The following is a 130,762-nucleotide window of genomic DNA, read 5'->3' on the forward strand; positions in this document are numbered from 1 at the left end:
CTATCCACGGGATCGATTCTGCTCAAGCACCTGCATGCACCTGGTGGGTAATGTGGAAGGATGGGGGAGTCCAGGGTGTACCTTGAGGGGTGCAGCTGTGGCTGAAGGACAGGAGGAAAGGAACAAAGAAACAGGATGCCAGACCCCAACTGCTAGCCAAGCGTGAAGATTGGGTGAACGACACAAGATGATCAATCAGAAGCACAAAGGAACCGCGTGCCAAGAGACCCTCACCAATGAGATTCAGGGGGTGGGGGAGAAGGGAATATAAAAATGTTATGGATACCCAGTAAAGTGCTTCTGCTTCTGTCTGCTTTCTATTGCTGTGCTTGCTTCCTTTTTGACTGCCGTAACATATTGTGGCATGCTGCCACACCTTGCCACCTCCATGGAGCTGAGGGTCTCTGGGCCCACTTCTCTGTCCTTGTGTAGGACCCCATCCAAAGCTTCATCCACGTCCTCGTCAATCCATGGCAGCTGTGCTCCAGGGCTCTGGGGCCACACTCTGGCCCTCAGCTGTTGCAGCTGGACCTGCTCCTCTGTCTTGGTGGGTGGACATGGGAGCTCCCCGGGAGGTGTCCCACCACAGGCTCCCCTGCCGACCCCCCTCCCCCTTGATCCTGAGCCTGCAGTGCCTGCAGCAGCTCGCGTCGCTGCTGTGTTGACAGCGGGTTGTCCCGGATGGCGCGGGTGAACTCTGGGATGAGCTGCGCCACGGTCATGGGCATGTGTGGGGAGCTGGGGGGGGGGTGGCTGCACATGTTTGGGGCTCTGTCCCCTGTCCTCCTTGTCCCCAGGGACCTGGTCTTGCTCTGCCCCCGACACTGGCGGCTGTGATGGGTCCTGGCCACGGTCTGGCTCCGGCTCCCCCACTGAGTCGCAGACAGCGCTGGGGGACTGGGAGGGTGCTGAGCGGTTGAGTGCTGCCAGCTCCGCCATCGGACTGGGCCAAGACTCCAGGAGGGAGTAGAGCGAGCCCATGGAAATGGAGCTGCTGTGCAACAGGGAGGCCAGGGAGCCCAGGGAGTCCACGGAAGCCAGCGAAGCCTGTGGGGCCTTGCTCCACGCCGCCGTGCTGTCCGTGCAGAGGAGGAGAGAGAAGAGACCCCGCTGCACCCCGGCCCCTCCACCGGGACCCACGGGCAGCACCCCGACCTCGGCCGGCGGGCAGGGCTGGGCAGTGCGGGCAGGGGCAGGGCACGGTGTCATGGTCTGGGGCAGGATTTGGGACTCCCCCAGCACTCACACTGTCTCCACGCTCGGCATGGGCTTCCTCTTTGGCATCTCCAGAGCCGGGCGCAGCCCTCCCGCAGGCACCATGCTGCCTTGCACGTCCCTGGGTAGCCTGGCCACGCGCCCTGCCTGTGGGCATTTGCTGCTGGGCTCTGGTCTCTGCCAGGGTGCTCCTGCCCGGAGCAGCAGGGATGGTGCTGGCTGGTCCTCCCATGGAGGTCATGATGTCTGCTGCGACGGAGCTTCTTCTGTCTGGCCCCGTGGGGCTGCTCCTCTCAAGCCACTTGGGACTGGTCCTTTGTGGCCCCATGGGGCTGCTCCGGTCAAGTGACTTGGGACTGCTCTAGCCCGGCTCTGTGGTGTTGCTCCTCTTCAGTTCCATTAGGCTTTTCCTGCGCAGCCCCACGGGGCTGCTTCTGGACGGTGCCATGGAGCTGCTCCTTTCCATCGCCTTGGGCCTCCTCCTGTCCATGGCCATAGGGCTGCTCGTGTCTGGTCCCATGGACGTGCTGCTGCCCTGTCCCAAGGAGCTTTTTTCTGACTGCATGGGGCTGCTCCTCTTCAGTTCTGTCGGGCTCCTCTTCTCCTGCTCCACGGGGCTGCTCCTGCCTGACACCATGGAGCTTAAGCAACAGATATGGGGCTCTGGAATGTGAGGGACCGGCCACAGAGGATGTGGGTGAAGGTGAGGCTCCATCCAGGGGGTTGCCTAGAACGAGTCAGACAGCCCCAAGAATTACGATTGCCTCAACTAAGAAAAAAAGGAGGGTCATTGCCATAGGTGATTCCCTTCTGAGGGGAACAGAGGGCCCGATCTGCTGACCGGACCCATCCCACAGGGAAGTCTGCTGCCTCCCTGGGGCTCGGGTTAGGGATGTTGCGAAGAAACTCCCTGGTCTGGTGCGGCCTTCTGATTACTACCCCCTCTTGGTAACGCGGGTTGGCGGGGACGAGATAGCAGAAAGAAGTCGCAAGGCCATCAAAAGGGACTTCAGGGCACTGGGGCAATTGGTTGAGGGATCAGGGGCGCAGGTGGTGTTTTCCTCCATCCCATCAGTGGCAGGGAACAGCACTGAAAGGGGCAGGAAAACTCACCTGGTTAACAGGTGGCTCAGGGTCTGGTGCCATCGGTCAAATTTTGGCTTCTTTGGTCATGGGGAGGTGCACCAGGCCTGCTGGCGTCAGGTGGAACTCAGCTATCTCAAAGGGGGAAAAGAATTCTTGGCCACGAGCTGGCGGGGCTCATTGAGAGGGCTTTAAACTAGGTTCGAAGGGGGAAGGGGATATTGCCCAGCTCACTAGGGATGAGCCCAGGCTTGGAGTGCCAAGGCCAGGGGTGAGATTGACAGCCCAGCTCAAGTGTGTTTACACCAATGCACGTAGCATGGGCAACAAACAGGAGGAGCTGGAAGCCATTATACAGCAGGACGGCTACGACTTGGTCGCCATCACAGAAACGTGGTGGGACAACTCGCATGACTGGCATGCTGTCATAGATGGCTACAGACTCTTTAGGAAAGACAGACCAACAAGGAGAGGTGGGGGAGTTGCTCTATATGTGAGGGAGCAAGTAGAATGCATTGAGCTTGGCCTGGGGGCAAATGAGGAACAAGTTGAAAGCTTGTGGGTTAGAATGAAGGGACAGGCTCATAAGGGTGACATTACGGTGGGTGTGTACTACAGGCCACCTGACCAGGAGGAGGAGGTTGATGAGGCCTTCTACAGGCAGCTGCAAGCAGCCTCACAGTCACAGGCCCTGGTTCTCGTGGGGGACTTCAACCACCCTGACATCAGCTGGGAAGACCATACAGCTAGGCAGGCGCAATCCAGGAGGTTCCTACAGAGCATCGACGATAACTTTCTGATGCAAGTGGTGGAGGAACCAACAAGGAAAGGCGCGCTGCTGGACCTTGTGTTAACAAACAATGAGGGACTGGTGGAGGATGTGAAGGCTGGAGGTAGACTCGGCTGCAGTGACCATGAAATGGTCGAGTTCAGGATCCTGCGTGGAGGAAGCAGGGCGATAAGCAGGATCAAAACCCTGGACCTCAGGAGGGCTGACTTTGCCCTCTTCAAGGAGCTACTGGGAGGAATCCCGTGGGCCAGGGCTCTCGAAGGCAGGGGGGTCCATGAGTGCTGGTCGCTCTTTAAACAGCACTTCTTCCATGCACAGGAGCAATGCATCCCCCTGAGAAAGAAATCGAGCAAAGGAGGCAGGAGACCTGCATGGTTAAACAAGGAGCTTCTAGCGGAGATCAGGCAGAAGAGAAAGGTGCATGGAATGTGGAAAGAGGGACAGGCCACTTGGGAAGAGTACAGAAACGTGGTGAGAGCATGCAGGGATGCAACGAGGAAGGCCGAGGCTCACCTGGAATTGAAGCTGGCAAGGGATGTCAAAAACAACAAGAAGGGCTTCTTCAACTACATCAGCAGCAAAAGGCAGGCTAGGGACAACGTGGGGCCGCTGCTGAATGAGGAGGGTGTCCTGGTGACGGGGGATGCGGAGAAGGCAGAGCTACTGAATGCCTTCTTTGCTTCAGTCTTCAGTGCTAAGACTGGCCCTCAGGAATCCCAGGCCCCGGAGGTAAGAGAAGAAGCCTACAAAGAGGACGACTTTCCCTTGGTCGAGGAGGACTTTGTGAGGGATCGCTTAAGTGATCTGGATGCCCACAAATCCTTGGGCCCCGATGGAATGCAGCCACGAGTGCTGAGGGAGCTGGCGGATGTCATTGCTGAGCCACTCTCCATCATCTTTGAGAGGTTCTGGAGGACAGGAGAGATACCCGAGGACTGGAGAAAGGCCAATGTCACTCCAATCTTCAAAAAGGGCAAGAAGGAGGACCCAGGGAACTACAGGCTGGTCAGCCTCACCTCCATCCCGGGAAAGGTGATGGAGCAGCTTATCCTGGAGGCCATCAACAAGCAACTGGAGGAAAAGAAGGTTATCGGGAGTAGTCAGCATGGATTCACCAAGGGGAAATCATGCCTGACCAATCTGATAGCTTTCTGTGATGACATGACTGGCTGGGTAGACGAAGGGAGAGCTGTGGATGTTGTCTACCTTGACTTCAGCGAGGCTTTCGACACGGTCTCCCATCACATCCTCCTAGGGAAGCTCAGGAATTATGGGCTGGATGAGTGGTTAGTGAGATGGATTGAGAACTGGCTGAATGGCAGAACTCAGAGGGCTGTCATCAGCGGCGCTGAGTCTGGTTGGAGGCCGGTAACAAGTGGTGTCCCTCAGGGGTCAGTACTGGGTCCAGTCTTGTTCAACTTCTTCATCAACGACCTGGATGAAGAGTTAGAGTGTACTCTCAGCCAGTTTGCTGATGACACCAAACTGGGAGGTGTGGTGGACACACCAGCAGGCTGTGCTGCCATTCAGCGAGACCTGGACAGGCTGGAGAGTTGGGCAGAGAGGAACCTGATGAGGTTCAACAAAGGCAAATGCGGGGTCCTGCACCTGGGGAGGAACAACCCAATACACCAGTACAGGCTTGGGGCAGACCTGCTGGAGAGCAGCTGTGCAGAGAGGCACCTGGGTGTCCTGGTGGACGACAGGTTGACCATGAGCCAGCAGTGTGCCCTGGCTGCCAAGAAGGCCAGTGGGATCCTGGGGTGCATTAGGAGGAGCGTGGCCAGCAGGTCGAGGCCAGTTCCTGCTGGCCCATTTCTGCAGCCCCCCCAGGTCCCTCTGGGCACCAGCACACCCACTGGGGTACCAGCCAGCCCCAGCCCCAGTTTGGTGGGTGCCAGCGGTGGCCGGTGCCAGCCCGTCCCCGCTGGGCTCGGGCACTGAGGGGGTTGCACCCCCACCTGCGTGATGGGTGGATGAACCACGACACCAGGGACAGGGAAAACATTTAATTTGTGAACAATTCAGGTGGGAGGGCAGCCCAGGGGGGTTCCCAGCCCCACACGCCCAGGCCGTTCAGTCGCAGGGGAACCTGTTGGCCTTGTGGAACCATCGCTGCCACCACGGGGCCTTGCAGTATCGGCTGCGTTGGGGCCGTCAGCGGCGTCTCCCGCAGGCCTTGAGGCGTCACCAGCCCTCCCGCAGGCACCGTCCTGCCTTGCACAGCCCCGGGGCTGCCTGGCCACACGCCTTTCCTGTGGGCACCCGCTGCCAGGGCCCGGTCTCTGCCTGGGTGCTGCTGCCCGGAGCAGCGGGGATGCTGCTGGCTGGTCCCATGGAGCTGCTCCTGCCAGGCCATGTTGGGCTTCTTCTCTTCAGTTCCATCAGGCTGATCCTGCCCAGGCCCAAGCTTCTGCACTGAGCCATGGAGCTGCTCCTTTCGAGCCCCTTGGAGCTTCTGCTCTCCATGGCCATAGTGATGCTCGTGCCTGGTCCCACGGACCTGCTTCTTCCCAGTCTCATGAAGCTGCTCCTACCTGGTCCCATGGAGTGGCTTCTGTCTGGCCCCATGAGGCCGCTCCTCTTCACTTCCATTGGACACCATGGAGCTGCCCAGCCCCACGTGGCTGCTTCTGACGGTCCCATGGAGCTGCTCCTTTCGATCCCCTTGGGGCTTCTCCTGTCCTTGGCCAAGAGCCTCTTCTGTCAGGTGCCATGAAGCTGCTGCTGCTTGGTCCCATGGAGCTGTTTTTTGGTGCTCTGTGGGGCTGCTCTTCTTCAGTTCTGTCAGGCTCCTCTTCTCCAGCTCCATGGGGCTGCACCTGCCCGTTCCCATAGGCCTCCTGCCCAGCCCCGTGCAGCTGCTGCTTCCCAGCTCCATGGAGCTGAGTGTCTCCAGGCCCTTTTCCCTGTCCTTGTCTACGAGACCATCCACAGCCTCGTCCACATCCTCGTCCATCACGGGAGGACTGCTCCAAGGCTCTGGGGCCACACTCCCAGATGGACCTGCTCCTCCTTCCTCATGTGTGGACATGGGAGCTCACCGGGAGAGGTCCCACCACAGGCTCCCGTGCCACCATCTTCTCCCCCTTGATGCTGGGCCTGCAGCTCCCGCAGCAGGTTGCAGCGCTGCTCCATTGACACCTGGTTGGCCCGGATGACGCGGATGAGCTCTGGGATGAGTTCCCCTGTGGCTGTGGCCATGGCTGTGGGGATGCTGGAGGTCGGCTTCAGATGTATGGGTCTCTGTGCCCTGTGCTCCTTGTCCCCGGGGACCTGCTCTTGTGCTGTCCCCGCCACTGGCTCCAGTGGTGGGTGGGTCCTGGTCACAGTCCATCTGCAGCTCGCCACTGGCCCCCCAATAGACTTGGGGGGCCGGGAGGGTGCTGAGCGGTTGAGCACTGCCAGCTTTGCCATCGCACTGGGCCAGGGCTCCGGGAAGGAGCAGAGGGAGCCCATGGAAATGGAGCTGCTCTGCGACAGGGAGGCCAGGGAGTCCATGGAGGCCAGCGGGGCCTGCGGGCACAGGCGCTCCCTGCTCCACGCCTCCGTGCTGGCCCTGTAGAGGAGGAGAGGGAAGAGACCCCGCTGCACCCCGGCCCCTCCGGTGGGACCTATGGTCAGCACCCCGTCCTCGGCTGCCGGGCAGGGCTGGGCAGCTGCCCAAACTAGGAGTCCAAGCTCATGGCATGGACAGGCGTACTCTTCACTGGTTGGATGGTCACAACGACCCCATGCAATGGCACAGGCTTAGGGAAGAGTGGACTGGTGCAGTTCGCAGTCCTGAGGGATGAGGGTCAGGCAAAGAGTACAGTCAAGGAGCCCGAATTTTAGGAAAGCAAACTTCCAGCTCTTCAAGGAGTGAGTCAATGGGAGCCCTGGAACACTGCCCTGAGGGACAAGGGAGCAGAACAGAGCTGGCAGATCTTTAGGGACGCTTTCCATAGAGAAGAGCTCTCAATCCCCAGCTGCATGAAATCCAGAAAGGGAGGCAAGAGACTGGCCTGGCTGAGTCGAGAGAAAAGTAGCTGGGGGTGCTGGTCTCTTCGACTGGGATCGTCCTGCCCAGCCCCGTGGGGCTACTCCTGCCTGGGTCCATGAAGCACCTTCTGTGCAGGCGTGCAGAGCTGCTCCTGCTCAGCTCTGCGCTGTTGGTCCCGTCCGGCTGTTTTTTCACGGCTCCGCGGAGCTGCTGCAGTCTGCTGCTGTCCTTGTCCTTGTCCATGTCTCATCTGCAGCCTTGTGTACGTCCACCCCCGGCAGCTCCACTCCCCGGCTCCACGGCCACGCTGTGACCCCCAGCAACCCCTGATGGACCTGCACCTCTGTCCTGAGGGGGGTCGGCACAGGGGCTCCCCAGGGTTGTGGGGGTCCCACCTGCGAGCAAGCTCTGCCATGGGGAACGGTAGCGGCCGCCCACACCAGGAGCCCCAGAAGGGAGCGGCGAGGGCTCGTCGAGGGGGACTCTGTGCTGAGGGGCAGCGAGGCAGGCGCCTGTGGGCCCGCCTGGGAATGCCGTGACGCCGGCTGCCTTCCGGGTGCTGAGGGCCGGGGGGTGGCTGGAGGAGGCCCCAGCTTGTGAGGAACACGCACTGTCAGCCGCTGTGGCTGCTTCCCCTGGGCACGAATGGCACGGCCAGCGGGAAGGTGGGCAGGATCCAGCCAGAGTGAGAAGCTGCGGGGCTGCGGCTGGAGGGGGTGGGTGCTCACGATGTCCTTTCCTCTACTCTGAGGTTGCCAGTGAAGACTGAGGCAAAACTGTTGTTGAGCACCTCAGCCTTCTCCTTGTCCCTTGATAGGAGGTCACCGTTCTCTTTCAGCGGGGTGGGTACTCAATTTGCCACTGCTGCCCTGGATAGTTTCCTTTCCCTGTCTGCCCTAGTGGGGCCTTAGGTCCGACCTTTGGGTTGCTTTGTAGACACACCTCACACTGTTGGGTCACTTGTTTAATAGTTGTATCTAGATTTCGGGCAACCATGAGCTGATTCAAATATTTATGCAGGGCTTCCGTTCCCCAATGAGATTTCTTATGTTCTGCCATAACTACAGCCCATAAGAGAGAAAATGGTATTCTTATCTTACTCTGAGGAGTCTTAGCCCCCCTGTCTTTCTCTGTTTTTCCTCCCAAATCTTCAATTAATTTTTGGTCCTCCTTAGAGTATTTGGGTTCACAATCAATTTGTATTTTACCGCCTGGGACTAAAGGTTGCACCCCCAATCTGCTCTGTTCAGCCACTCTTCCAGCCTCAGGATCTGCCATGGCATTGCCCAGCTGTTGAGCAGTGTCCCCTCTCTGGTGAGCTTTACAGTGCATGATAGCTACTTTCTCAGGTAGTTGTACAGCTTCCAGGAGCTGAAGAATTTCTTCGGCATGTTTGATATGTTCTCCTTGGGTAAATAGGAGTCCTCTTTCCTTCTCTACAGCCCCATGGGCGTGTGTTACCCCAAAAGCGTATTTAGAATCTGTCCAGATATTAATTTTCTTGCCTTTGGCTAGTTCTAATGCTCGAGTTGGAGCTATTATTTCTGCCTTTTGAGCTGAGGTGCTCAGGGCAAGGGCTTTTGACTCGATTACCTGATCCGTAGTGGTTACCGCGTATCCTGCCTTGTGGACACCTTGTTGAACAAAGCTGCTTCCATCCGTGTACCAGGAATCTTCAGCATCTTCCAGCGGCTTCGCTTTTAGGTCAGGTGGGCTGGAATAGACTGCTTCGATCGCTTCCAAGCAGTCATGCGATACTGGTTCCCCTGTGGTCCCGCTGAGGAAAGATGCTGGCTCGACAATGTCAGTAACCACTATTTCTATGTCATCTTGCTCTACCAGGATAGCTTGGTACTTAAGGAACCTTTGTGGTGAGAGCCAATGTCCCCCCTTTACTTGTAATACTGCCGACGCAGCAGGAGATAGCAACACCGTGGTCTTCTGGCCTAGGGTAAACTTAGGTGCTTCTTGGATATTTAATAGCACTGCTGCTGTTGCCCTTAGGCAGCTAGGCCAGCCTTTGCTTACTTCATCCAGCTGCTTAGAGAAGTACACGACTGCCCATTGATGTGGTCCCAGATTCTGCGCTAGGATTCCCAGGGCAAGTCCCTGCTTCTCATGAGAAAATAACCAGAGGGGCTTAGTAGTGTCTGGCAGTCCTAAAGCCGGGGCATCCATTAGCTTTTTCTTTAGCTGTTGGAATGCCTTTTCTGCCTCCTCATTCCAAATGAGGATCTTTCTATCAGATTTTAATAGTTCATAGAGCGGTTTTACCAAGAGTCCATAGTTCTAGATCCAGAAGCAACACCACCCCATCATTCCCAAGAAGGTGCGGAGCTCCTTCGCTGTCTGTGGTGGTGGGGTCTGGCAGATGGCCTCTTTTCTTGCTGTTCCCAATGTTCGTTGGCCCGCAGTTATCTGGTATCCAAGGTAGTTCAGCGGTTGTTGAGCGATTTGGGCCTTCTGTGGAGAGACTTGATAGCCATGAAGTCCGAGGAAATTGAACAGGCTGACTGTCCATATTATACAAAACTCCTTCGTTTCAGTGGCTATTAATAAATCATCTACATACTGCAATACTGTTCCCGCCTCATGAGGTCATTCCCACTGTTCCAAGTCTTTGGCTAATTGATTTCCAGAAAGAGTGGGGCTATTTTTAAAGCCCTGTGGCACCACCGTCCATGTCAGCTGCGTCTTTCTCCCAGAGTGAGGGTTTTCCCATTGAAATGCAAATAACAACTGACTTTCTGGACTTAATGGGAGGCAAAAGGAAGCATCTTTTAGGTCCAGGATGGTAAACCAGGCCAATTCAGGTGTCAGTTTGGTTAATAATGTGTAAGGGTTTGCTACGACAGGATGTAAGTCCTCCACAATCATATTGATGGCCCTAAGATCTTGTCCTATTCGGTAACTACCATCCGGTTTTCTAACTGGTAAAATGGGAGTGTTATATTCCGATTCACACTCAATTAATAGTCTGTATTTGATGAATCGTTAAATTACTGGTCGAATTCCTTCCCTGTCTTCCATTCTGAGGGGGTATTGCCTAATTCTTACAGACTGTGTTCCCTGCTGAAGTTTGACTACAATCAGGGAAGCACTTTTCGCTCTTCCTGGCATTTCTGTAGCCCATACTCCTGGATATACCCGATTTTGAATTTTCTCAGGCACCCGCGAGTCAACAAGGGCATCTATAAGGGCTAAACTCAAAACTTCAATTAGCTGTTCGCTTCCCACCGCAGTTCTACTTTCCCTTTGTCAAATCGGATTTCTGCTTTGAATTGTTCCAACAGATCTGGTCCTAACAGTGGCCTTGGCAAATTGGGCATATATAAAAATTTGTGTACCCCTAATTGTTTGCCTAATTTGAATTTGAGAGGCTTTAGAAAGTATGCCTTTTCACTTTGGCCAGTAGCTCCCTTTACCGTTACAAAGTCGTCGTCCACAGGTGTCAAGGTTTGATTTAAAACTGAAAACGTTGCCCCGGTATCAACCAAAAATTCTAAGTTCCGTTTTGGCTTCCCTAGCTCTAATACGACCAGTGGATCTGCTAGGGTAGATTCCCCAGGTCCCCGTCAATCCTCCTTGATCTGCGCCTGTATCCCTTTTCTCCTCTGTAATCTTTCTGGACAATCCTTTTTCCAGTGCCCTCTCTGCTTACACCATGCACATGGATTTTTCTCCAGAGGTCTCTTAAACCCTTCATTTCTAAATCCCTTGCTGTCCTGCAACGCCACCACCAACATTGGCTTATCCCTCCTTCGATCTTCTTCTTCCCCATTGTTAAATATTCTCTGTGTTTCATCCAGCAAGCTCTCTTCAGTTTCTGCTGTCCGTTGTCCTTAGCTTTTTTAACTTTCTTCGGATGTCCCTCATGGACTGGCCTAAAAATCGAGACACTAGCTGCTGGATCCCTATTTCTGATCCTGGCTCCAAAGGGGTGTGTCGCCTCATAGTGTCCCGTGATTAATGGAAAAACTCCGAGGGGGTTTCTTTCGGACCGTGCTGGACAGCATATAAAGCTGACCAGGTGATGGTTCTTGGGATTGCTCTCTCCATCCCTTTGACGACCCATTTCCTATATGTATTTAGCAATTTCCTGTGGGCTCCCCTGTTGGGGTCCCAGTGGGGGACCTGTAATGGAAAACCATCCTTGATGTCTTCTCCGGTATTTTTGAGCTGATCACTTGCTAAATCTTGGGCTGTTTTTAGTATCAGCTGCTTCTCAGTCTTCGTCATATGGTCCAACAACAGCTGGACATCATTCCAGTCGGGGTTATGTTGTTTGATAAGGAACTGGAAATGTTTGGTTACCCCTACAGAGTCGCTGCGATAATTCTTTACAGTATTTTTCCATGTTTCTAAGTCAGACGAGGAGAAAGGGACCTTTATCAAAATACGGCCTCCCTCTGGTCCCACTGCTTCCCTTAAGGGTGCTTGTGTTATTGTACGTTCCCCCTTTCTCCGAGTGCGAGAGGATATTGGGCTTCGCGGAGGAGTTTGCAAATCACGTTCGTCTCTCTGTGGTATTTCAGCCGGTGGTTTGTAGTGTTCTGGTAGGTCCTTTCCTTCGGTATCCTCTACCCTGTCTAATTTAAGGCATCTCTGCCCTGTGCTACGTGCTGAACAGCATCTCCTCAATTTTCCTCTCTGTTCTCTGTTACTTTCCCGTTCCAACGCAAGGACCACCGGGTCTTGTGGTAATGTCATCTCACAATCCCTCCACCGCTCAGGATGGTTTCAGAGGGTAAAGAACATATCAGCATATGATGATTCATCCCATTTTCCCTCCCTCCTTAAAAATAACATTAGTTGTAATAACACATTATAATTTAAGGTTCTGTTAAGGGGCCACTGTTCTCCATCATCTGGCTTGTGCAATGGACACCATTGCTTGCAATACTTTATAAGGGTTTTCTTATTCTCTGTACCACCCGTACCAGCAGTATCTTTCCAGTGAGCAAGTACACAACCTAAAGGGCTCTTCCATAAAATTCCTCCCTGAGAGTTACCCATTCTTATCTCCTTTTTACTTCCTCTCCTGATGAACTTCCATGCAAATTTCTCTACACTGTTTAATAGTTTTCTCCCAGTCCTCTGTCCACGCGTCCCAGATCCCTGGGATTAGGTGCCTTCTCCCACACACCACTTCGCTGTCTCAGGCTCTTGTTGGGACTCTCCCAACCATCAAACTGCGGATTTTGTAAAAGACATTTCAAACATTTTGCTCCCCGCCTACTGGACGCACAATACCACCTTCTTCCACACAGCCTACACGTTAACAACACCCATGCTTGATGGCAAGCTTCCTACAGTCCAGAGGCAAGTCCACACTCCAGGCAGGGGATTTCCCTTGCCTGGTTGCTGATTCTAAGGACTATATCCGTAACCGGAGGCTGTTCCCAATCTAGGGCTACTTTCCACCCTGCCGCAGTGACATACACTCCTCCTAAGGAAAAATGCCCATTTCTTATCCAATAGCTTCCCTCCCTCAGACTTTCCTACGACTCAAGTCCGAACCATTTTAAGAGGGAGTCTCTCGACATACACAGAAACACCGATTATCTTACACATATGTAAAACAAGAAACAAGATGGACACAAAATTCTAAATTCTCTACAGTCACCTTCAGTTGGTGTCCACCCAGCCAGCGGGAAGGTGGGCAGGATCCAGCCAGAGTGCGAAGCTGCAGGGCTGCGGCTGGAGGGGGTGGGTGCTCACGATGTCCTTTGCTCTGCTCTGAGCATCTGAAGGAAGGGGTGCAGGCAGGAGCAGGTGTGTGATGCGGCTCAGCACTTGGCTGCGTGGCTGGTGCTGTCACCGGGGTGTTGGCTTTCGTGATGATGGGACGCTCTTTGATGAGTCCAAGCTGGCAGGGAGAGGCTTTGCCCCTCTGGTCCCCACCTTGCAGTCCATCGACGGGGGAGGGGCGAGCAGAGAGGTTGCCAGTGAAGACTGAGGCAAAACTGTAGCTGAGCACCTCAGCCTTCTCCTCGTCTCTTGATAGGAGGTCACCATTCTTGTTCAGCGGGGTGGGTACTCCTTCTTTAGCCTTCCTTTTCTGGCTGACATACCCGGAGAAGCCCTGCTTGTTATTCTTAGCATCCCTTGCCAAGTTGAGCTCCAGCTGCGCCTTGGCCCTCCTGACCTCATCCCTACACAACCGGGCAGCATCCCGGTACTCTTCCCAAGCTACCTGTCCCCGCTTCCACTGCCTGTGCAGTTCCCTCGTGCCCTTTCGTTTGAGCAGCAGGTCTCGACTCAGCCGTGCTGGTCTCTTCCCTTCCTTGCCTGACTTCTTACACCTGGGGACTAAGAGCTCCTGCGCTCTCTGGAAAGCATCCTTCAAGAAGTGCCAACTCTTTTCTGCTCTCTTGTCCCTGCAGGCACTTTCCCGTGGGGTCCGACTGACTGACTGTTTGAAGAGCTGCAAGTTGGCTTCCCAAAAGTTCAGGGTCCTGACTATACTCCTCTCCCACATCCCTCAGGACTGTGAACTCCAGCGATGCGTGATCACTGCAGACAGATGGGACCCTCGCGTTGGACACCCAGCTTGGCACCGGCCATCGAGGTGCCAAGAAGAGCTGTGCTTCAGAAGCAACCACTTGGGAAGCAGTCCAGTTCCTCCATGTGCTGCTAATGTTTCTCCAGATCCTCCAGATCCCCGACTCCAGCACCCTACGGGCGACCTGGAGTCTCTCCAGGCGCTTTCTGCCAGAGGCTCCATTCTGCTCCTGGGCCCACATAAAACTGAGGGAGCATGACGCTGAGGCCTGTAAATGGCAAAGGGAGAGCAGGAGATGTGCAGCAAGGGACAGGAGGGGAGGTCTGAGCGTCCCCAGTAAGACAGAGCTTTTACTTGATGCCCTCCACGCGAAAACCCTTCAGACGCTACACTCATTGAGCTCCTGGGCCCACATTAATCAGAGGAGCAGAAGGCTGTGGCCCGCACGAAGGGAGAGCAGGAGATGTGCAGCAAGGGGCAGGAGGGAAGGTTTGAGCATCCCCAACAAGACAGAGCTGTGACCTGATCCCCTCTGTGTGAAAAGCCTTCAGAGTTTAGCTTTTCTCTGTGAGGAACAACAAAGCTACAGGCCTGTGCAGCGGAAAGAGATAGAAGGGGAGGCGCGGGCATGCGTGAGAAGATAGAGCTTGGACTCGATCCCTCCATGTGAAAGTTCTTCAGACGCTACGCACATGTGGCTTCTGGTCCCACATAAAACTGAGGAGCACAAAGCTGAGGCCCACACGTAGCCAAGGGAGAGCAGGACACATGCAGCAAGGGACAGGGGGAAGGATCGGGCATGGGGCACCTCAGCCCAGCCCCAGGTCCATCCTCCTGCCCAGCTCTGCTGCCCTAAGGTGGCCCCTGAGCTTGGGCCCTGAGCGCTCCCCTTCCAGGACGGCTACAAGACAGTGCTGAGGCTGTTCCTTATCTCAGCACCCAGGGAAAGTTCACTGCCTCGCAAGGAGTCCTCCTGTCCCTGGCACCCCAGCTTCCAGCCAGTTCAACCCCTTCTTGCCATTGGGTGTCCTTGCCCTTCAGGCCAGATGGATCCTCGCTGACCAGTGACCCCTGTGGAGCAGTTACAGTCAGAATTAGCCCTTCAAGGGTCCCACGCCACCCCAAAACCACCCAAGAAACCCAGCAGCACCCCAAACTGCTGCCACTGCTCGCGGCTGTGCCCACCACCTGCGGCCCCCATCCTCTTGGCACCTCCCTGCAGAGATGTGCCTGAACTCGGTGAGGTTCCTGCTGGCCCATTTCTGCAGCCCCCCCAGGTCCCTCTGGACACCAGCACACCCACTGGGGTACCGGCCAGCCCCAGCCCCAGTTTGGTGGGTGCCAGCGGTGCCTGGTGCCAGCCCGTCCCCGCTGGGCTCGGGCACTGAGGGGGTTGCACCCCCAGCCGCGAGATGGGTGGATGAACCACGGCTCCAGGGACAGAGAAAACATTTAATATTTGAACAATTCAGATGGGAGGGCAGCCCAGGGGGGGTTCCCATCCCCGCACGCCCCGGCCGCTCAGTGGTAGGGGATCCCCTTGTCCTTGTGGAACCATCGCTGCCACTACTGGGACTTGCAGCATCGGTCACGTAGGGGCTGAAAGTGGCATCTCCACCAGGCCTTGAGGCGTCGCCAGCCCTTCCGCAGGCACCGTCCTGCCCTGCATGGAGACCAGGCCGCTCGGCCATGCGCCCTGCCTGTGGGCTCCAGTTGCTGGGGTCCGGTCTCTGCCTGGGTGCTGCTGTTGGAAGCAGCAGAGATGCTGCTGGCCGGTCCTCCCATGGAGGTAACGATGTCTGCCACCTCTGAGCTGCTTCTTGCTGGCCCCGTGGGGCTGCTCCTCTGGAGCCCCTTGGGACTGGTCCTTTCTGGTGCCATGGGGCTGCTCCTCTTTGACACTGTCGGGCTCCTCACGCTCTGCCCCGTGGGGCTGCTCCTTCCTGACACCATGGAGCTGCTCCTTTCCAGCTCCATGGAGCTGAGGGTCTCTGGGCCCATTGCTCTGTCCCAGTGTAGGACCCCATCCACAGCCTCGTCCACATCATCATCAATCCACAGCATATCTTCTCCGAGGCTGTGGGGCCACACTGCCAGAGGGACGTCCTCCTCCTTCTTGTTGGGGGTTATAGGAGCTCCCCAGGAGAGGTCCCACCACAGGCTCCCCTGCCACCCCCCTCTCCCCCTTGATCCTGAGCCTGCAGTGCCTGCAGCAGCTCGCGTTGCTGCTCTGTTGACAGCAGGTTGGCCCAAATGTTGCAGATGACCTCCGGGATGAGCTTTGCCACGGTCATGGGCATGTGTGGGGAGCTGCTGGGTTGCGGCTTCACATGACTGGGGCTCTGCACCCTGTCCTCCTTGTCCCCGGGGACCTGGTCTTGCTCTGCCCCGACACTGGCTGCAGTGGGCGGTCCTGGCCACGGTCTGGCTGCGGCTCCCCACCGAGCCCCAGACAGCACTGGGGGACTGGGAGGGTGCTGAGTGGTTGAGTGCCGGCGGCTCCATCATCGCACCACACCAGGGCTCTGGGAAGGAGTAGAGCGAGCCTGTGGAAATGGAGCTGCTGTGTGACAGGGGGACCAGGGAGCCCAGGGAGTCCATGGAGGTCAGCAAGGCCAGCGGGGCGTTGCTCCACTCCTCCGTGCTGTCCCTGCAGAGGAGGAGAGAGAAGAGACCCCGCTGCACCCCGGCCCCTCCACCGGGACCCACGGGCAGCAGCCCGACCTCGGCCGGCGGGCAGGGCTGGGCAGTGCGGGCAGGGGCAGGGCACAGTGTCATGGTCTGGGGCAGGATTTGGGGACTCCCCCAGCACTCACCCTGTGTCCATGCCCAGCATGGCCTTCACCGCTCCTCCATTAGCAGTGGGAGAATCTATAGAGGGAGGAGATGGAGTGAGCGGCCGTCAGCCCCCGGCACAGCCCCGGCTCAGCGCTGCCGTGGGGTGTTGGCTGTTTGCAGGGCGCTTGGTGCTGGGGCCGCTCACCTCTCCGGTTCTGTCGCCAGGCTCTCACCACGTTCATCCGACGTTCCAGGTGCTTCCAGAAACGCTGCAGGGCAACCAGGAGCTGGGTGAGACGAGAGCAGCTCCCGAGCCCACGCTGCAGCCCCCCACGCCACCCAACGCCACCCCACCCCACCCCACGCCATGCTGCCTTGCAGTGCGGTGCAGCAGTCACCGACCTTGGCCTGCCTGACCCGTGGCCAGACATTGTCCTTGACGAACAGCAGCGTGTGCATCATCAGCAGCATGATCAGGTCATCCAGGGTGGGGACTTTGGAGTGTCCCATGGCACCAGCTCTGGTGCGTCCACGGCACTCCGAGTCACCCGCACAGGCTGGAGATGCGGATCCGCAGCGACCTCCTGGGACCCCACTGATGGGACCCTCAGAACTACTGGTGTAGCTGAGGCTGCAGTCTGCCGAGATAACGCCAGACTGAAGCACGCAGCCAGCAGCATCGGTCCGTTGGGGCCGACAGCGGCGTCTGCCGCAGGCCTTGAGGCGTCGCCAGCCCTCCCGCAGGCACCGTCCTGCCCTGCACGGCCCCGGGGCCGGCCGGCCATGCGCCTTTCCTGTGGGCACCCGTTGCTGGGGTCCGGTCTCTGCCTGGGTGCTGCTGCCCGGAGCAGCGGAGATGCTGCTGCCCGGTCCTGCCATGGAGGTAATGATGTCTGCTGCGACGGAGCTTCTTCTGTCTGGCCCCTTGGGACTGGTCCTCTGGAGTCCCTTGGGACTGGTCCTTTCTGGTCCCGTGGGGCTGCTGCTCTTCAGTTCTGTTGGGCTTCTTTTGTCCATCTGCACGGGGCTGCTCCGGCCTGGTCCCACTGGGCTGCTCCTCTTTAATACTGTCAGGCTCCTCACGCTCTGCCCTGTGGAGGTGCTGATTCCTGACACCATGGAGCTGCTCCTTTCCACCTCCATGGAGCTGAGGGTCTCCGGGCTCATTGCTCTGTCCCAGTGTAGGACCCCATCCACAGCCTCGTCCACGTTGTCATCAATGCATGGCACGTCTTCTCCGAGGCTCTGGGGCCACACTGCCAGAGGGACGTCCTCCTCCGTCTTGGTGGGGGGATGTGGGAGCTCCCCAGGGGAGGTCCCACCACAGGCTCCCCTGCCGCCCCCCTCTCCCCCTTGCTCCAGAGCCTGCAGTGCCCGCAGCAGCTCGCGTCGCTGCTCTGTTGACAGCAGGTTGGCCCAGATGTCGCAGATGACCTCCGGGATGAACTGCGCCATGGTCATGGGCATGTCTGGGGAGCTGCTGGGGGACAGATTCACATGTCTGGGGCTCTGTACCCTGTCCTCCTTGTCCCCGGGGACCTGCTCTTGCTCTGCCCCCGACACTGGCTGCAGTGGGCGGTCCTGGCCACCATCTGGCTCCGTCTCTCCCACCGAGCCCCAGACAGCGCTGGGGGACTGGGAGGGTGCTGAGTGGTTGAGTGCCGGTGGCTCCATCATCGCATCATACCAGGGCTCTGGGAAGGAGTCGAGCGAGCCTGTGGAAATGGAGCTGCTCTGTGACAGGGGGACCTGGGAGCCCACGGAGTCCATGGAGGCCAGCGAGTCCCGCGGGGCGTTGCTCCACTCCTCCGTGCTGTCCCTGCAGAGGAGGAGAGAGAAGAGACCCCGCTGCAGCCCGGCCCCTCCACCGGGACCCACGGGCAGCACCCTGACCTCGGCCGGCGGGCAGGGCTGGGCAGTGCGGGCAGGGGCAGGGCACGGTGTCATGGTCTGGGGCAGGATTTGGGGACTCCCCCAGCACTCACACTGTCTCCACGCTCGGCATGGCCTTCACCGCTCCTCCATTAGCAGTGGGAGAATCTATAGAGGGAGGAGATGGAGTGAGCGGCCGTCAGCCCCCGGCACAGCCCCGGCTCAGCGCTGCCGTGGGGTGTTGGCTGTTTGCAGGGCGCTTGGTGCTGGGGCCGCTCACCTCTCCGGTTCTGTTGCCAGGCTCTCACCACGTTCATCCAATGCTTCAGGTTCTTCCAGAAAAGCTGCAGGGCAACCAGGAGCTGGGTGAGACGAGAGCAGCTCCCGAGCCCACGCTGCAGCCCCCCACGCCACCCAACGCCACCCCACCCCACCCCACGCCACGCCATGCTGCCTTGCAGTGCGGTGCAGCAGTCACCGACCTTGGCCTGCCTGACCCACGACCTGGCAGTGTCCACGATGAACAGCAGCCTGTACATCATCAGCAGCATGACCCTGCAATCCAGGATGGGGACTTCGGTGTGTTCCATGGCACCAGCTCTGGTGCGTCCGCGGCACTCCGAGTCACCCGCACAGGCTGGAGATGCGGATCCGCAGCGACCTCCTGGGACCCCACTGATGGGACCCCCAGAACTACTGGTGTAGCCGAGGCTGAGGCTGCAGTCTGCCGAGATAACGCCAGACTGAAGCCCCCAGCCAGCTGCCTGCTCTCGCAGAGCCCTTTTATAGCAGGCAGGCACACCCCCCTTTATGACACCGTGAGCCATGCCAGGGCCCCCTTTGTGACACCGCAGGGCATTCCGAGCTGTGCAGGCAGTGTCTGAGGAGGGGTTGCGTCGTCCATGTAGAAAACAGGAGTGGCAGCTGGGAGAAGGCCGCAGTCTGCAGGATGGGGGAACCCAAGGGTGATTAAGAGGGAAGGGAGAAGCAGGAGGAGGAGGAGGAGGAGGAGAGAGAGAGGGAAGAGGAGAAGGGGAACATAGAAGGGAAGCAGAAGGGCAAGGAGTTGGGGAAGGCAAAGGCAGAGGTGAAGGTGATGGAGAAGGTGAAGGAAAAGGAGTAGGTAAAGGAGAAGCAGAAGGAGAAGGAAGAAGGAGAAGCCCCACACCTGGCCCTGCAGCCAAAAAAGGGGATTGTGACCGAGGGGTGGACTTGACCATTGATGCCATTGCACAGGCTGTCCATGAAGGGAAACCCTGCGCCAGAATCAAAGACAGCAAGTGGCTACAGCCTTTTTGGGACAGAGGCGGATGGCTGAAACGTCCATCGGCAGAAGCCTGGCAGATTGATCACGTCATGCCACCAGGAGCCCGCCACGGCCAGCACCATGGGGAGGAACAACCCCAGGCACCAGTACAGGCTTGGGACGGACCTGCTGGAGTGCAGCTCTGCGGAGAGGGACCTGGGTGTCCTGGTGGACGACAGGGTGACCATGAGCCAGCAGTGTGCCCTGGCTGCCAAGAAAGCCAATGGAATCCTGGGGTGCATCAAGAAGAGTGTGGGCAGCAGATCGAGGGAGGTTCTCCTCCCCCTCTACACTACCCTGGTGAGGCCTCATCTGGAGTACTGTGTCCAGTTCTGGGCTCCCCAGTTCAAGAGAGATGAGGAGCTACTGGAGAGAGTCCAGCGGAGGGCTACGAGGATGATGAGGGGACTGGAACATCTCCCCTACGAGGAGAGGCTGAGGGAGCTGGGCTTGTTCAGGCTGAAGAAGAGAAGGCTGCGAGGGGACCTAATAAATGCTTATAAATATCTGCAGGGTGGGGGTCAGGAGGATGGGGCCAAGCTCTTTTCAGTGGTGCCCAGCGACAGGACAAGGAGCAACGGGCACAAAGTGGAGCAGAGGAAGCTCCAGCTGAAGACGAGGAAGAACTTCTTCCCTCTGAGGGTGCCGGAGCCCTGGCCCAGGCTGCCCAGGGAGGCTGTGGAGTCTCCTTCTCTGGAGATATTCCAGACGCGCCTGGACAAGGTCCTGTGCAGCCTGCTGTAGGTGACCCTGCTTCAGCAGGAGGGTTGGACTAGATGACCCGCAGTGGTCCCTTCCAACCCCTACTATTCTGTGATTCTGTGATTCTATGTGCTTAGCATGGTGGAAGCGACTACTGGATGGTCGGCAACGTACCCTGTGACCCATGCCACTGCCCGGAACACTGTCTTGGGCCTGGAAAAACAAGTTTGATGGCGACCAGCGATGGGTGCCGGGACATTCCAGCGTTGGGATACATATTCAGCAGAAGCCACTTGCCTAGCTAACACTAGAGAATCTGCCACTCGACCTGGACCTGCTCGACCCCTTTACCCGGTGTGCACTATGACAATACACACAGAGAGCCGAGGTATTTTATTCCGTATTTGCGCACATATGGGTGACTGTCCCAAGACAGCGCATCTTGTGCACAAATCAGCAGTCATTTGTACCCTTAACATTACCATATTCATCTTCCTAATACATATACATTGTTATTCTATTCAATGATTGGTTAAAGTGTCTTCGTCCAGCATGTAAATTAGTACGCGTGCTCCGTTTCTTCATCTTTTGAGTCTGGGATATAACTGGGGTAGGTGAGCCGTGAGCCGGTGATCACCATCTCCCCCTGCCAGAATTCCCTTTCCCCTCCTTACCAACATGTCTCTTTTGGCAATCTCAGCAGCTTTTCGTAGCTCGTTAGCAATTCTTACGATTCATCACTCTCTGGTTCCACTTTGGACAGGTACATCTAGGTGTTCAGAAAAGTTGTAGATGTTGCCCTTGGGGACACGGGTTAGCAGGCGTGGTGATGTTGGGGTGACGGCTGGACTTGATAATCTTAGAGGGCTTTTCCAACCTTGATGATCCTATGATTCCACGATCCTTCTTATGAAACAAGAACACGTTCTTCAAAATCCTGTTTCTTAGTTCTCTAAACCTCGTATAGTTAATTTGACACTTGGAACTGTAGTAAGGGTAGGGCTTTACAAAAATACCTACAGCAGCAATAGTCTGGTTAATTTCAATTATCATTTCACTTTTTAATTGCCCCTTTTATTGCTTAGTACAAGAGAAGCAGCTTCAAGCATCCAGGCAGGAGCTGCCTCATTGAGATAGGCAGAATCGTTGCCGAGGGGCTGGAAAGGAGCAGCTCCATGGCGCTGGGCAGAAGCAACGCCGGGGCTGGGCAGGAGAAGCCCAGTGGAATGAAGAGGAGCAATCCCATGAGCCTGGGTGTCATTAGCTCCATGGTTCTGGCCAGCGGCATCCCCGTTGGAATAGGTGGCCTTGAAAGGTCCTTTCCAAACCAAGCCCTTCTATGATTCTCTGATTCTAACAATTAAAAAGACATTTTAAAAAACCTTGGAAGGCAAAAAACAAAGACAGAAAATAATAAAACCCAAGAAAAAATATTCAATGCAAATGAAAACGACTGCTCACCAGCAAGGGACCAATGCCCAGCCAGTCCCCAAGCAGCCACCCCCCGCGACAACCTCCTCCCCAGTCTTGTTGCTGAGCACGATGTCCTCTGATGTGGAATATCCCTTTGGTCAGCTGGGGTCAGCTGTCCTGGCTGCGTCCGCTCCCAACTCCTTGTGCACCTCCAGCCTACTCACTGGTGGGCCAGGGTGAGGAGCAGAAAAGGCCTCGACACTGTGCAAGCACCGGTCAGCAGTAGCACAAACATCCCTCGGTTAGCAAAGCTCTTCTCAGCACAAATCCAAAACATAGCCCCATACAAGCCACTGTGAAGAAATTTAGCTCAATCCCAGCCAAAACCAGTACATTCTCCACCCCTAATTCCATGCCATTTACCACACTATCGCAACACATCCTCATTAACCACCTCTGCCCTGTAAGATGTCGGCAAAATGTCCATAAATACCCAGAAGGTGTCCATGGATTTCATTTGGTCCATGACTTTGGGCTCCATCTGTTACGGTGGCCAGCCGGGGCAGGAGAGGTGGTGTCTTGGGTGGAGTTGCTGGGCACCAAAGCCAGCTCAGGTTGGGTCAGTGCTGCACTTGCAGTGCTTCTTGTGAGATCAGGTTTGTCCTTCATGGCTTCAGGTGGTTGAGTGCTGCCAGCTCCGCCATCGCATTGGGCCAGGGCTCTGGGAAGGAGTAGAGGGAGCCCATGGAAATGGAGCTGATCTGCTGCTCTGGCCCATGGACCTGCTGCTTGCTAACACCGTGGAGCTGCTCCTTTCCACCTCCATGAAGCTGAGTGTCTTCGGGGCCTTTGCTCTGTCCCAGTGTAGGACCCCATCCACAGCGCTTCCTACACCATGCAACTCCCATCATGGCTTACAACAATCTAAAGGCACGTCCATGACAGTCTCCACCCCTGGTCCCTTTGGACTAGGCCATAAGGTTGAACACTGCAATGAATTCCTCCTCTTGCCTCCAGCCTGGCCAGCAGTGAGAGGTTCCTGCTGGAATAGCTTTGATGTCTGGCAGCCGCCGCAGTGGTGACATACAGCGTGATGTAACCCTGCCGCCATACAGCTCAGAGCAGGGATTATTTTCACCCAGGATTTAATCCCCTCGAGGTACACCCTGGACTCCCCCATCCTTCCACATTACCCACCAAGTGCATGCAGGTCCTTCAGCAGAATCGATTGTCCATGGAATGCGGAAAGAGGGGCAGGCCACTTGGGAAGAGTACAGAAACATGGTGAGAGCATGCAGGGATGCGACGAGGAAGGCCAAGGCTCACCTGGAATTGAAGCTGTCAAGGGATGTCAAAAACAACAAGAAGGGCTTCTTCAACTACATCAGCAGCAAAAGGAAGGCTAGGGACAATGTGGGGCCGCTGCTGAATGAGGCGGGTGTCCTGGTGACGGAGGATGCGGAGAAGGCAGAGCTAATGAATGCCTTCTTTGCTTCAGTCTTCAGTGCTAAGACTGGCCCTCAGGAATCCCAGGCCCCGGAGGTAAGAGAAGAAGCCTACAAAGAGGACGACTTTCCCTCGGTCGAGGAGGACTGTGTGAGGGATCGCTTAAGTGATCTGGACATCCACAAATCCATGGGCCCCAATGGAATGCACCCACGAGTGCTGAGGGAGCTGGCGGATGTCATTGCTGAGCCACTCTCCATCATCTTTGAGAGGTCCTGGAGGACAGGAGAGGTGCCCGAGGACTGGAGAAAGGCCAATGTCACTCCAATCTTCAAAAAGGGCAAGAAGGAGGACCCAGGGAACTACAGGCCGGTCAGCCTCACCTCCATCCCGGGAAAGGTGATGGAGCAGCTTATCCTGGAGGCCATCAACGAGCAAGTGGAAGAAAAGAAGGTTATCGGGAGTAGTCAGCATGGATTCACCAAGGGGAAATCATGCCTGACCAATCTGATAGCTTTCTACGATGACATGACTGGCTGGGTAGACGAAGGGAGAGCCGTGGATGTTGTCTACCTTGACTTCAGCGAGGCTTTCGACACGGTCTCCCATCACACCCCCCTAGGGAAGCTGAGGAAGTGTGGGCTGGATGAGTGGTCAGTGAGATGGATTGAGATCTGGCTGAATGGCAGAGCTCAGAGGGTTGGCATCAGCGGCGCTGAGTCTGGTTGGAGGCCGGGAACTGGTGGTGTCCCCAGGGGTCAGTACTGGGCCCAGTCTTGTTTAACTTCTTCATCAACGACCTGGATGAAGAGTTAGAATGTACCCTCAGCAAGTTTGCTGATGACACCAAACTGGGAGGTGTGGTAGATACACCAGCAGGCTGTGCTGCCATTCAGCGTGACCTGGATAGGCTGGAAAGCTGGGCAGAGAGGAACCTGATGAGGTTCAACAAAGGCAAATGCAGGGTCCTGCCCCTGGGGAGGAACAACCTCATGCACCAGTACAGGCTTGGGGTGGACCTGCTGGAGAGCAGCTCTGCGGAGAGGGACCTGGGTGTCCTGGTGGACGACAGGGTGAACAATAGCCAGCAGTGTACCCTGGGTGCCAAGAAGGCCAATGGGATCCTGGGGTGCATCAAGAAGAGTGTGGGCACCAGGACGAGGGAGGTTCTCCTTCCCCTCTACACTGCCCTAGTGAGGCCTCGTCTGGAGTACTGTGTCCAGTTCAGGGCTCCCCAGTTGAAGAAAGATGAAGAGCTACTGGAGAGAGTCCAGCGGAGGGCTACGAGGATGGTGAGAGGACTGGAGCATCTCCCCTACGAGGAGAGGCTGAGGGAACTGGGCTTGTTCAGCCTGGAGAAGAGAAGGCTGTGAGGGGACCTTATAAATGCCTACAAATATCTGAATGGTGGGTGTCAGGAGGATGGGGCCAAGCTCTTTTCAGTGGTGCCCAGTGACAGGACAAGGGGCAATGGGCACAAACTGAGGCACAGGAAGTTCCGTCTGAACATGAGGAAGAACTTCTTCCCTCTGAGGGTGACGGAGCCCTGGCCCAGGCTGCCCTGGGAGGCTGTGGAGTCTCCTTCTCTGCAGATATTCCAGACGCGCCTGGACAAGGTCCTGTGCAGCTTGCTGTAGGTGACCCTGCTTCGGCAGGAGGGTTGGACTAGATGACCCGCAGAGGTCCCTTCCAACCCCTACTATTCTGTGATTCTGTGATTCTGTGACTTGCAGCTGCAAGCTACATCCAATATAATGCTACAAAATAGGTTAGCCTTAGTCATGATTTTGTTAAAAGAAAGTGGTGTTTGTGGATGGCTAAATGCCTCCTATCCTGATGAAACCTGTTGTGTTTCTATCCCAAATGTACCCGTCACTTTACATCAAGCCATGGATGAAATGCGCAAGGTTGCGGAACAGGCTCGAGAACTCCGTGAAAATATGAAGCAGAAGCCCTGGGAATGGACGGGGTGGATCTCGAAAGTTTTTAATGGACTTGGACTAAACATTAGTGGATGTATACAAAGTTTGATTCAATATGTACTGCTGTTTATTGTACTCGTTGTTGTTATTTGTGTGGGTTTATCATGTGTATAATCTTCATTAGCTAAAAATTTTAGTACGCATATTAGAATGCTTAAAGTTCATAAGCCTGATTATGTTCCTTTAATTCCTTCTCCTATTAGGGAGGAAGATGAGCCCCTCAACCCGTCTGAACCTAAATTCATCTAATATTCCTTTTTGACGAGATGTGACTAAGGTCACGGGGTGGATAATGTAATCGATGGCGTTGCAGGACTTGTCCAATGCAAGACAAAAGACAAAGGGACTGAGGTTGTCAAGAGCCGAAGAGCTAACAAAGGAAGTAAATAACTGGTGCTTATCTTATCAGACCAAAGTAAGGGGGGACAGCCCATCACTGTAAACTCAGTGATCTGTGGGGCGCCGCGGAGGCTGCGCAGCCAGAGATTGCTTCAGAGATTGCTTTGGACAAAGCACAGATGGCCCCCGAATGCACATACCAAGATGCCCGCTCCGAAGGCGTGTCACACTGCTGAGTCCCGCTTCTGACGACACGACATTCCATGCCAAGAGCCAATCGATACACAATAATTGACTTAGTCCCACCTCGCAAAAAGATTTCCAAACATATAAAAATTGGCCCTTGAAAACTCCCTTTGAAAGGAGGAGCCAAGCGAGAACTTCACCTGATGGACAGTTCGACGGGCCTGAAACTCTCTTCCCCCCCCAAGAAGGGACGCCTTTTTGGTAAGAGTCGCGCCTCTGACTTTGTCAGACGAATCCCCGGGAACACATTGTTAACTAAAGCGCTAAACTACTACTTTGAGCTCAACTTTTGTAGACAGTGAATTTATCAACGGCAATTCCGAATCTGTGATAACTGTCGCTTGAATAAATTACCTATTGTTTCAACTTTGCGAAATTGTTTCAGTGAAAGTCCTTGGAAGGGCTCTGGCAGGCTAGTTGAATATCAGACTCCCCTTACCCCCCCTTTAATGAGACAGTAAGACCCGCGCATGGCAAAGGGAGAGCAGAAGATGTGCAGCAAAGGACAGGAAGGAAAGTTTGAGCGTCCCCAACAAGACAGAGCTTTGACCTGATCCCCTCTGTGTGAAAAGCCTTCAGAGTTTAGCTTTTCTCTGTGAGGAAATACAGAACTACAGGCCTGTGCAGCCCAGAGGGATAGAAGGGGAGGCGCGGCCATGCGTGAGAAGACGGAGCTTGGACTCAATCCCCTCCACGTGAAAGTTCTTCAGACGCTACGCACATGTGTCTTCTGGTCCCACATAATACTGAGGAGCACAAAGCTGAGGCCCACACGTAGCCAAGGGAGAGCAGGACACATGCAGCAAGGGACAGGGGGGGAGGATCGGGCATGGGGCACCTCAGCCCAGCCCCAGGTCCATCCTCCTGCCCAGCTCTGCTGCCCTAAGGTGGCCCCTGAGCTTGGGCCCTGAGCGCTCCCTTTCCAGGACGGCTACAAGACAGTGCTGAGGCTGTTCCTTATCTCAGCACCCAGGGAAAGTTCACTGCCTCGCAAGGAGTCCTCCTGTCCCTGGCACCCCAGCTTCCAGCCAGTTTAACCCCTTCTTGCCATTGGGTGTCCTTGCCCTTCAGGCCAGATGGATCCTCGCTGACCAGTGACCCCTGTGGAGCAGTTACAGTCAGAATTAGCCCTTCAAGGGTCCCACGCCACCCCAAAACCACCCAAGAAACCCAGCAGCACCCCAAACCGCTGCCACTGCTCGTGGCTGTGCCCACCACCTGCGGCCCCCATCCTCTTGGCACCTCCCTACAGAGATGTGCCTGAACTCGGTGAGGTTCCTGCTGGCCCATTTCTGCACCCCCCCAGGTCCCTCTGGACACCAGCACACCCACTGGGGTACCGGCCAGCCCCAGCCCCAGTTTGGTGGGTGCCAGCGGTGCCTGGTGCCAGCCCGTCCCCGCTGGGCTCGGGCACTGAGGGGGTTGCACCCCCAGCCGCGAGATGGGTGGATGAACCACGACACCAGGGACAGAGAAAACATTTAATATTTGAACAATTCAGATGGGAGGGCAGCCCAGGGGGGTTCCCATCCCCGCACGCCCCGGCCGCTCAGTGGTAGGGGATCCCCTTGTCCTTGTGGAACCATCGCTGCCACTACTGGGACTTGCAGCATCGGTCACGTAGGGGCTGAAAGTGGCATCTCCACCAGGCCTTGAGGCGTCGCCAGCCCTTCCGCAGGCACCGTCCTGCCCTGCATGGAGACCAGGCCGCTCGGCCATGCGCCCTGCCTGTGGGCTCCAGTTGTTGGGGTCCGGTCTCTGCCTGGGTGCTGCTGTTGGAAGCAGCAGAGATGCTGCTGGCCGGTCCTCCCATGGAGGTAATGATGTCTGCCACCTCTGAGCTGCTTCTTGCTGGCCCCGTGGGGCTGCTCCTCTCGAGCCCCTTGGGACTGGTCCTTTCTGGTGCCATGGGGCTGCTCCTCTTTGACACTGTCGGGCTCCTCACGCTCTGCCCTGTGGAGGTGCTGATTCCTGACACCATGGAACTGCTCCTTTCCAGCTCCATGGAGCTGAGGGTCTCCGGGCTCATTGCTCTGTCCCAGTATAGGACCCCATCCACAGCCTCGTCCACGTTGTCATCAGTGCATGGCACGTCTTCTCTGAGGCTCTGGGGCCACACTGCCAGAGGGACGTCCTCCTCCGTCTTCGTGGGGGGACGTGGCAGCTCCCCAGGGGAGGTCCCACCACAGGCTCCCCTGCTTCCCCCCTCTTCTCCTTGATCCTGTGCCTGCAGTGCCTGCAGCAGCTCGTGTCGCTGCTGCGTTGACAGCGGGTTGTCCCGGATGGCGCGGATGAACTCTGGGATGAGCTGCGCCACGGTCATGGGCATGTGTGGGGAGCTGGGGGGGGGTGGCTGCACATGTTTGGGGCTCTGTCCCCTGTCCTCCTTGTCCCCAGCGTCCTGGTCTTGCTCTGCCCACGACACTGGCTGCAGTAGGCGGTCCTGGCCACGGTCTGGCTCCGCCTGCCCCACCAAGATGCAAAGAGGCTTGCGGGACTGGGAGGGTGCTGAGCGGTTGAGTGCCGGCAGCTCCATCATCGCACCACGCCAGGAATGCGGGAAGGTGTAGACCGAGCCCGTGGAAATGGAGCTGCTGTGTGACACGGGGACCAGGGAGGTCAGCAAGGCCAGCGGGGCTGTGCTCCACTCCTCCGTGCTGTCCCTGCAGAGGAGGAGAGAGAAGAGACCCCGCTGCACCCCGGCCCCTCCACCGGGACCCACGGGCAGCAGCCCGACCTCGGCCGGCGGGCAGGGCTGGGCAGTGCGGGCAGGGGCAGGGCATGGGGAGAGGGTCTGGGGCAGGATTTGGGGACTCCCCCAGCACTCACACTGTCTCCACGCTCGGCAAGGCCTTCACCGCTCTTCCATTAGCAGTGGGAGAATCTATAGAGGGAGGAGATGGAGTGAGCAGCCGTCAGCCCCCGGCACAGCCCCGGCTCAGCGCTGCCGTGGGGTGTTGGCTGTTTGCAGGGCGCTTGGTGCTGGGGCCGCTCACCTCTCCGGTTCTGTTGCCAGGCTCTCACCACGTTCATCCGACGTTCCAGGTGCTTCCAGAAACGCTGCAGGGCAACCAGGAGATAACGGCAGACTGAAGCCCCCAGCCAGCTGCCTGCTCTCGCAGAGCCCTTTTATAGCAGGCAGGCACACCCCCCTTTATGACACCGTGAGCCATGCCAGGGCCCCCTTTGTGACACCGCGGGGCAGTCTGAGCTGTGCAGGCACAGGGTACGGGTGCCGGGTACAGGGCACAGGCACAGGGTGCCGGGACATTCCAGCACTGGGAGGCGCATTCAGCAGAAGCCACTCGCCTCGCTAGCACCAGGGAATCTGCCACTCGGCCTGGACCTGCTCGACCCAAACCCCTGCGCACTGTGGGAGGAGAGAAGGTCCCTGGGACACATCTAAGGAACTGGCCGGGAAAAACAGTCTGGGCTCTTCCCTCCTCGGGACAGGGAAAACCTATCCACGGGATCGATTCTGCTCAAGCACCTGGACGCACCTGGTGGGTAATGTGGAAGGATGGGGGAGTCCAGGGTGTACCTTGAGGGGTGCAGCTGTGGCTGAAGGACAGGAGGAAAGGAACAAAGAAACAGGATGCCAGACCCCAACTGCTAGCCAAGCGTGAAGATTGGGTGAACGACACAAGATGATCAATCAGAAGCACAAAGGAACCGCGTGCCAAGAGACCCTCACCAATGAGATTCAGGGGGTGAGGGAGAAGGGAATATAAAAATGTTATGGATACCCAGTAAAGTGCTTCTGCTTCTGTCTGCTTTCTATTGCTGTGCTTGCTTCCTTTTTGACTGCCGTAACATATTGTGGCATGCTGCCACACCTTTCCACCTCCATGGAGCTGAGGGTCTCTGGGCCCACTTCTCTGTCCTTGTGTAGGACCCCATCCAAAGCTTCGTCCACGTCCTCATCAATCCATGGCAGCTGTGCTCCAGGGCTCTGGGGCCACACTCTGGCCCTCAGCTGTTGCAGCTGGACCTGCTCCTCTGTCTTGGTGGGTGGACATGGGAGGTCACCGGGGGGGGTCCCACCGCAGGCTCCCACACCATCTCCTGCTCCCCCTCGATGCCGGGCCAGCAGTGCCTGCAGCAGCTTGCATTGCTGCTCTGTTGACACCTGCTTGGCCCGGATGAGCTCTGGGACGAGCTGCCCCGTGCCCATGGTCATGGCTGAGGGGCTGCTGGGGTGCGGCTTCACTTCTGCGGAGCTCTGTGCCCTGTCCTCCTTGACCCTGGAGATCTGCTCTTGCTCTGTCCCTGACACTGGCTGCAGTGGGGGGTCCTGGCCACGGTCTGGCTCCGGCTCCCCAGCTGACCCCCCCGACAGTCCTGGGGGACCAGGAGGCTTCTAAGTGGTTGAGTGCTGCCAGCTCCGCCATCGCTCTGGGCCAGGGTCCAGGAAGGAGTAGAGCGAGCCCATGGAAATGGAGCTGCTCTGCGACAGGGTGGCCAGGGAGCCCAGGGAGTCCATGGAGGCCAGCGGGGTCCGCGGGGACAGGCGCTCCCTGCTCCACGCCTTCGTGCTGGCACTGCAGAGGAGAGGGAAGAGACCCCGCTGCACCCTGGCCCCTCCAGTGGGACCCACGGGCAGCACCCTGACCTCGGCCGGCGGGCAGGGCTGGGCAGCGCGGGCAGGGGCAGGACATGAGGAGAGGGTCAGCCCGTGGGCAGTCGTTGCCGGGGTCCAGTCTGTGCCGGGGTGCTGCTGGCCGGTCCCATGGACCTGCTCCTGCCTGGCCCTATGGGGCTCCTCATGTCCAGTTTTGGCTCCTCTTCTTCAGCCCCGTGGGACTGGTCCAGCCCGGCCCCATGGAGCTGCTCCTCTTCACTTCCATTGGGCTCCTCCTCTCCAGCTCCACCGGGCTCCTCCTGCCCCTGCCCGGGGGCTGCTCCTGCCCGACGCCATGGAGCTGCTCCTTTGGAGTCCTCCGGAGCGGATTCTCTCCGGGTTCCGAGCTTCGCAAGCCCCGGCCGCTCAGTGGTAGGGGCACCCGTTGTCCTTGTGGGACCATCGCTGCCAACACGGGGGCTTGCAGCATCAGATGTGTCGGGGCCGGCAGCGGTGTCTCCACCAGGCCTTGAGGCATCTCCAGAGCCGGGCGCAGCCCTCCCGCAGGCACCGTGCTGCCCTGCATGGCCCTGGGGACGCCTGGCCACGCGCCCTGCCTGTGGGCACCCGCTGCTGGGCTCTGGTCTCTGCCAGGGTGCTCCTGCCCAGAGCAGCAGGGATGGTGCTGGCCGGTCCTCCCATGGAGGTAATCATGTCTGGTCCCATGGAGCTGCTTCTGTCTGGCCCCGTGGGGCTGCTCCTCTCGAGCCCCTTGAGACTGGTCGTTCCCGGCCCCATTGGGCTGCTCCTCTTCAGTGCTGTCGGGCTTGTCTTCCGCTCCACGGGACGGTTCTTCTTCTGTACTATCGGGCTTCTCTTGTCCAGCTGCATGGGGCTTCTCCGGCCTGGCTCCATGGGGCTGTTCCTCTTCGATACTATCGCGATCCTCACGCTCTGCCCCATGGACCTGCTGCTTGCTAACGCCATGGAGCTGCTCCTTTCCACCTCCATGGAGCTGAGTGTCTCCAGGCCCACTGCTCTGTCCCAGTGTAGGACCCCATCCACAGCCTCGTCCACGTCCTCGTCCTTCCATGGCAAGTCTACCGCGAGGCTCTGGGGCCACACTGCCAGATGGACCTGCTCCTCCGTCTTGGTGTGGGGAAGTGAGGGCTCCCCGGGAGGGATCCCGCCCCAGGCTTCCCTGTCACCCCCCTCTCCCCCTTGACGCTGGGCCCGCAGCTCCCGCAGCAGCTCGTGTTGCTGCTCAGTTGACACCTGGTTGGCCCGGATGGCACAGATGAACGCCGGGATGAGCCGCCCCATGGTCTTCGCCATGGCTAGGTGGCCGCTGCGGTGCGGCTTCACATGTCTGGGGCTCTGTGCCCTGTCCTCCTTGTCCCTGGGAACCTGCTCTTGCTCTGTCCCCGAACCTGGCTGCAGTGGGTGGCCCTAGCCAGAGTCCATCTCCAGCTCCCCACCGAGCCCCCAGTAGCCTCTGGGCATCAGGCTGAGGGCCCGTACTAGCACCCCGTCCCTCCCCAGCCTCGTTCTCCTCCCCAGGGCCAGGACTTTCACTTGGTGAACTCCAGGAGGGTCCAGCTGACCCATTTCTCCAGCCCCCCCAGGTCCCTCTGGACACCAGCACACCCACTGGGGTACCGGCCAGCCCCTGCCCCAGTCTGGTGGGTGCCAGCGGTGCCTGGTGCCAGCCCGTCCCCGCTGGGCTCGGGCACTGAGGGGGTTGCACCCCCAGCCGCACGATGGGTGGATGACCCACGACAGCGGGGACAGAGAAAACATTTAATATTTGAACAATTCAGATGGGAGGGCAGCCCAGGGGGGTTCCCATCCCCGCACGCCCCAGCCGCTCAGTGGTAGGGGATCCCCTTGTCCTTGTGGAACCATCGCTGCCACTACTGGGACTTGCAGCATCGGTCACGTAGGGGCTGAAAGTGGCATCTCCACCAGGCCTTGAGGCGTCGCCAGCCCTTCCGCAGGCACCGTCCTGCCCTGCATGGAGACCAGGCCGCTCGGCCATGCGCCCTGCCTGTGGGCTCCAGTTGCTGGGGTCCGGTCTCTGCCTGGGTGCTGCTGTTGGAAGCAGCAGAGATGCTGCTGGCCGGTCCTCCCAGGGAGGTAATGATGTCTGCCACCTCTGAGCTGCTTCTTGCTGGCCCCGTGGGGCTGCTCCTCTCGAGCCCCTTGGGACTGGTCCTTTCTGGTGCCATGGGGCTGCTCCTCTTTGACACTGTCGGGCTCCTCACGCTCTGCCCTGTGGAGATGCTGATTTCTGACATCATGGAGCTGCTCCTTTCCAGCTCCATGGAGCTGAGTGTCTCCAGGCTCACTGCTCTGTCCCAGTGTAGGACCCCATCCACAGCCTCGTCCACGTTGTCATCAGTGCATGGCACGTCTTCTCCGAGGCTCTGGGGCCACACTGCCAGAGGGACGACCTCCTCCGTCTTGGTGGGGGGACGTGGGAGCTCCCCAGGGGAGGTCCCACCACAGGCTCCCCTGCTTCCCCCCTCTCCCCCTTGATCCTGAGCATGCAGTGCCTGCAGCAGCTCGCGTCGCTGCTGGGTTGACAGCCGGTTGTCCCGGATGGCGCGGATGAACTCTGGGATGAGCTGCGCCACGGTCATGGGCATGTGAGGGGAGCTGGTGGGGGGTGGCTGCACATGTTTGGGGCTCTGTGCCCTGTCCTCCTTTTCCCCAGGGACCTGGTCTTGCTCTGCCCCCGACACTGGCTGCAGTGGGCGGTCCTGGCCACGGTCTGGCTCCGGCTGCCCCACCAAGACGCAAACAGCCTTGCGGGACTGGGAGGGTGCTGAGCGGTTGAGTGCCGGCAGCTCCATCATCGCACCACGCCTTGAATCCGGGAAGGAGTAGAGCGAGCCCATGGAAATGGAGCTGCTGTGTGACAGGGGCACCAGGGAGCCCACGGAGTCCATGGAGGCCAGCAAATCCCGTGGGGCGTTGCTCCACTCCTCCGTGCTGTCCCTGCAGAGGAGGAGAGAGAAGAGACCCCGCTGCACCCCGGCCCCTCCACCGGGACCCACGACCCTTGGCCAGCACCCCGACTTCAGCCGGCGGGCAGGGCTGGGCAGTGCGGGCAGGGTCATGGCATGGGGAGAGGGTCTGGGGCAGGATCTGGGGACTCCCCCAGCACTCACACTGTCTCCACGCTCGGCATGGCCTTCACCGCTCGTCCATTAGCAGTGGGAGAATCTATAGAGGGAGGAGATGGAGTGAGCGGCCGTCAGCCCCCGGCACAGCCCCGGCTCAGCGCTGCCGTGGGGTGTTGGCTGTTTGCAGGGCGCTTGGTGCTGGGGCCGCTCACCTCTCCGGTTCTGTTGCCAGGCTCTCACCACGTTCATCTGACGTTCCAGGTGCTTCCAGAAACGCTGCAGGGCAACCAGGAGATAACGGCAGACTGAAGCCCCCAGCCAGCTGCCTGCTCTCGCAGAGCCCTTTTATAGCAGGCAGGCACACCCCCCTTTATGACACCGTGAGCCATGCCAGGGCCCCCTTTGTGACACCGCGGGGCATTCCGAGCTGTGCAGGCACAGGGTACAGGTGCCGGGTACAGGGCACAGGTACAGGGTGCCGGGACATTCCAGCACTGGGAGGCACATTCAGCAGAAGTGTCCTGGGTTTGGCCAGGACAGGGTTAATTCTCACCGGACTCCAGGAAGGGCATAGCCCGGGGTTGGGGGCTGGCCCCACCTGGCCAAACAGAGCCCGGTATTCCATACCATGTGACGTCACGCTGGGTTCCGGTGGGGGGGACGGCGCGGCGGGAACGCTCTCGCGGTTTGGGGGGGGGCGCGGGGCCGGTCCTGTCCGGGAGAGCGGCTGTCTGGGTCGTGCGGTTCGTTGTTGTGTTTTCTCCTTATCTGTACCGTTGTTGTTGCTGTTCCCTCTGTTTGCTGTTCTGTTAAACTGCCCTTATCCTGACCCACCGGTTTCTGCCTGTTTTCTTTTTCATTCTCCTCCGCACGCCGGCGGGGGGAGGGGCGGCCGCGTGGCGCTTTTGTTGCCGGCGGCAGCTGAAACCAAGACATTGATTTGGCGCCCAAGCGCAGGGCAGGGATAACGGCAGGGCTGAGCAGCGGGTGTTAAAACTGCTTTCTTAGATTTTGTTAAATTTTGTTATAGGCATTTTTCTGTGTTAGTTAAATAGTCGCCGGTAAAAATGTTGCTGACTTTGTTCAGATGGCTGTGGTTTTTGAACCCTTATTTGCAGTATGTGTTTACTGCCATGCTGTTCATCATCACTGGAAACAGGATTAAGATGATGATTTTGCTGTACTGTACCATATCGACTTACGATATGATAACATCACTGTGCATGAAATTAGTCTTGTATTTGCATGCGGCACTGCGGTCATTTCGGTACCTCGGATCCTATGTCTTAGATTTTGTGAATAATCAAACCCAGTCTGTGGGGAAAACGGAAGGGGATACCTTCCCCCACTCTTTCGTCCCCCCTCTCTCCCTCAGGCTGGTCCTAACGGCTTTTGAGAATTTCGAGTACCCGTGGGATGCTCAGGGCAGCACTCTCCTTTTGTTCTGCCTCCTGAATGGGTTCTGGGTTTTGTTTAGGGTTAAGCAAGTCGTTAAGAACATCGTGCAGAGACCTGCCCCGGGGCTGGATAGCTGTGAGTGGCTGGGTGTGTGGGACAGCATGGGCAGATGTCTAGAGCAGTGGGCACCTGCGGTGTGTTTTAAACTCACCCCTGAACAAATACAGAATCCGGACAATCTGGTAAAATATCTGAAAAAAGTGTGCTGCCACCCTGGGAACTCCAGAGAGACACAGATCACTGCCACGTGCTGGGGTCTGGCCCACGCCTACCGAGCTGCCCTGTTCAACACTGTTCAGTGCCCTAAAGGGGAAAGGGGAGGGGAGGGAAGCGAAGCGGCAGGCACTGCGACTGGCGCTGCCCCCCCAGCCGGCCCTGCAGCCCCTCCAGCCCAGCAGGCAGTCACAGCCCCCCCAGCCAGCACCACCGCTGCCACAGCTGCAGGGCCTGCCTCGGTTTCCCCGGCAGGCACAGCAGCTGCTCCAGCCCCAGCTCCAGCTGCAGGCATCGCGGCTGAGCCCAGTGACCAACCTGTGCCGGTAGCAGTCGCCCCTGTAAAACTAAAGAAAGATGCAAAGAGAGCAGATCGCTCCGGGAGGGATGACGATGAGCCAGGGTCATCGCGGGAGATAGAGACAGAGATCATCACACGGTCCCTGTCCCTGGGCTAGCTGCGAGACATGCGGAAAGATTTCAGCCGCCACCCTGGCGAGCACATTGCCACCTGGCTGCTGCGGTGCTGGGATAACGGGGCCAGCAGCTTGGAGGGCAAGGAAGCCAAGCAGCTGGGATCCCTGGCCAGGGGCGGGGGCATTGACAAGGCCATTGGGAAAAAGGAACAAGTCCTCCGCCTCTGGAGGAGACTTCTCTCAGGCGTGAGGGAGAGGTACCCCTTCAGTGACGATTTTGTATGCTATCCTGGCAAGTGGACCAATATGGAAAGGGGTATTCAGTACTTGAGGGAATTAGCTGTGCGGGAGCTGGTTTATAATGAACCAGATGATGACCAGGTACCCACAGACCCAGATGAAGTCCAGTGCACAGCACCTATGTGGAGGAAGTTTGTGCGGAGCGCACCCTCCTCATATGCCAACTCACTGGCAGTTGTAAACTGGAAGGGTAAGGAGGCACCAACAGTGGATGAGGTGGCTGTCAGACTCCGGCAATATGAGGAAAGTCTCTCTTCCTCCCTTGTCTCAGCTGTGGAGAAACTGGCCCGGGAGGTGCAGCAAATCAAAGAGAACATGTCCTACTCCCCACCTGTACGGGCCAGTGTCTCAGCTATTAGGGGCAAGTGTTTCTCTGCTCAGGAGAGGGAATACAGAGGCTATACACCCCGGGGCACCCTGTGGTTCTACCTGCGTGACCACGGAGAGGACATGAGGAAGTGGGATGGAAAACCCACCTCAAGTCTAGAGGCACGAGTACGTGAGTTGCGAGGTAAAACAATCACCAAAGGGGATTCTGTTAGGAAAAATGCCGCTCCAGTTTCCAGCAGCCAGCTCTCCAGACCCAGGTAGACAGTTTGACCTTGATTCCGATCCTCTGGAGGGGACCTCCAAGTCATTTTTACAGCAGGTGAGCAGAAAATTCTCTGACGAGGATTAGAGGGGCCCTGCCTCCAGCCAGGTGGAGGAAAGGGACAACCGTGTTTATTGGACGGTGTGGATTCGGTGGCCTGGCATGTCAGATCCACCAGAGTATAAAGCTCTAGTGGACACTGGTGCACAGTGTACTTTAATGCCATCAGAGTTCAAAGGGTCAGAGTCCATTTGCATTTCGGGAGTGACAGGGGGGTCCCAAGAGCTGAGTGTACTGGAGGCTGAAGTGAGCCTCACTGGGCAGGACTGGCAGAAGCACCCCATTGTAACTGGCCCCGAGGCTCCGTGCATCCTTGGCATAGACTACCTTAGGAGAGGGTATTTCAAGGACCCAAGGGGGTATCGGTGGGCTTTTGGCATAGCTGCTGTGGAGATGGAAGAAATTAAACAGCTGTCCATTTTGCCTGGTCTCTCGGAGGATCCTTCCGTTGTGGGGTTGCTGAGGGTTGAAGAACAACAGGTGCCAATCGTGACCACAACGGTGCACTGGTGACAGTATCGTACCAACCGAGACTCCCTTCTCCCCATTCATCAGCTGATCCGCCAGCTGGAGAGTCAAGGAGTGATCACCAAAACTCACTCACCCTTTAATAGTCCCATATGGCCAGTGAGAAAATCTACTGGAGAGTGGAGACTGACAATAGACTACCGTGGCCTGAATGAAGTCACACCACCGCTGAGTGCTGCCGTGCCAGACATGTTAGAACTTCAATATCAGCTGGAGTCAAAGGCAGCCAAGTGGTACGCTACAATTGACATCGCTAATGCATTCTTCTCCATCCCTTTGGCAGCAGAGTGCAGGCCACAGTTTGCTTTCACCTGGAGGGGCATCCAGTACACCTGGAATCGACTGCCCCAGGGGTGGAAACACAGTCCCACCATTTGCCATGGACTAATCCAGACTGCACTGGAAAAAGGTGAAGCTCCAGAACATCTGCAGTACATCGACGACATCATTATATGGGGCGACACAGCGGAGGAGGTTTTTGAGAAAGGGGAGAAAATAGTTCAGATCCTTCTGAAAGCCGGTTTCGCCATTAAGCGAAGTAAAGTCAAGGGACCTGAGCAAGAGATCCAGTTTTTGGGAATAAAATGGCAGGATGGGCGCCGTCAAATCCCAATGGATGTCATCAACAAAATAGCAGCTATGTCCCCACCAACCAGCAAAAAGGAAGCACAGGCCTTCCTGGGTGTTGTGGGTTTTTTGAGGATGCACATCCCAAATTACAGCCAGAATGTAAGTCCTCTGTACCACGTGACCCGGAAGAAGAATGATTTTGAATGGGGCCCTGAGCAACGACAGGCATTTGAAAAGATTAAACGGGGGATAGTTCATGCCGTAGCCCTTGGTCCAGTCCGGTCAGGGCAAGATGTTAAAAACGTGCTCTACACCGCAGCCGGGGAGAATGGCCCAACCTGGAGTCTCTGGCAGAAAGCACCAGGGGAGACTCGAGGTCGACCCCTGGGGTTCTGGAGCCGGGGACACAAAGGATCCGAGGCCCGCTATACTCCCACTGAAAAAGAGATTCTGGCAGCATATGAAGGCGTTCGAGCTGCTTCAGAAGTGGTCGGCACTGAAGCACAGCTCCTCCTAGCACCATGCTTGCCGGTCCTGGGCTGGATGTTCAAAGAAAGGGTCCCCTCTACGCATCATGCCACCGATGCTACTTGGAGTAAGTGGGTCGCTCTGATCACCCAGCACGCCCTAATGGGAAACCCCAGTCGCCCAGGAATTCTGGAGGTAATCATGGACTGGCCAGAAGGCAAAGATTTTGGAGCATCGCCAGAGGAGGAGGTGACACGTGCTGAAGAGGCCCCACTGTATAACCAGCTGCCAGAAGATAAGAAACAGTATGCCCTGTTCACGGGTGGGTCCTGTCGCATTGTGGGGAAGCAGCGGAGGTGGAAGGCTGCTGTATGGAGCCCTACACGACAAGTCGCGGAAACTGCCGAGGGAGAAGGTGAGTCCAGCCAGTTTGCAGAGGTGAAAGCCATCCAGCTGGCTTTAGACATTGCCAGTCGAGAGAAGTGGCCAGTGCTCTATCTTTACACCGACTCCTGGATGGTGGCCAATGCCTTGTGGGGGTGGCTGCAGCAATGGAAGAAGAACAACTGGCAGCGCAGAGGCAAACCCATCTGGGCTGCCCCATTGTGGCAAGATATTGCTGCCCGGCTGGAGCAGTTGGCTGTAAAAGTCCGTCACGTGGACGCCCACGTCCCTAAGAGTCGGGCCACTGAAGAACATCAAAACAACCACCAGGTAGATCAGACTGCTAAGATTGAAGTGGCTCAGGTGGATCTGGACTGGCAACATAAGGGCAAACTGTTTATAGCTCGGTGGGCCCATGACACCTCGGGCCACCAAGGAAGAGACGCGACATACCGATGGGCTCGTGACCGAGGGGTGGACTTGACCATGGATACCATCGCACAGGTTAGCCATGAATGTGAAACATGCGCTGCAATCAAGCAAGCCAAGCGGGTAAAGCCTCAGTGGTCTGGAGGACGATGGCTAAAATATAAATATGGGGAGGCTTGGCAGATTGACTACATCACACTGCCACAAACCCGCCAAGGCAAGCGCTATGTGCTCACAATGGTGGAGGCCACCACCGGATGGTTGGAAACCTACCCTGTGCCCCATGCCACCGCCCGGAATACCATCCTGGGCCTGGAAAAACAAGTCCTGTGGCAACATGGCACTCCCGAAAGAATTGAGTTGGACAACGGGACTCATTTTCGCAACAGCCTCATAGACACCTGGGCCAAAGAACACAGTATTGAGTGGGTGTATCACATCCCCTACCATGCACCAGCCTCTGGAAAGATCGAACGTTACAATGGGCTGCTAAAAACCACTTTGAGGGCAATGGGGGGTGGGACTTTCAAAAATTGGTATACCCATTTAGCAAAGGCCACCTGGTTGGTTAACACCAGAGGGTCCACCAACCGGGCTGGTCCTGCCCAGTCAAAACCTCAGTGCCCCGTAGAAGGGGATAAAGTCCCTGTAGTGCACATGCGGAACATGTTAGGGAAGACGGTTTGGGTTAGTCCTGCCTTGGGCAAAGGCAAGCCCGTCCGCTGGATTGCTTTTGCTCAAGGACCTGGGTGTACCTGGTGGGTAATGCGGAAGGATGGGGAAGTCCGATGTGTACCTCATGGGGATTTAATTTTGGGCGAGAATAGTCCATAAATAAATTGTATAAAGTTAATTGTTAAATAACCCTGTCACTGTCTCTAATATCACTGTTATAATTGTTATATTTTGTACCAGTAGTAGCATAGTAAGAATTGTCCAGATTAAAGAAGGATGGACTTTTTTGATGAAAACCTAGCAGAGCACAGCGATGATGGAACTGGACCTGGTTTTCAACAACTGGCATCCATCAACTTCATCAAGATCAACATCTCCTGCAGACTGTGGGCACGGGCCGCACCAGATACATCAGCCATGAGCTCCGGATGCAGCAAGTGACCGCCCATCACCACACATCACCTCTCCTGCCACGGAAGACCATTACGACAGATGGAGCCCGAAGTCATGGATTAAATGAACTCAATGGACACTTTAGAGTGATGATCCATAGACTAAGGGAATGATATCTGGAGACAGGAGAAGTGGTGGTGATCAACTGGACAATGGGGGACCTGGGCATGACGTAGATGGTATGGAATAAGGGGTGGATAATGTCCTGGGTTTGGCCAGGACGGGGTTAATTTTCACAGGACTCCAGGAAGGGGCACAGCCGGGGGGTGGGGGCTGACCCCACCTGGCCAAACAGAGCCCGGTATTCCATACCATGTGCCGTCACGCTGGGTTCCAGTGGGGGGGACGGTGCGGCGGGAACGCTCTCGTGGTTTGGGGGGGGCACGGCGCCGGTCCTGTCTGGGAGAGCGGCTGTTTGGTTCGTGTGGTTCGTTGTGTTTTCTCCTTATCTGTACCGTTGTTGTTCCTGTTTTCCCTCTGTTTGCTGTTCTGTTAAACTGCCCTTGTCCCGACCCACCGGATTCTGCCTCTTTTCTTTCCATTCTCGTCCGCACGCCGGCGGGGGGAGGGGCGGCCGCGTGGCGCTTTTGTTGCCGGCGGCAGCCGAAACCAAGACAAGAAGCCACTCGCCTCGCTAGCACCAAGGAATCTGCCACTCGGCCTGGACCTGCTCGACCCAAACCCCTGCGCACTGTGGGAGGAGAGAAGGTCCCTGGGACACATCTAAGGAACTGGCCGGGAAAAACAGTCTGGGCTCTTCCCTCCTCGGGACAGGGAAAACCTATCCACGGGATCGATTCTGCTCAAGCACCTGCATGCACCTGGTGGGTAATGTGGAAGGATGGGGGAGTCCAGGGTGTACCTTGAGGGGTGCAGCTGTGGCTGAAGGACAGGAGGAAAGGAACAAAGAAACAGGATGCCAGACCCCAACTGCTAGCCAAGCGTGAAGATTGGGTGAACGACACAAGATGATCAATCAGAAGCACAAAGGAACCGCGTGCCAAGAGACCCTCACCAATGAGATTCAGGGGGTGGGGGAGAAGGGAATATAAAAATGTTATGGATACCCAGTAAAGTGCTTCTGCTTCTGTCTGCTTTCTATTGCTGTGCTTGCTTCCTTTTTGACTGCCGTAACATATTGTGGCATGCTGCCACACCTTTCCACCTCCATGGAGCTGAGGGTCTCTGGGCCCGCTTCTCTGTCCTTGTGTAGGACCCCATCCAAAGCTTCGTCCACGTCCTCGTCAATCCATGGCAGCTGTGCTCCAAGGCTCTGGGGCCACACTCTGGCCCTCAGCTGTTGCAGCTGGACCTGCTCCTCTGTCTTGGTGAGTGGACATGGGAGCTCCCCAGGGGAGGTCCCACCACAGGCTCCCCTGCTTCCCCCCTCTCCCCCTTGATCCTGAGCCTGCAGTGCCTGCAGCAGCTTGCGTCGCTGCTGCATTGACAGCGGGTTGTCCCGGATGGCGCGGATGAACTCTGGGATGAGCTGCGCCACGGTCATGGGCATGTGTGGGGAGCTGGTGGGGGGTGGCGGCACATGTTTGGGGCTCTGTGCCCTGTCCTCCTTGTCCCCAGGGACCTGGTCTTGCTCTGCCCCCGACACTGGCGGCTGTGATGGGTCCTGGCCACGGTCTGGCTCCGGCTCCCCCACCGAGTCGCAGACAGCGCTGGGGGACTGGGAGGGTGCTGAGCGGTTGAGTGCTGCCAGCTCCGCCATCGGACTGGGCCAAGACTCCAGGAGGGAGTAGAGCGAGCCCATGGAAATGGAGCTGCTGTGTGACAGGGAGGCCAGGGATCCCAGGGAGTCCACGGAAGCCAGCGAAGCCCGCGGGGCCTTGCTCCACGCCTCCGTGCTGTCCGTGCAGAGGAGGAGAGAGAAGAGACCCCGCTGCACCCCGGCCCCTCCGGTGGGACCTATGGTCAGCACCCCGTCCTCGGCTGGCAGGCAGGGCTGGGCAGCTGCCCAAACTAGGAGTCCAAGCTCATGGCATGGACAGGCGTACTCTTCACTGGGTGGGTGGTCACAACGACCCCATGCAATGGCACAGGCTTAGGGAAGAGTGGACTGGTGCAGTTCGCAGTCCTGAGGGATGAGGGTCAGGCAAAGAGTACAGTCAAGGAGCCCGAATTTTAGGAAAGCAAACTTCCAGCTCTTCAAGGAGTGAGTCAATGGGAGCCCTGGAACACTGCCCTGAGGGACAAGGGAGCAGAACAGAGCTGGCAGATCTTTAGGGACGCTTTCCATAGAGAAGAGCTCTCAATCCCCAGCTGCATGAAATCCAGAAAGGGAGGCAAGAGACTGGCCTGGCTGAGTCGAGAGAAAAGTAGCTGGGGGTGCTGGTCTCTTCGACTGGGATCGTCCTGCCCAGCCCCGTGGGGCTACTCCTGCCTGGGTCCATGAAGCACCTTCTGTGCAGGCGTGCAGAGCTGCTCCTGCTCAGCTCTGCGCTGTTGGTCCCGTCCGGCTGTTTTTTCACGGCTCCGCGGAGCTGCTGCAGTCTGCTGCTGTCCTTGTCCTTGTCCATGTCTCATCTGCAGCCTTGTGTACGTCCACCCCCGGCAGCTCCACTCCCCGGCTCCACGGCCACGCTGTGACCCCCAGCAACCCCTGATGGACCTGCACCTCTGTCCTGAGGAGGGTCGGCACAGGGGCTCCCCAGGGTTGTGGGGGTCCCACCTGCGAGCAAGCTCTGCCATGGGGAACGGTAGCGGCCGCCCACACCAGGAGCCCCAGAAGGGAGCGGCGAGGGCTCGTCGAGGGGGACTCTGTGCTGAGGGGCAGTGAGGCAGCCGCCTGTGGGCCCGCCCGGGAATGCCGTGACGCCGGCTGCCTTCCGGGTGCTGAGGGCCAGGGGGTGGCTGGAGGAGGCCCCAGTTTGTGAGGAACACGCACTGTCAGCCGCTGTGGCTGCTTCCCCTGGGCACGAATGGCACGGCCAGCGGGAAGGTGGGCAGGATCCAGCCAGAGTGCGAAGCTGCGGGGCTGCGGCTGGAGGGGGTGGGTGCTCACGATGTCCTTTCCTCTGCTCTGAGGTTGCCAGTGAAGACTGAGGCAAAACTGTTGTTGAGCACCTCAGCCTTCTCCTTGTCCCTTGATAGGAGGTCACCGTTCTCTTTCAGCGGGGTGGGTACTCAATTTGCCACTGCTGCCCTGTGTAGTTTCCTTTCCCTGTCTGCCCTAGTGGGGCCTTAGGTCCGACCTTTGGGTTGCTTTGTAGACACACCTCACACTGTTGAGTCACTTGTTTAATAGTTTTATCTAGATTTCGGGCAACCATGAGCTGATTCAAATATTTATGCAGGGCTTCCGTTCCCCAATGAGATTTCTTATGTTCTGCCATAACTACAGCCCATAAGAGAGAAAATGGTATTCTTATCTTACCCTGAGGAGTCTTAGCCCCCCTGTCTTTCTCTGTTTTTCCTCCCAAATCTTCAATTAATTTTTGCTCCTCCTTAGAGTATTTGGGTTCACAATCAATTTGTATTTTACCGCCTGGGACTAAAGGTTGCACCCCCAATCCACTCTGTTCAGCCACTCTTCCAGCCTCAGGATCTGCCATGGCATTGCCCAGCTGTTGAGCAGTGTCCCCTCTCTGGTGAGCTTTACAGTGCATGATAGCTACTTTCTCAGGTAGTTGTACAGCTTCCAGGAGCTGAAGAATTTCTTTGGCATGTTTGATATGTTCTCCTTGGGTAAATAGGAGTCCTCTTTCCTTCTCTACAGCCCCATGGGCGTGTGTTACCCCAAAAGCGTATTTAGAATCTGTCCAGATATTAATTTTCTTGCCTTTGGCTAGTTCTAATGCTCGAGTTGGAGCTATTATTTCTGCCTTTTGAGCTGAGGTGCTCAGGGCAAGGGCTTTTGACTCGATTACCTGATCCGTAGTGGTTACCGCGTATCCTGCCTTGTGGACACCTTGTTGAACAAAGCTGCTTCCATCCGTGTACCAGGAATCTTCAGCATCTTCCAGCGGCTTCGCTTTTAGGTCAGGTGGGCTGGAATAGACTGCTTCAATCGCTTCCAAGCAGTCATGTGATACTGGTTCCCCTGTGGTCCCGCTGAGGAAAGATGCTGGCTCGACAATGTCAGTAACCACTATTTCTATGTCATCTTGATCTACCAGGATAGCTTGGTACTTAAGGAACCTTTGTGGTGAGAGCCAATGTCCCCCCTTTACTTGTAATACTGCCGACGCAGCAGGAGATAGCAACACTGTGGTCTTCTGGCCTAGGGTAAACTTAGGTGCTTCTTGGATATTTAATAGCACTGCTGCTGTTGCCCTTAGGCAGCTAGGCCAGCCTTTGCTTACTTCATCCAGCTGCTTAGAGAAGTACACGACTGCCCATTGATGTGGTCCCAGATTCTGCGCTAGGATTCCCAGGGCAAGTCCCTGCTTCTCATGAGAAAATAACCAGAGGGGCTTAGTAGTGTCTGGCAGTCCTAAAGCCGGGGCATCCATTAGCTTTTTCTTTAGCTGTTGGAATGCCTTTTCTGCTTCCTCATTCCAAATGAGGATCTTTTTATCAGATTTTAATAGTTCATAGAGCGGTTTTACCAAGAGTCCATAGTTCTAGATCCAGAAGCAACACCACCCCGTCATTCCCAAGAAGGTGCGGAGCTCCTTCGCTGTCTGTGGTGGTGGTGTCTGGCAGATGGCCTCTTTTCTTGCTGTTCCCAATGTTCGTTGGCCCGCAGTTATCTGGTATCCAAGGTAGTTCAGCGGTTGTTGAGCGATTTGGGCCTTCTGTGGAGAGACTTGGTAGCCATGAAGTCCGAGGAAATTGAACAGGCTGACTGTCCATATTATACAAAACTCCTTCGTTTCAGTGGCTATTAATAAATCATCTACATACTGCAATACTGTTCCCGCCTCATGAGGTCATTCCCACTGTTCCAAGTCTTTGGCTAATTGATTTCCAGAAAGAGTGGGGCTATTTTTAAAGCCCTGTGGCACCACCATCCATGTCAGCTGCGTCTTTCTCCCAGAGTGAGGGTTTTCCCATTGAAATGCAAATAACACTGACTTTCTGGACTTAATGGGAGGCAAAAGGAAGCATCTTTTAGGTCCAGGATGGTAAACCAGGCCAATTCAGGTGTCAGTTTGGTTAATAACGTGTAAGGGTTTGCTACGACAGGATGTAAGTCCTCCACAATCATATTGATGGCCCTAAGATCTTGTCCTATTCGGTAACTACCATCCGGTTTTCTAACTGGTAAAATGGCAGTGTTATATTCCGATTCACACTCAATTAATAGTCCGTATTTGATGAATCGTTCAATTACTGGTCGAATTCCTTCCCTGTCTTCCATTCTGAGGGGGTATTGCCTAATTCTTACAGACTGTGTTCCCTGCTGAACTTTGACTACAATCAGGGAAGCGCTTTTCGCTCTTCCTGGCATTTCCGTAGCCCATACTCCTGGATATACCCGATTTTCAATTTTCTCAGGCACCCCTGCGTCAACAGGGGCATCTATAAGGGCTAAACTCAAAACTTCAATTAGCTGTTCGCTTCCCACCGCAGTTCTACTTTCCCTTTGTCAAAGGGTAGATTCCCCAGGTCCCCGTCAATCCTCCTTGATCTGCGCCTGTAGCCCTTTTCTCCTCTATAACCTTTCTGGACAATCCTTTTTCCAGTGCCCTCTCTGCTTACACCATGCACATGGATTTTTCTCCAGAGGTCTCTTAAACCCTTCATTTCTAAATCCCTTGCTGTCCTGCAACGCCACCACCAACATTGGCTTATCCCTCCTTCGATCTTCTTCTTCCCCATTGCTAAATACTCTCTGTGTTTCGTCCAGCAAGCTCTCTTCAGTTTCTGCTGTCCGTGGTCCTTAGCTTTTGTGACTTTCTTCGGATGTCCCTCATGGACTGGCCTAAAAATCGAGACACTAGCTGCTGGATCCCTATTTCTGATCCTGGCTCCAAAGGGGTGTGTCGCCTCATAGTGTCCCGTGATTAATGGAAAAACTCCGAGGGGGTTTCTTTCGGACCGTGCTGGACAGCATATAAAGCTGACCAGGTGATGGTTCTTGGGATTGCTCTCTCCATCCCTTTGGCGACCCATTTCCTATATGTATTTAGCAATTTCCTGTGGGCTCCCCTGTTGGGGTCCCAGTGGGGGACCTGTAATGGAAAACCATCCTTTATGTCTTCTCTGGTATTTTTGAGCTGATCACTTGCTAAATCTTGGGCTGTTTTTAGTATCAGCTGCTTCTCAGTCTCCGTCATATGGTCCAACAACAGCTGGACATCATTCCAGTCGGGGTTATGTTGTTTGATAAGGAACTGGAAATGTTTGGTTACCCCTACAGAGTCGCTGCGATAATTCTTTACAGTATTTTTCCATGTTTCTAAGTCAGACGAGGAGAAAGGGACCTTTATCAAAATACGGCCTCCCTCTGGTCCCACTGCTTCCCTTAAGGGTGCTTGTGTTATTGTACGTTCCCCCTTTCTCCGAGTGCGAGAGGATATTGGGCTTCGCGGAGGAGTTTGCAAATCACGTTCGTCTCTCTGTGGTATCTCAGCTGGTGGTTTGTAGTGTTCTGGTAGGCCCTTTCCTTCGGTATCCTCTACCCTGTCTAATTTAAGGCATCTCTGCCCTGTGCTACGTGCTGAACAGCATCTCCTCAATTTTCCTCTCTGTTCTCTGTTACTTTCCCGTTCCAACGCAAGGACCACCGGGTCTTGTGGTAATGTCATCTCACAATCCCTCCACCGCTCAGGATGGTTTCAGAGGGTAAAGAACGTATCAGCATATGATGCTTCATCCCATTTTCCCTCCCTCCTTAAAAATAACATTAGTTGTAATAACACATTATAATTTAAGGTTCTGTTAAGGGGCCACTGTTCTCCATCATCTGGCTTGTGCAATGGACACCATTGCTTGCAATACTTTATAAGGGTTTTCTTATTCTCTGTACCACCCGTACCAGCAGTATCTTTCCAGTGAGCAAGTACACAACCTAAAGGGCTCTTCCATAAAATTCCTCCCTGAGAGTTACCCATTCTTATCTCCTTTTTACTTCCTCTCCTGATGAACTTCCATGCAAATTTCTCTACACTGTTTAATAGTTTTCTCCCAGTCCTCTGTCCACGCGTCCCAGATCCCTGGGATTAGGTGCCTTTTCCCACACACCACTTCGCTATCTCAGGCTCTTGTTGGGACTCTCCCAACCATCAAACTGCGGATTTTGTAAAAGACATTTCAGACATTTTGCTCCCCGCCTACTGGATGCACAATACCACCTTCTTCCACACAGCCTACACGTTAACAACACCCATGCTTGATGGCAAGCTTCCTACAGTCCAGAGGCAAGTCCACACTCCAGGCAGGGGATTTCCCTTGCCTGGTTGCTGATTCTAAGGACTATATCCGTAACCGGAGGCTGTTCCCAATCTAGGGCTACTTTCCACCCTGCCGCAGTGACATACACTCCTCCTAAGGAAAAATGCCCATTTCTTATCCAATAGCTTCCCTCCCTCAGACTTTCCTACGACTCAAGTCCGAACCATTTTAAGAGGGAGTCTCTCGACATACACAGAAACACCGATTATCTTACACATATGTAAAACAAGAAACAAGATGGACACAAAATTCTAAATTCTCTACAGTCACCTTCAGTTGGTGTCCACCCAGCCAGTGGGAAGGTGGGCAAGATCCAGCCAGAGTGCGAAGCTGCGGGGCTGCGACTGGAGGGGGTGGGTGCTCACGATGTCCTTTGCTCTGCTCTGAGCATCTGAAGGAAGGGGTGCAGGCAGGAGCAGGTGTGTGATGCAGCTCAGCACTTGGCTGCGTGGCTGGTGCTGTCACCAGGGTGTTGGCTTTCGTGATGATGGGACGCTCTTTGATGAGTCCAAGCTGGCAGGGAGAGGCTTTGCCCCTCTGGTCCCCACCTTGCAGTCCATCGACGGGGGAGGGGCGAGCAGAGAGGTTGCCAGTGAAGACTGAGGCAAAACTGTTGCTGAGCACCTCAACCTTCTCCTCGTCTCTTGATAGGAGGTCACCATTCTTGTTCAGCGGGGTGGGTACTCTTTCTTTAGCCTTCTATTTCTGGCTGACATACCCGGAGAAGCCCTGCTTGTTATTCTTAGCATCCCTTGCCAAGTTGAGCTCCAGCTGCGCCTTGGCCCTCCTGACCTCATCCCTACACAACCGGGCAGCATCCCGGTACTCTTCCCAAGCTACCTGTCCCCGCTTCCACTGCCTGTGCAGTTCCCTCATGCCCTTTCGTTTGAGCAGCAGGTCTCGACTCAGCCGTGCTGGTCTCTTCCCTTCCTTGCCTGATTTCTTACACCTGGGGACTAAGAGCTCCTGCGCTCTCTGGAAAGCATCCTTCAAGAAGTGCCAACTCTTTTCTGCTCTCTTGTCCCTGCAGGCACTTTCCCGTGGGGTCCGACTGACTGACTGTTTGAAGAGCTGCAAGTTGGCTTCCCAAAAGTTCAGGGTCCTGACTATACTGCTCTCCCACATCCCTCAGGACTGTGAACTCCAGCGATGCGTGATCACTGCAGACAGATGGGACCCTCGTGTTGGACACCCAGCTTGGCACCGGCAATCGAGGTGCCAAGAAGAGCTGTGCTTCAGGAGCAACCACTTGGGAAGCAGTCCAGTTCCTCCATGTGCTGCTAATGTTTCTCCAGATCCTCCAGATCCCCGACTCCAGCACCCTACAGGCGACCTGGAGTCTCTCCAGGCGCTTTCTGCCAGAGGCTCCATTCTGCCCCTGGGCCCACATAAAACTGAGGGAGCATGACGCTAAGGCCTGTAAATGGCAAAGGGAGAGCAGGAGATGTGCAGCAAGGGGCAGGAGGGAAGGTTTGAGCATCCCCAACAAGACAGAGCTGTGACCTGATCCCCTCTGTGTGAAAAGCCTTCAGAGTTTGGCTTTTCTCTGTGAGGAAATACAGAACTAAAGGGCTGTGCAGCCCAGAGGGATAGAAGGGGAGGCGTGGGCATCCATGAGAAGACAGAGCTTGGACTCGATCCCCTCCACGTGAAAGTTCTTCAGACACTACGCACATGTGGCTTCTGGTCCCACATAAAACTGAGCAGCACAAAGCTGAGGCCAACACGAGGCCAAGTGAGAGCAGGAGATGTGCAGCAAGGGACAGGGGGGGAAGATCGGGCATGGGGCACCTCAGCCCAGCCCCAGGTCCATCCTCCTGCCCAGCTCTGCTGCCCTAAGCTGGCCCCTGAGCTTGGGCCCTGAGCGCTCCCCTTCCAGGATGGCTACAAGACAGTGCTGAGGCTGTTCCTTATCTCAGCACCCAGGGAAAGTTCCCTGCCTCGCAAGGAGTCCTCCTGTCCCTGGCACCCCAGCTTCCAGCCAGTTTAACCCCTTCTTGCCATTGGGTGTCCTTGCCCTTCAGGCCAGATGGATCCTCGCTGACCAGTGACCCCTGTGGAGCAGTTACAGTCAGAATTAGCCCTTCAAGGGTCCCACGCCCCCCCAAAACCACCCAAGAAACCCAGCAGCACCCCAAACTGCTGCCACTGCTCGTGGCTGTGCCCACCACCTGCGGCCCCCATCCTCTTGGCACCTCCCTGCAGAGATGTGCCTGAACTCCAGGAGGGTCCTGCTGGCCCATTTCTGCAGCCCCCCCACCCACACCAGCACACCCACTGGGGTACCGGCCAGCCCCTGCCCCAGTTTGGTGGGTGCCAGCGGTGCCTGGTGCCAGCCCGTCCCCGCTGGGCTCGGGCACTGAGGGGGTTGCACCCCCAGCCGCATGATGGGTGGATGAACCACGACACCAGGGACAGAGAAAACATTTAATATTTGAACAATTCAGATGGGAGGGCAGCCCAGGGGGGTTCCCATGCCCGCACGCCCCGGCCGCTCAGTGGTAGGGGATCCCCTTGTCCTTGTGGAACCATCGCTGCCACTACTGGGACTTGCAGCATCGGTCACGTAGGGGCTGAAAGTGGCATCTCCACCAGGCCTTGAGGCGTCGCCAGCCCTTCCGCAGGCACCGTCCTGCCCTGCATGGAGACCAGGCCGCTCGGCCATGCGCCCTGCCTGTGGGCTCCAGTTGCTGGGGTCCGGTCTCTGCCTGGGTGCTGCTGTTGGAAGCAGCAGAGATGCTGCTGGCCGGTCCTCCCAGGGAGGTAATGATGTCTGCCACCTCTGAGCTGCTTCTTGCTGGCCCCGTGGGGCTGCTCCTCTCGAGCCCCTTGGGACTGGTCCTTTGTGGTGCCATGGGGCTGCTCCTCTTTGACACTGTCGGGCTCCTCACGCTCTGCCCCGTGGGACTGCTCCTTTCCAGCTCCATGGAGCTGCTCCTTTCCAGCTCCATGGAGCTGAGGGTCTCCGGGCTCATTGCTCTGTCCCAGTGTAGGACCCCATCCACAGCCTCGTCCACGTTGTCATCAATGCATGACACGTGTTCTCTGAGGCTTTGGGGCCACACTGCCACAGGGACGTCCTCCTCCGTCTTGGTGGGGGGACGTGGGAGCTCCCCAGGGGAGGTCTCACCACAGGCTCCCCTGCTTCCCCCCTCTCCCCCTTGATCCTGAGCCTGCAGTGCCTGCAGCAGCTCGCGTCGCTGCTGCGTTGACAGCGGGTTGTCCCGGATGGCGCGGATGAACTCTGGGATGAGCTGCGCCACGGTCATGGGCATGTGTGGGGAGCTGGGGGGGGGTGGCTGCACATGTTTGGGGCTCTGTGCCCTGTCCTCCTTGTCCCCAGGGTCCTGGTCTTGCTCTGCCCCCGACACTGGCTGCAGTGGGCGGTCCTGGCCACGGTCTGGCTCCGCCTGCCCCACCAAGATGCAAAGAGGCTTGCGGGACTGGGAGGGTGCTGAGCGGTTGAGTGCCGGCAGCTCCATCATCGCACCACGCCAGGAATGCGGGAAGGTGTAGAGCGAGCTCATGGAAATGGAGCTGCTCTGTAACAGGGGGACCAGGGAGGTCAGCAAGGCCAGCGGGGCTGTGCTCCACTCCTCCGTGCTGTCCCTGCAGAGGAGGAGAGAGAAGAGACCCCGCTGCACCCCGGCCCATCCACCGGGACCCACGGGCAGCAGCCCGACCTCGGCCGGCGGGCAGGGCTGGGCAGTGCGGGCAGGGGCAGGGCATGGGGAGAGGGTCTGGGGCAGGATTTGGGGACTCCCCCAGCACTCACACTGTCTCCACGCTCGGCATGGCCTTCACCGCTCTTCCATTAGCAGTGGGAGAATCTACAGAGGGAGGAGATGGAGTGAGCGGCCGTCAGCCCCCGGCACAGCCCCGGCTCAGCGCTGCCGTGGGGTGTTGGCTGTTTGCAGGGCGCTTGGTGCTGGGGCCACTCACCTCTCCGGTTCTGTTGCCAGGCTCTCACCACGTTCATCCTACGTTCCAGGTGCTTCCAGAAACGCTGCAGGGCAACCAGGAGATAACGGCAGACTGAAGCACCCAGCCAGCTGCCTGCTCTCGCAGAGCCCTTTTATAGCAGGCAGGCACACCCCCCTTTATGACACCGTGAGCCATGCCAGGCCCCCTTTGTGACACCGCGGGGCAGTCCGAGCTGTGCAGGCACAGGGTACGGGTGCCGGGTACAGGGCACAGGCACAGGGTGCCGGGACATTCCAGCACTGGGAGGCGCATTCAGCAGAAGCCACTCGCCTCGCTAGCACCAGGGAATCTGCCACTCGGCCTGGACCTGCTCGACCCAAACCCCTGCGCACTGTGGGAGGAGAGAAGGTCCCTGGGACACATCTAAGGAACTGGCCGGGAAAAACAGTCTGGGCTCTTCCCTCCTCGGGACAGGGAAAACCTATCCACGGGATCGATTCTGCTCAAGCACCTGCATGCACCTGGTGGATAATGTGGAAGGATGGGGGAGTCCAGGGTGTACCTTGAGGGGTGCAGCTGTGGCTGAAGGACAGGAGGAAAGGAACAAAGAAACAGGATGCCAGACCCCAACTGCTAGCCAAGCGTGAAGATTGGGTGAACGACACAAGATGATCAATCAGAAGCACAAAGGAACCGCGTGCCAAGAGACCCTCACCAATGAAATTCAGGGGGTGGGGGAGAAGGGAATATAAAAATGTTATGGATACCCAGTAAAGTGCTTCTGCTTCTGTCTGCTTTCTATTGCTGTGCTTGCTTCCTTTTTGACTGCCGTAACATATTGTGGCATGCTGCCACACCTTGCCACCTCCATGGAGCTGAGGGTCTCTGGGCCCACTTCTCTGTCCTTGTGTAGGACCCCATCCAAAGCTTCGTCCACGTCCTCATCAATCCATGGCAGCTGTGCTCCAGGGCTCTGGGGCCACACTCTGGCCCTCAGCTGTTGCAGCTGGACCTGCTCCTCTGTCTTGGTGGGTGGACATGGGAGGTCACCGGGGGGGGTCCCACCGCAGGCTCCCACACCATCTCCTGCTCCCCCTCGATGCCGGGCCAGCAGTGCCAGCAGCAGCTTGCATTGCTGCTCTGTTGACACCTGCTTGGCCCGGATGAGCTCTGGGACGAGCTGCCCCGTGCCCATGGTCATGGCTGAGGGGCTGCTGGGGTGCGGCTTCACTTCTGCGGAGCTCTGTGCCCTGTCCTCCTTGACCCTGGAGATCTGCTCTTGCTCTGTCCCTGACACTGGCTGCAGTGGGGGGTCCTGGCCACGGTCTGGCTCCGGCTCCCCCACCGAGTCGCAGACAGCGCTGGGTGACTGGGAGGGTGCTGAGCGGTTGAGTGCTGCCAGCTCCGCCATCGGACTGGGCCAAGACTCCAGGAGGGAGTAGAGCGAGCCCATGGAAATGGAGCTGCTGTGCAACAGGGAGGCCAGGGAGCCCAGGGAGCCCACGGAAGCCAGCGAAGCCCGCGGGGCCTTGCTCCACGCCGCCGTGCTGTCCGTGCAGAGGAGGAGAGAGAAGAGACCCCGCTGCACCCCGGCCCCTCCACCGGGACCCACGGGCAGCACCCAGACCTCGGCCGGCGGGCAGGGCTGGGCAGTGCGGGCAGGGGCCAGGCACGGTGTCATGGTCTGGGGCAGGATTTGGGACTCCCCCAGCACTCACTCTGTGTCCACGCTCAGCATGGGCTTCCTCTTTGGCATCTCCAGAGCCGGGCGCAGCCCTCCCGCAGGCACCATGCTGCCTTGCACGTCCCTGGGTAGCCTGGCCACGCGCCCTGCCTGTGGGCATTTGCTGCTGGGCTCTGGTCTCTGCCAGGGTGCTCCTGCCCGGAGCAGCAGGGATGGTGCTGGCTGGTCCTCCCATGGAGGTCATGATGTCTGCTGCGACGGAGCTTCATCTGTCTGGCCCCGTGGGGCTGCTCCTCTCGAGCCCCTTGGGACTGGTCCTTTGTGGCCCCATGGGGCTGCTCCGGTCAAGTGACTTGGGACTGCTCTAGCCCGGCTCTGTGGGGTTGCTCCTCTTCAGTTCCATTAGGCTCTTCCTGCCCAGCCCCATGGGGCTGCTTCTGGACGGTGCCATGGAGCTGCTCCTTTCCATCCCCTTGGGCCTTCTCCTGTCCATGGCCATAGGGCTGCTCGTCTCTGGTCCCATCAGCACAAGGGGCAATGGGCACAAAGTGAGGCACAGGAAGTTCCATCTGAACATGAGGAAGAACTTCTTCCCTCTCAGGGTGACGGAGCCCTGGAACAGGCTGCCCAGGGAGGTTGTGGAGTCTCCTTCTCTGGAGATATTCAAGACCCACCTGGACAAGATCCTGTGCAGCCTACTGTAGGTGACCCTGCTTCGGCAGGGGGGTTGGACTAGATGACTAGATGACCCACAGAGGTCCCTTCCAACCCCTACTATTCTGTGATTCTGTGATTCTGTGATTCTGCTGCTGCCCTGTCCCAAGGAGCTTTTTTCTGACTGCATGGGGCTGCTCCTCTTCAGTTCTGTCGGGCTCGTCTTCTCCTGCTCCACGGGGCTGCTCCTGCCTGACGCCATGGAGCTGAGTGTCTCTGGGCTCATTTCTCTGTCCTTGTCTAGGACCCCATCCACAGCCTTGTCCGTGTCCTCGTTCAACGACTGCAGGTCTGCTCCCAGGCTCTGGGGCCGCACTCTGGCCCTCAGCCATTCCAGAACGACCTCCTGCTCTGTCTTGGTGGGGAGACGCGGGAGCTCCCCGGCGGGGGTGCAGCCGCAGGCCCCCCACCGCCTCCTGCTCCCCCTTGATGCTGGGCCTGCAGCTCCCGCAGCAGGTTGCAGCGCTGTTGCCTTCGTTGGCGTGGCGACCTGGTTCAGGAACGGCTCGGCGACCTACCCCTCGGCCGCTCGGGTCATCAGCTCGCAGACACCAATGTGGTGGACGGCAAATGGCGTTTATTGATAAATAACACAGCATTATATAGCTTAGGTTTACAGCGTCACTTCCGTCTGCTTACTTCACGGGCTACACGCTATTGGCTATCAGGAGGGGGGGGGGGACACTACCTTTCCGTACAGCGCGACATCTTCAGACCGCCAAGCCCTAACTACCCACATTTCCCCCCTCCTTATGCTTAACTAAATAGGCTAATATAAAATATAAAAGTTGTAATACTTAACTTAGTATTTAACTTAAGACTTAAACTTAATATTATGCCAGACTTAACCTTAATTAATCTTAACTATAACTTAAAAATATAAATATTAAGATCTTACGATAATAAATATAAGGTACCTTAAACAAATGCATTTGTAAATTAGCTAAAATATAATCTTAAAATATAATCTTAAAATCTTAAAAATTCTATCGACATTCTTATTCTTATTCTACATTTATTCTATATTTTACAATAGTTTTTAAAAAGTATATGCGATAAATCTGAAAAAATATAAGGCACAGTAAACGGGTAGAATTTGAGGTAACTTTTAGGATAACACGGGGTAGGTACGTTTTCAAAGCAGTTGACGGTGTTCTACGAACATAATGTTAACTTTCTCCAGTCGACTCTTGACAAACGACACGATTCCATTCAGTATACAGGGTCCAAAAATTAGTGTTATTACAATCATCGCGATCGGCCCTATCAAGGTGGATATCAGGGTGGTTAACCATGGCGAATGGTTAAACCACGATTCGAACCACCCTTGTTGAGCTTCTTTGTCTCTTTTTCTTTTTTCTAGACCCTCTCTAAGTTTGGCCATGGTGTCTCTGACTACTCCGGTGTGATCAGCATAAAAACAGCATTCTTCCCCTAATGCAGCGCAGAGCCCTCCCTGCCGTAGGAAAAGAAGATCCATTCCCCTTCTATTTTGTAACACAACTTCTGATAGTGAGGTTAAGGACTTTTCTAATGCCATGATTGATTTTTCTATTCGTTCCAGGTCCTCGTCTACAGCAGCTCTTAGGGAGCTGAAACCTTCTTGTTGTTGTATGAGAGATGCTGTTCCTGTTCCAGCCCCTATCGTTCCCACACCTAATAAGGTGGCTATTGTGATAGCAGTGATGGGTTCCCTTTTTGTAATGCGGGGTTTTTCCGCATTCCAATAGTTATAGATTGTTTTTTCTTCATGATAGAAGATTCTTGGAACAATAATGACTTGAACACAGTACTCATTGGAAGGATTAAACACAGCCAGAGATATGCATGGAGTAAGGCCCGTTTTGGAACAGATCCATTGAGCTCCTTCAGAGGGAATAACCCATTTTTCTTTGGTTTTTCCCACTGTGGACGAGACAGAACTACAGACCTTCTGTTTTGGTCCCCACACATTGCCTATACAGGTCCCAGATCCAGAAACATATTGCATGGTTATCGTCCTTTTCTTCTCTCCCCAAGAACACTGAAGTGGTACGGATCGGGTGTCTAGGCTATATGTTGTGTTTACTCCTATAGGCTCATAAAAAGTGGGTTTCACATCATAGCACAACCAACAGTGTGCAGTTAGGTTTGGGTTGGTTTGGTTCAAGGTGTCATAGGTAGCTCGCATTAGTTTCCACAAGGGGGGTTCCCTCGTCCCATTGAGGGAGGATATTACATCGCTTTGGGTGGTTTCCATGGGGCTAGCAGTTATCTGTGGTCCACTAATAATTGGATTGGGGCCAACTCCCTGAGGAGGGTTTATTATTTCCTCCTTCCTTATATGTATCAATCCACCTCGATCTTGTCCTGGTTCCCAATACCTAATTCCCCAAGTTCTTCCCGTTACCCATCTTGAGTCTTCTGGATGAATTACTTGGAGGATTATAGCGTCACAATTACTAAACCCTACAGATCCTCCAGACCTATCAAGTCGTGGATGTATGCAACCTAGTGGTCCCCATGTTGTCCCAGAACCACCCATTGTATTGGTTGAGCTTTTTCAGGGGGGGCCTTGTGCTAGTGCTCCCACTCCCCCGCCTTTTGTAAAGTGTACATATAGATCAAGTGGCAGATTTGGATTCCATCTGGCAAGCGTACTTGATGATACCTGTTGCTCGATAAAGTCGAGAGAGTTTGCTGCTTCCGTTGTTAGGATTTTTTGCTCCCATGGGTTTTTTCCTTTTAAGAGATCATACAGGGGAGTCATGATTTCGGGAGGGACCAGTACAATGTTGCGGAGCCATTGTAAGGACCCTACTAATTGCTGCATATCATGGAGTGTTTTGATGTGGCGACGGATTTTTATTTGGGGGGGGGGGTCACGTAGGAACTCGTGATCCCTACTCCTAAAAACCTTACGCACGGTCCTCTTTTAATTTTTGCACTCGCGATTTCGAACCCGTTTGTTTTCAGAGTTTCCGAGACTGTTGACACTAGCTGGTCCACGTGGCTTCCTGATGGTGCGGCGATTAAGATATCGTCCATGTACTGAATGATGGTCGCGGTCGGATTGCTGTGTCGGACTGGTGTTAACGCCCGGTCCACCGCAATCTGGCAGATGGTAGGCGAGTTGATCATTCCTTGAGGCAGCACTTTCCACTGGAAGCGTAAGTTGGGGCGTTGGCTTCACAAGGGCTTCCATCCTCCTTGCTAGTCCGGGAGCGTCCTCCCCGCCGGGCTGGTCCTGCCGCTCCGGCCGCCGTTCGCCCGATTCCAGGCGAGTCTTTCCTGGGTTTCGGCACCACTTGTTGCCTTCGTAGGCATGGCGACCTGGTTCAGGGACGGCTCGGCGACCTACCCCTTGGCCGCTCGGGTCATCAGCTCGCAGACACCAATGTGGTGGACGGCAAATGGCGTTTATTGATAAATAACATAGCATTATATAGCTTAGGTTTACAGCGTCACTTCCGTCTGCTTACTTCACGGGCTAAACGCTATTGGCTATCAGGACGGGGGGGGGGACTACCTTTCCGTACAGCGCGACATCTTCAGACCGCCAAGCCCTAACTACCCACACAGCACTCCTCCGTTGACACCTTGTTAGCCTGGTTGTCCTGGATGCTCTCTGGGACGAGCTGCCCCGTGCCCATGGCCATGACTGGGGGGCTGCTAGGGGGCGGCTTCACATCTATGGGGCTCTGTACCCTGTCCTCCTCATCCCCGGGGACCTGCTCTTGTGCGGTCCCCGACACTGGCTGCAGTGGGTGGTCCTGGCCATGGTCTGGCTTCAGCTCCCCCACCCACCCCCCTGACAGCCTTGGGGGACAGAGAGGGTGCTGAGCGCTTGAGTCCTGCCAGCTGCACCATGGCACCATACCAGGGATCCGGGAAGGAGTAGAGGGAGCCCATGGAAATGGAGCTGCTCTGTGACAGGGAGGCCAGCAGGGCCCGCAGCGACAGGCGCTCCCTGCTCCACGCCTCCGTGCTGGCCCTGCAGAGGAGGAGAAGGAAGAGACCCCACTGCACCCCGGCCCCTCCGACGGGACCCACGGGCAGCACCCCGACCTCGGCCCGCGGGCAGGGCTGGGCAGTGCAGGCAGGGACAGGGCAGGGGGTGAGGGTCAGGGACAGGATCTGGGGGCTGCCCCCGCACTCACCATGTGCCCACGCTCGGCACGGGCTTCTCTGCTCCTCCATTAGCAGTGGGAGAATCTACAGAGGGAGGAGATGGAGTGAGCGGCCGTCAGCGTCATGGAGCTGCTCCTCTTCAGTTCAGTTGGGTTCCTCTTCTTCAGCCCCACGGTGCTGCTCCTATCGAGCCCCTTGGACTGGTCCAGCCCAGCCCTGTGGAGCTGCTCCTCTTCACTTCCATCGGGCTCCTCCTGCCCCTGCCCGGGCGCTGCTCCTCTCGAGCCCCCCGGAGCCGAGTCTCTCCGGACCCCTGCCCGGTCCCAGCTCCACTCACACAGAATCACAGAATAGTAGGGGTTGGAAGGGACCTCTGTGGGTCACCCAGTCCAACCCTCCTGCCGAAGCAGGGTCACCCAGAGCAGGCTGCACAGGACCTTGTCCAGGCGGGTCTTGAATATCTCTAGAGAAGGAGACTCCAGAACCTCCCTGGGCAGCCTGGGCCAGGGCTCCGTCACCCTCAGAGGGAAGAAGTTCTTCCTCATGTTCAGCTGGAACTTCCTGTGCCTCAGTTTGTGCCCATTGCTCCTTGTCCTGTCGCTGGGCACCACTGGAAAGAGTCTGGCCCGTTCCTCCTGACCCCCACCCTGCAGATATTGAGAGGCATTTCGAAGGTCCCCTCGCAGCCTTCTCTTCTCCAGGCTGAACAAGCCCAGCTCCCTCAGCCTCTTGATGCCGTGAAAAGCCGGAATTGAAGACTCAATAGTTGGCAGACTATTAAGCAGGGATTCTTTATTGCGGCGCCGGGCACACCGGGGATCTCTCCTCCAAACGTGTGCACCGAAGAGACACAGTTACTAGGTATTTATGCTATGTTAACATACATATTCATTACATTTCCAAGAAATGTTTATCATAGTAATGGCTTTTCCAAGAATTCATTAATATATGGTAATGTCCGTCGCACATGTTTGTTTGGCGTCTCTCGGCGGGGGTCTTCAGATTATCCTGCAGCCTCCTTATCTCTGTAGTTTGCATACCTGTTCTCCCAAGGCCCAGGCGCCTAAAGGCATTATTCAGGAGTCCCTTGTCTTGCAACCCTCCCAATATTCACAAAGTACCAAGACTTGTTTCTGACCACCTGAAGTGATATCCCCTACATGTTACATTTGTTACATTTACAGTTATCAATCCCTCCTTTTCTTTTGAGGATTTGTAGCTAGAAAGCTATGAATCCTCACTATTCTATTTTGTAGGTATTATTTTCAAATAATTCTATTTGGTGCCTAATCTTGTTCCTTCTTCCAATCACTGTGTGTCTCAACTGAATCCTGACAACACCAAAGGAGACATTTGAGAGACATGCAAACAAGTATTCCTAAAACGACCAGTGTGATCATTCCCATGAATAATTGTTTCAACCACTCTAAATTGGGGAGCCATGAGGTTAAATTTTGTTCCCCTACTTACAAGTGGGTTGTCTTCCCGTTTGGCTCGTCTCCATGATGTTCTCAATATGCCTTTAGGTATTTGGGACTGATTATATATTCGGTCCTGGCTGACTAGATGACCTATGGTACACATTCCCTTCCAACCCGCAGGGAGTCGCTTTCTGCTAATCACCACATTGCCACCAATACGTGTTGTGTAATTTACAGGGCCCCGTCAGTGGCTGTGAGATTAGCTCTGCAAAATGCTCCGCGGTTTACCCAGCCAATTGGTACATTCCTGAAATAATCCCAGTTCGAGGGGCTATAGGTTTCTAATTGGGTTCTGTTACAAAAATCTATATATATCACGCCTGTCCCTTTCAAATCCCAAGTTCCTACTTCTACTGTAGTTTTGTTGATCAAATAATCATTCCACCCATCTCTGCAAGTACAATTTTTGTGTGTATGGAAGGGGGTCAGCACGAACAAGTGTTGGATCTTGCTTTCCATAGGCAGCTATTATTGCTGACCAATATCTGGGAGTTGTTATCTAATATCTGTAGGTCACATCTTGGTCCAGTCATGTAGTTCGAGTTGTCATGATCGCAGTATCCTAAAAAGCCTAGGTTTAACAAAGTTACCGCCGCAATCATAGTTTCAAACCGCCAGCCTTTTCGACCATCCATCCTGGTTTAGGAGCCTTCTTCACTCGGGAATAATGGATCCAGGTCGGTTGTTCTCTAATCTTGATTGCAGTGAAGGTAGTCAGCAATACCTGGTAAGGTCCATTCCACTTCTCTCTCAGTGGATCACCTGAAAAATTCTCTTAACATCAACCCAATCTCCAGGGCTAAATGGATGGATCGAGTGATCTACCCCTTTAGCCCTGGTACCCAAAACATTTTTACTAATCCTTTCTAATTGTTTTCCTAAGGATATAACATAATTCTGTAGATACTGATTTCCCAACTGGTTCAAATCTTCCCCCTGATATTTAGCCTGATATGGTCTCCCATATAGTATCTCAAAAGGGCTCAAATTTTCTTTGGCCCTAGGTTTTACACGTATCGGAAGTAGTGCAATAGGCAATGCTTGGTACCAATATAGATTCGCTTCTTGGCATATTTTTGCATCTTTTCTACTTGCCCACTGGCTTGTGGTCTGTAGGGCGTATGTAACTGCCAATTGATTCCTGACAGTTTGCTGACCGGTTGCACTACTTCTGCACTAAAATGCGTCCCCCTATCTGAGGAGATAATTGTCGGTACCCCAAATCGAGGTATTATTTCATTTAATAATACCTTAGTTACTTCCCTTGCTTTATTTGTTCTACAAGGGAATGCTTCTGGCCAACCTGAAAAGGTATCCGTGAGTACTAATAAGTACCTGTACCCTCCTTTTCTTGGAAGTTCAGAGAAATCAATTTGCCAGTGTTCTCTCGGTATACTTCCCTTCCCAATACTTCCTAATTGTACCTGGTTACCTGTATTGGGGTTATTTTTAAACATGTTTCCCATTGTTGGGTTACTTGTCAGACTGTAGTATACAAATTGTTCCCTATTAATTTCTGATTTAAAAATTTATACAGGGAGTCCGCTCCCCAGTGTGTCCTATTGTGTTCTTCTTTAACCACCCCCCACATCTGTTCAACAGGGATTATAATTCTGCCATCACTTAAGTAGGCCCACCCCTGGGATGGAACTTGGCCCCCTAATCCCTCTATTAATTCTTCATCAGCTTTAGAATACTCAACATTTTCTTGGTCACTCAGGTTTCTATTTCTATAATCTGGAATTAAGGCTAAAATCTCTTACATTCTCTCTGCTGCCTGTTTAGCTTCAGAGTCAGCCAACCTGTTACCTCTTTCCTGGTCAGTGTTACCCTTCAGGTGTCCTCAGCAGTGCATGATGGCAACTTTTGCTGGTAGTTGAACAGCTTCTAATAGTCAAAGGATTTCCTCAGCGTATTTAATCTGCTTCCCTTGCGCAGTTAGTAGTCCTCGCTCCTTCCAAATTGCCCCATGAGCGTGGACAACTCCAAAGGCATATTTGGAATCTGTCCATATTTTTTATATTTTTTCGTTTTGTTAACTCCAGAGACCTGGCCTTTCGAATACCTTGTCCGACAATGCTGCTTCCATCCGTGAACCAGGAGTCCTGTGCATCTTCCAGGGGTTCCTCTTTCAAATCTGGTCTGCTGGAGTACACACTCTCTATGGTTTCTAAGCAATCATGTACCGATGGTTCAGAGATTGATCCGCTGAGAAAAGAAGCTGGGTTCGTAATATTAGTTACTACAATATTAATATCCTCTGCCTGGTATCGTGGAAATTGGGATGGGGAAAGCCAGTAGTTCCCTTTTTGTTGCAGTACAGCTGATATTCTGTGTGAGATCGGTACTGTGATCTTTTGCCCAAGGTGAATTTTCGGGCTTCCTGAATAGTCAAGACCACCGCCGCCACAGCTCGTAGACATCCTGGCCATCCTTTGCTTACTTCATCCAGTTGTTTAGAAAAGTAGGCCACAGCTCTTTTGTAGGGTCCCAGCCGCTGAGCTAGGATCCCGAGCTATGCCTTGTCTCTCATAAGAAAACAGCCAGAAGCATTTAGTAACATCAGGCAGGCCCAGAGCCGGGGCCTTCATTAGATCTTGCTTAAGTGTCTGAAATGCGTTTTGAGCTTCTTTGGACCAGATCAATCGGGTGGGGTTGTTTTTCAAAAGTTCACATAAGGGTCTCACTATTATTCCGTAATTATAAATTCATAACCAGCACCAACCTGTCAGTCCCAGGAAGGTCCTGAGCTCTTTTACCGTCTGACGGAGGGGAGTCCTGCAGATGGCTTCATTCTGTTCTGTTCCTAGTTATCTTTGTCCAGACAGCTTGCATCCAAGGTAGGTTACCCGTTGCCGCACCATCTGAGTTTTCTGTTGAGAGACTTGATACCCATTTAATCTCAAAAACTTTAACAAACTGATAGTCTACTGTATACAGTCAGGTTTTGTTTCAGTTGCTATTAATAAACCATCTACATGCTGTAAAAGGGTTCCACCTCTGGAGGGCGGGTTCCATGCTTCAAGTTCTCGTGCTAGTTGATTTCCAAAGATCGTTGGGCTATGCTTAAAACCTTGGGGTAACACTGTCCAGGCAAGCTGGTTTTTTTTTTTTTACCCATGGTAGGATTTTCCCACTCAAATGCAAATAAATTCAGATTTTCTTTGGCTAAAGGCAGACAGAAGAATGCATCATTTAAATCCAATACCGTAAACCATACTTGCTACCACAGGGTGTATGCCCCTAACAATCTTATTCACTTCTCTTAAATCCTGTACTACCCAATAAGTTCCACCTTTTTTTGTTTTTTTTTTTTTTACTGGTAACACAGGAGTATTGTATTCTGATTCACACTCCACTAGTAGTCCATACTGTAAAAAGTTATATTGTTTCCCCTCTTTTTCATTTCGTTTTTCTGTTGCTTAACTTCTAAGAGCTTTGGTTTTTTTTTTTTTCCTTCATTTAGAGCAGCAGCTAGCAAAGCAGCTTGTAACTTGATACCTTTCTGTTCTAATCACTTTACACAAGCCTCTGTAAAATCCAGAGGGCTTTTCCTTTTGGTTTTTTTTGTTTTTTTTCAATACCGCGTGAAACTTTTCATCTCCTGTACTTTTTAATTGTCCACAAAACCGCATCAATTCTAACAACATATCATAATTCAATTAATTGTTTCCTTGTGAGGGGATCACCTCCCTCCGAAGCTCATGTTACAATAAAATTTCTCAACTTCTCCACCAATCGGTTAACACAAAACACACAAAACACACACACACACACAACCTAGAAGCGATCTTTTAAAATCCTTCTGTTTACAAACTGTATCACCCAAGTACAACAATATATACAGGCAAACCACTTCAGTTAACATGTTTATATACATAGAGCTCTTTCAAAACAATATATACAGTATATTTAATACATACCCCAAAACCAGAGTCCCTAAATGATCGATCAATGCCAAATAACTGGAAAACTTGTAACCCCACAATATGTACCAACTTGTAAGTATTTTAAAACCTATCCCCAAATTCCCAATTCAATTCCTAAATCATGCCTATTTTCTTTAAGCAAACCAAACCCCATACATTATTAAGATGTTGTCAAGTGAGGGGTCTCCCCCTACTTTTCCCAATGTTTCCATCTAGATTGTGGGAGAGACTCTCAAAATCCCCCCCACGGGAAGACCCTGCACTGATACTTAAGAAATCAGAAACCACGGCCCTGATGAATCAGAGTTCAAATACAACAGTCCCAAGTCAAAAACCGGAAATCAGCAGAACATACCAAACGTACGTGGTGGAGTGTTTTTCCTTTCCCCCCCCCTCTTTTTTCTGGTGTGTTTTTTTTTTTTGACTTATTTGTCTTTCACACAGAGGCTTCATACACAGTCACACAAGCTTTCCAATGTTCTAGAATACATTCTAAGGGGCTTTCCTTTAAAATACCACTGCTTTGCTGTCCCCCATTTTACTTTGTTGATTCTGTACTTCTGTTAGTCTTTATCTTAACAATTTTAACCTGTCTTCCCCTTCTGTCCCGCTCTGACCACGTTCCAAAAATGTCACAATTAATATTCTGGTCAGGAGAAAAGAGGTTCACCGTGCAAGGTTCTTTTTTTTGGTTGGTTTTTTTTTTTTTTTTTTTTGGTTTTACGATGCCTGATGGGTATGTTAACAAGTCAGTATCTGAGATATCCGATATCCGAGTTCAATACCAACAAATCACCAGAAGTACAACTTAAGCGGGTTTCCTAAGCGTACCATACCGAATGTACGTTATTACAGAAGTACAAAGCTTAACCCGTGCCTGTACCAACGCACAATTACCAAAAGCACGTTATTACAGAAGTGCAAAGCACAACCCGTGCTTGCACCAACGTACCAAGACGTACACCCTCAGGCACTAGTAGCCTGGTGTACAGCGCTCAGCGTAGAACATCTCCTACGACTTATGAGAACTCTCCAAATGACCGGTCTCACATACCAAAACAGAGAAAGAAAGGAAAAAAAAGAATACCTTTAGTCGTTTAGATGGTCCTTCTCTGCTCCCGCAGTGATCCGAGTGAGGCGAGGAGTCCCTCCGGGAAATCCCGGGGGTACCCTAGGGAGTCCTGTTCTCAGCGGGTCCTGTAGCCGAGCAGAGCGGGTCCCATCTGGGGTGCCAGAAATGATGCCGTGAAAAGCCGGAATTGAAGACTCAATAGTTGGCAGACTATTAAGCAGGTATTCTTTATTGCGGCGCCGGGCACACCGGGGATCTCTCCTCCAAACGTGTGCACCGAAGAGACACAGTTACTAGGTATTTATGCTATGTTAACATACATACTCATTACATTTCCAAGAAATGTTTATCATAGTAATGGCTTTTCCAAGAATTCATTAATATATGGTAATGTCCGTCGCACATGTTTGTTTGGCGTCTCTCGGCAGGGGTCTTCAGATTATCCTGCAGCCTCCTTATCTCTGTAGTTTGCATACCTGTTCTCCCAAGGCCCAGGCGCCTAAAGGGATTATTCAGGAGTCCCTTGTCTTGCAACCGTCCGAATTATTCACAAAGAACCAAGACTTGTTTCTGACCACCTGAAGTGATAACATCCCCTACATGTTACATTTGTTACATTTACAGTTATCACCACGATTGAGAGATGGGACACTGCTTGATGCAAGCAGGATGATCGTTTTATTGTTCTTACACCCATACATTTATACAGATCAGAAGGCAGCGTGTTTTAAACTGATTGGTTAAGTTTCAAACTAGGCACCTATTGATTGCTTAACACAGTTGCTAATACAGACACATTCTTTTCCTAAGCTCATCTAAACTAAGGCCATGCAGACACATTCTTTTCTTATCTTATCCGAGGCCTTGCTTCCTCCTTCAGGATGGCTCGGCACTATCTCTCTTCTTCTCAGGGTCAGGATGGCTGGGCACTAACTCCCTTCTTCCCAGGGTTTATGGCCCACAAGTTCCAACACATCCTCCCTCATCAATTGCACAGCGCTGGGGGCCCTGCTGAGGCCCACAAGACTTGAGGTGGGTTTTCCATCCCACTTCCTCATGTCCTCTCCGTGGTCACGCAGGTAGAACCACAGGGTGCCCCGGGGTGTGTAGCCTCTGTATTCCCTCTCCTGAGCAGAGAAACGCTTGCCCCTAATAGCTGAGACACTGGCCCGTACAGGTGGGGAGTAGGACATGTTCTCTTTGACTTGCCACACCTCCCAGGCCAGTTTCTCCACAGCTGAGACAAGGGAGGAAGAGAGACTTTCCTCATATTGCCGGAGTCTGACAGCCACCTCATCCACTGTTGGTGCCTCCTTACCCTTCCAGTTTACAACTGCCAGCGACTTGGCATATGAGGAGGGTGCGCTCCGCACAAACTTCCTCCACATAGATGCTGTGCACTGGACTTCATCTGGGTCTGTGGGTACCTGGTCATCATCTGGTTCATTATAAACCAGCTCCCGCACAGCTAATTCCCTCAAGTACTGAATACCCCTTTCCATATTGGTCCACTTGCCAGGATAGCATACAAAATCGTCACTGAAGAGGTACCTCTCCCTCACCCCTGAGAGAAGTCTCCTCCAGAGGCGGAGGACTTGTTCCTTTTTCCCAATGGCCTTGTCAATGCCCCCGTCCCTGGCCAGGGATCCCAGCTGCTTGGCTTCCTTGCCCTCTAACTCCAAGCTGCTGGCCCCGTTATCCCAGCACCGCAGCAGCCAGGTGGCAATGTGCTCGCCAGGGTGGCGGCTGAAATCTTTCCGCATGTCTCGCAGCTCGCCCAGGGACAGGGACCGGGTGATGATCTCTGTCTCTATCTCCCACGATGACCCTGGCTCATCGTCATCCCTCCCGGAGCAATCTGCTCTCTTTGCGTCTTTCTTTAGTTTTACAGGGGTGACTGCTACCGGCACAGGTTGGTCATTGGGCTCAGCCGCGATGCCTGCAGCTGGAGCTGGGGCTGGAGCAGCTGCTGTGCCCGCCGGGGAAACCGCGGCAGGCCCTGCAGCTGTGGCAGCGGTGGTGCCAATCTGGGGGGCTGTGACTGCCTGCTGGGCTGGAGGGGCTGCAGGGCCGGCTGGGGGGGCAGCGCCAGTCGCAGTGCCTGCTGCTTCGCTTCCCCCCCCTTTCCCCTTTAGGGCACTGAACAGTGTTGAACAGGGCAGCTCGGTAGGCGTGGGCCAGACCCCAGCACGTGGCAGTGATTTGTGTCTCTCTGGAGTTCCCAGGGTGGCAGCACATTTCTTGCAGATATTTTACCAGGTTGTCCGGATTCTGTATTTGCTCAGGGGTGAGTTTAAAACACACCGCAGGTGCCCACTGCTCTAGACACCTGCCCATGCTGTCCCACACACCCAGCCACTCACAGCTATCCAGCCCCGGGGCAGGTCTCTGCACGATGTTCTTAACGACTTGCTTAACCCTAAACAAAACCCAGAACCCATTCAGGAGGCAGAACAAAAAGCCGTTAGGACCAGCCTGAGGGAGAGAGGGGGGGCGAAAGAGTGGGGGAAGGTATCCCCTTCAGCTTTCCCCACAGACTGGGTTTGATTATTCACAAAATCTAAGACATAGGATCCGAGGTACGGAAATGACCGCAGTGCCGCATGCAAATACAAGACTAATTTCATGCACAGTGATGTTATCATGTCATAAGTCGATATGGTACAGTACAGCAAAATCATCATCTTAATGCTTTTTCCTGTGATGATGAACAGCATGGCAGTAAACACATACTGCAAATAAGGGTTCAAAAACCACAGCCATCTGAACAAAGTCAGCAACATTTTTACCGGCGACTATTTAACTAACACAGAAAAATGCCTATAACAAAATTTAACAGAATCTAAGAAAGCAGTTTTAACACCCGCTGCTCAGCCCTGCCGTTATCCCCGTCCCACGCTTGGGCGCCAAATCAATGTCTTGGTTTCGGCTGCCGCTGGCAGCAAAAGCGCCACGCGGCCGCCCCTCCCCCCGCCGGCGTGCGGAGGAGAATGGAAAGAAAAGAGGCAGAAACCGGTGGGTCGGGATAAGGGCAGTTTAACAGAACAGCAAACAGAGGGAACAGCAACAACAACGGTACAGATAAGGAGAAAAAACAACAACGAACCGCACGACCCAGACAGCCGCTCTCCCGGACAGGACCGGCCCCGCGCCCCCCCCAAGCCACCAGTGAGCCCCTGCCGCGCTGTCCCTCCCCCCCCCCCCCCCGCCCAGAATCCAGCGTGACGTCACATGGTATGGAATACTGGGCTCTGTTTGGCCAGGTGGGGTCAGCCCCCACCCCCGGGCTGTGCCCCTTCCTGGAGTCCGGTGAGAATTAACCCTGTCCTGGCCAAACCCAGGACACTTCTGCTGAATGCGCCTCCCAGTGCTGGAATGTCCCGGCACCCTGTACCTGTGCCCTGTACCCGGCACCTGTACCCTGTGCCTGCACAGCTCGGACTGCCCCGCGGTGTCACAAAGGGGGCTCTGGCATGGCTCACGGTGTCATAAAGGGGGGTGTGCCTGCCTGCTATAAAAGGGCTCTGCGAGAGCAGGCAGCTGGTTGGGTGCTTCAGTCTGGCGTTATCTCGGTAGACTGCAGCCTCAGCCTCGGCTACACCAGTAGTTCTGGGGGTCCCATCAGTGGGGTCCCAGGAGGTCGCTGCGGATCCGCATCTCCATCCTGTGTGGGTGACTCAGAGTGCCACGGACGCACCAGAGCTGGTGCCATGGGACCCACCGAAATCCCCATCCTGGATGACCTGATGATGATAACGATGCTCTTCACGCACTTCAGCATGATCACTGCCAGGTCGTGGGTCAGGCAGACCAAGGTCGGTGACTGCTGCACCGCACTGCAAGGCAGCATGGCGTCCCCCCACCAAGACGGAGGAGGACGTCCCTCTGGCAGTGTGGCCCCAGAGCCTCGGAGAAGACGTGCCGTGCACTGATGACAATGTGGACGAAGCTGTGGATGGGGTCCTACACTGGGACAGAGCAATGAGCCCGGAGACCCTCAGCTCCATGGAGCTGGAAAGGAGCAGCTCCATGGGAGCTGGAAAGGAGCAGCCCCACGGGGCAGAGCGTGAGGAGCCCGACAGCGTCAAAGAGGAGCAGCCCCATGGCACCACAAAGGACCAGTCCCAAGGGGCTCCAGAGGAGCAGCCCCACAGGGCCAGAAAGAAGCAGCTCAGAGGTGGCAGACATCATTACCTCCATGGGAGGACCGGCCAGCAGCATCTCTGCTGCTTCCAACAGCAGCACCCAGGCAGAGACCGGACCCCAGCAACTGGAGCCCACAGGCAGGGCGCATGGCCGAGCGGCCTGGTCTCCATGCAGGGCAGGACGGTGCCTGCGGAAGGGCTGGCGACGCCTCAAGGCCTGGTGGAGATGCCACTTTCAGCCCCTACGTGACCGATGCTGCAAGTCCCAGTAGTGGCAGCGATGGTTCCACAAGGACAAGGGGATCCCCTACCACTGAGCGGCCGGGGCGTGCGGGGATGGGAACCCCCCTGGGCTGCCCTCCCATCTGAATTGTTCAAATATGAAATGTTTTCTCTGTCCCTGGAGCCGTGGTTCATCCACCCATCTCGCGGCTGGGGGTGCAACACCCTCAGTGCCCGAGCCCAGCGGGGACGGGCTGGCACCAGGCACCGCTGGCACCCACCAAACTGGGGCTGGGGCTGGCCGGTACACCAGTGGGTGTGCTGGTGTCCAGAGGGACCTGGGGGGGCTGCAGAAATGGGCCAGCAGGACCCTCCTGGAGTTCAGGCACATCTCTGCAGGGAGGTGCCAAGAGGATGGGGGCCGCAGGTGGTGGGCACAGCCACGAGCAGTGGCAGCAGTTTGGGGTGCTGCTGGGTTTCTTGGGTGGTTTTGGGGTGGCGTGGGACCCTTGAAGGGCTAATTCTGACTGTAACTGCTCCACAGGGGTCACTGGTCAGTGAGGATCCATCTGGCCTGAAGGGCAAGGACACCCAATGGCAAGAAGGGGTTAAACTGGCTGGAAGCTGGGGTGCCAGGGACAGGAGGACTCCTTGCGAGGCAGTGAACTTTCCCTGGGTGCTGAGATAAGGAACAGCCTCAGCACTGTCTTGTAGCCGTCCTGGAAGGGGAGCGCTCAGGGCCCAAGCTCAGGGGCCACCTTAGGGCAGCAGAGCTGGGCAGGAGGATGGACCTGGGGCTGGGCTGAGGTGCCCCATGCCCGATCCTCCCCCCCTGTCCCTTGCTGCATGTGTCCTGCTCTCCCTTGGCTACGTGTGGGCCTCAGCTTTGTGCTCCTCAGTATTATGTGGGACCAGAAGACACATGTGCGTAGCGTCTGAAGAACTTTCACGTGGAGGGGATCGAGTCCAAGCTCCGTCTTCTCACGCATGGCCGCGCCTCCCCTTCTATCCCTCTGGGCTGCACAGGCCTGTAGTTCTGTATTTCCTCACACAGAAAAGCTAAATTCTGAAGGCTTTTCACACAGAGGGGATCAGGTCAAAGCTCTGTCTTGTTGGGGACGCTCAAACTTTCCTTCCTGTCCTTTGCTGCACATCTCCTGCTCTCCCTTTGCCATGCGCGGGTCTTACTGCGGGTCTTACTGTCTCGTTAAAGGGGGGGTAAGGGGAGTCTGATATTCAACTAGCCTGCCAGAGCCCTTCCAAGGACTTTCACTGAAACAATTTCGCAAAGTTGAAAAAATAGGTAATTTATTCAAGCGACAGTTATCACAGATTCGGAATTGCCGTTGATAAATTCACTGTCTACAAAAGTTGAGCTCAAAGTAGTAGTTTAGCGCTTTAGTTAACAATGTGTTCCCGGGGATTCGTCTGACAAAGTCAGAGGCGCGACTCTTACCAAAAAGGCGTCCCTTCTTGGGGGGGGGGGAAGAGAGGTTCAGGCCCGTCGACCCGTCCGTCAGGTGAAGTTCTCGCTTGGCTCCTCCTCTCAAAGAGAGTTTTCAAGGGCCAATTTTTATATGTTTGGAAATCTTTTTGCGAGGTGGGACTAAGTCAATTATTGTGTATCGATTGGCTCTTGGCATGGAATGTCGTGTCGTCAGAAGCGGGACTCAGCAGTGTGACACGCCTTCGGAGCAGGCATCTTGGTATGTGCATTCGGGGGCCATCTGTGCTTTGTCCAAAGCAATCTCTGAAGCAATCTCTGGCTGCGCAGCCTCCGCGGCGCCCCACAGATCACTGAGTTTACAGTGATGGGCTGTCCCCCCTTACTTTGGTCTGATAAGATAAGCAGCAGTTATTTACTTCCTTTGTTAGCTCTTCGGCTATTGACAACCTCAGTCCCTTTGTCTTTTGTCTTGCATTGGACAAGTCCTGCAACGCCATCGATTACATTATCCACCCCGTGACTTTAGTCACATCTCGTCAAAAAGGAATATTAGATGAATTTAGGTTTAGACGGGTTGAGGGGCTCATCTTCCTCCCTAATAGGAGAAGGAATTAAAGGAACATAATTAGGGTTATGAACTTTAAGCATTCTAATATGCGTACTAAAATTTTTAGCTAATGAAGATTATACACATGATAAACCCACACAAATAACAATAACGAGTACAATAAACAGCAGTACATATTGAATCAAACTTTGTATACATCCACTAATGTTTAGTCCAAGTCCATTAAAAACTTTTGAGATCCACCCCGTCCATTCCCAGGGCTTCTGCTTCATATTTTCACGGAGTTCTCGAGACTGTTCCGCAACCTTGCGCATTTCATCCATGGCTTGATGTAAAGTGACGGGTACATTTGGGATAGAAACACAACAGGATTCATCAGGATAGGAGGCATTTAGCCATCCACAAACACCACTTTCTTTTAACAAAATCATGACTAAGGCTAACCTATTTTGTAGCATTATATTGGATGCAGCTTGCAGCTGCAAGTCACAGAATCACAGAATCACAGAATAGTAGGGGTTGGAAGGGACCTCTGTGGGTCATCTAGTCCAACCCTCCTGCCGAAGCAGGGTCACCTACAGCAGGCTGCACAGGACCTTGTCCAGGCGGGTCTTGAATATCTGCAGAGAAGGAGACTCCACAGCCTCCCAGGGCAGCCTGGGCCAGGGCTCCGTCACCCTCAGAGGGAAGAAGTTCTTCCTCATGTTCAGACGGAACTTCCTGTGCCTCAGTTTGTGCCCATTGCCCCTTGTCCTGTCGCTGGGCACCACTGAAAAGAGCTTGGCCCCATCCTCCTGACACCCACCATTCAGATAGGCATTTATAAGGTCCCCTCACAGCCTTCTCTTCTCCAGGCTGAACAAGCCCAGTTCCCTCAGCCTCTCCTCGTAGGGGAGATGCTCCAGTCCCCTCACCATCCTCGTAGCCCTCCGCTGGACTCTCTCCAGTAGCTCTTCATCTTTCTTCAACTGGGGAGCCCTAAACTGGACACAGTACTCCAGACGAGGCCTCACTAGGGCAGTGTAGAGGGGAAGGAGAACCTCCCTCGTCCTGGTGCCCACACTCTTCTTGATGCACCCCAGGATCCCATTGGCCTTCTTGGCACCCAGGGTACACTGCTGGCTATTGGTCACCCTGTCGTCCACCAGGACACCCAGGTCCCTCTCCGCACAGCTGCTCTCCAGCAGGTCCACCCCAAGCCTGTACTGGTGCATGAGGTTGTTCCTCCCCAGGTGCAGGACCCTGCATTTGCCTTTGTTGAACCTCATCAGGTTCCTCTCTGCCCAGCTTTCCAGCCTATCCAGGTCACGCTGAATGGCAGCACAGCCTGCTGGTGTATCTACCACACCTCCCAGTTTGGTGTCATCAGCAAACTTGCTGAGGGTACATTCTAACTCTTCATCCAGGTCGTTGATGAAGAAGTTAAACAAGACTGGGCCCAGTACTGACCCCTGGGGACACCACCAGTTCCCGGCCTCCAACCAGACTCAGCGCCGCTGATGCCAACCCTCTGAGCTCTGCCATTCAGCCAGATCTCAATCCATCTCACTGACCACTCATCCAGCCCATAATTCCTGAGCTCCCCTAGGAGGATATCATGGGAGACTGTGTCGAAAGCCTCGCTGAAGTCAAGGTAGACAACATCCACGGCTCTCCCTTCGTCTACCCAGCCAGTCATGTCATCGTAGAAAGCTATCAGATTGGTCAGGCATGATTTCCCCTTGGTGAATCCATGCTGACTACTCCCGATAACCTTCTTTTCTTCCACTTGCTCGTTGATGGCCTCCAGGATAAGCTGCTCCATCACCTTTCCCGGGATGGAGGTGAGGCTGACCGGCCTGTAGTTCCCTGGGTCCTCCTTCTTGCCCTTTTTGAAGATTGGAGTGACATTGGCCTTTCTCCAGTCCTCCGGCACCTCTCCTGTCCTCCAGGACCTCTCAAAGATGATGGAGAGTGGCTCAGCAATGACATCCGCCAGCTCCCTCAGCACTCGTGGGTGCATTGTATTGGGGCCCATGGATTTGTGGACGTCCAGATCACTTAAGCGATCCCTCACACAGTCCTCCTCGACCGAGGGAAAGTCGTCCTCTTTGTAGGCTTCTTCTCTTACCTCCGGGGCCTGGGATTCCTGAGGGCCAGTCTTAGCACTGAAGACTGAAGCAAAGAAGGCATTCATTAGCTCTGCCTTCTCCGCATCCTCCGTCACCAGGACACCCGCCTCATTCAGCAGCGGCCCCACATTGTCCCTAGCCTTCCTTTTGCTGCTGATGTAGTTGAAGAAGCCCTTCTTGTTGTTTTTGACATCCCTTGACAGCTTCAATTCCAGGTGGGCCTTGGCCTTCCTCGTCGCATCCCTGCATGCTCTCACCACGTTTCTGTACTCTTCCCAAGTGGCCTGCCCCTCTTTCCGCATTCCATGGACAATCGATTCTGCTCAAGGACCTGCATGCACTTGGTGGGTAACGTGGAAGGATGGGGGAGTCCAGGGTGTACCTCGAGGGGATTAAATCCTGGGTGAAAATAATCCCTGCTCTGAGCTGTATGGCGGCAGGGTTACATCACGCTGTATGTCACCACTGCGGCGGTTGCCAGACATCAAAGCTATTCCAGCAGGAACCTCTCACTGCTGGCCAGGCTGGAGGCAAGAGGAGGAATTATATGCAGTGTTCAACCTTATGGCCTAGTCCAAAGGGACCAGGGGTGGAGACTGTCATGGACGTGCCTTTAGATTGTTGTAAGCCATGATGGGAGTTGCATGGTGTAGGAAGCGCTGTGGATGGGGTCCTACACTGGGACAGAGCAAAGGCCCCGAAGACACTCAGCTTCATGGAGGTGGAAAGGAGCAGCTCCACGGCGTTAGCAAGCAGCAGGTCCATGGGCCAGAGCAGCAGAGCAGCTCCATTTCCATGGGCTCCCTCTACTCCTTCCCAGAGCCCTGGCCCAGTGCGATGGCGGAGCTGGCAGCACTCAACCACCTGAAGCCATGAAGGACAAACCTGATCTCACAAGAAGCACTGCAAGTGCAGCACTGACCCAACCTGAGCCGGCTTTGGCGCCCAGCAGCTCCACCCAAGACACCACCTCTCCTGCCTCAGGTGACTACCGTAACAGATGGAGCCCAAAGTCATGGACCAAATGAAATCCATGGACACCTTCTGGGTATTTATGGACATTTTGCCGACATATTACAGGGCAGAGGTGGTTAATGAGGATGTGTTGCGATAGTGTGGTAAATGGCATGGAATCAGGGGTGGAGAATGTACTGGTTTTGGCTGGGATTGAGCTAAATTTCTTCGCAGTGGCTTGTATGGGGCTATGTTTTGGATTTGTGCTGAGAAGAGCTTTGCTAACCGAGGGATGTTTGTGCTACTGCTGACCGGTGCTTGCACAGTGTCGAGGCCTTTTCTGCTCCTCACCCTCGCCCACCAGTGAGTAGGCTGGAGGTGCACAAGGAGTTGGGAGCGGACGCAGCCAGGACAGCTGACCCCAGCTGACCAAAGGGATATTCCACATCAGAGGACATCGTGCTCAGCAACAAGACTGGGGAGGAGGTTCATGGGGGGTGGCTGCTTGGGGACTGGCTGGGCATTGGTCCCTTGCTGGTGAGCAGTCGTTTTCATTTGCATTGAATATTTTTCTTGGGTTTTATTATCTTCTCTCTTTGTTTTTTGCCTTCCAAGGTTTTTTAAAATGTCTTTTTAATTGTTAGAATCAGAGAGTCATAGAAGGGCTTGGTTTGGAAAGGACCTTTCAAGGCCACCTATTCCAAGGGGGATGCCGCTGGCCAGAACCATGGAGCTAATGACACCCAGGCTCATGGGATTGCTCCTCTTCATTCCATTGGCCTTCTCCTGCCCAGCCCCGGCATCGCTTCTGCCCAGGTCCATGGAGCTGCTCCTTTCCAGCCCATCGGCAACGATTCTGCCTATCTCAATGAGGCAGCTCCTGCCTGGATGCATGAAGCTGCTTCTCTTGTACTAAGCAATAAAAGGGGCAATTAAAAAGTGAAATGATAATTGAAATTAACCAGACTATTGCTGCTGTAGGTATTTTTGTAAAGCCCTACCCTTACTACAGTTACAAGTGTCAAATTAACTATACGAGGTTTAGAGAACTAAGAAACAGGATTTTGAAGAACGTGTTCTTGTTTCATAAGAAGGATCGTGGAATCATAGGATCATCAAGGTTGGAAAAGCCCTCTAAGATTATCAAGTCCAGCCATCACCCCAACATCACCACGCCTGCTAACCCGTGTCCCCAAGGGCAACATCTACAACTTTTCTGAACACCTAGATGTACCTGTCCAAAGTGGAACCAGAGAGTGATGAATCGTAAGAATCGATAACGAGCTACGAAAAGCTGCTGAGATTGCCAAAAGAGACATGTTGGTAAGGAGGGGAAAGGGAATTCTGGCAGGGGGAGATGGTGATCACCGGCTCACGGCTCACCTACCCCAGTTATATCCCAGACTCAAAAGATGAAGAAACGGAGCACGCGTACTAATTTACATGCTGGACGAAGACACTTTAACCAATCATTGAATAGAATAATCATGTATATGTATTAGGAAGATGAATATGGTAAAGTTAAGGGTACAAATGACTGCTGATTTGTGCACAAGATGCGCTGTCTTGGGACAGTCACCTATATGTGCGCAAATACGGAATAAAATACCTCGGCTCTCTGTGTGTATTGTCATAGTGCACACCGGGTAAAGGGGTCGAGCAGGTCCAGGTCGAGTGGCAGATTCTCTAGTGCTAGCTAGGCAAGTGGCTTCTGCTGAATATGTATCCCAACACTGGAATGTCCCAGCACCCATCGCTGGTCTCCATCAAACTTGTTTTTCCAGGCCCAAGACAGTGTTCCGGGCAGTGGCATGGGTCACAGGGTACGTTGCCGACCATCCAGTAGTCGCTTCCACCATGCTAAGCACATAGAATCACAGAATCACAGAATTGTTGGGATTGGAAGGGACCTCTGTGGGTCATCTAGTCCAACCCTCCTGCTGAAGCAGGGTCACCTACAGCAGGCTGCACAGGACCTTGTCCAGGCGGGTCTCGAATATCTCCAGAGAAGGAGACTCCACAGCCCCTCTGGGCAGCCTGGGCCAGGGCTCCGTCACCCTCAGAGGGAAGAAGTTCTTCCTCATCTTCAGACGGAACTTCCTGTGCCTCAGTTTGTGCCCATTGCCCCTTGTCCTGTCGCTGGGCACCACTGAAAAGAGCTTGGCCCCATCCTCCTGACACCCACCCTGCAGATATTTATAAGCATTTATTAGGTCCCCTCGCAGCCTTCTCTTCTTCAGCCTGAACAAGCCCAGCTCCCTCAGCCTCTCCTCGTAGGGGAGATGTTCCAGTCCCCTCATCATCCTCGTAGCCCTCCGCTGGACTCTCTCCAGTAGCTCTTCATCCTTCTTGAACTGGGGAGCCCAGAACTGGACACAGTACTCCAGATGGGGCCTCACCAGGGCAGTGTAGAGGGGAAGGAGAACCTCCCTCGTCCTGCTGGCCACACTCTTCTTGATGCACCCCAGGATCCCATTGGCTTTCTTGGCACCCAGGTCACGCTGCTGGCTCATGGTCACCCTGTCGTCCACCAGGACACCCAGGTCCCTCTCCGCAGAGCTGCACTCCAGCAGGTCCGTCCCAAGCCTGTACTGATGCGTGGGGTTGTTCCTCCCCATGGTGCTGGCCGTGGCGGGCTCGTGGTGGCATGACGTGATCAATCTGCCAGGCTTCTGCCGATGGATGTTTCAGCCATCCGCCTCTGTCCCAGAAAGGCTGTAGCCACTTGCTGTCTTTGATTCTGGCGCAGGGTTTCCCTTCATGGACAGCCTGTGCAATGGCATCAATGGTCAAGTCCACCCCTCGGTCACAATCCCCTTTGTATGCGGCTTCCCTTCCCAGATGTCCTGATGTGTCCTGAGGCCATCGAGCTAGAAGGAGCTCACCTTGATGTTCCCAGACCCGATCCGCCTGAGCTGCTTCAATTCTAGCAGCCGGGTCCACCCGCTCGTTGTTGCGATGTCCTCCAGGGACCCGACTCTTGCCTAGGTGAGTACCTGTGTGACGTACTTTTAGCACCAGCTTCTCCACCCAGGCAGCAATACATTGCCACAGCTCAGCAGCCCCAATGGCTTTGCACCTGCGCTGCCCGTTGCTCCACTTCCATTGCTGGAAAGCCCCCTGAGCCACCTCTTCTCCAACCTGGGCTCAGCACTGGGGGGATCCTCGTTCCTTTCAAAAGCTGCCTGCACAGCTCGGACTGCCCCGCGGTGTCACAAAGGGGGCCCTGGCATGGCTCACGGTGTCATAAAGGGGGGTGTGCCTGCCTGCTATAAAAGGGCTCTGCGAGAGCAGGCAGCTGGCTGGGGGCTTCCGTCTGGCGTTATCTCGGCAGACTGCAGCCTCAGCCTCGGCTACACCAGTAGTTCTGGGGGTCCCATCAGTGGGGTCCCAGGAGGTCGCTGCGGATCCGCATCTCCAGCCTGTGCGGGTGACTCGGAGTGCCACGGACGCACCAGAGCTGGTGCCATGGAACACACCGAAGTCCTCACCCTGCATGACAGGGTCATGCTGATGATGATGTACAGGCTGCTGTTCATCGTGGACACTGCCAGGTCGTGGGTCAGGCAGGCCAAGGTCAGTGACTGCTGCACTGCACTGCAAGGCAGCATGGTGTGGGGTGGGGTGGCGTGGGGGGCTGCAGCGTGGGCTCGGGAGCTGCTCTCGTCTCACCCAGCTTCTGGTTGCCCTGCAGCGTTTCTGGAAGAACCTGAAGCATTGGATGAACGTGGTGAGAGCCTGGCAACAGAACCTGAGAGGTGAGCGGCCCCAGCACCAAGCGCCCTGCAAACAGCCAACACCCCACGGCAGCGCTGAGCCGGGGCTGTGCCGGGGGCTGACGGCTGCTCACTCCATCTCCTCCCTCTGTAGATTCTCCCACTGCTAATGGAGGAGCGGAGAAGCCCGTGCCGAGCGTGGCCACAGGGTGAGTGCTGGGGGAGTCCCCAAATCCTGCCCCAGACCCTCTCCCCATGCCATGACCCTGACCACACTGCCCAGCCCTGCCCGCCGGCCGAGGTCGGGCTGCTGCCCAAGGGTCGTGGGTCCCAGTGGAGGGGCCGGGGTGCAGCGGGGTCTCTTCTCTCTCCTCCTCTGCAGGGACAGCACGGAGGAGTGGAGCAACACTCCGCAGGACCTGCTGACCTCCATGGACTCCGTGGGCGCCGTGTCGCAGAGCAGCTCCACTTCCACGGGCTCGCTCTACTCCTTCCCAGAGCCCTGGTATGATGCGATGATGGAGCTGCCGGCACTCAACCACTCAGCACCCTCCCAGTCCTCCAGCGCTGTCTGGGGCTTGGTGGGAGAGACGGAGCCAGATGGTGGCCAGGACCGCCCACTGCAGCCAGTGTCGGGGGCAGAGCAAGAGCAGGTCCCTGGGGACAAGGAGGACAGGGCACAGAGCCCCAGACATGTGAATCTGTCCCCCAGAAGCTCCCCAGACATGCCCATGTCCGTGGCGCAGTTCATCCCGGCGGTCATCTGCGACATCTGGGCCAACCTGCTGTCAACAGAGCAGCGGCGCGAGCTGCTGCGGGCACTGCAGGCTCTGGAGCAAGGGGGAGAGGGGGGAAGCAGGGGAGCCTGTGGTGGGACCTCCCCTGGGGAGCTCCCACGTCCCCCCACCAAGACGGAGGAGGACGTCCCTCTGGCAGTGTGGCCCCAGAGCCTCGGAGAAGACGTGCCATGCATTGATGACAACGTGGACGAGGCTGTGGATGGGGTTCTACGCTGGGACAGAGCAATGAGCCCGGAGACCCTCAGCTCCATGGAGCTGGAAAGGAGCAGCTCCATGGTGTCAGGAATCAGCACCTCCACGAGGCAGAGCGTGAGGAGCCTGACAGTATTAAAGAGGAGCAGCCCAGTGGGACCTGGCCGGAGCAGCCCCGTGCAGATGGACAAAAGAAGCCCAACAGAACTGAAGAGCAGCAGCCCCATGGGACCAGAAAGGACCAGTCCCAAGGGACTCCAGAGGACCAGCCCCACGGGGCCAGACAGAAGAAGCTCCGTCGCAGCAGACATCATTACCTCCATGGGAGGACCGGGCAGCAGCATCTCCGCTGCTCTGGGCAGCAGCACCCAGGCAGAGACCGGACCCCAGCAACGGGTGCCCACAGGAAAGGCGCATGGCCGGCTGGCCCCGGGGCCGTGCAGGGCAGGACGGTGCCTGCGGGAGGGCTGGCGACGCCTCAAGGCCTGCGGCAGACGCCGCTGTCGGCCCCAACGGACCGATGCTGCCGGCTGCGTGCTTCAGTCTGGCGTTATCTCGGCAGACTGCAGCCTCGGCTACACCAGTAGTTCTGGGGGTCCCATCAGTGGGGTCCCAGGAGGTCGCTGCGGATCCGCATCTCCAGCCTGTGCGGGTGACTCGGAGTGCCACGGACGCACCAGAGCTGGTGCCATGGGACACACCGAACTCCCCATCCTGGATTGCAGGGTCATGCTGCTGATGATGTACAGGCTGCTGTTCATCGTGGACACTGCCAGGTCGTGGGTCAGGCAGGCCAAGGTCGGTGACTGCTGCACCGCACTGCAAGGCAGCATGGCGTGGCGTGGGGTGGGGTGGGGTGGCGTTGGGTGGCGTGGGGGGCTGCAGCGTGGGCTCGGGAGCTGCTCTCGTCTCACCCAGCTCCTGGTTGCCCTGCAGCGTTTCTGGAAGCACCTGGAACGTCGGATGAACGTGGTGAGAGCCTGGCGACAGAACCGGAGAGGTGAGCGGCCCCAGCACCAAGCACCCTGCAAACAGCCAACACCCCACGGCAGCGCTGAGCCGGGGCTGTGCCGGGGGCTGACGGCCGCTCACTCCATCTCCTCCCTCTATAGATTCTCCCACTGCTAATGGAGGAGCGGTGAAGGCCATGCTGAGCATGGACACAGGGTGAGTGCTGGGGGAGTCCCCAAATCCTGCCCCAGACCCTCTCCCCCTGCCCTGCCCCTGCCCACACTGCCCAGCCCTGCCCGCCGGCCGAGGTCAGGGTGCTGCCCGTGGGTCCCGGTGGAGGGGCCGGGGTGCAGCGGGGTCTCTTCTCTCTCCTCCTCTGCAGGGACAGCACGGAGGAGTGGAGCAACGCCCTGCTGGCCTTACTGACCTCCATGGACTCCCTGGGCTCCTTGGCCTCCCTGTAACACAGCAGCTCCATTTCCACGGGCTCGCTCTACTCCTTCCCAGAGCCCTGGTATGATGCGATGATGGAGCCGCCGGCACTCAACCACTCAGCACCCTCCCAGTCCCCTAGTGCTGTCTGGGGCTCGGTGGGGAGCCGCAGCCAGACCGTGGCCAGGACCGCCCACTGCAGCCAGTGTCGGGGGCACAGCAAGAGCAGGTCCCCGGGGACAAGGAGGACAGGGCACAGAGCCCCAGTCATGTGAAGCCGCAACACAGCAGCTCCCCACACATGCCCATGACCGTGGCAAAGCTCATCCCGGAGGTCATCTGCGACATCTGGGCCAACCCGCTGTCAACAGAGCAGCAACGCGAGCTGCTGCAGGCACTGCAGGCTCAGGATCAAGGGGGAGAGGGGGGCGGCAGGGGAGCCTGTGGTGGGACCTCTCCTGGGGAGCTCCTATAACCCCCAACAAGAAGGAGGAGGACGTCCCTCTGGCAGTGTGGCCCCACAGCCTCGGAGGAGATGTGGTGTGGATTGATGATGATGTGGACGAGGCTGTGGATGGGGTCCTACACTGGGACAGAGCAATGGGCCCGGAGACCCTCAGCTCCATGGAGTTGAAAAGGAGCAGCTCCATGGTGTCAGGAAGTAGCAGCTCGATGGGGCAGAGCGTGAGGAGCCCGATAGAATCGAAGAGGGACCAGGCCAGAGCAGCCCCATGCAGCTGGACAAGAGAAGCCCGACAGAACTGAAGACGAGCAGCCCCATGGGGCCGGGAATGACCAGTCTCACGGGGCTCGAGAGGAGCAGCCCCACGGAGGACCAGACATGATTACCTCCATGGGAGGACCAGCCAGCACCATCCCTGCTGCTCCACGGCGGAGCACTCGGGCAGAGACCAGACCCCAGCAGCGGGTGCCCACAGGCAGGGCGCGTGGCCAGGCGTCCCCAGGGCCGTACAGGGCAGCATGGTGGCCGCGGGAGGGCTCGGCCCGGCTCTGGAGATACCTCCAGGCCTGGTGGAGATGCCGCTGACGGCCCCAACACGTCTGATGCTGCAGGCCCTCATGTTGGCAGCAATGGTCCCACAAGGACAACAGGTTCCCCTACCACTCAGCGGCCGGGGCGTGCGGGCATGGGAACCCCCCTGGGCTGCCCTCCCATCTGAATTGTTCAAATATTAAATGTTTTCTCTGTCCCAGGTGTCGTGGTTCATCCACCCATCTCGCGGCTGGGGGTGCAACCCCCTCAGTGCCCGAGCCCAGCGGGGATGGGCTGGCACCAGGCACCGCTGGCACCCACCAAACTGGGGCTGGGGCTGGCCGGTACCCCAGTGGGTGTGCTGGTGTCCACAGGGACCTGGGGGGGCTGCAGAAATGGGCCAGCAGGAACCTCCTGGAGTTTCACAAGTGCAAAGTCCTGGCCCTGGGGAGGAGAACAAGGCTGGGGAGGGACGGGGTGCTAGTATGGGCCCTGAGCCTGATGCCCAGAGGCTACAGGGGGCTCGGTGGGGAGCTGGAGATGGACTGTGGCCTGGATTTCCCACTGCAGCCAGGGTTGGGGACAGAGCAAGAGCAGGTCCCTGGGGACAAGGAGGACAGGGCACTGAGCCCCAGACATGTGCAGCCACCCCCCACCAGCTCCCCAGACACGCCCATGACTGCAGCACAGCTCATCCCGCAGCACATCTGTGCCATCCAGGACAACCAGGTGTCAATGGAGCAGTGACCCGAGCTGCTGCGGGAGCTGCGGGCCCAGGAGCAAGGGGGAGAGGGGGGCGGCAGGGGAGCCTGCGGTGGGACCCCTCCTGGAGAGCTCCTATAACCCCCAGCAAGAATGAGGAGGACGTCCCTCTGGCAGTGTGGCCCCAGAGCCTCGGAGAAGATGCGCTGTGGATTGATGCCCACGTGGACGAGGCTGTGGATGGGGTCCTACACTGGGACAGAGCACTGGGCCCTCAGACCCTCAGCTCCATGGAGGTGGAAAGGAGCAGCTCCATGGTGTCAGGAAGCAGCAGCCCCACGGGGCAGCGTGCGAGGAGCCCAAGAGAATCAAAGAAGAGCAGCGCCATGAGATGGACTAGAGAAGCCCAACAGAACTGAACAGTAGCAGCACCATGGGACCAGGAAGGACCCGTCCCAAGGGGCTTTAGAGGGCCAGCCCCACGGGGCCAGGCAGAAGAAACTCTGTGGGACCAGACATCATTACCTCCATGGGAGGACCGGCCAGCAGCATCTCTGCTGCTCCGGGCAGGAGCACCCGGGCAGAGACCGGACCCCAGAAATGGGTGCCCACATGAAAGGTGCGTGACTGGGCAGCCTGGTGTCCCACCAAACTGGGGCTGGGGCTGGCCGGTACCCCAGTGGGTGTGCTGGTGTCCAGAGGGACCTGGGGGGGCTGCAGAAATGGGCCAGCAGGAACCTCCTGGAGTTCAGGCACATCTCTGCAGGGAGGTGCCAAGAGGATGGGGGCCGCAGGTGGTGGGCACAGCCACGAGCAGTGGCAGCAGTTTGGGGTGCTGCTGGGTTTCTTGGGTGGTTTTGGGGTGGCGTGGGACCCTTGAAGGGCTAATTCTGACTGTAACTGCTCCACAGGGGTCACTGGTCAGCAAGGATCCATCTGGCCTGAAGGGCAAGGACACCCAATGGCAAGAAGGGGTTAAACTGGCTGGAAGCTGGGGTGCCAGGGACAGGAGGACTCCTTGCGGGGCAGTGAACTTTCCCTGGGTGCTGAGATAAGGAACAGCCTCAGCACTGTCTTGTAGCTGTCCTGGAAGGGGAGCGCTCAGGGCCCAAGCTCAGGGGCCACCTTAGGGCAGCAGAGCTGGGCAGGAGGATGGACCTGGGGCTGGGCTGAGGTGCCCCATGCCCGATCCTCCCCCCCTGTCCCTTGCTGCACATCTCCTGCTCTTCCTTGGCCACGTGTGGGCCTCAGCTTTGTGCTCCTCAGTTTTATGTGGGACCAGAAGCCACATGTGCGTAGCGTCTGAAGAACTTTCACGCGGAGGGGATCGAGTCCAAGCTCTGTCTTCTCATGGATGCCCGCGCCTCCCCTTCTATCCCTCTGGGCTGCACAGGCCTGTAGTTCTGTATTTCCTCACAGAGAAAAGCTAAACTCTGAAGGCTTTTCACACAGAGGGGATCAGGTCACAGCTCTGTCTTGTTGGGGATGCTCAAACCTTCCCTCCTGCCCCTTGCTGCACATCTCCTGCTCTCCCTTTGCCATGTGCGGGCCTCAGCCTTCTGCTCCTCTGATTAATGTGGGCCCAGGAGCTCAATGTGTGTAGCGTCTGAAGGCTTTTCGCGTGGAGGGCATCAAGTAAAAGCTCTGTCTGACTGGGGACGCTCAGACCTGCCCTCCTGTCCCTTGCTGCACATCTCCTGCTCTCCCTTTGCCATTTACAGGCCTCAGCGTCATGCTCCCTCAGTTTTATGTGGGCCCAGGGGCAGAATGGAGCCTCTGGCAGAAAGCGCCTGGAGAGAATCCAGGTCGCCCGTAGGGTGCTGGAGTCGGGGATCTGGAGGATCTGGAGAAACATTAGCAGCACATGGAGGAACTGGACTGCTTCCCAAGTGGTTGCTCCTGAAGCACAGCTCTTCTTGGCACCTCGATTGCCGGTACGAAGCCGGGTGTCCAACGCGAGGGTCCCATCTGTCTGGATTTGGGGACTCCCCCAGAACTCACCCTGTGGCCACGCTCGGCACGGGCTTCTCCGCTCCTCCATTAGCAGTGGGAGAATCTACAGAGGGAGGAGATGGAGTGAGCGGCCGTCAGCCCCCGGCACAGCCCCGGCTCAGCGCTGCCGTGGGGTGTTGGCTGTTTGCAGGGCGCTTGGTGCTGGGGCCGCTCAGCCCTCGAGGTACACCCTGGACTCCCCCATCCTTCCACATTACCCACCAGGTGCATGCAGGTGCTTGAGCAGAATCGATCCCGTGGATAGGTTTTCCCTTTCCCGAGAAGGGAAGAGCCCAGACTGTTTTTCCCGGCCCGTGCCTTAGATGTGTCCCAGGGACCTTCTCTCCTCCCACAGTGCGCAGGGGTTTGGGTCGAGCAGGTCCAGGCCGAGTGGCAGATTCCCTGGTGCTAGCGAGGCAAGTGGCTTCTTGTCTTGGTTTCGGCTGCCGCCGGCAACAAAAGTGCCACGCGGCCGCCCCTCCCCCCACCAGCGTGCGGAGGAGAATGGAAAGAAAAGAGGCAGAAACCGGTGGGTCGGGATAAGGGCAGTTTAACAGAACAGCAAACAGAGGGAACAGCAACAACAACGGTACAGATAAGGAGAAAACACAACAACGAACCGCACGACCCAGACAGCCGCTCTCCCGGACAGGACCGGCGCCGCGCCCCCCCCCAAAACTGCGAAAGCGTTCCCGCCGCGCCGTCCCCCCTACCGGAACCCAGCGTGACGGCACAGGGTATGGAATACCGGGCTCTGTTTGGCCAGGTGGGGTCAGCCCCCACCCCCTGGCTGTGCCCCTTCCTGGAGTCCTGTGAAAATTAACCCTCTCCTGGCCAAACCCAGGACATTATCCATCCCTTATTCCATACCATCTACGTCATGCCCAGGTCCCCCATTGTCCAGTTGATCACCACCACTTCTCCTGTCTCCAGATATCATTCCCTTAGTCTATGGATCATCACTCCAAAGTGTCCATTGAGTTCATTTAATCCATGACTTCGGGCTCCATCTGTCGTAATGGTCTTCCGTGGCAGGGGAGGTGATGTGTGGTGATGGGTGGTCACTTGCTGCATCCGGAGCTCATGGCTGATGTATCTGGTGCGACCCGTGCCCACAGCCTGCAGGAGATGTTGATCTTGATGAAGTTGATGGATGCCAGTTGTTGAAAACCAGGTCCAGTTCCATCATTGCTGTGCTCTGCTAGGTTTTCATCAAAAAAGTCCATCCTTCTTTAATCTGGACGATTCTTACTATGCTACTACTGGTACAAAATATAACAATTATAACAGTGATAACAGACAGTGACAGGGTTATTTAACAATTAACTTTATACAATTTATTTATGGACTATTCTCACCCAAAATTAAATCCCCATGAGGTACACATCGGACTTCCCCATCCTTCCGCATTACCCACCAGGTACACCCAGGTCCTTGAGCAAAAGCAATCCCGCGGACGGGCTTGCCTTTGCCCGAGGCAGGACTAACCCAAACCGTCTTCCCTAACATGTTCCGCATGTGCACTACAGGGACTTTATCCCCTTCTACAGGGCGCTGAGGTTTTGACTGGGCAGGACCAGCCCGGTTGGTGGATCACCTGGTGTTAACCAACCAGGTGGCCTTTGCTAAATGGGTATCCCAATTTTTGAAAGTCCCACCCCCCATTGCCCTCAAAGTGGTTTTTAGCAGCCCATTGTAACGTTCGATCTTTCCAGAGGCTGGTGCATGGTAGGGGATGTGATACACCCACTCAATACTGTGTTCTTTGGCCCAGGTGTCTATGAGGCTGTTGCGAAAATGAGTCCCGTTGTCCAACTCAATTCTTTCGGGAGTGCCATGTTGCCACAGGACTTGTTTTTCCAGGCCCAGGATGGTATTCCGGGCGGTGGCATGGGGCACAGGGTAGGTTTCCAGCCATCCGGTGGTGGCCTCCACCATTGTGAGCACATAGCGCTTGCCTTGGCGGGTTTGTGGCAGTGTGATGTAGTCAATCTGCCAAGCCTCCCCATATTTATATTGTAGCCATCGTCCTCCAGACCACTGAGGCTTTACCCGCTTGGCTTGCTTGATTGCAGTGCATGTTTCACATTCATGGCTAACCTGTGCAATGGTATCCATGGTCAAGTCCACCCCTCGGTCACGAGCCCATCGGTATGTCGCGTCTCTTCCTTGGTGGCCCGAGGTGTCATGGGCCCACCGAGCTATAAACAGTTCGCCCTTATGTTGCCAGTCCAGATCCACCTGAGCCACTTCAATCTTAGCAGTCTGATCTACCTGGTGGTTGTTTTGATGTTCTTCAGTGGCCCGACTCTTAGGGACGTGGGCGTCCACGTGACGGACTTTTACAGCCAACTGCTCCAGCCGGGCAGCAATATCTTGCCACAATGGGGCAGCCCAGATGGGTTTGCCTCTGCGCTGCCAGTTGTTCTTCTTCCATTGCTGCAGCCACCCCCACAAGGCATTGGCCACCATCCAGGAGTCGGTGTAAAGATAGAGCACTGGCCACTTCTCTCGACTGGCAATGTCTAAAGCCAGCTGGATGGCTTTCACCTCTGCAAACTGGCTGGACTCACCTTCTCCCTCGGCAGTTTCCGCGACTTGTCGTGTAGGGCTCCATACAGCAGCCTTCCACCTCCGCTGCTTCCCCACAATGCGACAGGACCCACCCGTGAACAGGGCATACTGTTTCTTATCTTCTGGCAGCTGGTTATACAGTGGGGCCTCTTCAGCACGTGTCACCTCCTCCTCTGGCGATGCTCCAAAATCTTTGCCTTCTGGCCAGTCCATGATTACCTCCAGAATTCCTGGGCGACTGGGGTTTCCCATTCGGGCGCGCTGGGTGATCAGAGCGACCCACTTACTCCGCGTAGCATCGGTGGCATGATGCGTAGAGGGGACCCTCTCTTTGAACATCCAGCCCAGGACCGGCAAGCATGGTGCTAGGAGGAGCTGTGCTTCAGTGCCGACCACTTCTGAAGCAGCTCGAACGCCTTCATATGCTGCCAGAATCTCTTTTTCAGTGGGAGTATAGCGGGCCTCGGATCCTTTGTGTCCCCGGCTCCAGAACCCCAGGGGTCGACCTCGAGTCTCCCCTGGTGCTTTCTGCCAGAGACTCCAGGTTGGGCCATTCTCCCCGGCTGCGGTGTAGAGCACGTTTTTAACATCTTGCCCTGACCAGACTGGACCAAGGGCTACGGCATGAACTATCTCCCGTTTAATCTGTTCAAATGCCTGTCGTTGCTCAGGGCCCCATTCAAAATCATTCTTCTTCCGGGTCACGTGGTACAGAGGACTTACAATCTGGCTGTAATTTGGGATGTGCATCCTCCAAAAACCCACAACACCCAGGAAGGCCTGTGCTTCCTTTTTGCTGGTTGGTGGGGACATAGCTGCTATTTTGTTGATGACATCCATTGGGATTTGACGGCGCCCATCCTGCCATTTTATTCCCAAAAACTGGATCTCTTGCGCAGGTCCCTTGACTTTACTTCGCTTAACGGCGAAACCGGCTTTCAGAAGGATCTGAACTATTTTCTCCCCTTTCTCAAAAACCTCCTCCACTGTGTCGCCCCATATAATGATGTCGTCGATGTACTGCAGATGTTCTGGAGCTTCACCTTTTTCCAGTGCAGTCTGGATTAGTCCATGGAAAATGGTGGGACTGTGTTTCCACCCCTGGGGCAGTCGATTCCAGGTGTACTGGATGCCCCTCCAGGTGAAAGCAAACTGTGGCCTGCACTCTGCTGCCAAAGGGATGGAGAAGAATGCATTAGCGATGTCAATTGTAGCGTACCACTTGGCTGCCTTTGACTCCAGCTGATATTGAAGTTCTAGCATGTCTGGCACGGCAGCACTCAGCGGTGGTGTGACTTCATTCAGGCCACGGTAGTCTATTGTCAGTCTCCACTCTCCAGTAGATTTTCTCACTGGCCATATGGGACTATTAAAGGGTGAGCGAGTTTTGGTGATCACTCCTTGACTCTCCAGCTGGCGGATCAGCTGATGAATGGGGAGAAGGGAGTCTCGGTTGGTACGATACTGTCACCGGTGCACCGTTGTGGTCGCGATTGGCACCTGTTGTTCTTCAACCCTCAGCAACCCCACAACGGAAGGATCCTCCGAGAGACCAGGCAAAATGGACAGCTGTTTAATTTCTTCCATCTCCACAGCAGCTATGCCAAAAGCCCACCGATACCCCCTTGGGTCCTTGAAATACCCTCTCCTAAGGTAGTCTATGCCAAGGATGCACAGAGCCTCGGGGCCAGTTACAATGGGGTGCTTCTGCCAGTCCTGCCCAGTGAGGCTCACTTCAGCCTCCAGTACACTCAGCTCTTGGGACCCCCCTGTCACTCCCGAAATGCAAATGGACTCTGACCCTTTGAACTCTGATGGCATTAAAGTACACTGTGCACCAGTGTCCACTAGAGCTTTATACTCTTGTGGATCTGACGTGCCAGGCCACTGAATCCACACCGTCCAATAAACACGGTTGTCCCTTTCCTCCACCTGGCTGGAGGCAGGGCCCCTCTAATCCTCGTCAGAGAATTTTCTGCTCACCTGCTGTAAAAATGATTTGGAGGTCCCCTCCAGAGGATCGGAATCAAGGTCAAACTGTCTACCTGGGTCTGGAGAGCTGGCTGCTGGAAACTGGAGCGGCATTTTTCCTAACAGAATCCCCTTTGGTGATTGTTTTACCTCGCAACTCACGTACTCGTGCCTCTAGACTTGAGGTGGGTTTTCCATCCCACTTCCTCATGTCCTCTCCGTGGTCACGCAGGTAGAACCACAGGGTGCCCCGGGGTGTGTAGCCTCTGTATTCCCTCTCCTGAGCAGAGAAACGCTTGCCCCTAATAGCTGAGACACTGGCCCGTACAGGTGGGGAGTAGGACATGTTCTCTTTGACTTGCCGCACCTCCCGGGCCAGTTTCTCCACAGCTGAGACAAGGCAGGAAGAGAGACTTTCCTCATATTGCCGGAGTCTGACAGCCACCTCATCCACTGTTGGTGCCTCCTTACCCTTCCAGTTTACAACTGCCAGTGAGTTGGCATATGAGGAGGGTGCGCTCCGCACAAACTTCCTCCACATAGATGCTGTGCACTGGACTTCATCTGGGTCTGTGGGTACCTGGTCATCATCTGGTTCATTATAAACCAGCTCCCGCACAGCTAATTCCCTCAAGTACTGAATACCCCTTTCCATATTGGTCCACTTGCCAGGATAGCATACAAAATCGTCACTGAAGGGGTACCTCTCCCTCACCCCTGACAGAAGTCTCCTCCAGAGGCGGAGGACTTGTTCCTTTTTCCCAATGGCCTTGTCAATGCCCCCATCCCTGGCCAGGGATCCCAGCTGCTTGGCTTCCTTGCCCTCTAACTCCAAGCTGCTTGCCCCGTTATCCCAGCACCGCAGCAGCCAGGTGGCAATGTGCTCGCCAGGGTGGTGGCTGAAATCTTTCCGCATGTCTCGCAGTTCGCCCAGGGACAGGGACCGGGTGATGATCTCTGTCTCCATCTCCCGCGATGACCCTGGCTCATCGTCATCCCTCCCGGAGCGATCTGCTCTCTTTGCGTCTTTCTTTAGTTTTACAGGGGCGACTGCTACCGGCACAGGTTGGTCACTGGGCTCAGCCGCGATGCCTGCTGCTGGAGCTGGGGCTGGAGCAGCTGCTGTGCCTGCCAGGGAAACCGAGGCAGGCCCTGCAGCTGTGGCAGCGGTGGTGCTGGCTGGGGGGGCTGTGACTGCCTGCTGGGCTGGAGGGGCTGCAGGGCCGGCTGGGGGGGCAGCGCCAGTCGCAGTGCCTGCCGCTTCGCTTCCCCCCCCTTTCCCCTTTAGGGCACTGAACAGTGTTGAACAGGGCAGCTCGGTAGGCGTGGGCCAGACCCCAGCACGTTGCAGTGATCTGTGTCTCTCTGGAGTTCCCAGGGTGGCAGCACACTTTTTTCAGATATTTTACCAGATTGTCCGGATTCTGTATTTGTTCAGGGGTGAGTTTAAAACACACCGCAGGTGCCCACTGCTCTAGACATCTGCCCATGCTGTCCCACACACCCAGCCACTCACAGCTATCCAGCCCCGGGGCAGGTCTCTTAACGACTTGCCTAACCCTAAACAAAACCCAGAACCCATTCAGGAGGCAGAACAAAAAGCCGTTAGGACCAGCCTGAGGGAGAGAGGGGGGGCGAAAGAGTGGGGGAAGGTATCCCCTTCCGTTTTCCCCACAGCCAGGGTTTGATTATTCACAAAATCTAAGACATAGGATCCGAGGTACGGAAATGACCGCAGTGCCGCATGCAAATACAAGACTAATTTCATGCACAGTGATGTTATCATGTCATAAGTCGATATCGTACAGTACAGCAAAATCATCATCTTAATCCTTTTTCCAGTGATGATGAACAGCATGGCAGTAAACACATACTGCAAATAAGGGTTCAAAAACCACAGCCATCTAAACAAAGTCAGCAACATTTTTACCGGCGACTATTTAACTAACACAGAAAAATGCCTATAACAAAATTTAACAAAATCTAAGAAAGCAGTTTTAACACCCGCTGCTCAGCCCTGCCGTTATCCCTGCCCCACGCTTGGGCGCCAATTTAATGTCTTGGTTTCAGCTGCCGCTGGCTGCAAAAGCGCCACGCGGCCGCCCTTCCCCCCCGCCAGCGTGCGGAGGAGAATGGAAAGAAAAGAGGCAGAAACCGGTGGGTGGGGATAAGGGCAGTTTAACAGAACAGCAAACAGAGGGAACAGCAACAACAACGGTACAAATAAGGAGAAAACACAACAACGAACCGCACGACCCAGACAGCCGCTCTCCCGGACAGGACCGGCCCCGCAACCCCCAAGCCGCCAGTGAGCCCCCGCCGCGCTGTCCCCCCCCACCACCAGAACCCAGCGTGACGTCACATGGTATGGAATACCGGGCTCTGTTTGGCCAGGTGGGGTCAGCCCCCACCCCCCGGCTGTGCCCCTTCCTGGAGTCCGGTGAGATTTAACCCTGTCCTGGCCAAACCCAGGACAATTCTGCTGAATGCGCCTCCCAGTGCTGGAATGTCCCGGCACCCTGTACCTGTGCCCTGTACCAGGCACCCGTACCCTGTGCCTGCACAGCTCAGACTGCCCCGCGGTGTCACAAAGGGGGCCCTGACATGGCTCACGGTGTCATAAAGGGGGGTGTGCCTGCCTGCTATAAAAGGGCTCTGCGAGAGCAGGCAGCTGGCTGGGTGCTTCAGTCTGCCGTTATCTCCTGGTTGCCCTGCAGCGTTTCTGGAAGCACCTGGAACGTAGGATGAACGTGGTGAGAGCCTGGGAACAGAACCGGAGAGGTGAGCGGCCCCAGCACCAAGCGCCCTGCAAACAGCCAACACCCCACGGCAGCGCTGAGCCGGGGCTGTGCCGGGGGCTGACGGCCGCTCACTCCATCTTCTCCCTCTATAGATTCTCCCACTGATAATGGAGGAGAGGAGAAGCCCGTGCCGAGCGTGGAGACAGTGTGAGTGCTGGGGGAGTCCCCAAATCCTGCCCCAGACCCTCTCCCCATGCCCTGCCCCTGCCCACACTGCCCAGCCCTGCCCACCGGCCGAGGTCGGGCTGCTGCCCAAGGGTCGTCGGTCCCGGTGGAGGGGCCGGGGTGCAGCGGGGTCTCTTCTCTCTCCTCCTCTGCAGGGACAGCACGGAGGAGTTGAGCAACGCCCCGTGGGACTCGCTGGCCTCCATGGACTCCGTGGGCTCCCTGGCCTCCCTGTCACACAGCAGCTCCAGTTCCACGGGCTCACTCTACACCTTCCCGGATTCAAGGCGTGGTGCGATGATGGAGCCGCCGGCACTCAACCGCTCAGCACCCTCCCAGTCCCCCACCGCTGTTTGCGTCTTGGTGAGGCAGCCGGAGCCAGACCGTGGCCAGGACCACCCACTGCAGCCAGTGTCGGGGGCAGAGCAAGACCAGGTCCCTGGGGACAAGGAGGACAGGGTACAGAGCCCCAAACATGTGCAGCCACCCCCCACCAGCTCCCCACACATGCCCATGACTGTGGCGCAGCTCATCCCAGAGTTCATCCGCGCCATCCGGGACAACCCGCTGTCAACGCAGCAGCGATGCGAGCTGCTGCAGGCACTGCAGGCTCAGGATCAAGGGGGAGAGGGGGCAAGCAGGGGAGCCTGTGGTGGGACCTCCCCTGGGGAGCTCCCACGTCCCCCCACCAAGACGGAGGAGGACGTCCCTCTGGCAGTGTGCCCCCAGAGCCTCGGAGAAGACGTGCCATGCACTGATGGCAATGTGGACGAGGCTGTGGATGGGGTCCTACACAAGGACAGAGCAATGAGCCCGGAGACCCTCAGCTCCATGGAGCTGGAAAGGAGCAGCTCCATGGTGTCAGGAATCAGCACCTCCACGAGGCAGAGCGTGAGGAGCCCGACAGTGTCAAAGAGGAGCAGCCCCATGGCACCAGAAAGGACCAGTCCCAAGGGGCTCGAGAGGAGCAGCCCCACGGGGCCAGAAAGAAGCAGCTCAGAGGTGGCAGACGTCATTACCTCCACGGGAGGACCGGCCAGCAGCATCTCTGCTGCTTCCAACAGCAGCACCCAGGCAGAGACCGGACCCCAGCAACTGGAGCCCACAGGCAGGGCGCATGGCCGAGCGGCCTGGTCTCCATGCAGGGCAGGACGGTGCCTGCGGAAGGGCTGGCGACGCCTCAAGGCCTGGTGGAGATGCCACTTTCAGCCCCTACGTGACCGATGCTGCAAGTCCCAGTAGTGGCAGCGATGGTTCCACAAGGACAAGGGGATCCCCTACCACTGAGCGGCTGGGGCGTGCGGGGATGGGAACCCCCCTGGGCTGCCCTCCCATCTGAATTGTTCAAATATTAAATGTTTTCTCTGTCCCCGGTGTCGTGGTTCATCCAGCCATCACGCGGGTGGGGGTGCAACCCCCTCAGTGCCCGAGCCCAGCAGGGACGGGCTGGCACCAGGCACCGCTGGCACCCACCAAACTGGGGCTGGGGCTGGCCGGTACCCCAGTGGGTGTGCTGGTGTCCAGAGGGACCTGGGGGGGCTGCAGAAGTGGCCCAGCAGGAACCTCACCGAGTTCAGGCACATCTCTGCAGGGAGGTGCCAAGAGGATGGGGGCCGCAGGTGGTGGGCACAGCCACGAGCAGTGGCAGCAGTTTGGGGTGCTGCTGGGTTTCTTGGGTGGTTTTGGGGTGGCGTGGGACCCTTGAAGGGCTAATTCTGACTGTAACTGCTCCACAGGGGTCACTGGTCAGTGAGGATCCATCTGGCCTGAAGGGCAAGGACACCCAATGGCAAGAAGGGGTTAAACTGGCTGGAAGCTGGGGTGCCAGGGACAGGAGGACTCCTTGCGAGGCAGTGAACTTTCCCTGGGTGCTGAGATAAGGAACAGCCTCAGCACTGTCTTGTAGCCCTCCTGGAAAGGGAGCGCTCAGGACCCAAGCTCAGGGGCCACCTTAGGGCAGCAGAGCTGGGCAGGAGGATGGACCTGGGGCTGGGCTGAGGTGCCCCATGCCCGATCCTCCCCCCCTGTCCCTTGCTGCACATCTCCTGCTCTCCCTTGGCCTCGTGTGGGCCTCAGCCTTGTGCTCCTCAGTTTTATGTGGGACCAGAAGCCACATGTGCGTAGCGTCTGAAGAATTTTCACGTGGAGTGGATCGAGTCCAAGCTCTCTCTTCTCATGGATGCCCACGCCTCCCCTTCTATCCCTTTGGGTGCACAGGCCTGTAGCTTTGTTGTTCCTCACAGAGAAAAGCTAAACTCTGAATGCTTTTCACACAGAGGGGATCAGGTCACAGCTCTGTCTTGTTGGGGATGCTCAAACCTTCCCTCCTGCCCCTTGCTGCACACCTCCTGCTCTCCCTTTGCCATTTACAGGCCTCAGCGTCATGCTCCCTCAGTTTTATGTGGGCCCAGGGGCAGAATGGAGCCTCTGGCAGAAAGCGCCTGGAGAGACTCCAAGTTGCCCGTAGGGTGCTGGAGTCGGGGATCTGGAGGATCTGGAGAAACATTAGCAGCACATGGAGGAGCTGGACTGCTTCCCAAGTGGTTGCTCCTGAAGCACAGCTCTTCTTGGCACCTCGATTGCCGGTGCCAAGCTGGGTGTCCAACGCGAGGGTCCCATCTGTCTGCAGTGATCACGCATCGCTGGAGTTCACAGTCCTGAGGGATGTGGGAGAGGAGTATAGTCAGGACCCTGAACTTTTGGGAAGCCAACTTGCAGCTCTTCAAACAGTCAGTCAGTTGGACCCCACGGGAAAGTGCCTGCAGGGACAAGAGAGCAGAAAAGAGTTGGCACTTCTTGAAGGATGCTTTCCAGAGAGCGCAGGAGCTCTTAGTCCCCAGGTGTAAGAAGTCAGGCAAGGAAGGGAGGAGACCAGCACGGCTGAGTCGAGACCTGCTGCTCAAACGAAAGGGCACGAGGGAACTGCACAGGCAGTGGAAGCGGGGACAGGTAGCTTGGGAAGAGTACCGGGATGCTGCCCGGTTGTGTAGGGATGAGGTCAGGAGGGCCAAGGCGCAGCTGGAGCTCAACTTGGCAAGGGATGCTAAGAATAACAAGCAGGGCTTCTCCGGGTATGTCAGCCAGAAATGGAAGGCTAAAGAAAGAGTACCCACCCCGCTGAACAAGAACGGTGACCTCCTATCAAGAGACGAGGAGAAGGCTGAGGTGCTCAGCAACAGTTTTGCCTCAGTCTTCACTGGCAACCTCTCTGCTCGCCCCTCCCCCGTCGATGGACTGCAAGGTGGGGACCAGAGGGGCAAAGCCTCTCCCTGCCAGCTTGGACTCATCAAAGAGCGTCCCATCATCACGAAAGCCAAAACCCCGGTGACAGCACCAGCCACGCAGCCAAGTGCTGAGCCGCATCACACACCTGCTCCTGCCTGCACCCCTTCCTTCAGATGCTCAGAGCAGAGCAAAGGACATCGTGAGCACCCACCCCCTCCAGCCGCAGCCCCGCAGCTTCGCACTCTGGCTGGATCCTGCCCACCTTCCCACTGGCTGGGCGGACACCAACTGAAGGTGACTGTAGAGAATTTAGAATTTTGTGTCGATCTTGTTTCTTGTTTTACATATGTGTAAGATAATCGGTGTTCCTGTGTATGTTGAGAGACTCCCTCTTAAAATGGTTTGGACTTGAATCGTAGGAAAGTCTGAGGGAGGGAAGCTATTGGATAAGAAATGGCCCTAGATTGGGAACAGCCTCCGGTTACGGATATAGTCCTTAGAATCAGCAACCAGGCAAGGGAAATCCCCTGCCTGGAGTGTGGACTTGCCTCTGGACTGTAGGAAGCTTGCCATCAAGCATGGGTGTTGTTAACGTGTAGGCTGTGTGGAAGAAGGTGGTATTGTGCGTCCAGTAGGCGGGGAGCAAAATGTTTGAAATGTCTTTTACAAAATCCGCAGTTTGATGTTTGGGAGAGTCCCAACAAGAGCCTGAGATAGCGAAGTGGTGTGTGGGAAAAGGCACCTAATCCCAGGGATCTGGGACGCGTGGACAGAGGACTGGGAGAAAACTATTAAACAGTGTAGAGAAATTTGCATGGAAGTTCATCAGGAGAGGAAGTAAAAAGGAGATAAGAATGGGTAACTCTCAGGGAGGAATTTTGTGGAAGAGCCCTTTAGGTTGTGTACTTGCTCACTGGAAAGATACTGCTGGTACGGGTGGTACAGAGAATAAGAAAACCCTTATAAAGTATTGCAAGCAATGGTGTCCATTGCACAAGCCAGATGATGGAGAAAAGTGGCCCCTTAACAGAACCTTAAATTATAATGTGTTATTACAACTAATGTTATTTTTAAGGAGGAAGGGAAAATGGGATGAAGCATCATATGCTGATACGTTCTTTACCCTCTGAAACCATCCTGAGCGGTGGAGGGACTGAGAAGCAGCTGATACTAAAAACAGCCCAAGATTTAGCAAGTGATCAGCTCAAAAATACCGGAGAAGACATCAAGGATGGTTTTCCATTACAGGTCCCCCACTGGGACCCCAACAGGGGAGCCCACAGGAAATTGCTAAATACATATAGGAAATGGGTCGCCAAAGGGATGGAGAGAGCAATCCCAAGAACCATCACCTGGTCAGCTTTATATGCTGTCCAGCACGGTCCGAAAGAAACCCCCTCGGAGTTTTTCCATTAATCACGGGACACTATGAGGCGACACACCCCTTTGGAGCCAGGATCAGAAATAGGGATCCAGCAGCTAGTGTCTTGATTTTTAGGCCAGTCCATGAGGGACAGCCGAAGAAAGTCACAAAAGCTAAGGACCACGGACAGCAGAAACTGAAGAGAGCTTGCTGGACGAAACACAGAGAGTATTTAGCAATGGGGAAGAAGAAGATCGAAGGAGGGATAAGCCAATGTTGATGGCGGCGTTGCAGGACAGCAAGGGATTTAGAAATGAAGGGTTTAAGAGACCTCTGGAGAAAAATCCATGTGCATGGTGTAAGCAGAAAGGGCACTGGAAAAAGGATTGTCCAGAAAGGTTATAGAGGAGAAAAGGGATACAGGCGCAGATCAAGGAGGATTGACGGGGACCTGGGGAATCTACCCTTTGACAAAGGGAAAGTAGAACTCCGGTGGGAAGCGAACAGCTAATTGAAGTTTTGAGTTTAGCCCTTATAGATGCCCCTGTTGACGCAGGGGTGCCTGAGAAAATTCAAAATCGGGTATATCCAGGAGTATGGGCTACGGAAATGCCAGGAAGAGCGAAAAGCGCTTCCCTGATTGTAGTCAAAGTTCAGCAGGGAACACAGTCTGTAAGAATTAGGCAATACCCCCTCAGAATGGAAGACAGGGAAGGAATTCGACCAGTAATTGAACGATTCATCAAATACGGACTATTAATTGAGTGTGAATCGGAATATAACACTGCCATTTTACCAGTTAGAAAACCGGATGGTAGTTACCGAATAGGACAAGATCTTAGGGCCATCAATATGATTGTGGAGGACTTACATCCTGTCGTAGCAAACCCTTACACGTTATTAACCAAACTGACACCTGAATTGGCCTGGTTTACCATCCTGGACCTAAAAGATGCTTCCTTTTGCCTCCCATTAAGTCCAGAAAGTCAGTTGTTATTTGCATTTCAATGGGAAAACCCTCACTCTGGGAGAAAGACGCAGCTGACATGGACGGTGGTGCCACAGGGCTTTAAAAATAGCCCCACTCTTTCTGGAAATCAATTAGCCAAAGACTTGGAACAGTGGGAATGACCTCATGAGGCGGGAACAGTATTGCAGTATGTAGATGATTTATTAATAGCCACTGAAACGAAGGAGTTTTGTATAATATGGACAGTCAGCCTGTTCAATTTCCTCGGACTTCATGGCTATCAAGTCTCTCCACAGAAGGCCCAAATCGCTCAACAACCGCTGAACTACCTTGGATACCAGATAAATGCGGGCAACGAACATTGGGAACAGCAAGAAAAGAGGCCATCTGCCAGACCCCACCACCACAGACAGCGAAGGAGCTCCGCACCTTCTTGGGAATGACAGGGTGGTGTTGCTTCTGGATCTAGAACTATGGACTCTTGGTAAAACCGCTCTATGAACTATTAAAATCTGATAAAAAGATCCTCATTTGGAATGAGGAAGCAGAAAAGGCATTCCAACAGCTAAAGAAAAAGCTAATGGATGCCCCGGCTTTAGGACTGCCAGACACTACTAAGCCCCTCTGGTTATTTTCTCATGAGAAGCAGGGACTTGCCCTGGGAATCCTAGCGCAGAATCTGGGACCACATCAATGGGCAGTCGTGTACTTCTCTAAGCAGCTGGATGAAGTAAGCAAAGGCTGGCCTAGCTGCCTAAGGGCAACAGCAGCAGTGCTATTAAATATCCAAGAAGCACCTAAGTTTACCCTAGGCCAGAAGACCACAGTGTTGCTATCTCCTGCTGCGTCGGCAGTATTACAAGTAAAGGGGGGACATTGGCTCTCACCACAAAGGTTCCTTAAGTACCAAGCTATCCTGGTAGAGCAAGATGACATAGAAATAGTGGTTACTGACATTGTCGAGCCAGCATCTTTCCTCAGCGGGACCACAGGGGAACCAGTATCACATGACTGCTTGGAAGCGATTGAAGCAGTCTATTCCAGCCCACCTGACCTAAAAGCGAAGCCGCTGGAAGATGCTGAAGATTCCTGGTACACCGATGGAAGCAGCTTTGTTCAACAAGGTGTCCACAAGGCAGGATACGCGGTAACCACTACGGATCAGGTAATCGAGTCAAAAGCCCTTGCCCTGAGCACCTCAGCTCAAAAGGCAGAAATAATAGCTCCAACTCGAGCATTAGAACTAGCCAAAGGCAAGAAAATTAATATCTGGACAGATTCTAAATACGCTTTTGGTGTAACACACGCCCATGGGGCTGTAGAGAAGGAAAGAGGACTCCCATTTACCCAAGGAGAACATATCAAACATGCCGAAGAAATTCTTCAGCTCCTGGAAGCTGTACAACTACCTGAGAAAGTAGCCATCATGCACTGTAAAGCTCACCAGAGAGGGGACACTGCTCAACAGCTGGGCAATGCCATGGCAGATCCTGAGGCTGGAAGAGTGGCTGAACAGAGCGGATTGGGGGTGCAACCTTTAGTCCCAGGCGGTAAAATACAAATTGACTGTGAACCCAAATACTCTAAGGAGGAGCAAAAATTAATTGAAGATTTGGGAGGAAAAACAGAGAAAGACAGGGGGGCTAAGACTCCTCAGGGTAAGATAAGAATACCATTTTCTCTCTTATGGGCTGTAGTTATGGCAGAACATAAGAAATCTCATTGGGGAACGGAAGCCCTGCATAAATATTTGAATCGGCTCATGGTTGCCCGAAATCTAGATACAACTATTAAACAAGTGACCCAACAGTGTGAGGTGTGTCTACAAAGCAACCCAAAGGTCGGACCTAAGGCCCCACTAGGGCAGATAGGGAAAGGAAACTATCCAGGGCAGCAGTGGCAAATTGAGTACCCACCCCGCTGAAAGAGAACGGTGACCTCCTATCAAGGGACAAGGAGAAGGCTGAGGTGCTCAACAACAGTTTTGCCTCAGTCTTCACTGGCAACCTCTCTGCTCGCCCCTCCCCCGTCGATGGACTGCAAGGTGGGGACCAGAGGGGCAAAGCCTCTCCCTGCCAGCTTGGACTCATCAAAGAGCATCCCATCATCATGAAAGCCAACACCCCGGTGACAGCACCAGCCACGCAGCCAAGTGCTGAGCCCCATCACACACCTGCTCCTGCCTGCACCCCTTCCTTCAGATGCTCAGAGCAGAGCAAAGGACATCGTGAGCACCCACCCCCTCCAGCCGCAGCCCCGCAGCTTCGCACTCTGGCTGGATCCTGCCCACCTTCCCGCTGGCCGTGCCATTCGTGCCCAGGGGAAGCAGCCACAGCAGCTGACAGTGCGTGTTCCTCACAAGCTGGGGCCTCCTCCTGATGAAGAGAAATAAAGAAATAAATAAGCTTAGACAGTGCTTATGAAGACTTAGGGAATGCTAGTCTAGCTCAGCTCGGCAAATTCCTGAGCTCCCCAAATTCCTGAGCTCCCCAAATTCTGTATCTGTTTGAGTGATAAGGCTGGAAAGAAGAGTTACACAACAAGAAGCCTACACTTCAAGCCAGCCGTAGCCAGTTCTGGAGTTTGGGAAAAGGCCCAGAAGGAACTGAGCCTGCGCGAAGTTCAAAGGTTAGTAGCGGTGACCAAGAGGAGTCACCTATCTTCATCCCCAAGACCCTGACGACCACCCCAAGGAGGCACCGCGCAAGCGCAGTCGGGAGGAGTTCATGGAAACGACTTCTTGGAACTAATCTTAATAGAGAGCAGGAAAGGCTGTGCCTGTGTCTGTGAATATGCAGAACAGAGCTGTCCAAGTTACAGACGGCCTGGCGATATCGGCGCGCCCGCCTCTGGCGGTGCTGCCCCCGTGCCCAGCGCTGAACAAAACAGACCTACTTGAAATCGGAGCGCGGTGGAGTCTCACCTTGTCCGCAAGTCCCTCCTCCAGCCACGGCCCGGCCCTCAGCACCCGGAAGGCAGCCTGTGATAGAGGGGATTGTAAGAAATGTGAAACTATAACAAAAAGCCTTAATATTTGCTAGTTTTTAGTAATCTTTAGTACTGTAACTTGTATTTCTGCATGCATAGTGATCTAACAATATAACTTACACTAATCCCTGTTTTCTCATTAAGGAATGTAGTGGAAGGACATGGGCACAAGCTATCACTTAGTCGTTAGACGAAATAATTAAGTGAAACAAAAGTGGTCTTGATTCTCAGCAAATAATTGGGATAATTGTGGGATAAAAGAGACTCCTAAATAACTCTACTCCAGACAACTCAGCCTTGGGAGGGCAAATGCGCCAAGCTACAGAGATAAGGAGGCACCAAGAGAGCAACAAGACTGGAGCAAAACAACCTGAAGGACATGATGGACGTGATGCTAGAACTGAGTTTGCGCAGAAACAAATGTCAATCAGTGAACAGCGTGATGAAGAGGACGGGCCTTCATCTTGGGACCCGCGAAGACCACCCAAAGATACTAACAGACATGCATGAAAGATATTTACATATGCTAATTAGTTCCTAGAAATGTAATGAATAATGACCTGTGTGATTGTATTTAACCTGAAGCAACAGGGTGTCTGGCGTGCACGTTTGGAGGAGAAATCCCCCGTGTGCCCGGCGCCGCAATAAAGAATCCCTGCTGAACAGTGTACATTGTGCTGTTAGGTTTTTCTTACCGGATCTTCGAATCAATTTGGCCCCCCAGATGGGACTCACTCTGTTCGGCTGCGGGACCCGGTAAGAACAGGACCCCCTCGGGCCCTCGGGAGCCTTTTCCCGAAGGGGCTCCTCGCCTTATCTGGATCACCGTGGGAACAGACAAGGACCATCCGTCAGTAAAGGTGTTCTTTTACTCCTTTTTACTAAGCAACGGGGTTCGAGTCCCCTAAGTCGTAATTTAATTACGCAGGGAGAGTATACCGGGCTGCTAGCACCTTAGAGGTATGTAGGGGTTTGAGTCCCCACTGTGGGGGGTTTGAGTCCCCACTGCAGGGGTTTGAGTCCCCACTGGACGTGGTCTTGACTGATACATGGATCATTATTCTGGAAATTGCCTACGGTTCTGGCAAACGGTTCGGATTGCAGTAACTCCGGGTTAAAATTGTGTGACTGTGTGTGAGGCCTCTGTGTGAATGAGACATAGAAACAAGGGTGAGGGTGGAGTTTTGACCTGCGGTTCTGTTCTCCCGCGAGGGAAGCAGCCGGTAAAGAACAAAGCGTAAGAAAACAGTGAATGTTTATTTTAAAGTTATTATCCCATTGTTGTTATCGATGCCATACTACTAGTGATAATTATGATAGTTGTTTTGTTATAAGTGTCGTATAACGTTCTGGTGTAAAATCGGGGTTCAGTAATTATTTCTCTTAGCTTAAAGTATAGAATTTTGGTTAAGTAATTAGAGCTATCGGCGTTAGAAGGATTTGTTTAGGTTTGTTTGTTAGGGTTTGCTGTACATTGGGGAACAAAGAGGTGGACGTGCTGCATAATGGGAACTTCACAGAGCAAAGAGATTCTGAAGAAGAGCCCCTTGGGCTGTATTTTGCAACATTGGAAGGAGATAGGGGGACCCCCAGGAGGTAGTGTGAATAAAAGGACGTTAGTTAAGTATTGTAATCAATGGTGGCCGTTATACAAGTTAGATGAGGAGGCAAAGTGGCCTGAGAATGGGACCCTGGATTATAATACTTTGCTACAGCTAATGTTGTTCTTGAGAAGAGAAGGAAAATGGGATGAGGTCTCATATGCCTATATGTTTTTCACTTTGCGAAATCACCCCGAGTGGCAAAAAGAAAGTGGTATAAATCTAGCCCCGCAGGATCCCCTTGTGTTGGCATTGGAAAGGGACAGAAAGAAAGAGCCGGGAAAACTTAAGCGGTGTTGTTCTGCGTGCAGCATAGGGCAAAGGTGTCTAAAAACAAAAGGGAATCGGAAGAAATTAGAGGAGCGTATGGAGGATTTTGTGTCACCCCCCCTCTCCCTGATGCTGGGTCGGCTGCGGGAACCCCCGCCCGCGCAGACGGGGACGAGGCCTCTGATGAGGGCGGAGCGCCACCTAGCGGTCAAGTCCCATCACTGCTCGGACTCGTAGTAGGGTGGGACCCATCATCCAAGCCCCTTTAAGACAGGCGATGGGGCCGGGGGGGCCGACTCTGATAAGAACACCCTTCCAAGTGGAAGATACAGACAAATGGAGAGAAACTGTAAGGGAGTACAGGGAAGATCCTAGCAGGGGAGCCAATAAATTTGAATGGATAGTTAAGAATTTGGATCCGGATTGGAAAGATGTGGATTTGATGTTCGAGGCAATGACAGAGACTGAGAAAGGAATTGTGTTCAAAACAGCAGGGGATCATGTGAGGGCACAAATTACTGCAGGTACTTTACAAGGGACCGAGGAACAACATGTTCCACTCAGAGACCCGGGGTGGGACCCTAATGATCACACCCAGTATCGACTGTTACAGCAATACCGTATTTGGGTTCAGTGTGGGCTGGAACACGGGATCCCGAAAGCAGTAAACTGGTCAGCCTTGTATGAAGTAAAACAAGGTCCGACAGAAACTCCGACAGAATTCCTGGATAGATTACGAACAGCAGTGCGGAAATACACTACCATGGATCCGGCATCAGATGCAGCTAGACAGCAGCTAATATCTCTATTGATAGGACAGGCTGCTAATGATATTAGAAAGAAGCTGCAGAGACTTAAAGAACCAGATGTAAGGAATTTGGAGACACTAGTGGAAGAGGCGTGGCGAGTGTATCGTAACAGGGATGAGAACAGTAAGAGGAATTACGACCAAAGGAGACTAAAAAGCAGTCAGTGCGCTCGTTGTAAGGGATTCGGACATTGGCAGAGGGAATGTCCACAGCAGAGAAAGGCACCCTGCCCCAGAATAGCTGCTGACCTACAGGACACTGAATGACGGGGACCTGGGGATCCACCCTAGCGGATCCACGGGTTAACATAAAGCTGGGAAACAGAATGTGGAATTTTTGGTAGACACTGGTGCGTCGTTTTCTGTTTTAAATCAACAACTGATGCCTTTGGATAAGGATTTTATAACCGTTGTGGGCGCTACAGGCCAATCGGAAAAGGCATCTTTTCTAAAACCATTAAAGTACAAATTAGGTAAACACATTGGAATACACAGATTTTTGTACCTGCCTGGGGCCCCTAAGTCCCTTCTAGGACGAGACCTATTGGAACAACTGAATGCCACAATAATTTTCAGAAAGGGACAAATAAAATTTAAAATTGAGGATACTAAATTAACCGAAATTCTGAGCCTGGCATTGATTCAAATTACAGAAAAAGGAGAAATACCTCAGGATATACTGGACCAAGTGTATGCAGGTGTATGGGCTTCGGGAACTCCAGGCAGAGCCAAAAATGCAGACCCAATAGAGATAAAATTGAAGCCTGGAGCTCGACCAGTTAAGATCAAAAAATACCCCCTTAAGCTAGAGGACCGAAGAGGAATTCAGAAAATAATTGATAGTTTTATAAATTTTGGATTGTTAATAGAATGTGAATCTGAATACAACACCCCCATTTTGCCAGTGAAAAGTCGGATGGGAAAAGTTACAGGGTAGTACAAGATTTGAGGGCAATTAATAAAATCGTGGAAGATCTCTACCCAGTAGTAGCTAATCCCTATACCTTGTTGAAGAAACTGGAAGATAGCCAGGGATGGTTTACCGTACTGGATTTAAAAGATGCCTTTTTCTGTTTACCTCTGGCCTCAAACAGTCAGAACCTATTCGCTTTTGAATGGGAAAATCCAGATTCTGGACGAAAAACCCAGTTAACCTGGACAGTGTTACCCCAAGGTTTCAAAAATAGCCCTACCATCTTTGGAAATCAGCTAGCTCGGGATCTCGAAAAGTGGAATCCTCCGACACAAAAGGGGACTTGGTTACAATCTGTCGATGATCTCCTCATCGCTGCAGAAACAGAGGGGGATTGCAAAAAATGGACAGTGAGTCTTCTTAATTTTCTGGGACTTAATGGTTATCGAGTTTCTCAACAGAAAGCTCAGATGATTCAACAACAAGTGACTCACCTCGGACTCAAAATCTCAAGAGGACAACGAGAACTGGGAAGAGAGAGGAAAGAAGCAATCTGCCGGACTCCAGAACCACAAACGGTAAAAGAATTAAGAACCTTTTTAGGAATGACAGGATGGTGTAGACTATGGATATATAATTATGGACTAATGGTAAAGCCCTTGTATGAACTGTTGAAAAATAATGCCAGATACCTGATTTGGACCCGAGATGCAAAAAGGGCTTTTGAACAGTTAAAAAAGGAACTTATGAGAGCCCCGGCTCTTGGACTTCCAAATGTTCTAAAACCCTTTTGGCTATTTTCTCACGAGAGACAAGGCGTTGCCCTGGGAGTGCTGGCTCAACAGCTGGGGCCGCACAAGAGAGCAGTGCCATATTTCTCCAAGCAATTGGATGAGGTAAGCAGAGGATGGCCTGGGTGTCTGCGAGCTGTTGCAGCAGTTGTCCTTAACATTCAAGAAGCTCCTAAGTTCACGATGGGCCAGAAAATGACAGTCATAGTCTCACACACAGTTTCTGCAGTATTGGAACAAAAAGGGGGCCATTGGCTCTCACCATCCCGATTCCTAAAGCACCAGGCTGTTTTGGTGGAACAAGATGATGTTAATATTGTGACAGCTAACATTGTAAATCCAGCATCTTTTCTTAGTAAAGATTCCGCCACTATGGAACCCCTAACGCACGACTGCTTGGAGACTATTGAAACAGTCTGTTCCAGCAGACCTGATTTAAAGGAGGAACCGCTGGAAAGCACAGAGGACTCCTGGTTCACCGATGGCAGCAGCTTCATAAAAGACGGAGCTCGTAAAGCAGGGTATGCAGTAACCACCGCACACAAGGTAATCGAGGCAGAACCTTTACCTGCAGGTACGTCTGCTCAAAAGGCAGAGATAATCGCTTTAACCAGAGCTTAGAATTGGCGAAAGGAAAGAAAATAAATATTTGGACAGACTCCAAATACGCCTTCGGGGTCGTCCATGCTCATGGAGCATTGTGGAAAGAACGAGGACTGCTCACAGCTCAAGGTAAGCAGATCAAACATGCAAAAGAAATCTTACAGCTTTTGGAAGCTATAAATCTACCAGAACAAGTGGCAATAATGCATTGCAGAGGGCATCAAAAAGGTAACACGGAACAGGAACTGGGAAATAAACTAGCAGATCAAGAGGCTAAAAGGGCAGCAGAAAGAAGTTTTGTAAAAACCTTGGCACTGGTACCAGACGGTAAACTCGTAGATACAGAAATGGAATTTAAATATTCAAAAGAAGATATGAAATTAGTAAAAGATTTGGGAGCAAGTGAAAAAGGTAAGATGTATTTAACACCAGATAATCGTACAGTTATACCTTCAAATCTATTATGGGAAGCAGTCAGAAAAGAACACAACAAAACTCACTGGGGAGCAGATGCACTATATAAAGATCTGAACAAGAGAATAGTAGGCAGAAACCTGTACACTACTGTAAAACAAGCAACACAAATGTGTGAAATTTGTCTGAGAAATAATCCAAATACAACATGCAAAGTACACTTGGGGAAAATTGGAAAGGGGAACATACCAGGACAACATTGGCAAATAGATTTTTCAGAACTTCCACGAAAAGGGGGGTATAGATACTTATTGGTTATAACAGACACGTTTGCCGGATGGCCTGCAGCGTTTCCCTGTAGAACAAATAAGGCTCGGGAAGTGGTACGAATTCTGTTAAATGAAATCATACCACGGTTTGGGGTGCCAGCAATCATATCCTCAGATAGAGGGTCACATTTTTGTGCACAAATAGTACAACACATCAGTAAAATTTTGGGTATTGATTGGCAGCTACACACCCCCTACAGACCACAGGCAAGTGGCCAAGTAGAAAAAATGAATCATTTGATCAAACAACAACTGGCAAAAATCGGTCAGGAGGCAAATTTGTCTTGGGACAAAGCTCTACCCTTAGCTTTACTGAGAATCAGAGTAAAACCCAGGAGCAAAGAGGGCATTAGTCCATTTGAAATTTGGTTTGGAAGGCCTTATCAATTGTCATATCAAGGGGAGGATATGGTGCAAATTGGGGAGGGATACTTACAAGAATATCTGATAGCTTTGGGAAAGCAGATAAATAATGTTCAGAAATTAGTTCTAGAAGCACGGGGTAGGGGCCTAGACCAACCAATACACTTGATTAAACCTGGAGATTGGGTTTTTGTTAAGACTCTTTCAGGTGATCCCCTTGGAGAGAAGTGGAACGGACCTTATCAAGTGCTGCTAACCACTTTTACTGCAATCAAAATCCGAGAACAACCAGCTTGGATTCATTATTCAAGGGTCAAGAAAGCCTCTGTTCCCTGGACTGTAGAACAACAGTCACCTCTCAAGATAAAAGTAACAAGACGACCATGACGGATCTAACTCCGGGGGTAATGATGGTAGCCATGAGTCCAGCTATTTGGACAATACAATGGGACAGGAATTTGCATCTGATCCTAGTCCAGAACATCACTCAGATACTACACAAAAATGATTGTTGGATTTGTACTCAAATGCCAACTTCAGGAGAGAGCAGGGGAACCCTCATAGGGATACCCATCCCCGGCAGCTTACATTTAAAGGGAGACCAAAAATGGGAATCGGGTAACATGAGCACTCAGCAAGAAATTCAAATAGAGGAACCCAAAACATGGTACAATTATACCTGCATACAACGATGCCACATACAGGGAGAGATCAACACCCCATCCTGCAAGAGTAATACTGCCACAGATGTGGGGAAAACAACAGGGTGTAGCAGATATAAAGATTTGTTTGGGGAGTTGGGACGAAGATTTACTAGCGGGCTTTAAGGCAACTAATACTAAACCTGACGTTGGGTGGCCGGTGCCTAAAAGTCCTGAGAAAACAGGATGGTACCGGCTGTGCGGAAATCGAGCTTGGAAGGTTCTGCCTTTTGGGTGGAAAGGGGTATGACTCTGGGAGCTGTAATCCCCAATATTACAATTACTGAGAAAATACATCAACAGGAGGGATGGATCAAGACTTTCTTTAGGCGAATTAAAAGGACCCCAAATACTCCCAATCCCATCGTAGAAAGGCCTACTAGCTTTCACAGCTTTGTAAGATGGTTCCTCCCATGGCTTGGAGTAAGTGAATTAGAAAAAGCCATGGTAAACATATCAGCAGTGATAGAAAACATCGAAAATAGAACCACAGATGCCATAAGTGCCCTGCAAACTGAAGTATCGAGCCTATCAAAGGTAGTGATCCAAAACAGAATGGCCCTTGATTTACTACTAGCCTCACAGGGTGGTGTCTGCACAGTCATAAACACAAGCTGCCGTGTGTATATAGACCAAAGTGGTAGAGTCTCGACGGATCTAGAGGAAATTTGGAAACAAACCAGAATATTACACGAAGTAGTTAAAGATGATACTTCCTACGGATTTGAGGAAATATGGAATAAACTCACCTCATGGCTACCAAATTTATCCTGGTTCAAGAACCTATTTTTCCTAGCTCTTCGAATAGTAGGTGTATGTGTTTTGGCCTGCATAATGATTCAATGCTGCAAGTGCTGTAATCGATTATGTTGGCAATGTAAGAATGGACTGATCTGATGATTACTAAGACTTTTTGATCTAAAAGAAGCAAAAGTCTTAAAAGAAAAGGGGGGAATGATAGAGGGGATTGTAAGAAATGTTAAACTATAACAAAAAGCCTTAATATTTTCTAGTTTTTAGTAGTCTTTAGTACTGTAACTTGTATTTCTGCATGCATAGTGATCTAACAATATAACTGTTACACTAATCCCTGTTTTCTCATTAAGGAATGTAGTGGAAGGACATGGGCACAAGCTATCGCTTAGTCGTTAGACAAAATAATTAAGTGAAACAAAAGTGGTCTTGATTCTCAGCAAATAATTGGGATAATTGTGGGATAAAAGAGACTCCTAAATAACTCTACTCCAGACAGCTCAGCCTTGGGAGGGCAAATGCGCCAAGCTACAGAGATAAGGAGGCACCAAGAGAGCAACAAGACTGGAGCAAAACAACCTGAAGGACACGATGGACGTGATGCTAGAACTGAGTTTGCGCAGAAACAAATGTCAATCAGTGAACAGCGTGATGAAGAGGATGGGCCTTCATCTTGGGACCCCCGAAGACCACCCAAAGATACTAACAGACATGCGTGAAAGATATTTACATATGCTAATTAGTTCCTAGAAATGTAATAAATAATGACCTGTGTGATTGTATTTAACCTGAAGCAACAGGGTGTCTGGCACGCACGTTTGGAGGAGAAATCCCCCGTGTGCCTGGCACCGCAATAAAGAATCCCTGCTGAGCAGTGTACATTGTGCTGTTAGGTTTTTCTTACCGGATCTTCGAATCAGTCCCCCAGCACTCCCAGTCCCTCTCCGCAGAGCTGCTCTCCAGCAGCTCAGCCCCAGCCTGTACTGGTGCAAGGGGTTGTTCCTCCCCAGGGGCAGGACCCTGCATTTGCCCTTGTTGAACCTCATCAGGTTCCTCTCTGCCCAACTCTCCAGCCTGTCCAGGTCACGCTGGATGGCAGCACAGCCTGCTGGTGTGCCCACCACTCCTCCCAGTTTGGTGTCATCAGCAAACTGGCTGAGGGTACACTCTAACTCTTCATCCAGGTCATTGATGAAGAAGTTAAACAAGACTGGGCCCAGTACTGACCCCTGAGGGACACCACCAGTTACCGGCCTCCAACCAGACTCAGCGCCGCTGATGCCAACCCTCCGAGCTCTGCCATTCAGCCAGTTCTCAATCCACCTCACTGACCACTCATCCAGCCCACACTTCCTGAGCTTCCCTAGGAGGATGTGATGGCAGACCGTGTCGAAAGCCTCGCTGAAGTCGAGGTAGACAACATCTGTGGCTCTCCCTTCGTCTACCCAGCCAGTCATGTCATCACAGAAAGCTATCAGATGGGGCAGGCATGATTTCCCCTTGGTGAATCCATGCTGACTACTCCCGATAACCTTCTTTTCCTCCAGTTGCTCGTTGATGGCCTCCAGGATAAGCTGCTCCATCACCTTTCCCGGGATGGAGGTGAGGCTGCCCGGCCTGTAGTTCCCTGGGTCCTCCTCTTGCCCTTTTTGAAGATTGCAGTGACACTCCCCAGCTCCAGGGCCGCTCTCCGGCCCCCGCAGCCTCGGCCCCCCCCGCGCCTCCGTCCTGAGGGAACTCGGCCCGCGGCCGCCCTAATGGGGGGGGGGGGGGGGGGGGGGGGGGGGCTGTCCCGCCGCAGTCTCCCCTCCCCGCCGGCCCCGCAGCAGCTCGCAGCGCTCCGGCACGAGCCCCCCACGCCCCGGCCCCGGCCCGGCGCGGGGCTGCTGCGGGACGGCTCCCCGCGCCCGGTGTCCCCCCCCGGGGTCCCGCTCCCGCCCGCTCCCCTCAGCGGCTCCGGCGCGCGCCGCTTCCCGCCCCAGCAGCGAGCCCTGAGGCGAGCGAGGGAGCCGCGCGCCCCGCCCGCTCTCGCGAGAGCGGCTGGCGGCACCTGGGTGGGGCCGGAGCCGCCGCGGCTGCGCCCCCGCCGGTCAACGGCCGCTGCGCGCGCCGCGGGCCGGGGCCGGGGCCGGGGCCGGGGCCGTCGTCTCCCGGCGGGGCGGGCGGCGCCATGTTGGGAGCTTGGCGGGCGGCGAGTCGGGGCCGGGTGCGGCGGGCGAGCGGGGCTGCGCTGGGCGGGGCAGCGTCCTGCGGCGGGGGCCGGGGCAGGGCCGGGGTGCGGGCAGCGCCGGGCGGCTGCGAGCGAGCTGTGCCGGGGGGAGCCCCGGGAGGGAGCGGCGAGGGCTCGGCGAGGGGGACTCTGTGCTGAGGGGCAGCGAGGCAGGCGGCTGTGGGCCCGGCCGGGAATGCCGTGCCGCCGGCTGCCTTCCGGGTGCTGAGGGCCGGGCCGTGGCTGGAGGAGTGACTTGCGGACAAGGTGAGACTCCACCGCGCTCCGATTTCAAGTAGGTCTGTTTTGTTCAGCGCTGGGCACGGGGGCAGCACCGCCAGAGGCGGGCGCGCCGATATCGCCAGGCCGTCTGTAACTTGGACAGCTCTGTTCTGCATATTCACAGACACAGGCACAGCCTTTCCTGCTCTGTATTAAGATTAGTTCCAAGAAGTCGTTTCCATGAACTCCTCCCGACTGCGCTTGCGCGGTGCCTCCTTGGGGTGGTCGTCAGGGTCTTGGGGATGAAGATAGGTGACTCCTCTTGGTCACCGCTAGTAACCTTTGAACTTCACGCAGGCTCAGTTACTTCTGGGCCTTTTCCCAAACTCCAGAACTGGCTACGGCTGGCTTGAAGTGTAGACTTGTTGTTGTGTAACTCTTCTTTCCAGCCTTATCACTCAAACGGATACAGAATTTGGGGAGCTCAGGAATTTGCCAAGCTCAGGAATTTGCCGAGCTGAGCTAGACTAGCATTCCCTAAGTCTTCATAAGCATTGTCTAAGCTTATTTATTTCTTTATTTCTCTTCATCAGGAGGAGGCCCCAGCTTGTGAGGAACACGCACTGTCAGCCGCTGTGGCTGCTTCCCCTGGGCACAAATGGCACGGCCAGCGGGAAGGTGGGCAGGATCCAGCCAGAGTGCGAAGCTGCGGGGCTGCGGCTGGAGGGGGTGGGTGCTCACGATGTCCTTTGCTCTGCTCTGAGCATCTGAAGGAAGGGGTGCAGGCAGGAGCAGGTGTGTGATGCGGCTCAGCACTTGGCTGCGTGGCTGGTGCTGTCACCGGGGTTTTGGCTTTCGTGATGATGGGACGCTCTTTGATGAGTCCAAGCTGGCAGGGAGAGGCTTTGCCCCTCTGGTCCCCACCTTGCAGTCCATCGACGGGGGAGGGGCGAGCAGAGAGGTTGCCAGTGAAGACTGAGGCAAAACTGTTGCTGAGCACCTCAGCCTTCTCCTCGTCTCTTGATAGGAGGTCACCATTCTTGTTCAGCGGGGTGGGTACTCTTTCTTTAGCCTTCCATTTCTGGCTGACATGCCCGGAGAAGCCCTGCTTGTTATTCTTAGCATCCCTTGCCAAGTTGAGCTCCAGCTGCGCCTTGGCCCTCCTGACCTCCTCCCTACACAACCGGGCAGCATCCCGGTACTCTTCCCAAGCTACCTGTCCCCGCTTCCACTGCCTGTGCAGTTCCCTCGTGCCCTTTCGTTTGAGCAGCAGGTCTCGACTCAGCCATGCTGGTCTCTTCCCTTCCTTGCCTGACTTCTTACACCTGGGGACTAAGAGCTCCTGCGCTCTCTGGAAAGCATCCTTCAAGAAGTGCCAACTCTTTTCTGCTCTCTTGTCCCTGCAGGCACTTTCCCGTGGGGTCCGACTGACTGACTGTTTGAAGAGCTGCAAGTTGGCTTCCCAAAAGTTCAGGGTCCTGACTATACTCCTCTCCCACATCCCTCAGGACTGTGAACTCCAGCGATGCGTGATCACTGCAGACAGATGGGACCCTCGCGTTGGACACCCGGCTTGGCACCGGCAATCGAGGTGCCAAGAAGAGCTGTGCTTCAGGAGCAACCACTTGGGAAGCAGTCCAGCTCCTCCATGTGCTGCTAATGTTTCTCCAGATCCTCCAGATCCCCGACTCCAGCACCCTACGGGCGACCTGGAGTCTCTCCAGGCGCTTTCTGCCAGAGGCTCCATTCTGCCCCTGGGCCCACATAAAACTGAGGGAGCATGACGCTGAGGCCTGCACATGCAAAGGGAGAGCAGGAGATGTGCAGCAAGGGACAGGAGGGCAGGTCTGAGCGTCCCCAGTCAGACAGAGCTTTTACTTGATGCCCTCCAAGCGAAAAGCCTTCAGACGCTACACACATTGAGCTCCTGGGCCCACATTAATCAGAGGAGCAGAAGGCTGAGGCCCGCACATGGCAAAGGGAGAGCAGGAGGTGTGCAGCAAGGGGCAGGAGGGAAGGTTTGAGCATCCCCAACAAGACAGAGCTGTGACCTGATCCCCTCTGTGTGAAAAGCCTTCAGAGTTTAGCTTTTCTCTGTGAGGAACAACAAAGCTACAGGCCTGTGCAGCGGAAAGAGATAGAAGGGGAGGCGCGGTCATGCGTGAGAAGACAGAGCTTGGACTCGATCCCCTCCACGTGAAAGTTCTTCAGACGCTACGCACATGTGGCTTCTGGTCCCACATAAAACTGAGGAGCACAAAGCTGAGGCCCACACGTAGCCAAGGGAGAGCAGGAGATGTGCAGCAAGGGACAGGGGGGGAGGATCGGGCATGGGGCACCTCAGCCCAGCCCCAGGTCCATCCTCCTGCCCAGCTCTGCTGCCCTAAGCTGGCCCCTGAGCTTGGGCCCTGAGCGCTCCCCTTCCAGGACGGCTACAAGACAGTGCTGAGGCTGTTCCTTATCTCAGCACCCAGGGAAAGTTCACTGCCTCGCAAGGAGTCCTCCTGTCCCTGGCACCTCAGCTTCCAGCCAGTTTAACCCCTTCTTGCCATTGGGTGTCCTTGCCCTTCAGGCCAGATGGATCCTCGCTGACCAGTGACCCCTGTGGAGCAGTTACAGTCAGAATTAGCCCTTCAAGGGTCCCACGCCCCCCCAAAACCACCCAAGAAACCCAGCAGCACCCCAAACTGCTGCCACTGCTCGTGGCTGTGCCCACCACCTGCGGCCCCCATCCTCTTGGCACCTCCCTGCAGAGATGTGCCTGAACTCCAGGAGGGTCCTGCTGGCCCATTTCTGCAGCCCCCCCAGGTCCCTCTGGACACCAGCACACCCACTGGGGTACCGGCCAGCCCCAGCCCCAGTTTGGTGGGTGCCAGCGGTGCCTGGTGCCAGCCCGTCCCCGCTGGGCTCGGGCACTGAGGGGGTTGCACCCCCAGCCGCGTGATGGCTGGATGAACCACGGCTCCAGGGACAGAGAAAACATTTAATATTTGAACAATTCAGATGGGAGGGCAGCCCAGGGGGGTTCCCATGCCCGCACGCCCCGGCCGCTCAGTGGTAGGGGATCCCCTTGTCCTTGTGGGACCATCACTGCCACCATGAGGGCCTGCAGCATCAGACGTGTTGGGGCCGTCAGCAGCATCTCCACCAGGCCTGGAGGCATCTCCAGAGCCGGGCGCAGCCCTCCCGCGGCCACCATGCTGCCCTGTACGGCCCTGGGGACACCTGGCCACGCGCCCTGCCTGTGGGCACCCGCTGCTGGGGTCTGGTCTCTGCTCGAGTGCTCCAGCGCGGAGCAGCAGGGATGGTGCTGGCTGGTCCTCCCATGGAGGTAATCATGTCTGGTCCTCCGTGGGCCTGCTCCTCTCGAGCCCCTTGAGACTGGTCGTTCCCGGCCCCATGGGGCTGCTTGTCTTCAGTTCTGTCGGGCTTCTCTTGTCCAGCTGCATGGGGCTGCTCTGGCCTGGTCCCTCTTCGATTCTGTCGGGCTCCTCACGCTCTGCCCCATCGAGCTGCTGATTCCTGACACCATGGAGCTGCTCCTTTCCACCTCCATGGAGCTGAGGGTCTCTGGGCCCATTGCTCTGTCCCAGTGTAGGACCCCATCCACAGCCTCGTCCACATCATCATCAATCCACAGCACATCTTCTCCGAGGCTGTGGGGCCACACTGCCAGAGGGACGTCCTCCTCCTTCTTGTTGGGGGTTATAGGAGCTCCCCAGGAGAGGTCCCACCACAGGCTCCCCTGCCGCCCCCCTCTCCCCCTTGATCCTGAGCCTGCAGTGCCTGCAGCAGCTCGCGTTGCTGCTCTGTTGACAGCAGGTTGGCCCAAATGTTGCAGATGACCTCCGGGATGAGCTTTGCCACGGTCATGGGCATGTGTGGGGAGCTGCTGGGTTGCGGCTTCACATGACTGGGGCTCTGCACCCTGTCCTCCTTGTCCCCGGGGACCTGGTCTTGCTCTGCCCCGACACTGGCTGCAGTGGGCGGTCCTGGCCACGGTCTGGCTGCGGCTCCCCACCGAGCCCCAGACAGCACTGGGGGACTGGGAGGGTGCTGAGTGGTTGAGTGCCAGTGGCTCCATCATTGCATCATACCAGGGCTCTGGGAAGGAGTAGAGTGAGCCTGTGGAAATGGAGCTGCTGTGTGACAGGGGGACCAGGGAGCCCAGGGAGTCCATGGAGGTCAGCAAGGCCAGCGGGGCGTTGCTCCACTCCTCCGTGCTGTCCCTGCAGAGGAGGAGAGAGAAGAGACCCCGCTGCACCCCGGCCCCTCCACCGGGACCCACGGGCAGCAGCCCGACCTCGGCCGGCGGGCAGGGCTGGGCAGTGCGGGCAGGGGCAGGGCACGGTGTCATGGTCTGGGGCAGGATTTGGGGACTCCCCCAGCACTCACCCTGTGTCCATGCCCAGCATGGCCTTCACCGCTCCTCCATTAGCAGTGGGAGAATCTATAGAGGGAGGAGATGGAGTGAGCGGCTGTCAGCCCCCGGCACAGCCCCGGCTCAGCGCTGCCGTGGGGTGTTGGCTGTTTGCAGGGCGCTTGGTGCTGGGGCCGCTCACCTCTCCGGTTCTGTCGCCAGGCTCTCACCACGTTCATCCGACGTTCCAGGTGCTTCCAGAAACGCTGCAGGGCAACCAGGAGCTGGGTGAGACGAGAGCAGCTCCCGAGCCCACGCTGCAGCCCCCCACGCCACCCAACGCCACCCCACCCCACCCCACGCCATGCTGCCTTGCAGTGCGGTGCAGCAGTCACCGACCTTGGCCTGCCTGACCCGTGGCCAGACATTGTCCTTGACGAACAGCAGCGTGTGCATCATCAGCAGCATGATCAGGTCATCCAGGATGGGGACTTTGGTGTGTCCCATGGCACCAGCTCTGGTGCGTCCGTGGCACTCCGAGTCACCCGCACAGGCTGGAGATGCGGATCCGCAGCGACCTCCTGGGACCCCACTGATGGGACCCTCAGAACTACTGGTGTAGCTGAGGCTGCAGTCTGCCGAGATAACGCCAGACTGAAGCACGCAGCCGGAAGCATCGGTCCGTTGGGGCCGACAGCGGCGTCTCCCGCAGGCCTTGAGGCGTCGCCAGCCCTCCCGCAGGCACCGTCCGGCCCTGCACGGCCCCGGGGCCGGCCGGCCATGCGCCTTTCCTGTGGGCACCCGTTGCTGGGGTCCGGTCTCTGCCTGGGTGCTGCTGCCCAGAGCAGCGGAGATGCTGCTGCCCGGTCCTGCCATGGAGGTAATGATGTCTGCTGCGACGGAGCTTCTTCTGTCTGGCCCCGTGGGGCTGGTCCTCTGGAGTCCCTTGGGACTGGTCCTTTCTGGTCCCGTGGGGCTGCTGCTCTTCAGTTCTGTTGGGCTTCTTTTGTCCATCTGCACGGGGCTGCTCCGGCCTGGTCCCACTGGGCTGCTCCTCTTTAATACTGTCAGGCTCCTCACGCTCTGCCCTGTGGAGGTGCTGATTCCTGACACCATGGAGCTGCTCCTTTCCACCTCCATGGAGCTGAGGGTCTCCGGGCTCATTGCTCTGTCCCAGTGTAGGACCCCATCCACAGCCTCGTCCACGTTGTCATCAATGCATGGCACGTCTTCTCCGAGGCTCTGGGGCCACACTGCCAGAGGGACGTCCTCCTCCGTCTTGGTGGGGGGATGTGGGAGCGCCCCAGGGGAGGTCCCACCACAGGCTCCCCTGCCGCCCCCCTCTCCCCCTTGATCCAGAGCCTGCAGTGCCCGCAGCAGCTCGCGTCGCTGCTCTGTTGACAGCAGGTTGGCCCAGATGTCGCAGATGACCTCCGGGATGAACTGCGCCACGGTCATGGGCATGTCTGGGGAGCTGCTGGGGGACAGATTCACATGTCTGGGGCTCTGTACCCTGTCCTCCTTGTCCCCGGGGACCTGCTCTTGCTCTGCCCCCGACACTGGCTGCAGTGGGCGGTCCTGGCCACCATCTGGCTCCGTCTCTCCCACCGAGCCCCAGACAGCGCTGGGGGACTGGGAGGGTGCTGAGCGGTTGAGTGCCGGTGGCTCCATCATCGCATCATACCAGGGCTCTGGGAAGGAGTCGAGCGAGCCTGTGGAAATGGAGCTGCTCTGTGACAGGGGGACCTGGGAGCCCACGGAGTCCATGGAGGCCAGCGAGTCCCGCGGGGCGTTGCTCCACTCCTCCGTGCTGTCCCTGCAGAGGAGGAGAGAGAAGAGACCCCGCTGCAGCCCGGCCCCTCCACCGGGACCCACGGGCAGCACCCTGACCTCGGCCGGCGGGCAGGGCTGGGCAGTGCGGGCAGGGCACGGTGTCATGGTCTGGGGCAGGATTTGGGGACTCCCCCAGCACTCACACTGTCTCCACGCTCGGCATGGCCTTCACCGCTCCTCCATTAGCAGTGGGAGAATCTATAGAGGGAGGAGATGGAGTGAGCGGCCGTCAGCCCCCGGCACAGCCCCGGCTCAGCGCTGCCGTGGGGTGTTGGCTGTTTGCAGGGCGCTTGGTGCTGGGGCCGCTCACCTCTCCGGTTCTGTTGCCAGGCTCTCACCACGTTCATCCAATGCTTCAGGTTCTTCCAGAAAAGCTGCAGGGCAACCAGGAGCTGGGTGAGACGAGAGCAGCTCCCGAGCCCACGCTGCAGCCCCCCACGCCACCCAACGCCACCCCACCCCACCCCACGCCACGCCATGCTGCCTTGCAGTGCGGTGCAGCAGTCACCGACCTTGGCCTGCCTGACCCACGACCTGGCAGTGTCCACGATGAACAGCAGCGTGTGCATCATCAGCAGCATGACCCTGCAATCCAGGATGGGGACTTCGGTGTGTTCCATGGCACCAGCTCTGGTGCGTCCGCGGCACTCCGAGTCACCCGCACAGTCTGGAGATTCGGATCCGCAGCGACCTCCTGGGACCCCACTGATGGGACCCCCAGAACTACTGGTGTAGCCGAGGCTGAGGCTGCAGTCTGCCGAGATAACGCCAGACTGAAGCCCCCAGCCAGCTGCCTGCTCTCGCAGAGCCCTTTTATAGCAGGCAGGCACACCCCCCTTTATGACACCGTGAGCCATGCCAGGGCCCCCTTTGTGACACCGCGGGGCAGTCCGAGCTGTGCAGGCAGTGTCTGAGGAGGGGTTGGGTCGTCCATGTAGAAAACAGGGGTGGCAGCTGGGAGAAGGCCGCAGTCTGCAGGATGGGGGAACCCATGGGTGCTTAAGAGGGAAGGGAGAAGCAGGAGGAGGAGGAGGAGGAGGAGAGAGAGAGGGAAGAGGAGAAGGGGAACATAGAAGGGAAGCAGAAGGGCAAGGAGTTGGGGAAGGCAAAGGCAGAGGTGAAGGTGATGGAGAAGGTGAAGGAAAAGGAGTAGGCAAAGGAGAAGCAGAAGGAGAAGGAAGAAGGAGAAGCCCCACACCTGGCCCTGCAGCCAAAAAAGGGGATTGTGACCGAGGGGTGGACTTGACCATTGATGCCATTGCACAGGCTGTCCATGAAGGGAAACCCTGCGCCAGAATCAAAGACAGCAAGTGGCTACAGCCTTTTTGGGACAGAGGCGGATGGCTGAAACGTCCATCGGCAGAAGCCTGGCAGATTGATCACGTCATGCCACCAGGAGCCCGCCACGGCCAGCACCATGGGGAGGAACAACCCCAGGCACCAGTACAGGCTTGGGACGGACCTGCTGGAGTGCAGCTCTGCGGAGAGGGACCTGGGTGTCCTGGTGGACGACAGGGTGACCATGAGCCAGCAGTGTGCCCTGGCTGCCAAGAAAGCCAATGGAATCCTGGGGTGCATCAAGAAGAGTGTGGGCAGCAGATCGAGGGAGGTTCTCCTCCCCCTCTACACTACCCTGGTGAGGCCTCATCTGGAGTACTGTGTCCAGTTCTGGGCTCCCCAGTTCACGAGAGATGAGGAGCTACTGGAGAGAGTCCAGCGGAGGGCTACGAGGATGATGAGGGGACTGGAACATCTCCCCTACGAGGAGAGGCTGAGGGAGCTGGCCTTGTTCAGACTGAAGAAGAGAAGGCTGCGAGGGGACCTAATAAATGCTTATAAATATCTGCAGGGTGGGGGTCAGGAGGATGGGGCCAAGCTCTTTTCAGTGGTGCCCAGCGACAGGACAAGGAGCAACGGGCACAAACTGGAGCAGAGGAAGCTCCAGCTGAAGACGAGGAAGAACTTCTTCCCTCTGAGGGTGACGGAGCCCTGGCCCAGGCTGCCCAGGGAGGCTGTGGAGTCTCCTTCTCTGGAGATATTCAGGATCCGCCTGGACAAGGTCCTGTGCAGCCTGCTGTAGGTGACCCTGCTTCAGCAGGAGGGTTGGACTAGATGACCCACAGTGGTCCCTTCCAACCCCTACTATTCTGTGATTCTGTGATTCTATGTGCTTAGCATGGTGGAAGCGACTACTGGATGGTCGGCAACGTACCCTGTGACCCATGCCACTGCCCGGAACACTGTCTTGGGCCTGGAAAAACAAGTTTGATGGCGACCAGCGATGGGTGCCGGGACATTCCAGCGTTGGGATACATATTCAGCAGAAGCCACTTGCCTAGCTAACACTAGAGAATCTGCCACTCGACCTGGACCTGCTCGACCCCTTTACCCGGTGTGCAATATGACAATACACACAGAGAGCCGAGGTATTTTATTCCGTATTTGCGCACATATGGGTGACTGTCCCAAGACAGCGCATCTTGTGCACAAATCAGCAGTCATTTGTGCCCTTAACATTACCATATTCATCTTCCTAATACATATACATGGTTATTCTATTCAATGATTGGTTAAAGTCTCTTCGTCCAGCATGTAAATTAGTACGCGTGCTCCGTTTCTTCATCTTTTGAGTCTGGGATATAACTGGGGTAGGTGAGCCGTGAGCCGGTGATCACCATCTCCCCCTGCCAGAATTCCCTTTCCCCTCCTTACCAACATGTCTCTTTTGGCAATCTCAGCAGCTTTTCGTAGCTCGTTAGCGATTCTTACGATTCATCACTCTCTGGTTCCACTTTGGACAGGTACATCTAGGTGTTCAGAAAAGTTGTAGATGTTGCCCTTGGGGACATGGGTTAGCAGGCGTGGTGATGTTGGGGTGACGGCTGGACTTGATAATCTTAGAGGGCTTTTCCAACCTTGATGATCCTATGATTCCACGATCCTTCTTATGAAACAAGAACACGTTCTTCAAAATCCTGTTTCTTAGTTCTCTAAACCTCGTATAGTTAATTTGACACTTGGAACTGTAGTAAGGGTAGGGCTTTACAAAAATACCTACAGCAGCAATAGTCTGGTTAATTTCAATTATCATTTCACTTTTTAATTGCCCCTTTTATTGCTTAGTACAAGAGAAGCAGCTTCATGCATCCAGGCAGGAGCTGCCTCATTGAGATAGGCAGAATCGTTGCCGAGGGGCTGGAAAGGAGCAGCTCCATGGAGCTGGGCAGAAGCGATGCCGGGGCTGGGCAGGAGAAGCCCAGTGGAATGAAGAGGAGCAATCCCATGAGCCTGGGTGTCATTAGCTCCATGGTTCTGGCCAGCGGCATCCCCGTTGGAATAGGTGGCCTTGAAAGGTCCTTTCCAAACCAAGCCCTTCTATGACTCTCTGATTCTAACAATTAAAAAGACATTTTAAAAAACCTTGGAAGGCAAAAAACAAAGACAGAAGATAATAAAACCCAAGAAAAATATTCAATGCAAATGAAAACGACTGCTCACCAGCAAGGGACCAATGCCCAGCCAGTCCCCAAGCAGCCACCCCCCGCAACAACCTCCTCCCCAGTCTTGTTGCTGAGCACGATGTCCTCTGATGTGGAATATCCCTTTGGTCAGCTGGGGTCAGCTGTCCTGGCTGCGTCCGCTCCCAACTGCTTGTGCACCTCCAGCCTACTCACTGGTGGGCCAGGGTGAGGAGCAGAAAAGGCCTCGACACTGTGCAAGCACCGGTCAGCAGTAGCACAAACATCCCTCGGTTAGCAAAGCTCTTCTCAGCACAAATCCAAAACATAGCCCCATACAAGCCACTGTGAAGAAATTTAGCTCAATCCCAGCCAAAACCAGTACATTCTCCACCCCTAATTCCATGCCATTTATGACACTATCGCAACACATCCTCATTAACCACCTCTGCCCTGTAAGATGTCGGCAAAATGTCCATAAATACCCAGAAGGTGTCCATGGATTTCATTTGGTCCATGACTTTGGGCTCCATCTGTTACGGTGGCCAGCCGGGGCAGGAGAGGTGGTGTCTTGGGTGGAGTTGCTGGGCACCAAAGCCGGCTCAGGTTGGGTCAGTGCTGCACTTGCAGTGCTTCTTGTGAGATCAGGTTTGTCCTTCATGGCTTCAGGTGGTTGAGTGCTGCCAGCTCCGCCATCGCACTGGGCCAGGGCTCTGGGAAGGAGTAGAGGGAGCCCATGGAAATGGAGCTGCTCTGCTGCTCTGGCCCATGGACCTGCTGCTTGCTAACGCCGTGGAGCTGCTCCTTTCCACCTCCATGAAGCTGAGTGTCTTCGGGGCCTTTGCTCTGTCCCAGTGTAGGACCCCATCCACAGCGCTTCCTACACCATGCAACTCCCATCATGGCTTACAACAATCTAAAGGCACGTCCATGACAGTCTCCACCCCTGGTCCCTTTGGACTAGGCCATAAGGTTGAACACTGCAATGAATTCCTCCTCTTGCCTCCAGCCTGGCCAGCAGTGAGAGGTTCCTGCTGGAACAGCTTTGATGTCTGGCAGCCGCCGCAGTGGTGACATACAGCGTGATGTAACCCTGCCGCCATACAGCTCAGAGCAGGGGTTATTTTCACCCAGGATTTAATCCCCTCGAGGTACACCCTGGACTCCCCCATCCTTCCACATTACCCACCAAGTGCATGCAGGTCCTTGAGCAGAATCGATTGTCCATGGAATGCGGAAAGAGGGGCAGGCCACTTGGGAAGAGTACAGAAACGTGGTGAGAGCATGCAGGGATGCGACGAGGAAGGCCAAGGCTCACCTGGAATTGAAGCTGGCAACGGATGTCAAAAACAACAAGAAGGGCTTCTTCAACTACATCAGCAGCCAAAGGAAGGCTAGGGACAATGTGGGGCCGCTGCTGAATGAGGCGGGTGTCCTGGTGACGGGGGATGCGGAGAAGGCAGAGCTACTGAATGCCTTCTTTGCTTCAGTCTTCAGTGCTAAGACTGGCCCTCAGGAATCCCAGGCCCCGGAGGTAAGAGAAGCAGCCCACAGAGAGGACGACTTTCCCTTGGTCGAGGAGGACTGTGTGAGGGATCGCTTAAGTGATCTGGACGTCCACAAATCCATGGGCCCTGATGGAATGCACCCACGAGTGCTGAGGGAGCTGGCGGATGTCATTGCTGAGCCACTCTCCATCATCTTTGAGAGGTCCTGGAGGACAGGAGAGGTGCCCGAGGACTGGAGAAAGGCCAATGTCACTCCAATCTTCAAAAAGGGCAAGAAGGAGGACCCAGGGAACTACAGGCCGGTCAGCCTCACCTCCATCCCGGGAAAGGTGATGGAGCAGCTTATCCTGGAGGCCATCAACGAGCAAGTGGAGGAAAAGAAGGTTATCAGGAGGAGTCAGCATGGATTCACCAAGGGGAAATCATGCCTGACCAATCTGATAGCTTTCTACGATGACATGACTGGCTGGGTAGACGAAGGGAGAGCCATGGATGTTGTCTACCTTGACTTCAGCAAGGCTTTCGACACAGTCTCCCATGATATCCTCCTAGGGAAGCTGAGGAAGTGTGGGCTGGATGAGTGGTCGGTGGGGTGGATTGAGATCTGGCTGAATGGCCGAGCTCAGAGGGTTGGCATCAGCGGCGCTGAGTCTGGTTGGAGGCCGGGAACTGGTGGTGTCCCCCAGGCATCAGTACTGGGCCCAGTCTTGTTTAACTTCTTCATCAACGACCTGGATGAAGAGTTAGAATGTACCCTCAGCCAGTTTGCTGATGACACCAAACTGGGAGGTGTGGTAGATACACCAGCAGGCTGTGCTGCCATTCAGCGTGACCTGGATAGGCTGGAAAGCTGGGCAGAGAGGAACCTGATGAGGTTCAACAAAGCCAAATGCAGGGTCCTGCACCTGGGGAGGAACAACCTCATGCAGCAGTAGAGGCTTGGGGTGGACCTGCTGGAGAGCAGCTCTGCGGAGAGGGACCTGGGCGTCCTGGTGGACGACAGGTTGACCATGAGCCAGCAGTGTGCCCTGGCTGCCAAGAAGACCAATGGAATCCTGGGGTGCATCAAGAAGAGTGTGGGCAGCAGGACGAGGGAGGTTCTCCTTCCCCTCTACACTGCCCTGGTGAGGCCTCATCTGGAGTACTGTGTCCAGTTCTGGGTTCCCCAGTTCAAGAAAGTGAGGAGCTACTGGAGAGAGTCCAGCGGAGGGCTACGAGGATGAGGAGGGGACTGGAGCATCTCCCCTACGAGGAGAAGCTGAGGGAGCTGGGCTTGTTCAGCCTGGAGAAGAGAAGGCTGCGAGGGGACCTTCGAAATGCTTATAAATATCTGCAGGGTGGGGGTCAGGAGGATGGGGCCAAGCTCTTTTCAGTGGTGCCCAGCGACAGGACAAGGAGCAATGGGCACAAACTGGAGCAGAGGAAGCTCCAGCTGAACCCGAGGAAGAACTTCTTCACTCTGAGGGTGACGGAGCCCTGGCCCAGGCTGCCCAGGGAGGTTGTGGAGTCTCCTTCTCTGGAGATATTCAAGACCCGCCTGGACAAGGTCCTGCGCAGCCTGCTCTGGGTGACCCTGCTTCGGCAGGAGGGTTGGACTGGGTGACCACAGAGGTCCCTTCCAACCCCTACTATTCTGTGATTCTGTGATCCCGTGGATAGGTTTTCCCTTTCCCGAGGAGGGAAGAGCCCAGACTGTTTTTCCCGACCAGTTCCTTAGATGTGTCCCAGGGACCTTCTCTCCTCCCACAGTGCGCAGGGGTTTGGGTCGAGCAGGTCCAGGCCGAGTGGCAGATTCCCTGGTGCTAGCGAGGCGAGTGGCTTCTGCTGAATGCGCCTCCCAGTGCTGGAATGTCCCGGCACCCTGTGCCTGTGCCCTGTACCCGGCACCCGTACCCTGTGCCTGCACAGCTCGGACTGCCCCGCGGTGTCACAAAGGGGGCCTGGCATGGCTCACGGTGTCATAAAGGGGGGTGTGCCTGCCTGCTATAAAAGGGCTCTGCGAGAGCAGGCAGCTGGCTGGGGGCTTCAGTCTGCCGTTATCTCCTGGTTGCCCTGCAGCGTTTCTGGAAGCACCTGGAACGTAGGATGAACGTGGTGAGAGCCTGGGAACAGAACCGGAGAGGTGAGTGGCCCCAGCACCAAGCGCCCTGCAAACAGCCAACACCCCACGGCAGCGCTGAGCCGGGGCTGTGCCGGGGGCTGACGGCCGCTCACTCCATCTCCTCCCTCTATAGATTCTCCCACTGCTAATGGAGGAGCGGTGAAGGCCTTGCCGAGCGTGGAGACAGTGTGAGTGCTGGGGGAGTCCCCAAATCCTGCCCCAGACCCTCTCCCCATGCCCTGCCCCTGCCCGCACTGCCCAGCCCTGCCCGCCGGCCGAGGTCGGGCTGCTGCCCGTGGGTCCCGGTGGATGGGCCGGGGTGCAGCGGGGTCTCTTCTCTCTCCTCCTCTGCAGGGACAGCACGGAGGAGTGGAGGACAGCCCCGCTGGCCTTGCTGACCTCCCTGGTCCCCCTGTCACAGAGCAGCTCCATTTCCATGGGCTCGCTCTACACCTTCCCGCATTCCTGGCGTGGTGCGATGATGGAGCCGCCGGCACTCAACCGCTCAGCACCCTCCCAGTCCCGCAAGCCTCTTTGCATCTTGGTGGGGCAGGCGGAGCCAGACCGTGGCCAGGACCACCCACTGCAGCCAGTGTCGGGGGCAGAGGAAGACCAGGACCACGGGGACAAGGAGGACAGGGTACAGAGCCCCAGACATGTGCAGCCACCCCCCACCAGCTCCCCACACATGCCCATGACCGTGGCGCAGCTCATCCCAGAGTTCATCCGCGCCATCCGGGACAACCCGCTGTCAACGCAGCAGCGACGCGAGCTGCTGCAGGCACTGCAGGCTCAGGATCAAGGGGGAGAGGGGGGAAGCAGGGGAGCCTGTGGTGGGACCTCCCCTGGGGAGCTCCCACGTCCCCCCACCAAGACGGAGGAGGACGTCCCTCTGGCAGTGTGGCCCCAGAGCCTCGGAGAAGACGTGCCATGCACTGATGACAACGTGGACGAGGCTGTGGATGGGGTCCTACACAAGGACAGAGCAATGAGCCCGGAGACCCTCAGCTCCATGGAGCTGGAAAGGCGCAGCTCCATGGTGTCAGGAAGGAGCAGCCCCACGGGGCAGAGCGTGAGGAGCCCGACAGTGTCAAAGAGGAGCAGCCCCATGGCACCAGAAAGGACCAGTCCCAAGGGGCTCCAGAGGAGCAGCCCCACGGGGCCAGAAAGAAGCAGCTCAGAGGTGGCAGACATCATTACCTCCATGGGAGGACCGGCCAGCAGCATCTCTGCTGCTTCCAACAGCAGCACCCAGGCAGAGACCAGACCCCAGCAACTGGAGCCCACAGGCAGGGCGCATGGCCGAGCGGCCTGGTCTCCATGCAGGGCAGGACGGTGCCTGCGGAAGGGCTGGCGACGCCTCAAGGCCTGGTGGAGATGCCACTTTCAGCCCCTACGTGACCGATGCTGCAAGTCCCAGTAGTGGCAGCGATGGTTCCACAAGGACAAGGGGATCCCCTACCACTGAGCGGCCGGGGCGTGCGGGCATGGGAACCCCCCTGGGCTGCCCTCCCATCTGAATTGTTCAAATATTAAATGTTTTCTCTGTCCCTGGAGCCGTGGTTCATCCACCCATCTCGCGGCTGGGGGTGCAACCCCCTCAGTGCCCGAGCCCAGCGGGGACGGGCTGGCACCAGGCACCGCTGGCACCCACCAAACTGGGGCTGGGCTGACCGGTACCCCAGTGGGTGTGCTGGTGTCCAGAGGGACCTGGGGGGGCTGCAGAAATGGGCCAGCAGGACCCTCCTGGAGTTCAGGCACATCTCTGCAGGGAGGTGCCAAGAGGATGGGGGCCGCAGGTGGTGGGCACAGCCGCGAGCAGTGGCAGCAGTTTGGGGTGCTGCTGGGTTTCTTGGGTGGTTTTGGGGTGGCGTGGGACCCTTGAAGGGCTAATTCTGACTGTAACTGCTCCACAGGGGTCACTGGTCAGCGAGGATCCATCTGGCCTGAAGGGCAAGGACACCCAATGGCAAGAAGGGGTTAAACTGGCTGGAAGCTGGGGTGCCAGGGACAGGAGGACTCCTTGCGAGGCAGTGAACTTTCCCTGGGTGCTGAGATAAGGAACAGCCTCAGCACTGTCTTGTAGCCGTCCTGGAAGGGGAGCGCTCAGGACCCAAGCTCAGGGGCCAGCTTAGGGCAGCAGAGCTGGGCAGGAGGATGGACCTGGGGCTGGGCTGAGGTGCCCCATGCCCGATCCTCCCCCCCTGTCCCTTGCTGCACATCTCCTGCTCTTCCTTGGCCACGTGTGGGCCTCAGCTTTGTGCTCCTCAGTTTTATGTGGGACCAGAAGCCACATGTGCGTAGCGTCTGAAGAATTTTCACGTGGAGTGGATCGAGTCCAAGCTCTCTCTTCTCATGGATGCCCACGCCTCCCCTTCTATCCCTTTGGGTGCACAGGCCTGTAGCTTTGTTGTTCCTCACAGAGAAAAGCTAAACTCTGAAGGCTTTTCACACAGAAGGGATCAGGTCACAGCTCTGTCTTGTTGGGGATGCTCAAACCTTCCCTCCTGCCCCTTGCTGCACATCTCCTGCTCTCCCTTTGCCATTTACAGGCCTCAGCGTCATGCTCCCTCAGTTTTATGTGGGCCCAGGGGCAGAATGGAGCCTCTGGCAGAAAGTGCCTGGAGAGACTCCAGGTCGCCTGTAGGGTGCTGGAGTCGGGGATCTGGAGGATCTGGAGAAACATTAGCAGCACATGGAGGAGCTGGACTGCTTCCCAAGTGGTTGCTCCTGAAGCACAGCTCTTCTTGGCACCTCGATTGCCGGTGCCAAGCTGGGTGTCCAAAGCGAGGGTCCCATCTGTCTGCAGTGATCACGCATCGCTGGAGTTCACAGTCCTGAGGGATGTGGGAGAGGAGTATAGTCAGGATCCTGAACTTCTGGGAAGCCAACTTGCAGCTCTTCAAACAGTCAGTCAGTAGGACCCCACGGGAAAGTGCCTGCAGGGACAAGAGAGCAGAAAAGAGTTGGCACTTCTTGAAGGATGCTTTCCAGAGAGCGCAGGAGCTCTTAGTCCCCAGGTGTAAGAAGTCAGGCAAGGAAGGGAAGAGACCAGCACGGCTGAGGCGAGACCTGCTGCTCAAACGAAAGGGCACGAGGGAACTGCACAGGCAGTGGAAGCGGGGACAGGTAGCTTGGGAAGAGTACCGGGATGCTGCCCGGTTGTGTAGGGATGAGGTCAGGAGGGCCAAGGCGCAGCTGGAGCTCAACTTGGCAAGGGATGCTAAGAATAACAAGCAGGGCTTCTCCGGGTATGTCAGCCAGAAATGGAAGGCTAAAGAAAGAGTACCCACCCCGCTGAACAAGAATGGTGACCTCCTATCAAGAGACGAGGAGAAGGCTGAGGTGCTCAGCAACAGTTTTGCCTCAGTCTTCACTGGCAAACTCTCTGCTCGCCCCTCCCCCGTCGATGGACTGCAAGGTGGGGACCAGAGGGGCAAAGCCTCTCCCTGCCAGCTTGGACTCATCAAAGAGCGTCCCATCATCACGAAAGCCAAAACCCCGGTGACAGCACCAGCCACGCAGCCAAGTGCTGAGCCGCATCACACACCTGCTCCTGCCTGCACCCCTTCCTTCAGATGCTCAAAGCAGAGCAAAGGACATCGTGAGCACCCAGCCCCTCCAGCCGCAGCCCCGCAGCTTCGCACTCTGGCTGGATCCTGCCCACCTTCCCGCTGGCCGTGCCATTCGTGCCCAGGGGAAGCAGCCACAGCGGCTGACAGTGCGTGTTCCTCACAAGCTGGGGCCTCCTCCTGATGAAGAGAAATAAAGAAATAAATAAGCTTAGACAGTGCTTATGAAGACTTAGGGAATGCTAGTCTAGCTCAGCTCGGCAAATTCCTGAGCTCCCCAAATTCCTGAGCTCCCCAAATTCTGTATCTGAGTGATAAGGCTGGAAAGAAGAGTTACACAACAAGAAGTCTACACTTCAAGCCAGCCGTAGCCAGTTCTGGAGTTTGGGAAAAGTCCCAGAAGTAACTGAGCCTGCGTGAAGTTCAAAGGTTACTAGCGGTGACCAAGAGGAGTCACCTATCTTCATCCCCAAGACCCTGACGACCACCCCAAGGAGGCACCGCGCAAGCGCAGTCGGGAGGAGTTCATGGAAACGACTTCTTGGAACTAATCTTAATAGAGAGCAGGAAAGGCTGTGCCTGTGTCTGTGAATATGCAGAACAGAGCTGTCCAAGTTACAGACGGCCTGGCGATATCGGCGCGCCCGCCTCTGGCGGTGCTGCCCCCGTGCCCAGCGCTGAACAAAACAGACCTACTTGAAATCGGAGCGCGGTGGAGTCTCACCTTGTCCGCAAGTCCCTCCTCCAGCCACGGCCCGGCCCTCAGCACCCGGAAGGCAGCCGGTGACAGAGGGGATTGTAAGAAATGTGAAACTATAACAAAAAGCCTTAATATTTTCTAGGTTTTAGTAGTCTTTAGTACTGTAACTTGTATTTCTGCATGCACAGTGATCTAACAATATAACTGTTACACTAATCCCTGTTTTCTCATTAAGGAATGTAGTGGAAGGACATGGGCACAAGCTATCACTTAGTCGTTAGACAAAATAATTAAGTGAAACAAAAGTGGTCTTGATTCTCAGCAAATAATTGGGATAATTGTGGGATAAAAGAGACTCCTAAATAACTCTACTCCAGACAGCTCAGCCTTGGGAGGGCAAATGCGCCAAGCTACAGAGATAAGGAGGCACCAAGAGAGCAACAAGACTGGAGCAAAACAACCTGAAGGACACGATATACGTGATGCTAGAACTGAGTCTGCGCAGAAACAAATATCAATCAGTGAACAGCGTGATGAAGAGGATGGGCCTTCATCTTGGGACCCCCGAAGACCACCCAAAGATACTAACAGACATGCGTGAAAGATATTTACATATGCTAATTAGTTCCTAGAAATATAATGAATAATGACCTGTGTGATTGTATTTAACCTGAAGCAACAGGGTGTCTGGCACGCACGTTTGGAGGAGAAATCCCCCGTGTGCCCGGCGCCGCAATAAAGAATCCCTGCTGAACAGTGTACATTGTGCTGTTAGGTTTTTCTTACCGGATCTTCGAATCAATTTGGCCCCCCAGATGGGCCTCGCTCTGTTCGGCTGCGGGACCCGGTAAGAACAGGACCCCCTCGGGCCCTCGGGAGCCTTTTCCCGAAGGGGCTCCTCACCTTATCTGGATCACCGCGGGAACAGACAAGGACCATCCGTCAGTAAAGGTGTTCTTTTACTACTTTTTACTAAGGAACGGGGTTCGAGTCCCCTAAGTCGTAATTTAATTACGCAGGGAGAGTATACCGGGCTGCTAGCACCTTAGAGGTATGTAGGGGTTTGAGTCCCCACTGTGGGGGGTTTGAGTCCCCACTGCAGGGGTTTGAGTCCCCACTGGACGTGGTCTTGACTGATACATGGATCATTATTCTGGAAATTGCCTACGGTTCTGGCAAACGGTTCGGATTGCAGTAACTCCGGGTTAAAATTGTGTGACTGTGTGTGAGGCCTCTGTGTGAATGAGACATAGAAACAAGGGTGAGGGTGGAGTTTTGACCTGCGGTTCTGTTCTCCCGCGAGGGAAGCAGCCGGTAAAGAACAAAGCGTAAGAAAACAGTGAATGTTTATTTTAAAGTTATTATCCCATTGTTGTTATCGATGCCATACTACTAGTGATAATTATGATAGTTGTTTTGTTATAAGTGTCGTATAACGTTCTGGTGTAAAATCGGGGTTCAGTAATTATTTCTCTTAGCTTAAAGTATAGAATTTTGGTTAAGTAATTAGAGCTATCGGCGTTAGAAGGATTTGTTTAGGTTTGTTTGTTAGGGTTTGCTGTACATTGATTGGGGAACAAAGAGGTGGACGTGCTGCATAATGGGAACTTCACAGAGCAAAGAGATTCTGAAGAAGAGCCCCTTGGGCTGTATTTTGCAACATTGGAAGGAGATAGGGGGACCCCCAGGAGGTAGTGTGAATAAAAGGACGTTAGTTAAGTATTGTAATCAATGGTGGCCGTTATACAAGTTAGATGAGGAGGCAAAGTGGCCTGAGAATGGGACCCTGGATTATAATACTTTGCTACAGCTAATGTTGTTCTTGAGAAGAGAAGGAAAATGGGATGAGGTCTCATATGCCGATATGTTTTTCACTTTGCGAAATCACCCCGAGTGGCAAAAAGAAAGTGGTATAAATCTAGCCCCGCAGGATCCCCTTGTGTTGGCATTGGAAAGGGACAGAAAGAAAGAGCCGGGAAAACTTAAGCGGTGTTGTTCTGCGTGCAGCATAGGGCAAAGGTGTCTAAAACCAAAAGGGAATCGGAAGAAATTAGAGGAGCGTATGGAGGATTTTGTGTCACCGCCCCCTCTCCCTGATGCTGGGTCGGCTGCGGGAACCCCCGCCCGCGCAGATGGGGACGAGGCCTCTGATGAGGGCGGAGCGCCACCTAGCGGGTCAAGTCCCATCACTGCTCGGACTCGTAGTAGGGTGGGACCCATCATCCAAGCCCCTTTAAGACAGGCGATGGGGCCGGGGGGGCCAACCCTGATAAGAACACCCTTCCAAGTGGAAGATACAGACAAATGGAGAGAAACTGTAAGGGAATACAGGGAAGATCCTAGCAGGGTAGCCAAGAAATTTGAATGGATAGTTAAGAATTTGGATCTGGATTGGAAAGATGTGGATTTGATGTTCGAGGCAATGACAGAGACTGAGAAAGGAATTGTGTTCAAAACAGCAAGGGATCATGTGAGGGCACAAATTACTGCAGGTACTTTACAAGGGACCGAGGAACAACATGTTCCACTCAGAGACCCGGGGTGGGACCCTAATGATCACACCCAGTATCGACTGTTACAGCAATACCGTATTTGGGTTTAGTATGGGCTGGAACGCGGGATCCCGAAAGCAGTAAACTGGTCAGCCTTGTATGAAGTAAAACAAGGTCCGACAGAAACTCCGACAGAATTCTTAGATAGATTACGAACAGCAGTGCGGAAATACACTACCATGGATCCGGCATCAGATGCAGCTAGACAGCAGCTAATATCTCTATTGATAGGACAGGCTGCTAATGATATTAGAAAGAAGCTGCAGAGACTTAAAGAACCAGATGTAAGGAATTTAGAGACACTAGTGGAAGAGGCGTGGCGAATGTATCGTAACAGGGATGAGAACAGTAAGAGGAATTACGACCAAAGGAGACTAAAAAGCAGTCAGTGCGCTCGTTGTAAGGGATTCGGACATTGGCAGAGGGAATGTCCACAGCAGAGAAAGGCACCCTGCCCCAGAATAGCTGCTGACCTACAGGACACTGAATGACGGGGACCTGGGGATCCACCCTAGCGGATCCACGGGTTAACATAAAGCTGGGAAACAGAATGTGGAATTTTTGGTAGACACTGGTGCGTCGTTTTCGGTTTTAAATCAACAACTGATGCCTTTGGATAAGGATTTTATAACCGTTGTGGGCGCTACAGGCCAATCGGAAAAGGCATCTTTTCTAAAACCATTAAAGTACAAATTAGGTAAACACATTGGAATACACAGATTTTTGTACCTGCCTGGGGCCCCTAAGTCCCTTCTAGGACGAGACCTATTGGAACAACTGAATGCCACAATAATTTTCAGAAAAGGACAAATAAAATTTAAAATTGAGGATACTAAATTAACCGAAATTCTGAGCCTGGCATTGATTCAAATTATAGAAAAAGGAGAAATACCTCAGGATATACTGGACCAAGTGTATGCAGGTGTATGGGCTTCGGGAACTCCAGGCAGAGCCAAAAATGCAGACCCAATAGAGATAAAATTGAAGCCTGGAGCTCGACCAGTTAAGATCAAACAATACCCCCTTAAGCTAGAGGACCGAAGAGGAATTAAGAAAATAATTGATAGTTTTATAAATTTTGGATTGTTAATAGAATGTGAATCTGAATACAACACCCCCATTTTGCCAGTGAAAAAGTCGGATGGGAAAAGTTACAGGGTAGTACAAGATTTGAGGGCAATTAATAAAATCGTGGAAGATCTCTACCCAGTAGTAGCCAATCCCTATACCTTGTTGAAGAAACTGGAAGATAGCCAGGGA

General features: G+C 55.1%; 1 protein-coding gene and 1 long non-coding RNA gene across 5 annotated transcripts in view; both read left to right on the plus strand.

Moving 5' to 3' along the window:
* LOC142360565 (uncharacterized) overlaps window positions 1–221 on the plus strand; it is a 5,480-nt gene extending 5,259 nt beyond the window's left edge. For all 3 annotated transcript variants that reach the window (XR_012763165.1, XR_012763170.1, XR_012763166.1), the window contains exon 3: window positions 1–221. This exon is cut by the window's left edge and continues 3,558 nt beyond it. This is a non-coding gene — a long non-coding RNA (uncharacterized LOC142360565).
* Window positions 222–18,875: 18,654 nt separating this feature from the next.
* LOC142360568 (uncharacterized) lies at window positions 18,876–118,419 on the plus strand. 2 transcript variants are annotated; one of them, XM_075413969.1, is made up of 2 exons: window positions 18,876–19,330; window positions 116,675–118,419. In XM_075413969.1, exon 2 carries the CDS (start codon window positions 117,029–117,031, stop codon window positions 117,689–117,691), a length of 663 nt encoding a protein of 220 aa, XP_075270084.1. In that variant the 5' UTR covers window positions 18,876–19,330; window positions 116,675–117,028; the 3' UTR covers window positions 117,692–118,419. The 2 variants fall into 2 exon arrangements, with proteins under 2 accessions (XP_075270084.1, XP_075270075.1); XM_075413960.1 differs by having other exon boundaries at window positions 18,876–19,312; window positions 116,645–118,419.
* Window positions 118,420–130,762: the final 12,343 nt, after the last annotated feature.

Source organism: Opisthocomus hoazin, chromosome 1, assembly GCF_030867145.1.
Source record: "Opisthocomus hoazin isolate bOpiHoa1 chromosome 1, bOpiHoa1.hap1, whole genome shotgun sequence".
NCBI lineage: Eukaryota > Metazoa > Chordata > Aves > Opisthocomiformes > Opisthocomidae > Opisthocomus > Opisthocomus hoazin.

Coding starts and splice junctions, on each gene's coding strand:
- LOC142360568 (XM_075413969.1), top strand. CDS start 117,029: ATGGGGAGGAACAACCCCAGGCACCAGTACAGGCTTGGGACGGACCTG.